Here is a 144,179-nt window from a genome sequence, read left to right as displayed (position 1 = left end):
TAGTTTAGTGGTTGAGTTTACTCCCACTTTGACACGTGATTTTCAGTCATCATTTGGTTGGAGTTTGGAGTCACTTGTGTATGCCCTTGTGTGCCGTATTTCGTATTGCGCATAGCGACAGATCTTGCAAGGTTTTGCGAAATGTTGTTATAGTTATCTGGCAGACATTTGCTCATCCATTGAAAGGTATTTTGGCAGCAATCATCACTCACATGTATGTCATTTGAGGTGCCGTTGAGTGGTACTCCGGCAAGAGCGGGTATGCTCATATGTATGACTTTGTGAGGTGATTCCGGTCGAGTTTATTCCCGGATTGGCCATTGTGGCATATATTATTGTCTCTTTGAGGTTTACTGTTGAGATTTTGCTCCAGTTACAAAGGAGACTCTGCCAAAATTTTGTCAGATATTTATGCGCGATTGAGTCATATTGACTTGTCATTTTGTGCAAGGTTTTGCACGGTTATTGGTGCAACTTTGCATCAGGTTTTGAGCCATATTTGCAGACTTTTGTTGATGCAATTCGAGCCAGTTTAGGGCTGACTTGTATTGACATTGCGGAAGCTCTATTTTGGAGTGTGTCTCACAGGTTTTACATTGTGTTTCTGGCCATATTTGTAGACAGTTTCCAGGTGTTGTTGGTGAGGTGGTTTTGCTTTCTAGTTTGCTACATTGTGCTCATGGCAAAGACAGGTGATCGATCAGATTGTGACCTCTCACAGATGCGCATGTTTGATGGGTCAGACTTTGCGGCATGGAGAGAGTGTATGCTTGATGCATTGACACAGTGAGGGTTGCATCGACCATTGAGTGGTGATGCAAGTAGACCTTCAAACATGTCTGACGATCAGTGGCAGGAGCTAGAGGAGATGGCACTATCTACGCTCTCTTTGCACCTTGCGGAATCTGTATATGCTCTTGTTATGTATGAGACTACTTCGAGAGCACTTTGGCGCAGATTACATGATATGTATGATAGATCTGAGTCATCACGGACTCGTGTGAGACATGTACATTCACGAGCACGCCGACAGGTGACATGTTGGTATTGTGCTCATTCTGGACACGTTAGACGGCGTTGTTTTCATCGTATGCGACATCGTAGGAGACATGGCAGTCTCAGAGATGTATGTAGTGATGCCATGGACTCAGTTGCTTTGACAGTTGAGGCACATGTAGTCTCGGAGTATACTAGTGACGGGGATGTCACTTTTACCTCGAGCTATGCACGAGATACTATACATGTGGATAGTGCACTCCCTTCGCAGTGGTTGCTAGACGTAGATGCTATGTTTCATGTCACGCCGCATCGTGCATGGTTTTGTAGCTATTCTAGCGGGATGCTTGGGAGTGTACGTTTGACCGATGGATCGGTGCATGCGATAGCAGGTGCAGGAGATGTGAGACTTTCATTACCGAGTGGTGCATCTTACTTGTTACGACATGTGCGCTATGTACCAGATTTGACAGTGATTTTGATCTCGATTGGTCAGCTTAGAGATTGTGGATGTCAAATTTCGCTACGAGAGCGAGATTTTGTGATGCATTTGGGTTCGCTAGTGATTGCGAGAGGTACCACGAGTGGTACAGGTGACCCATTGCATGTGGATCACGCGAGAGACGGTGTTGTCTCTGTGATCACGCAGCCAGGTAGAGAGCGAGAGAGCAGGCGAGTCTCTTTTTCTTGTGGGTTGCAGGATGCTTTGCATGGAGTGCAGAGTAGTGAGCTCGTTGTGCACACAGTTGGGGCACGACTTGAGCAGTCACACAGAGAGGTGATAGAGTTGGACATGCATGCTTTGCTAGTGACTGAGCAAAGCAGAGAGTCAGTTGTGCAAGATACTTCTATGCAGGATAGACAGGTAGAGCAGTCTTGCTCTAGTGAGTCACAACAGGAGGACGTTGTGCAAGAGTCTATGCATACGGAGTTAGAGCATGAGAGCTCTAGTGAGTCACAGCAGATTGAGTGGTCATGTTTGCAGTGGATGATTGCAGAAGAGGCTGAGATGTCAGCGATTATGCAGTCATTCCTTTCTATGGTCGACAGTGAGCATGGGGATATAGTTGTGCAGGATATGTCTTCCAGCAGACACCTAGAGCAGCTGGTTTGCTCTGAGGTTTCATGACAGGTTGATGCGTCTTTTGTGGACAATCAGGAGATGCATGTGGCTGACACGCCTTGTTAGTCAGAGATGCCTATTTCCATGAATATATATGTTGATGCATGCTCTGTAGAGCTAGCAGGGCCCGCTAGCATTGCATCGGCATTTGGTGGTCTCATGTATGAGATGTTGATCTTGAGACCGGATATCGCAGCTGCAGTGGGAGCATTTGCAGTTGGGGTTGTCAGTTGTTTGTTGACTGATGATGGCATAGTGCACGAGGGAGATATGCAGGTATTGCGTACATACTTGCAGTACGTGTGTGGTATGTCTGGTGGTGTATGGACTTACACGAGAGCAGGACAGCCGGATGCACACGATCACAGCCAGCCAGTGGGCATCGGTTGAGAGCGGTTTTCTCTCGCCTTTTGTAGTCTTTAGACTAGGTTCTCTTGCTTAAAGGCACAGTCGCCTTTAAGTGGGAGGTTGTTGGGGTATAGGCGTCTGTGCCTTGCCCGACCGCCCAGAGTCTGGGCGCCCACTGACTTGTATACCTTATACATAGCATAAGTGTATAGGGGGCTGCTCACTCTTTAGAGTCTCCCCACCCATATCGTGTGTGTCTCCTTCTCTCTCTCTCACTCTCCGTCTGTGGTGCTCCCTGATCCCCTTCACATAGGTGGAAGCAAAAAAGAGTGTCTAATGCATATGTCCAATGATGGGACATCCTATTTATGCATACACAGAAATGCATGGAAAACAATATGCTGTGCAAGAAATATTTTGAGGGGTTATTCAAAAAGATGGTGTAGCTATAAAAGCATATGACATGGCATTACAAGCTGGCACCCCTTTAAGAATGGTTTTCATTGACGAGGATATGTGCTCTCATCTTATTGTGCATTGTGCGTGAGTGTTGGAACTCCACGACACTCCACCAATTGTAAGTTTAGAGACTTTGACTCTTATGCTCATCTCATCTAGCATGAGCAACATGACTATAGATATGCTCAACTCTTCCAGCTTGAGCGTAAGCCTAATAACTACGACTCTTAGCACAGAGTTTAATATGACTTGAAACTTTGGGACTAATGTTTTGCTCATTTCATGGCTCAACAGCCCGACTCTGACTATGCCAAAGAGTGTTTTTTGCATCCTCGCGACTTGAATTTTTACATTCTTGAGCTTACTACAAACATTTCTTCAGGTAAAAGTCAGCTTGAATCCTCAAAAAGAGGATTAGTGAAGGACCAACTTGGCATTGAAGGTTTCTTTTGCCATACCTGTTTGATCTTTTTCGAATCTGCATTCGCGTTGGTTGGGTTGTTCTTCTTTGATTGTGAAGACTCCATTATCTGTTTGATTCTCCAAGTAGGCCTATTGATAGCAGTCTTTGATGTTGTTGTAGGCCTCTATGGGCTGTCGGCATTTGGCTTTTGACTAGGAGCATTGGAAGACTTAGGAATCCAAATCTCTTGATAACCTTTGTATCTCCATTGTTGAGTTTGCTTCACTCTAGGTCTTGTTGAGCTCTTGAGATCCTCATGCAGGTTTGGTGTAGTTGCAATTGGCTTGTCGTTGATTGGTAGCCAAATCTTTGTATAGCCTATGTAAAATCCTTGTCCAAGAGGAAGATTCTTTCAGATCTGTCTCTTTTCTGTATCCTTGTTAGAGTTGTGGTTGTCTTTAGCATCTTTCAATGTTGTTCTATTGTATACATGTTTCTCAGGTATCCTAGGATATGGTCGAGGTTGATACCTTGTGGGCCTTCTTTCTTCGAACGGTCTTGAAGTTACTTCATATGCTCTAACCTGTGGTTTTGGCACCATATCTATCTGTTACCTTCATAGTAATCCTGTTCTTTTTAGCTCCATTGTGATGCTATCCATCCCATGTGTTTGTCTTTCTGTGTTGAATTCCTGTCTTTAATCCAAACTGGATCATTGACTTTGACTAAATTGTTCGGAACAAACACTTGCTTGACTTTCCTTTGCTTTCTTGAGTTTTTGGGCTGATATACCTTTTCTTTTTTGGGTGTCCTTAGAGGTTTTGGTTGGGTCAGCAATTGACTTTAAGTTTTGAAAGCTTGACTCGCTTGAAGAATCTAATCCATTAGGGTTCTTTGATGTAGAGGCATATGCTGGCACATCTTCTTTGCTAGTTGGTGGAAGTTCCACTTTAGCCTTACCTATGTCTGTGATTTGACTGGCACTGTCTGATTGATCTTTGGGATTCCTATTTCTTCTTGGTTGTCTGCAACCCCGTTCTTCTTAACTTCTGGCTTTGGTGGCATTCTCTACTCAATAGCTATAGTGGTTGGTTCTGTTTGATCTGCACTTCTTATTGTCTGATTTGATTTAAGATCTTCTAAAGTTTTGATTGATGGAGATGAATCATCTTCAATAAGCTTTTCTTTGGCATCAGTCTCCATTTTATATGTGCTTGAGGACTTTGTGCTGTCGTCCACGGGTGACCAGTCTTGATCTCCATTCTTGGTTGTCTTTGAAGACTTCGTTATGTTGGAACTTTGTATCTCTAGCATCTCCTGGGCCATTGGCATTCCCATGATGATGTCATCTGGCATATCTTTTGATGTGATCACATGAAATTGAGCTATGATGATCTGTGAACTTACTTCAATGGTGGTGGAAATGATTCCACATCATTCTGCTTGTTTGTTTCCAGATATGCTCACAAACTCAGGAGCATCTTCCAACTGTGGTTGGCGACATCTTTTCCAAGTGCAAAAATACATAAGGGTCTTGTCTAACTGAAAATCTAGCTTTACTTCTCTTGAAAGCTTTTCTTCATTTTCACCAACAATGTTGCACTTGATCGTCAAAGGATTTGTGTCCGAATTGACTACTTTTGGTATGGCAACATCCTTTGGTTGAACTTTATCTGCATTGTCTTTGCTTTGACCACCTGCTTCAATCGATGTTGACTCGTATGACTCTAATACTATACTTTTTTGCAATTGTTGAGCATTGTCCTCTTGCATTTGAGTAACCTTTGACCTTAAAAGATCCACTATACTTCCTGGCAGAATTTGTCTCTTCGGAGGAGATTTCGGTGGTGACCTTTGTGTAGTTTTCTGGACTTTAGCTCCCGTTGATTTTGACCTTTTTGTCACCTGTTCTGGCACCTTGAAGCTTTGCATCATCTTCAAATAGTCTTTGACTTCAGTCGGGCCATCCGTAGGGGTTTGTACAAGGTCATGACCTTGCTGATATTCATTACCATGTGCATCTTGGTATACATATGTGAGCTTGATCACATGTAACTATTTGAACACTATGGGATTTGTCCACTTTTGACTCTGATTTGTGGAGATCAGCTGAAACTTTTGTCCCTGATAATCTTCATATAAGCATTTGTCTGCAGACTCTGATGGAATCTGGATCAATTGGAAACTTCCAATAACCATATGATCTTTCAATGGTTTCTGCTTTGAAGGGGTCTATTGGCTAGAGGCTCTAGGGCTTCTAACTGGTGTAGCATTTCCTAGTATAAGAGCTAAGCTTGATGGATTTACAGCTCCCCCCTTCCTAGGGTGATCACTATAGCCTGCTTCATTGTAAGAGTTTGAAATTGTTTGGCTCTGGTTTAGTCTCACCTTTTGGGACTGTAAAGGCACACTTTGGGTAGCACTGTTGACATTTGGCATCTGTAAACCTTTTTACATAGTTTCCTATTTATTTTCGTGAAACATGACAAATTATTCCCTAAGTCGAGTTGTAGATAGCATTATCTTTTCCCTGATATTTTCTATCCCATGGGTCTCCTATTATATGAGCCTCTGTGGTCTCAGGACCCAAGGTATCATAGATGCTAGACTCTCGTCTATATCTACGACTGTTTTGGTCAAAGTATATGTTGGTTTGGTCACAAGATCGAAGCTTGATTCCTGATGGAGGAGAGTTTGGCTCTGAACAGATTTCTGGGTTCACGCGGGTAATATCCTTCAACTCTAGAGAGGATGGGCTATAATAGATTCTTTCCTCTGAAATGAACCATCCTTTTTGATCTATCATTGGACGCACTTCTATGAGCTGGTATGTGGGCCGTTCAAACACAGGTTGATCCTTTTTGTACAGTTTCCCTTTTTGGTCTACATAGTGTGCATATGAATGATGTGTACCATACAAAGCTAACATCATTTTGTTTGATGTGTCCCCTAGACTCATGAATGATTGCACACTTGTATCAGTGGTGGATGAAAAATCATTTCCAAACCTAACAGTATTTTCGACCTTTGGTGATATCTCGACACCTTGACTAAATTCATGCAAGAATTTGTTGTTCAAAGAATCAATTTTTAGCTTTTTAGGTGCCTGTGCATCTTTATGCTGATTTTGTACTTGCAGTGTTTGAACTGGTGCTTCTAATGGTAATGCAGAATCATCTGATTGCATTAAAAGCAACGAATTAAATGCACTTACATCGAGATTCTCATTTCCAATTTGCTCTGTACCTTGCTTGTTGGCAGTTGATGTGTCCCTGTTCTCTGGATTTCTTCGACAATCTTCAAGAAAATGTCCACCTTTTCGTCCACAATCTGAGCAATATGCCATGACTGGTGGTATTTCATTTGATTTTGGCATGTCAAGCTCTAGCTGAGAAGCTTCAGCTTCTATGCTAACCAAGTTGTCGACATCTTCTTTTAGAACACTGAGCATCAAGCTGTAGATTGCTCCATCTTGACCTTTGTACTGTCTTTGGCTTGGTTCTCCAATTAGATTGGCTTCTATTGTTTGATCTGTTGGATCTTGCAATTCTGGTTCTCGACTATAGATCTAACTACTGTACTCCATGTACAATGATCCTGATTGCATATGCACTAAATGGATGCTTTGTGGACTTGTGTAGATTTCTAGATAACCACTTTGGTCATTTTTTTGCACTTCTATCTGCACTTCATCTTTAAGCTTGCAATACCTGGCTCCGTTGAAGTCTGTGAACATCTGGGAGTTCTCTGAATTTGACTTTACTCTGATCAACACGATCTTGGCTTGTGTGCTGCTTTTATTGCTCATTAGATATCTATGGCCTTTTGTATTTGTGTATAAAACCTTATCCCAATTGTAGCCATAAAGCTGCAAAATCTGGTCGGTTGCAGTTATACCTATGTTACCACTACTATTGGCATGTCCTCCTGTACTTGAACTCTCGGATCAATGCTGGCTCAATCTACAAAAACTGTCAATTGGCAGATTCTTGTATTGATTAGCAGAATTTCTCCTGCCCGGCTTGATAAAACTACTTGTGTCAAAGCACTTTTGCAGTTGACTGCTCTTCAAATTCGCAAGAGTTGATTAACCCTAGCTCGACTATGTCAAAAGTAATTACAACCTTTTGAAACGATGAAAATTTGGGCCTTTAACAGATTAATATGCAATCCACCATGATCTGTGTCTGTTCGTCCAATTGGAAGTTAATTTGCAGCGCAATTACTCGCACTAGCCAATTTCTAGCATACAATTTTGGAAATTTGATTGCCACTCAATCGGCTGTGAGTTGATCGATTTCTTGATTTTTTCGATTGTTTGCTCGACGTTTTCTTGGCCGCTGTTCTCGATTTGAGCTCCTTTGCGATGCACTTCGCCGTCTTTCCTTTGACTTGTTCGCTTTTGTACGGGTTGCCCGGCGTGTGATTGTTTTACTTTGCTGGATTTTTCTGGCACTTCCCGCGAGTTCCTTTTTATTTTTCTGATTATTTGTGAAATTTTAAATTTTATAATTTTTTTGATAATTTTATGTTTTTTTTCTAGAAAGTGGATTTTTTGTAAAATTTTTAAATTTTTAATGATTTTTTGAGTCTTTTTCTATTTTTTGTGAATTTTTATGATCTTTCAACAAATTTTTATGATTTTTTTGGTCAATTTTGATTTATCTGTGAGTGTTTTTTATTTTTTTGTAATTTATTTGTGAACTTTTGAATTTTTATTGATTTTTCTAAGTGTTTTTTATTTTTTATGATTTTTTATGATTTTATGGTGATTTTCTAATCAATTTTGATTTTTTTTTAATTTTCTAGGTTTTTTTTCTTTGTTTCTAGACTTTTTTGAAACTCTTTTTTGCATTTTTTATGATTTTCTATGTGCTTTTTTATTTTTTGTGAAATATTTTAATATATATCTTTTATTTTTAAAAAAAGTTTTTTTATTTTCTTTGTTTTTATTTTTAAATTGGATTTTTACTTTGATTTTTTGTGGTTTTAATTGGACTTTGTTTTGTGATTTATTTGTTTTTTGTTTTATTTTTTGTTTTTTGTTTTTTTTAAACGTGAATTTTTTAAAAGATTAAAAAAAAATAACCTACCCCCTTACCTGGCGGTCCAGGCCTGTGACGCGTGAGAGCGAGGACAGACCTTGGCGACGGTTGGCGCGTAGCAAATGCGGTCAAAGAGAAACGTCCGCGAAATCCGGGGCCACAGCAGCGCTGCATGTAGCAGCAGGTCGTTTCCAGCGTAGAAGGCGGCGTTGGACTACGGCAAGACAAGCGCACGCATGAGCGCAGGTTTGCTAAACGAGAGTGTGTGTAGGATAAAGACAAGGAGAGGTGCACGCGGGCGGAGAGAAAGTGGGAGAGAGAGAGGGAGGGGTGCACGCAGGCTTAGGGAGAGGGTGGGAAGAGAGAGAGTGAGAGGGTTCACGCGTTGGGCAGCGGGGGAAAGAGAAAGAAAGTTAGAGATAGAGAGGGAGAGTGGGAGAGTGGAGAGAGATAAAAGGAGAGATAGAGAGGGAGTGAGAGTTAGAGAGAGAGAGAGAGAGAGAGAGAGAGAGAGAGAGAGAGAGAGAAAGAGAGAGAGATGCGGCCAAAAAAATACGGCTTGAAATTCGCCCGGTTTCTAGGTCAAACTTCAAAGCTTTTGCTGGTAATTACACTAAAACTCGTGAAATATTCTCGGTTTTCTTCAAGGCAAGCTCAAAATCTAACCTGGATTTTAGGATTCGGCCGGTTAAAATATATTGGACCCAGTTTTCTTTTTTAAAACACTGCGTGCTGGCAAGGGCAGAGAGAAAATGAGGGAGTGTGACGGAAAGAGAGAGAGTGAGTGGATGGCAGTGTGTGTGTGCGTGTGTGTGATGGATGGTGTTCACCCGGAGAGAAGAAGAAGAAGAAGAAGAAAGTTTTAACGTCGCAGGAAATTATCCCCAGGGACCGTAAAGATCTATCCGACTCGGAGATTTATTATGCGCCGCAAGGCACGGTAAAGCCCGAAACCCACTTCCTCTTATTTATTTTTTGTTTTTCATTTTCAAATTTCCAAAAAATGGCAAAAAAATAGCCGAAAACTCAGAAAATCCCAAAATTTGCCAAAAAAGTCCAAAAAATTCCCAGAAAATTCTAGGAATCTTAGAAAATCATCGTCATTCACAACCGAGCATTTCCGATATGCAAAAGCATACCCAAAATAGCAAATTTGACCGAAAACGTGATTTACGACACAAACATCAACCCGGTCCTCAGAAATAGGAAAACGCTCAAAACTCGACCACGGAGGGCACAAATGCAAACAAAATGATGTCGTAAATACGCACACACAAAATAACTCGTAAAGATCGCAAAATTATTTTTTTATGGAATTATCCAAAAATTAATGCAAAATTTATCCAAAAATACCCAAAAAATTCTACAAATTCTCCACATATTGGAAAATAGTGTAGCCAAATAAAATTGCACAAATCATATCAATTCAGTTGCCAAAAAATTTATCAATAAAATCAAGACTAGGCAATTAAACTGGCAAAATTAGGTCAAAAATTGATGCAATTAGAGTGTGTAAATCCCTATTTTGAGCACAAAAATGCAGAATTTAATCATTACACACATCATTTATGCAATCAAAACATTGAATTAACCATGGAAATTAAACACTTTTTTAGGCACACACACACTAAAAAAATTGGCAGTTTTTACCAATCTTTAGGTGCGCACACAAAAGGGTTAAATTTGTCGGATTTGCAATGTGACTTCACAAATCATTAGTTGGGCATGTGCACAACACATACCAATCATCACAATTGAAAAATGATAACGCACACATTGATTTCTAGGTTCTCAAACATAGGCAAAATAGTGCACACACACCTAAAATTAGCATGCACACATTCAATTAGAATGCACACACACCTAAAATTAGCATGCACACACTCAATTAGAATGCACACACACTTGATTTTAGTGCATACACATTTGAAATTGACCATCCAAGCATGCAATCAACTCAATTAATCATCCAATTAGCAACACACATTCATCAATTAGCAATTGAAACTTGTCAAATCATACGCCACCAATTCTTAAAAATTTCAGCATTAAGACGGCGTGAAAATGAATAATCACAAAATTTTCAATCCATAACATCAACATTGCATTGCATCAACATAGCATAGCATTACATTGCATCATGGTGGGATATCTACACAATTCTACACATCTCTAGATTCTAGGGAGGTTGAGAATACCACCTTAAGTACCTTTTCGTTAAAGCTCAATTGAATGGTCGATTGCTCCAATCCTTCATAGCACATTAGTAAGTTAGCAAAAAGTAGTCAAATTAGCAAGGGGTTAGTGAGAAGTTAGAGTGTGTAAACACACAATTGGCAAGTTATGGTCACACATTAGGGAATTATGAACACAATGCTCTATGCACACACATTCAAAATCCACAAAAACATAAACACACAAGTGATATTAGTAGTGAAATTAGTGAAGAAACGCATTCGTTTATGCCACAATTACACTAGCGTAGGCCATCGTCCCCGGCAACGGCGCCAAATGTTGGGGGTCCCATCGTTGCAATAGCTCGAATGACCAACAAAATTATCAATCCGGGGGGATAAGCTACACGGATAGGGCATGGAAACACTCACACGGTTAGTGAGCTAATCGTGGAAACACAAATGGTTAACTCTACGAGGTGAGCTTCTCGGCCTATGGAGGAGCAAAGCCGCAATGAAGGGCATTCTCCATATCCACTTCTCTTCACCTCTAATCAACCCAATCACACACACTACGATTGCAAGATGCACACAACACTAATCCTATCATGCAACACACTAATCGCAAGCACACACACATATAGATCTATCGAGCACCACACTCCAATCAAACTTACATGTGCACACAAGCAAAAGAGAAAAATCGCACAAGATTAGAGAGGGATTAACCACTAATTAGTTAAGATCTAGTTAATCTAAGCATCATAGGCAATCATAAGAAGTAAGAGAGACTAGAGGCATAGTGAGAGAGAATGAATCATTGATTAGTGTTAATCAAGTCTCATGAGCAAGGAGAAGCTCAAGGACTCCATAGCCACACACCTCAAGAGCTCTCACCAAAGAGTGCTCTCTACAAATGACTTGAAAACCCTAATTTCTTTTACCCACTGCCTTATATACCTAGGGTAAAAATATGCAATGTCTGGGAGCCCAAGGCCTTTAGCGCTCACCACTTATTGAATCTGCAACTTAGGCACAATAAGTGACCTATTCTTTACAACTTGGAACTCCCATTGAGCCCGTAACACATTAGAAATATTACAATGGCTTGAAATAAATCGGGAATTTACAATATGTGACCATTTTGGGAAAATGTGAAAAGTGTGTAATTCCAATCTTTACTGCTTCTTCGTATTCATCCTCAATGTGCATCCGTACGTCTTCGATCTTTAGCAGCTTCTGTTAACTAACATTGACTCAGTTAACAGTCGAGCCTTTGACTTTCATAGGCTATGGCGTGCCCTTCTTGGAGCAAAACAGCTCCAAGGCAATCACCACAAGCGTCACATTGGACCTCAAATGGCTTTGAGAGGTCCGGCAGTGGAAGCACAGGTTGAGAGATAAGCTTCTCTTTGAGCTTTTCAAAAGCATTGTTCTCCTTGGTGGACCATATATACCTAACGTTTTTCTTTGTTAGTCATGTAATGGTCGTGCGATTTGTAAGAAGTTTTCTATGAAGCGTTAGTATGCACACATACCTATAAAGCTTCTTAGTTCATGCAGATTTCTTGGATTAGGCCATCCTTTTATTACCGCTAACTTTGATGGATCCATTTGGATGCCATCTTGAGAGATAATGTGACCTAAATATTGAATCTCTTGTAAGAAAAAATCACTTTTCTTTCGGTTTATATAAAGCTTATTCTCTCATAAAACTTGAAATATTACATGGAGGTGTTGCTTATGTTCGTCTAATGAATTAGAGTAGATATCATCAAAGAACACTCCAGTAAAGGTTTGGTGAGGCCTGAATAGCTTCTCCATCAAGCGATTAAATGTGGCTAGTGCATTGGTCAAGCCAAAAGGCATGACAATGTACTCGTAAAGACCAAGCGTAGTCCAAAATGTGGTCTTTACAATGTCTTGATTAACTATCCTTATTTGATGGTAGCCACTTTTTAGGTCAATCCTACTGAAGTAGATTGACCCTTGTAGCTTATGAAATAGGTCTTCTACCCGTGGAACGAGAAACCTATTCTTGATAGTGATTCTATTTAGTGCTCGATAGTCGACACACATACAATATGTGTCGTCTTTCTTTTGCACCTGATAACACTGGTGAACAAGATGGAGATGAGGTAGGCCTAACCATGCCTTTCTCAACTAACTCATGCACTTGCCGCATAATCTCCTCTTGTTGAGCTTGAGAAACTCTATAACGAGGTTTATTAGGCGGTGAATTTCCTAGAAGAAGTTCAATTGCATGGTCATCATTGCCTTGTTTGGAAGGTAGTTCACAAGGGATGTCGTCAATTAAAACATCTTGGAACCCCTTGAGGAAGTTGGATAACTCTAATTCCTTTTGATTATTTATATTTTCTTTTGCTAAAGCTTTAGGTTCATTTTGAGAATCTTTAACAAAAATCATGTACAAAAAAATAGAGCTCTTTATTGACTTATTTAAAGCTTGCTTATGTACAAGGGGTATGGTACTACCCAACTCCTTAGCATCTATGTACATATCTTTTTCCCTGAACCTAAAGTAGATTTTCCTTTAAGGGAATGTAACATTGGCAGCCATGCGATCAAACCATGGTGCCCCTAAGATTACATCCTTATGCTTGAGAGGAGAGATGAATAAATCCTCCTTGTCCACATAGCTTTGGACATGGAGCCTCAATTTCCCAATTAAGGGAGTGGTTGAGGCTTCTTGCCCCTTGAAAGCACCATCCACAGGTAGGACATCTCCCATCTCATAGGCTTGGACGCCTAGCTTGGTGGCCAACTCTGTGGATATGAAATTGTGAGTAGAACCAGGGTCAAAGAGAATAAAAGCATCATGTTCTCTTACCTTTTCCCAAGCATGGCATAAAGGAGATCATTTGTGATGAGCATCCTCTTCTTAGATTTCGACCAAGGCAGCTCTAGGAGGCTCATTACGTGTATTCTTGTGGGGGCAAGCACGATAAGCATGCCCTTGCTCGTCGCACTTGAAACAACGGTTATCTTTTCGATAATGCTCTAGCTCTTCACGAGAGAGTTTATTTTTGCCTTTATAAACTCCCTTCTCCTTGTCTTTGTTGTTATTGGCATTGCCTTTGGGAGACATTTGGACGTTGTCCTTCCCCTTAGGCTCGTTACGGTCCTTGTTTTTTGTGGGCTTAAGATTTCTCTTAGCCCCTTGTTGGAAATTGATTCTTGAAGCCACCATGGTATGGTGTATGACCGCAGATATGGTGCGTGGCCTTTGGGAGTTAATATACTCCACCATATCCTCAATTAAACCTGCACAAAATTTTTGTTTTTGTTGTCCAAAATCCATCTTTTTGAAGACAGTGGCTTTGGATGTAAATCCCAAACCTTGTCTACATATTTGTGAATAGATTCGTAGGGAGAGAGCTTCAAGATTTTTCATTTAGTGAGTACTTTTTCTTTGGCATCGGTAGCCAAAAATTGCTTCATGATGGAAGATCTTAAAGCTTTCCATGTTCGTGGAGCTTCACCGTTTGCTCATAGGCTAGACCACCATTGCCTGGCGGACTTTTGAAAATGCATAGCTACATGACGTAGCTTAGAGAACTCCATGAAGCCCTCATCTCCAAACGCTGTATCAAATTGCTAGATAAAAGCCAATACTTTGTTGGTAGCACCAAAGGTGCCATTGTAGGTAAGGAAAGAGATGTTCTTTCCTCCCTCTTTGAAATTTTTGAGCTTGGACGACCTATTCTAGGCGGCATAGGATTTCCTATGGCCTCTTCTTTTATGTGGTTCAAGAGCTGCACCATCACTTTCTTCAAAAGAGGAAGAGTATGAGGAGGATGGAGAAGGGGTGACCTCTTTCTCACCTTTTTATTCCCTTGTTCCTCCTTGTCTGCACCATCACTTTCTTCAGAAGAGGAAGAGGATGAGGAAGATGGAGAAGAGGGTGACCTCTTTCTCGCCTTTTTCTTCTTTTGTTTTCTCTCTTCCCTCTTTGAATTATGGTGTAGAGAAGTTTTGCCAACCGTCTTCGTGGAGCCATTTCCGTCGAGGTGGCAGGAGACTCACTTCTTTCTCGTTCTTTCGGTGGCGGCTCTACCGTTGAAACTTGGGTTCTCCTTTGAACGGGAGATGCATCATCAAGTACCAAATTTTTGAGCCCTTCATACGGATCCTCCTCTTCTTCCCTTATCGGAGAGAGTCCTCTTTTGGAAGTCTCACCAGGAACTTTCCTAGGTACTCTCTCTTCTTGGTGGGGAGTTTGGAGAATACCATGGGTGCGCAATTGCTGTAGCATAGCACTTCACCTTGGAGGGATGGGTTGCCCAAGGTTTGTTGAAGCCTAGAAACAAGATAGCTTACAAGCATAGGGGCATCATTAGTTGCTCTTTCATTAGCAAAATCAAAGCTATCAACATTCATTTCAATCTCTTTTCCCTTGTCAGCCATACTAGCAAATTTTAGGTGTAAATTTTACTTGTACTTTGGCACTTCAAGCCCTAGTTGCTACTCCTCTTTACCTTCAAAGATAAGCACTCAAGCATCTATACCCGTGGCTCGAACATTATTAATTGCAAGGAATAGAAGAGAGGGTTCAACAGAGCCAAGAAAACACTGGTTCTTGTCAAGCTTCTAATAGCTCAATAATGGTTAAGCCCCGTAGGATCCCATTATTAAGACCATAACTCTTGACGGTGTCCCCGTTAACTGCATAAAGCAGGCGTGCTTCAAGGATGAAAAATCCCTTTTCTTATTACTCTTTTGCAATTAATAACACCAATCTTTTATAGCAAGCTTGAGGACCTCTCTTCTTGAGCAAGAAAAGAGAAACCAATAGCTCTGGTACCAATGTAACATTTAATGCACTCGTAACTTGTGTGTAGAGAAATTGATAACATAGTGAGCATTGCATTAAGAACAAGTTCCTAATGAGCATAGATAGAGTACTTAATTTGAGAAAGCAACAAAGCAATTTACACCTAGCTAATTTGGCATTGACAATACTTGAAAAGAGAGAGAAATAGAACAATTGAAAACATTTGAGGACCGGATTTAAATGGAGCCGGTCCCCCCTCCATAAAGGCTTTGTATTATAGCTTCTCCCATCAAAGGAGATTTTTGTACAATACAATCTTTGTGTTCCTTGATAAAACGATTTGGTGTTATGAAGATAGAAGCTTCATACACCAAATTATTCTTGAAAAACACACCTAGTGTCCCTAGCCTCAGTCCCAAGACCTCACACACCTTTAAAAATGGTGAGAGCTAGCAGGGAATGAGAATAGATTGAGAGGAAGAAGAGGTATCTTACAAGAAATAAGTATTCTCCTCACATAATCACTCTAATAGCATAGCTTAGCTTAGTAATTAGCATGCTAGAGGAGATCAGCAGGCCATTGAAGCTTGGCTCTTGGTTGGATTTGCATTCCACAGTCAAGAGTTGTTGGTGTAGGCCTCTACTTCTCAATGCTTGGAGAAGGAGATGGAGTTCTTCTTGCACACATGAGTTTTGTGTGTGTGTGTGTGTGTGTAGCATTGTGTTAGAGTAAAATGCAGCCCTCTCTCTCATCTTGGTCGACCCCTCTTGCTAAATGCTCATGCTGGCCTCCCATTGGCTCCTGTAAAGCTTAGCCAATCACAAATTAGAAGCATAGTTGATAGCCTTTTGAAAAGTGTCCCCTTTTCCACTTTTGTGAGAGCTTTAGGTAATTAAATAATTCAACTAAACTCTCATTGGACGTCTTAGTCTTCTGGCCAATAGGAATGAGGCAAGCAATTGGGCTGTTGAATGCTCATTGGATCCCTTGGTAGACTGTCCAATAGTCTCCTAGGGAGCTTAGATTCTATTGATTCTTTTATCAAGCATTATTAAATTGATTAGACTAAATTTACTATAGCCTAATTTTCATTGGTCCACCTCTATGGCCATCCAATAGGATTTGAGGAGAGATTGGGAGCAACTGGCCTAGGAGCCTGACATGTGTCCAATATTCCCTTTGTGTAAAGGGGAAGCCTTGGAGTGTGTGTGTGTGTGTGTGTGTGTGTGTGTGTGTGTGTGTGTGTGTGTGTGTGTGTGTGTGTGTGTGTGTGTGTGTGTGTGTGTGTGTGTGTGTTTCTCTCTCATCCCCTACAATAAGGGCTTGCCCCCTCCTTCCTAGGGATGTGGGAAGACTTTTGAGTCTTCCCATGACCATCCAATATTTTTCCTATTTTGGCCTTTGGACAAATGAGTTAATTTTTGGAACCTTAGCGTATGGAAGTCTTAATGGAGTTGAACCTTAGGTCTTTTAATCCCCATTGAAGCACGTTGTCTTTTGCAAATTGTCCCCCTTTGGATCCCTATTTTCCCTCCTTTAGATCCCTGACAAAGACTGTTCTGGCAGCCTTACCAATATTTTAGCTTTTACTCCCCTAGTACTTCCCCATATTAAATGATCATTTTAACATGAGAAGATCATTTGGGAGTATTAGATATTAGTTTTTATGACAACTTGGACTCATAAACACGACCTTGAGTGGTTTGCTAACCCATCACAAGCTCACCATAAACAAGAGAGATGTATTGCAAACATGGAATGCATTTGTTTATTCATGAAATGAACTTTAAGTAGCACCTCGCGCCACTATATGTGGGATAATTCCACCTTTTCCATGCTCGTTGACTTAGGATCTGGCTAGGGCACCACGAGCAAAGGGAGAAACTAGCATTCTTGGGATACATTATATTTTAAAACGGACAAGGTTGAATTGTACTTGAATGTACCACATCAATTCTCAATAGTGCAAGGCACTTAAGAGTATAGGCTAAAAATCGAGCAACTACTTCTATTTGCTCAAGTTTCATGTATGCTATGAGCTTAAACCAATCCATGAACATCGGCAAGCACAAACCACTCCAATCATGGAAATGCAAGCTCGGATAAGTTTTTGCTAATGCAGGCACACTAGGTGTTATGGGCCCTAGCGTTTTGCAAAGGTATATCTATAGTGACATGCAAATTCATGCATTTGATAGCTTATGAAGCTTTTTAGGCACAACAAGTCTCTTTTAGCTTTATTTCAACCAAACCCACTATGAAAACTCCAAAAACAACCATGGTATTTTTTTATAATCAATATCAGTACTACAAATCATCCAAAGACAGATGGCTAGACTAAACGCGTTAATCGAATGCTAGAGAATATGCCAAGAGCGTATGTTAGCAAGAAGCAATCCAATTGGGTAGATTATATCCGCATTCTTGAGTTTTCTTATAATAGTGCAAAGTATGTTACAAATAAGTTTAGTCCCTTCCTGCTTATGTCGAGTTTTTACTCTATATCACCAATTACGATGGGGTTGACTATTGAGAAAATTCAGCCAGTCAATGACCTTATCCAAGTTCATATGGACACGCTAGAAGTTACTCAAAGATACAAGAAGTATGCTAATGAGACATGTTGACAAGCCGCTTTCATGAAAAGTCAAGAATATATATTCTTAGGTGTTCTAGATCCTCAAAAGGTCTAGAAATTGGTCAACCAACCAACTACCTCTTAAGTGTTGTGATCCATTTCGAATACTCAAGTGAGTTAGAGATATGGTCTACACACTCGTCTTTATTTGGTCATCAAACACCTCAAAAAGTCTGAAAACTAGTCAACCAACCAATTACCTCTTAAGTGTTGTGATCCATTTCTGAGTTAGAGATCTGGTCTACACACTCATCTTTATTCGGTCATCAAGACAACACTAATGTCAATGAAGATTTTCTTGTTGATTTCATTGAACATCCCACTCAGCTCCATGATCCTAAACATATTCTTGACTATCATAGTATAGCCCAAGGGGGAAAACATTAATGTTCTTCAAAAGAAATACGCCACTTTTGTTTTCGAGGATGAAAACGCTTCTCCAAGGGGAAGGTAATGTAAGACCAAGGGTAGCTAGGTAGGCCCAATAGGAACATGGCAAAGGGGCTCAACCCTATATATAGGGAAGAGGTAGGATGGCAGGTGCACGATTGTTCCCACTCTTCCCTTGGAATTTCACATACATAGTACTTGTAATGTAAAAAATTTTAATTATTTCAGCCCAATATGATAAATATTTTCATGAATCGCTTTTGTCCTATGAAAGAACCATGAAGTTCATTAAAAAAAGGTCAAAACAAGTTTGAATGTCAAAGGCATGTCATGTTTCTTCACTATGGAGTTTTTATCTTTATTAAGAATTTACTATTTACTTGTTGGTTCTACTATGGTGCCTGGGAAAGGACATCCATTGTCCTTTTGGTTGTCCTTTCCCTATTTTTAGGGTTACCCATCTGGTGAGTGATGGAGGTCGGGAACCATGGGGGAACCTTGATCACAAGGGAAACGACAGTGGATTGTCCTTTCACTTTGTCAAACACATAGGGGAGTTAGGCCATGCAGCTGCGCAGATGGCATAGAGGATAGGTAACACAATCCAAATACGTTCCGCGTGCTAAGTTGGATGCCAATCATCAGGCAGCTACAACTCAATTTTCTACAATTAACTGTTTGTAGATGTATAGTGGAGGTGCAAATCCCCCTGAACCTCGACTTTGATGGTGTAGGGAAAGGACAGCTAGTGACTTTTCTCGACAACCAAGTGTTCGGGGGAGGGGGCCAATAATAAGACTCCATGTGGCACTCAATGACTAGTCTTCAGTTTGCCGCACTCAGTATCTAGCAATTGGTTCATATTTCGGAGCCAATGATTGGCTGCAAGGTACAATTTCTTCTGTGCATTGATGTGACAGTTTTGACAAGTGGCAAAATGTTTTCCAGGTCAAAAAAGCAAGTAGATGGACGGTGGGTAGCGGTTGCCTCATGGTCCAAAGTACTTGGTAGGTAAGAATGCATCAAAATGTTTTCCAGGTAAAAAAATCAAGTAGATGGACAGTGGGTAGCGGTTGCCTCATGGTCCAAAGTACTTGGTAGGCAAGAATGCATCAAATCTTGTGCTTAGGTGAAAATGCATCTTTGGAAGAGGAATTTTGACTTTTTCCCTCATAATGGGCTCATGATGGACGGTAATTCAATTTGCAACTTGTACCATGTATTCAATTATAATAGATAGGGAACATGACCCTCTTCATTAAGGTCCTCTTATCATTGTACTACCCATTTGAGCTCAATGGGCATGAGTTGTATACGCTGTCAAAGGCAAAATGTATTATTCATGGGATGATATAGCCAAGCCTACATGTAATTCAAGCTTCCTAAGTAGAAGGACTACCCTTTATGACATTAACAACTCTTTACCCAACCATACACTGTTAGGTTTGGTAAAGCATGTCCACATAAATATTGATGAAAAACAATATAGGGTTTATGTCTAGGTGTGAATCGCACATTTAGTATTAGCATTGCTACCAAGATTGAGATAAGTGCATTGTTAAGTTAATCATTATATATCAACTACCAATATAAGCCATCAATGGGGGTTCCATGCGCATGGTTTTCTCTGTGTGATAGCACAAGTTTAGTGTTGTGAGCTCTTTTGAAAGCATTATCCCCAAAGAGATCTGTTTTGCTTGCATATTTGTTGGCACTTGTTTATGTGCAAATGCAACACTTTGTAGCAATTCTACAACTCATGTACTTTGTGTTGCATATACTACTGCAACTAACATGTGTTTACATTCGCCATATTCACTACAAAGGATGTAATGCCAAATAGAATATATTTACATACAGAACTCATAAATAAAATGGGAAAATATGGCAACCTAGACTCCTTAATGTAGACATCCAAAACATAAAAATTGCTTTGTCATGATAGGACACTCCCAAGAGATTCCGCCTTGTGTTGTGTGTATTCATAAATAGAAAAAATATACTAGGATAAAAACTTAATTCACAAGACTTGCATCTTATTTAGCTTGGATGCGTGAAGCAACTCACCCATTCGCCACACTAGTCTAGCTTGTCAATAACGGAGTGTAATCTCCACTTTGCACCATACAACCTCTTAAGCCTTGCAAGTGTCTTGTGGCAATGGAAAACTTTAAGAGGCATGCACACAAAACACACATTCATTTTCTTTTATAAAGGGAAGAGTTAGCTTTTAATAAGTAGGATCAGTGTTCTTGATCATATCCAGTTAAGCCACAAGGAACCCATGACGGAGGGAAATTACAATCTCATGCTCCTTGGCCTTGGCTTCACTCTTCCAAATCCTCAAGAATGGTGTGCCCAAATAACCAATTGCACAACTAGTAGTGCTTACAGATAAAAGGGCTATTTCAATTTTCATCTATGAATGCATCACATGTGTTATGATCTAAGCACACCTCTTTATTATGTGTCTGTGTGTCTAGCATGAAATAAAGAGACATTCAAGAGTGTGTACTACAGTGGCTCTTCTAAGTGGGGACCAATAGGAGTGGTGATATGCAACAAGAGAGCAAGAGCGTTGGACTGGGGTGTAAATGTCACTCTATGCCATCACCTTCTAGCCATGTAGGCCATCAAGCTGAAAACAATCATGTGAAAGCCCATATGCACCATGTAAAGGAATGTGTTATAGTCCACCTACAAGAGTACTTACCATCATGTATGGCGCCAAGGCTGTACCACATGATGTCACCTCTATGCCTATAATGCAAGTCATTTTGATACCACTCCTTCATTTTTACTTAGAAAGTCTCCCCTTCCCACCAAAGTCAAGTAACAATCTAGTTAAGAGTCATTATAGCTATCTATGCACATAAAATTAAGTGATGAGCGCTCCTTGTCAACCTAGCAAATCGGCTTATAATGCTCCAACGTTCTTCTCTTCCACATTCACTATAAAATAAGAATGTAATACCCATTTGGCTGAAAAAAATGTACAGCCTAAGGTACTCGACGAGGAAAAAGTGTCATGCAAAAGGATCCAAAGGCTTCATGAAGAACTATTATGTAAAACCTGATATATGATAAGCCATCCAAAGCTCTTTGTGATTATCTTCAGGTGCTAATTTCACCCTTTTTAGTGAAGTGATTTCTTTTTTCGACAACCTGATATACGATAAGCCATCCAAAGCTCTTTGTGATTATCTTCAGGTGCTAATTTCACCCTTTTTAGTGAAGTGATTTCTTTTTTCGACATAATGCTCTAAAGTGCTTATAATGCAAATCTCAACGAGGAAAAAGTGTCATGCAACAGGATCCAAAGGCTTCATGAAGAACTATCATGTAAAACTTGATATATGATAAACCATCCAAAGCTCTTTGTGATTATCGTCAGATGCTAATTTCACATTTTTTAGTAAAGTGATTTCTTTTTTCGACATTATGCTCTTTTGCACTAGCTTGGCGGTCAATGAGTATGCGATGCAATTCAAAGAATGAAAGAGACATGCATAAGTGTCACTCGGGTCAAATTGCTAAAGAAATAGCTAGTGGCCAAATTGGAAAGCAAGCCACATAAGACAATTTTTGTATGTCTATTGGTAACTCTCCTCTGTGTCAATTAAGCTCATCAACCAAATACTCACAAGCAAGATCCATGCGACCTTTCACTAAACCCTACGAAAATGTGTTCCACTTGGGAACAATCATGCCCTCAAAAAGATACATTAGCATCAATATGGCGAAAAGAGTTGTAAGAAAAAACAACTTTGACGCAATTAAAGGAAGCATCACCAAATATGTCCACATGACCATAATTCTGACCACACTACCAAGAAACAAGCCACCATAAATGCTTAGGGTCAAGCCATCCCAACACCAAGTCAAGGCCATTCCTAAAAGCATCCAAAGCAGCTAGTGCACAATGCATAGTTATCATATACTTTCTGAAATAATTGGGCCTCGTGAATGGCCTAGTTATTTGTCTTTTTTGCAACTATGCAAGGCTTTTGTAACTATACCAATTTGGCATCGTTGCATTACTTGCTTTGTGCGACCACAATGTTTGAGCGTTCTTCAAATCAATCCCAATGAGCACCAAAAACCACTTCTGGTAGCCGTCCACTAGAGGCATTATACAAACATAAAATGTAATTACAAGTGTGCTTCGTACTAGTTGGTTTATTTTCTCAAGCATAGGCGTTCTTTCTTCGCATGTGACGTGTATAATTCACATATGGAATTCAATCTTTGGAAAGGGAAGGCCATATAGCATGCACACGAACACGCACCCACGGTCACACGCACATGTGCACACACACAAAGGTGCCCAAAAAAAAGAGTAAAAAGCGGCTCTCCTTGGGTTTTTCAGATTATGTCAAAAAGCTAATCATTATGATGTCAAACTGCCATCTACTAAAAAATTGATCAAATGAAGCAACAAACAAAATAATTGTCAAGAATTACAAAACAAAAATTCCTATGAATACACTGCATTTGACAGGTTAGTGATACTGTTCTATTGGATATGGTTAGCTCAAATGACATCTACTACGTGTACTAAGGTAATAATACAAACTTCTCCTGTATCAATAGCTCTGATTTTAGCATTTGACCCGGAGTAAGATTCAGCTGTCAACACCAAGTCCACATCCATTGTCAGTAACATCCTTACGGCTCCCAAAAAGAACCGAGTGAAAACCTTGTGTTGGGTGCACACTCAGCTAGGTACAAATCCTATGTTGATCCATTAGCCAACGCATGTCATACAAAAATCATAGGCTCCAGTGACAACCTTCCTGTGACACTTGACTCCTTGCTCCAAAGTCACACAAGCTGGGAGCACAAATTACCCCTTTAAGTAGCTGTTTCCTAAGTCGTGCATCCAGCACGAGTTGGAGGCCAATACCGTAGAACAGACCTACCAAGTATGTTCTTCACAGGCAAGGGTCCCCTACGTTTAGCATCAAAAGCTAATGAGAACAAACAGCACACAAATACTACCTTCGCACACAAAAGAGGTCCTAGTTACTTTTTACCATATGTGTGAATCATTGCTGTTGTTCCGATTGTCTCCCATGACAAACACATACCCTTTGGGTACAAGCTGTGGCAACATAGCAAAAATAGTATCAGAGCAAGCTTATCAGTAGCAACTCTTCCCACACTTACAGGCACACACGCAAGTATAAACAAACATGGAATTCAAGAACAACAGATGTAACAGTGTATGAGAATACTTCACATACAATGGCATTCATGTCATAGGTAGGTGGTTCTGCAATGAAATCCTCTTCTCTTACAATACCATTTACAACCAGCTTTCCATTTTCGACCTGTTGAAACACAAAAAAGCAAAGACATGTCCTTTACAAAAAGGTCCATAATTAAAGGCACTATTCAGGCTCTGACAGCACTATTCAACCCTTTCAGCCAGTGATAGCAGTGTATGACGAAACCCCCCCCCCCCCTTTTCTCTCTGTCACTTTTATTTCTGCTTTCTATTTGCTCTCTTTTCTAACCAAAAACGTTTCTAGTGTGCTTTTGCCAATACTCCTAAGTGGGAACTCCGCCCCACAGAGTCACATCTCCAGTGCTCTCTTTCCGTAAAGTTTGATGTTTTTAGTCGATACGGTGTTGTCGCATTGTTTTACCGCCTTGTCAGGTGACTTGCTGGTTTCAGTGGTATCATAGCACCAACCAATTCTTCTGTTAGAAAGAGTCTGATATGAACCTGCAGAGCACCTCCTAGTCATCACGACTCGAAAGGAATATGAGCGTGTCGAAGAGGAAGTGGAAGACAAAATTATTGAAAAAGTTGAAGAGGAAGGCGTTGAATAGGCAGAGACTGGTGATGGACGATGGCCAGGCAGGCAGTCTGAGGCACAGCCAGACTGGAAGCTTTTGAGAATTTGAAGAAAATGTTGATTGTGGCTCTTATTTTACAGCCACCATATTGAAAGTTGCCTTTTCATGTGTTCGTGGATGCATCCGATATAGTTGTTGGGCTGTTTTGATGCAGGTGAAGCAGAAGGGATGGTTTGAGCCAGTTTATCATGCTAGTAAGATATTAACTCCAGTTGAGAGGAACTATACAGTTACAGAAAGGGAGGCACTAGGAATGGCTTATGCTTTGCAGAAGTTCCGACATTATTTGCTGGGAAATCCCATAGTTTTTCATATGGATCATTAGGCCTTACTGTATTTGGTAAGGAAGACACAGCTTACAAGGAGGCTAGCTAGATGGATGTTATTACTTCAAGATTTGATTTTACCATTGGAGGGCACCACATGCCAACTGAAAATAACAGACTAGAAACAGACTTTTCGCACTTCAAAACAACTTGAACTCAGAGACAGAGAGAGAATCCACACGAAAAACACGGAGTGACGGAGTTCAACTCCCAAAGTGCTCTAGCCCCAAAACCCTAGTGCCCCTTTTGGTATTTTTTTATAGTGCTTCAACAAGGTACAAAGTTCCAGGGCTCTACTCTGCTTCCCTGCAAGGTGAAATGCAAGAGAGAGTGCCCTCCTTCCATATTTGAAGGCCCTTGCTCCTTCCATATTTGAAGGCCCTTGGCCTTGAGAAACATCAACCATTGAAAAGCAACCTTCCCTTAAAAAAACTAGGCCAAAATCTGGTGTTGGCTTTCAGTTCCACAAAATATAGGTTGTCCGTACAGCCTGGCCACGTCATCAATTTACACAAGTCTGAGGTCTTTACCTTTAGGGTTTTAGACCCCTCAGCTATAACCTATAAGTTGAGCAATTTCTTTAGTTTGGGTTTTAGGCCCCTCGGCCATATTCTACAAGTTGGTGAAGGTAAGGCATCGAGAGTCCTAACCCCCCGCCCCCCCTTGATCTTCGGTTAATGCCACGTCATTAACTTGTGATAAACATAGTACATACTCCAGGAAAGTTTCATGTTGTAGCAGATTACTTAAGCAAGTTAGAGCATGGAGAATGTGCTCCAGGGATATCACATCAACTTCCTCAAGGGATATCAACTTCATGATGCTGAGGTTTATGTTGCACCAGGTTTTCATTCGGAGAGAGTATAATCAGATGATGGCTTTTCTTGCGGAAGGAACAATGGATTAGAGGAAGTTTGTTCTTAGAAGTCGACCATTTTTGGTCACTGCAGATGCCTTATATCTACGAGGAATAGATCAGATTATCCGCCGATGTGTACCTGAGGAAGAAGAGAATGTTGTATTGAAAGAGGCACATTGTGGGGAGGCTAGAGAGGACATTTTTCAGGAGAGATCACAGGAAAGAAAATTTTGCAAGCAGGACTTCGGTGGCCTTTTATGTTAAGGGATGCCCACCCTCACCACCACCACCACCACCCCCCCCCCCCCCCCCCCGTTCCTTTTCTCCTCGCTGGGCTCGTTTCTAGCTTGTCACTTCAGTAACAGTTCCCCCCCACCCCCTTCGACTTCCCTCGCAGTAGCAGACCCAAATAGAGGCTTGTGCTTCGCCACAGACGGACTCTGGATTTGCTCCTAGCATGCACTCTTCCTTCACGCATGTCCTAGTGTGACGGTCTTAATTCAAAATGTCGGTTTTCGTTGTAAGTTTGTGGTTTCTCCTCTCAAAGGATGTGATATGATTTTTGGCATCAAGTGGATTAAGGATTATGATCCACAAGTTAGTTGGAAAAAAAAAACACACTCTCTCACAGTCAGAGGAGCACTTCCCGGGGCTCTTCGCTGTGACAAGGACATTCCGTCTTTGCTATTAATCTCACTCATGTTTTGAAAGAGGATAACACACGTAGTCTCATAGTCTCTCTTAGTACATAGTCCCATAGTCCTGAAAAGAATCATTCATTGCATGAAAAGGAATGAAGGAATCTCTTTCTATCATTCCTTCTCCTAAGCACGTCATGCATTTTTTGCATGATAGAGATTGATTGTTCGCGAGGATCATCGAGCCTTCAAGTTGCTCTAATCTGTACCGAGTGCACCTTGGGGTGACCGTCAAGCTAGATGGTTCCAGTCTTGTGAGCAATTTGGTGGTTTGATTGATTGTGTCCCTAGTAAAGCTAATCCAATTTTAGATATGATCAGTCATCTACTGTGTGGGTCCCACGATACTTGAACTTCAAGAAGGTCAGTAGTGCTTGCTTCTTTGAGCCGCGCCGAAAGCGACGCAGAATAATCTGTGTTGGCTCCATGTCTTCAACTTTGTCTACGATCTCGGGTTCATCTTCTTCAAGAATCTCCTTCTGGGGATTTCCCTGAAACCACTTCAGACACAATATCATAGAAACATCGGTTACTTGTCGAGTGACTGGAAAAAGACTATGCTTCCTAAATGATTGCGGATGGAATGCAGATGAAAAATGTGACGGAGTGGCAAACCTTTCACCAAGTACATGCAAAAATTGCGATCTAAACTTGATTTTTCGTCCTAAAACTATCCAATGTGGCAAACCACAAAGGGAATACCAATGCTTAACGGACAAATGTGCTAGTGCTTTTGCGGCGACTATGTCCGGCCAAGGAATGAGCATACAAACCTGATTGACATGACTGACAATCGTAAAACATTTGAAGAGGCAGCAGACCACAACTGAAGTGCACCTTCTCAACAAGACCGGCAAGGAGACAAAGCGTTTTCAGCCACCCAAGATCAGCCAGCGTTTTTCATCAACAGCAGAAGAAGCCTAGCGTTTTCACCAGTTGCAGATCAGCCTGGCGACAGCAACAGACTCCACAGCGTTTTTGCAGCAGATCAGCGAATCAGCCTAGCATTTTTGGATCAGCAGGACATCCCAACGTTTTGCAAATTCCCGACGACAAACCCACTTTCTGCATCAATGTTTTCAGGTTTCAGCATATAGACTTCGCCCCCCAACCCCCAAACCTCCCAGACCTCACCTTCCCGCAGCAGATCCTCACCGCATGGTTAGATCAGCCAAAGTTTGCAGATTCAGCGCGCTATTCGCAGATTTCAGCACCTGCATTTTCAGCGCATCGTTGTCATCGCCGTCGTCACCGACATAGAGTCAGAATTCAGCAGATACAAGGTTTGCAGATTTCAGCCCGTCTGGTCGCCGTCCTCATCGTCATCAATATCGTCGACAAGTCCATTGCATTGTAGAGATTTGTGCAATCAATAGTAGACCGCTCTCGCCATAGAGAGTGGGGGCCTTCGAAGGAGGGTTTGGCAACATTCTGGTGTCGTATTCTTCTCTCTCTCTCTCAGTCTCAACACCTTCATTCACAGTGTCATTCACTTTGTTTGTGATCATTTGCACTCTCTCACTAAAGGAGGAAGGCTCTCCCTTCCGAAAGTAAAAGGAACCCTTGAGCACAATTCGGAGCACTCATCTTGAGCAAAGTTCTACATTCACTTCCGTTGCACCTTACAAGTCGTTTCTTTTCGAGGTCAAACATATTCGACCTTCATTCATCATTCAGTTCTCTCAAGAAAAATCGAGTAAAGAAACTGAATTTCACCAAGTACGATCTCTTTGCCCTTCATTTGTCAAAGTCGCTTTCTCAGCCCGATAGTCAACCACGGCGTTGTTCTTGTGGTACCAAGAAATTTTGAGGAGGACGTCACAACCTTCCTAAGGGTATTACGTAGAAGTCCTCATGCCCTAAATACTCCTGACATTGCAAACGAAGTTTGCCAATGATCGGTGTAATGGCAACATCCCATCCGAGTGCCGCTAGAACTGCCTCCGCCTGTGGCCTCAGCCTATCGGGCGTAATTCCGAATCGAGCCACCAAATCAAGAAGTTAGCCTTGGCTCCTCCATCAAAGAAAAATGAGGGATTCTTGATCTTGCACTTCGCCCCAAGGGTGACAAAGTTTTCTATTTTTTGTTCATCTGATTCGGTTCGGGCTCCACTCAATGTGGTACCAGTTATGCTTCCATCTTTCCTTTTTTTCCACGCTCGACTGCCGCTCTGTAACTCTCAAGTATATCTTCTGGTGGTCCTTTGAGTTCTGGTCTCTCTCTTTTTGAGTGTACAGGTTCCGCTTTTCTGCACTTATCTGTCCTTTCGGCTTTCCTCCCTACCTGAGAGGAGAAGCAATGGCTACATGCCATCTCAAGCAGGGTAGTTTTCGTACGACGTACGGAACGTCTCGTTCCGTACTGCGGGTCACGTACCGTCCCGTACGTTTTGTACGTTTTTTTTTTTAATATATAAAAGCAAAATTCACAATTGTGAATGGATTATATTGAGCAGCCCAACTCTCTCTCTCTCATGCTCTAGCCTCTTCCTGTTTAAGCAATGCCTCTCCATCTTGTTCTCCAACACTTCCAAGCTCTCAATGCTCATTGCTCTCAAGCTCTCAATGCTCTCACTGCTCAATGCTCCCATGTTCTAGCTCTCAAGTGACAAGCTCTAGAGACTAGAGTCTTGCCTCTCCATCTTCTCTCCATTGGGTCTCTCCCTCTCAAGCTCCCATTGAAGATCTCATAACGTCAAGTTTCTTTAAGTTTTCAGTTTAAACCCAAGGGCCTGAGCCTTAGACGTAAGAATTCTTTGTTTTTTTATTTTGAACGTACGTAACGTCATCGTACATCTTAATATTTTTTAGTTCGTTTAGTACCGCACATCATCGTACGTGTACAAAACGTACAGGACCGTACGAGACCACTATGATCTCAAGTATATCTTGTCAAAAAATCAGGTAATTCTTCAGATGTCTCGCCAATCTCGGGTCCCTGGAGTACTTAATCAATCTCTTCACACATATGCCAATCCGCAATTGACGTTTGTACTCCGTTCTAGCAAACTTGTTCGTTGAAAAAAAAAATCCCATATCTTTATTCTCTTCTTCAGTTCCTGCACCGAAATTTCAACTTTTTTTTGCCTTCTCACTGTGATGTGTCATCTCTATCAGATTCTTCACGAGAACCCATGTGTAATCTGGGATTCTTTATGGCTTTATCCCATGTAAGACAGAGCGATGAAGACGGGAGCGCGCCCGATGCGCGATGTATGAAGGGTGGGAGTGGCTAATAAGTCCAGGGTCGGGACATGAATATTCTTTTCACAAAAGCTGTGCGCGTTGCAAAAAGGATCGGATCCTCCGTAGAAGAATCTTTCTGTGCTCTAATACCACTGTAACAAACTTAGACACCCCAAGTCAAGATTCTACCATGACACAATAGAGATTCACTTCAAAACAGTTCACAAAGACGACACGACCCAGTGTAGTTTCGTGCCCAGAGGTATTGGCCCCAAAGACTCGCGCCCTTTCGGTATTTCTTTTTATACTAATCTTGGTGCAAAAGTACAAGGGAGTCGGCGGGGACTCACACTCAGACTCTGCGTCCAGATGCCCTAAGTAATGAGGCATACGCAACTTATTTATTGGTACAAACGATGCCCAAGAGCAGAGCCCCAAAAATCTCAAAATCAAAAGCTTTAGAAACTTCAAAAGTTTCTCACAAATTAAAGCATAGGGCCCAAAAAGCATCTCAGCACTTGTGTTCTCTCTCTCTCTCTCTCTCTCTCTCTCCCCAACGTTTTCGACGCGCGTGGCTCACACTCTTTCCGCTGCTCACTCTCACAATTCTTAACGTTCTTACCATTCTGTGGGTTCTAAGGATCTTGAGAGGTACTGTCACAAGACGGGCACCACGTGCCAATAGAAAAAAACAGACTGAACAGAGTTTTTAGCACTTCAATAACAATTGAACTGAGAGAGAGAGAGAGAGAGAGACGACACGCGACACGAATGGCGGAATTCCACCCCAAAGAGTATTGGTCCCAAACCTTGGCACCGCTTTCGGTATTTCTTTATATTGCATCAACACAGTACAAGCCGGTACTCCAGACTCTGCACCTTGTCCAGGAAGCATGCCAGAGAATGAGCCCTAACCTCATATTTAAAGGCTCTTGGCCTGAAAAGTAGTTATAGTGAAAAGCTTCAAACTCAAAAGCAATTGGTCGAAAAAGTACTAGCGCCAAAATTTGCTAGCACGTTTTGCGAAAATCTGTACAACTGCCATGTCAGCACTTTTAGCGCGTTTTGCGGAAATCTGCCACGTGAGCACTGTCAACGGGAATTTCAGGATTGTCCGTACAATTGCCACGACACCAGTCCACGCGTGTGTGTGTGGGTCTTGCTTTATTTTAATGCCTTTATGTCACTTAGGCCCCATCGGACGGGGTCCCCATAAGTTGGTAGGACTTCTTCTTCTGGTGTTGCTTGTTCTTCTTAGGGTTTAGGCCCCTCGGCCATGATCTGAAGGATGCTCTATTCTTCAGTGACTTGACACGTCAGCAGTTTGTCACATCCCCCCTTCTTGAAAGAAAGTAATCGTCCGCGATTACAGCATATTTGCAAAACAACTCAAGTTAGCTCAAAAAAAATTGAGAGTCATTCCGAGGGACAATCAGCTTGCTCTTTTTGTTAAGGAGTTGGCTTCTCCTTTCGGCTCTTTTGATCAAGGAGTTGGCTTCTCCTTTCGTCCAAATCGGAACTCTTGATATTCCGGCGTAGTAAAATTAGCCATCACGCCCAGACCACACTAATCTTCCACAGATGTCTTGATGCACTAAAATTACATACCCAGGCAATCTCATCCAATTAGGAATATTCAATGGTTGGCACGTCACAATGAAACACAAATGCTCACATATGCATGACACATGTTACAGACACACCAAGCAGCGTCGTTGAGCACTCCCCCGAGACAAACGGTCTGCGGTATGAAGCTACTTAACGACTACCTCGTCACTCCCCCCGCAACTAACCTAAAAAGGTCCGGGCCATAAGCTCAGAGAACTGTACATCAAACGCTCCCCACACCGCAACCTGCGTCGCTTGGAGGTTCAAGCATACAAACAAACGCTCCCCAGAGCTTTCGTCTATGTCATTCAGAGGTTTTCTAGCATACAACGAAACGCTTCCCAGACATCCCGTCTGCGTGGTTCCGAGGTTCAAACAATACCAAAACAGCATTTCTCACTACTCCACTTGCGGAGGCAGTTCTAGCGGCACCCGGTAGGGAGTAGCCATTACACCTGTCATTGGCAAACTTCGGTTGCATTGTCAGGGGTATTTGGGACATGAGGACTTTTACATAATGCCTTTGAAAGGTTGTGATGTTCTCTTGGGAATTCCCTGGTACCACAAGAGCAACGCCGTGGTCGACTATCGGGCGAGGAAAGCGACATTGACTACAGAGAAGGGCAGAACCATTGTACTCAATATAAAACTGAAGGGCGAGTCTATCCCTATTGTATCGGCTTCGGCCATTTCTAAATTAATAAAATCAAGTCTGTTTGTTTACTCGATCTTTTTGAACGAGTTTAATGATGAGGATATGACAAATATGTCTGAACTTAATAAAGAACGCCAAAATTTTCTCCACTCATGCCGATTGCTTCTCAGAGGGCCTGTCAAGCGAGTTACCACCTGCTCGTCCTGAAGATCATACCATTGATCTGATTCCTGGAAGCACACCACAGAACCAGCCACCTTACCGTGTGAGCCGAGCCCAGAACGAAGAGATTATGAACCAAGTGAAAGACCTCTTGGAAAAGGGTCTTATCCAGCCTAGTACTTCACCGTATTGCTCTCCAGTGTTGTTGATTTTGAAGAAAGACGGATCTTGGAGAATGTGCATCGATTATAGAGCTCTCAACAAAATCACCATCAAGAACAGATTTCCGATTCCTAGGATCGATGATATACTCGACAGATTACAAGGATCCTAGTGTTTTAGCAGGATTGATTTGAAGAGTGGATATCATCATATCAAAATCGCGCCGGGAGACGTCTACAAGACGGCCTTTCGGACGACTTTTGGGTTATTTGAGTTTTTAGTGATGCCTTTTGGCTTAACCAATGCTCCTGCGACATTTAACCGGATGATGGACAGGATTTTTCGAAAGTACAGGCTATTTGTTGACACTTTCTTTGACGATATCATTGTTTTCTCCAAGAATGAGGCAGAACATAGAGATCACCTGCTTCAAGTCTTTCAGGCATTACAAGATCACAAGTTAGTGATTAATGCAAAGAAAAGTGAAATTTTTTCTCCCAGTGATACACTTTTTGGGACACATTGTGTCAGCAGCAGGAGTGCAAATGGATCCGGCCAAGATAGAGACTATCCGTGATTGGCCCGATTTGAAGAATGTCCATGAAGTTAGAAGCTTCTTGGGACTGTGTTCGTACTACAAGCGGTTCATTCGAAAGTTTGCAGAGGTTGCTTCCCCTTTGCATATCTTGACACAGAAAGGAGTCCCTTTCTCGTGGGGACCCACAGAGGTGACTGCCTTTCAGACTTTGAAAGAGAAATTGACTACGGGACCAGTTTAGACTTTGTCGGACTTGCAGAAGTCATTTGAAGTATATTGTGATGCTTGTGGTCGTAGTCTGGGTGCGGTCTTCATGCAAGCAAGCCATGTGATTGCTTACGAGAGCCGTTTGTTCTCAAAACCAGAATTCACAGCACAGATTTATGAGAATGTCACGTAACACATCCAACCCTATGTGTCCATGGACAAGCTACACCATAACAGGGTTTCCGTCAAGTCTAGTCGGTTTAGATTAGAAGTGATCTGGCACTTTTGTGAGTCTATTCGTAGACCGTGCATGCCCAGTCACTTAGTGTAGATGCATATCCTCTCGTTGCACACAGCATGATCATCAGTATTCCCATCAGAATCCATTAGAATCAATTAGGGAAATTTTCCAGTGACTTATTATTTTTCACTTATTATTTTTAAGTGACTTCCCAACAAAAGTAGGTAGGGCAATTTTGCTAAGTTTGTATATAGGCAAACCCAAGTTAGCACTCAATGGCAAAAGAGGCAGCAGGAGCACCACTCAACAGGCACCTTCTCAGCAGGACCCCAAAGGCTTCTAGCGTTTTTGCTGCATAGCAGCTTGGCTAGCGTTTTTGGACAAGACACAACAAATGAGCCAGCGTTTTGCCCTTGCAAATCCCTGGCAACAAGACCCCAGCAGATCAGCCTAGCGTTTTTGCATTTGCAGAATCCCGGCGACAAAAAGGCAAATTTCAGCCCTAGCGTTTTTGCATCTACCAAGGCGTTTTGCAGATCTACCGTGACAGAATCAACCCTAGGACCAGCATTTTCAGTTTTGAGTAGTTAGACTTCGCAGATCAAGTCCCGAACCTCGCAGATCTCACATTCCCGCAGCAGTTCCTCGCCGCACGGTCAATTTCCGCAAGGTTTTCAATTTCAGCCCGGAAAACGCCGATTTCAGCATCTGCGTTTTCAGCGCGTCGTCGTCGCATCGTCGCCATTGACATCGTCGCCGACATAGAGTCAGAATTCAGCAGATAGCAGATTTCAGCCCATAGCGTTTTTGGACAGCAGTAGAAAGATTGCAGATTTCAGCCCTAGTGTCGTCGTCGTCGTCGTCATCCCCGTCATCGTCATCGGCATAGTCTCAAGATTGCATCAGTTTCCATGCATCGTCATTGTACCACTTTGTGCAATCAATAAGTAGACCATTCTCGCCGACGAGAGTGGGGCCTTCGGAGGAGGGTTTTACAACGTCTCTGGTGTCGTATTTCTCTTCTCTCTCTATCTCTCAGTCTCATACACTTGCACGCACAGTGTCCATTCGCTTTGTTTGTGATCATAGCATTCTCTCATTAAGAACGGAAGGCTCTACCTTCCATAAGAACTAAAAGGAACCTTGAGCACAGTTCGGAGCACTCATCTTTAGCAAAGCGCAAACAATCATTCCACTGCACCTAACATTGGTATCAGAGCTTTGGAAGTGTTTTGTATTACTCAAGGAAAGAACCACAAGAATTTTTTTTGCTTGTTGCGGTCGCACGAACCCAAGTTTACTTGGGCGTGTCGATTCCTAATCGTGTGTTGTTGAAGAGTGACAGGAATCCCAAGAAAGAAGGGCTTGTCCAACCTCCCCTTGTCTCTTTTCACTCATTGAGAGCGGACCGTGCACTTAGCGGCCGGCCAATCGACATAAGGTGGGAAAAAGCAACCTTGGTGTGAGCGCAAGGCCGCCAAGGGGTGCGCCCGCGGAAAAGAGTAGAACTCGGGTGAAGAGAATATTCTTCTTCAACGCGATTTGCAAGCAAAAGAAAACCTCAAGAACCTCAAGACCCTCAAGAACCAAGTTCCTCGTGAACTTAAGAACCAAAGATCCTAGTTCATGGTCGTCACCCGAAGCGGAATGGATACTTCGTATACAAGTGATGAGCATGAGAGAGGCGACGAAGGATTCTCGACGAAGGATTCTCCCCAACAGGAGATTTTTCCAACCCTCCCCCTTCGCCATCTACGCCACGAGTTGTTCTAACTCCTATGGAGATGATGGTCAAGTCAATGATGGACATGATGCTGACACAACAAGAAGCGACTCGCGTCACTTTAGAAGCGAATCGAGTGGCGTTGGCACAACAAGAAACAAATCGCCTTGCTTTCGAACGCGAGCGCGATGAACGAAATGAACGAAAAGCAGAAAGGGAGGCCGAGCGTGAAGCTCAAAGGGAGCTACGCACTCAAGAATTCATTTCCCAAGTGCTAGCCTTGAAGACCAAACCACCCAAAGATCGAGGGAGTTTATCAAGTGACACAAGCCACGATGCGGATTCCAACCATCCAGTCACAGAGAAGTTGACTTTCAGTAAGTATGACAATAAGATGGATACTAAGGTATTTCATTCTTGGTTCAATCAATTTAATGCTTATTTTGCGACGACTAAGAAGACAGGAAATAGCAAAGTTTTGACGGCAGCTATGTACCTTGCCGGTGATGCCATCAATTGGTACGCATGGCAAGAGGCACAGCTAGCCGCGCACCTAGAGGAAGCCGACAGATTCACGCCCCTTTCCTTCGATTAGGCTGATTTCCAAGACAAGCTCAAGGCGCGGTTTATGCCACCTCAGTACCTCGCACGATTGAAAGACGATTGGCGCTCTCTCAAGCAAAATGGTATGCTAGTCATGTCTTTTTCTAATCATGTTTTGCAGCTAGGCACTCAATTACGAAAATCGGATGATGAGCGCAAAGAGGCTTTTCTCTTTGGATTGGACGAGTATATCAAGTACGATGTCGAGGTACTCGATCCAATCGATCGCAACAAGGCGGTAGCGATTGCTCTCGAAGAAGGAGATGAAGCACAACAAGGGAAAGCCTAAGAAGAACAAGACTTCCACAAGTACCTCGCAGACTTCTCAGAACCCTCAGAACGGTAAGAATGGTAAGAATGATAACTCTTCTAATCAATCTTCCAACAGTCTCTCATCAAAGAATTCTCCCAATGAATCTAAGGGTAAGGCTAACACAATTGCTAAACCTAAGCTTACTCCAGATGAAAAGGTAGCACAAGGAATTGTAGGAGGATATATCACGTCGGAAGAGCAAAGCACTTATTCTAAGGAAGGTCGTTGTTTTCATTGTTACATTAAGGGTCACATAAAAAGAACATACCCTAAGCTTGAATCAAATGAATCTAAAGAACCCACAGCACCCACTTCCTCTGTCAATGCAATGAATGATAACACGAGTGTGCCCCAAGTTTCTCAACACCTCCCATTGATGATTCTCTCATTAAATGTTATCGTCGTACGTCGGGACACCGTTTTGTCATATTGTTTGACCCAGGTAGTATACATGATGTGATCAGTTCCTCTCTTGTTGAGAGAGCCCGCCTCGAGGTTAGTCTGAGATCTCCTATCGAGGTCTCTGGCTTTCGTCCCGGTATGGACGCTCTCATCACGGAGGAGTGCCTTGATGTGCTGTTTGCAATTCAACAGACTGCCTTCACTAGAAGATTTGTTGTTTCTCCTCTCTCAGGATGTGATATGATTTTGGGCATTCAATGGTTTCGTGATACTAACGCTCTCATTGATTTTGAGGTCAACACTTTAACTCTCAATGCCAAAAGTGATTCTCCTGTTCTCATTCATGGAGAGGACATTGCTCATTCTCCATCTCTCATTGCTAATATGCAAAACAAGATTGAAAGGATTCAGGAGAAGGAGACTCTCTCAGTCTCTTTTTCTCCAAAACATGACACACAGGATTTGCATGATTGTGTGAAGCATGATGATGATTTGATTGACAATGATTTGCATGATGATTTGGATGACAAAGACAAGCATGATGATTTGCATGATCAAGATGTGATTTCTCACAAGCATGATGAGTTGCATGAAGATGATGTGATTGTTCACAAGAATGAGGTGTTAGTGGATGCTTTTTCTAGCGAAGCTAACCTCGTTGTAGATTGGATCAATCACGACGAACCGATCTTGGCTTTCAAGTCGAGGTCTAAAGAACCCCCACAGGACAATTCGATCATTCAAGAAGAACCGATCTTGGCTCTCGAGCCTAGGTCCAAAGAAACCTCACAGGAAGTATTATGTGTTCACATGATTCATACGCACGCATTGATCGATTGTTTCATTCGTGATCGTTTCCTGTATTTTAGTCAGCGTCTTTATGTGATCCCTTTTTCTAGGCATGACATATTGTACGTTGAGCACGTTTCACTCATGAATGAGCACGAATTATGCGGATTGTTCATGAAAAGCTGAAAAGTACGCCCTTTTTCTAGGCATGACATATTGTACGTTGAGCACGTTTCACTCATGAATGAGCACGAATGTATGCGGATTGTTCATGAAAAGCTGAAAAGTATGCATTCACGGAAGTCACATTCCATGTCTCTTTTTTGGCATGACTCAGTTGTAGAAAGAGCACATGAAAGTATGAGCACCAAGCATGGGCATTTTAATTGTGAATTGCCACAGTCGATTGCTTTAGATCAAAAGAGAAAGATACGATCTCATTGTTTGCGTGTGTGGTGAACGGTTTCGCACTCCGTCTATTTGTTCATCTACATTGCATGCACAGTCTTTGAGACAGACAAGATTTTTTCCATTCACTTTACATGAAATAGGTATGTTCATGGTTTTGTGTTGGAAATGGTTTCAAGAATTTTCAGCCATGGAGATTCTTGAAGAAGAGAGAAGCATGACTCTCAACGAAGTTGAAGCATTGAAGGAGCCACAGAACTTTGTGTCGCTTTCGGCGCGGCCCAAAGAAGCAAGCGTTGCAGACCTTTATCAAGTTTAAGTACCGCACGACCCACACATCAGAGTGGGCCGGCGAAGAGTCCCTTCCAGGATTCCGGATGCTGTTGGCGGATCCCTCGACGCCATACAGTTCGGTACCAGTACCTCACTTTGAAAAGCAGGGGATGTCACGTGACACATCCAACCCTATGCGTCCGTGGACAAGCTACACCATAACAGGGTTTCCGTCAAGTCCAGTCGGTTTAGATTAGAAGTGATCTCGCACTTTTGTGAGTCTATTCATAGACCGTGCATGCCCAGTCACTTAGTGTAGATGCATATCCTCTCGTTGCACACAGCATGATTATCAGTATTCCCATCAGAATCCATTAGAATCAGTTAGGGGAATTTTCCATTGATTTTAGCCTATTTTTGACATTTTTCACTTATTATTTTTAAGTGACTTCCCAACAAAAGTAGGTAGGGCAATTTTGCTAAGTTTGTATATAGGCAAACCCAAGTTAGCACTCAATGGCAGAAGAGGCAGCACGACCACCGCTCAACAGGCACCTTCTCAGCAAGACCCCAAAGGCTTCTAGTGTTTTTGCTCCACAACAGCTTGGCTAGCGTTTTTGGACAAGACACAGCACATCAGCCAGCGTTTTGCCCTTGCAGATCCCTGGCAACAAGACCCCAGCAGATCAGCCGAGCGTTTTTGCATTTGCAGAATCCCGACAGAAAGGCAAATTTCAGCCCTAGCGTTTTTGCATCTGCCAGTAACCTCGGCGTTTTGCAGATCCACCGTGACAGAATCAACCCTAGGACCAGCATTTTCAGTTTTGAGTAGTTAGACTTCGCAGATCAAGTCCCGAACCTCGCAGATCTCACATTCCCGCAGCAGTTCCTCGCCGCACGGTCAATTTCCGCAAGGTTTTCAATTTCAGCCCAGAAAACGCCGATTTCAGCATCTGCGTTTTCAGCGCGTCGTCGTCGCATCGTCGCCATTGACATCGTCGCCGACATAGAGTCAAAATTCAGCAGATAGCAGATTCCAGCCCATAGCGTTTTTGGACAGCAGTAGAAAGATTGCAGATTTCAGCCCTAGTGTCGTCGTCGTCGTCGTCATCCCCGTCATCGTCATCGGCATAGTCCCAAGATTGCATCAGTTTCCATGCATCGTCATTGTACCACTTTTGTGCAATCAATAAGTAGACCACTCTCGCCGACGAGAGTGGGGCCTTCGGAGGAGGGTTTTACAACGTCTCTGGTGTCGTATTTCTCTTCTCTCTCTATCTCTCAATCTCATACACTTGCACGCACAGTGTCCATTCACTTTGTTTGTGATCATAGCATTCTCACATTAAGAACGGAAGGCTCTACCTTCCATAAGAACTAAAAGGAACCTTGAGCACAGTTCGGAGCACTCATCTTGAGCAAAGCGCAAACAATCATTCCGCTATACCTAACAGAGAAAGAGCTTTTGGCAGTTATCCATGCTCTTCCTTAGTGGCAGCACTACCTACTCGAAGCGGATTTTACTGTCTTTACAGACCATCAGAGTTGACGCTACTTCTTATCACAGAAGCAGCTATCGGAAAAGCATATGCGGTGGGCGAACATCTTGTCACAGTCACTTCTAGATTGTCCATGTTCAGGGACAGAACAATTTGGTGGTAGATGCTTTGTCTCGGAAGCCATTGGTTCTGGCTATTTCCACGATTCACCATAGGAGCTTCGAGGATATGGGATGGGGAGACAGTAGCGGGATATTCCATTCGGAATGGCTACTTGATGAGAAAAACCATGTTGTGCGTTACACAGCCGTTGAGGGAAAAGGTTGTGACTGAATGCCACTGTCCACCTTTTACGGGTCACCGCGGCGTTGCTACCACCATAAAAGGGGTAGAGAGATATTTCTTTTGGCCGAGACTCAGGAAGGATGTGGACGAGTATTTGTGCAGTTGCTTGGTATGCCAGAAGGTCAAGTTTGACAGGCATAAAGCATAGGGATTGTTACAGCCTTTGCCCATACCCACCCATCCCTGGGAAAGTATTGCAATGGATTTCATTTTTGATCTCCCCAGAACCCAGTGGTCACGATGGTATTTGGACTGTTATTGACAGATTTAGCAAGCAGGCTGTAAGGTGCAACGGAAGTGAATGTCGAACTTTGCTCAAGATGAGTGCTCCGAATTGTGCTCAAGGGTTCCTTTTACTTACGGAAGGAAGAGCCTTCCATTCCTTTAGTGAGAGAGTGCAATGGACACAAACAAAGTGGATAAACACTGTGAATGAAGGTACATGAGACTGAGAGATAGAGAGAGAAGAATACGTGTCACCAGCGTGTGACTACAATCTATCCTTTTTGTTGATTTCTTTCTTATTATCTATTTACTTTCACTTTTTGGAAACACCCCTCGGGAAATCTAATTGCCCTGCATTGCATAGCTAGTGTAAAACTGTCCAGAGGGAGTCCAGGCCTGAGGGCAAGAGAGCACTAAGGTTGGACAAGGACTATGGTTAGCCAAAGTGGGGTCATTGACTAGCCAAAGTGGAATCATTTCCTACAGAGACTACATTTCAATTCTGGGTGTGGCTGCAGTGTACAAAGGGGGTCGGATGACCTAGAAAGATACAATGGCAGCATCTCCTAAAATTTAGGGAACTGCTATTTTGGGACTTGAAAATGTGTTTGCGTCATTACCTCCGGAATGACAAGGAGAACATTTTCTTACTCTGCCGTGAAGTCAACTGGGCAACCGGTTGGGAGATTTTTAGGCGGCAACCCTGAAACGGGAAAATGCTTGTAAATGTGCCAAGTGGCACAATTCTGTGTACTTTCCTCATGCAAGAGAAGGGGGCGCTGATTTTAGAGAGGAGAAGGGCTCATTTGCAGATTTTGTCACAGGTTAAGAGCTATGGAGTGCTTGCTTTCCCTCCTATGCCCAGTGCGGTGCCAGGAGTGATGCCCTGCACGCTACGCATTGCCCTCTCTCTCCCTTATGGCAGTATGTTATGCCCCTCTAGTGGGATTTTCATTTCACCAATGTACAGTTGTGTGGGTTCATGCGCGATTGCCGAGGCAAGAGCCTCTTGCATAGGTACTGGATTAGCTAGCGGCTAATCCCCCGCAGGTAGTACAGGTGAAATTCACGCCACAAATCTCGTCCGATTCAAAGGGCAAGTAGCCCTACACATGCGGGAGCTCGAGGACTTGCTACGGATGCGACCGGCACGCGAAACGGAGCCCGAAACAGTAGATTACAGCCTGCTGTGTATTTTGCAGGTTTAGGGTTTTGGCCCTAAACGGTCCCTAATACCCCCAAGAGGTTCGGGGACGCGAGGGGACCATTGTACGGGTGATTTGGCACATTTTCGGGGCTGAAAACAGAGAATTCAGCGTGCTGCAGGTTCTCGCCAGGTTTTGCAAAGTGCCCGTATGCGTCGGGAAAGTCATTCAATGCGTGGGAATACTGACCGTGAAGGGTTCTAGTACAATTATGCTGCCGAAATCGGGCCAGAACAGTTGAAATTCAGCCAAGGTTGTGCGGGGCAGCTTGTAAGGAACCACAGCGTTTATTCCCTCTTTTAAACAATAAAGAAATACCAAAAGGGGCGCCTAAGTTAGGGGCCAATCTGGTGTCGGTCTACTCATGCAGGTGCAATCTAGCAGCCTGTATCCCTCTCCCCTTTGTTGTGTCTTGAAAGTACAGGTAGAATAAACGACTAATAATGGGTGAAAGCTAAATCAAGGTTTGAAGTAAAGTCTACCGCCCTTTTTGGATTGAACAGGCCGGTTTCATGGTTCCATCGACGGGATTAAATCACTTTTTCCCATAGAAGTGAGCCTTGGTCAGTTTGGGCATGAAGACACAGGGGATTATAGACCAGACACAGGAAATTGCAATTATGGCTGACAGACCAGATGATGTGACTGAAGAGGTTTCCTCTTCACAGGTCCAACAGACACATGAAGTGGGTGAGTCTTCAAGACCATCACAGACGGATGATGATATATTCAGGACCCAGTTGGCTACTGCTGTGGCTATGTTCACACAAGTAATGCAAAACCCGAGGTTTTTAGCCTTTCTGCAACCTCCTCTTCCGTCTTAGCAAGTTGGGTCACTGGATCGTATTCAGAAGCCCGTTAAGGCTCAAGCACAGGTGATTCATACTGCACAGTCAATGGAAACACCTGTACACTTGACGGAGAACATGCAATCTCCACAACCTGTGCCTAAGGTGGAAGAACAGGTGGCTGAGATGCCAGTCTTTCAAGCTGTACCAGTTCAGCCCGCCACCTTTCAACAGCCTATAGTTGGTTCTAATGGGTAGGGAAGCAACCTACAGGCTATGCAACAGGTCTTCCCACCACCTTCAGTACACCCTGGCTATTTTGGAGGTGGATCGGTATTCCAGAGCAAGGCTGGTCATGCACCTGGAAATCAGTTTCACACACCAGGAACAGTGTTCGGGGGTGCTCAAACGATGATGCCTAACCCCATGTATAGTGTCACGGGCATGCTACTAGGGTTTCAAAGCACTCAGGGCCAATTTGGGATGCCACAGGCAAATTTTGGTATGGCTGGAATTACAAATCAGCAGCCAAATATGGCATTTCCAGGTCAACTTAATTGCGGTCAGGGAACACAAATGAACCCTAACAGTGTTTCCATGTTTCAGCCACTTCCATATGACAACTTAACGCCGCTGGAGAGGCCAACTCCGTACAAAGAAGGTGGCAAAGGTGTGACATTCACGACCTTTACAGGGTTTGATGACAAGAAGAAGGCTCTCTCATTCCTCCAGCAGTTTGACAAGGCCTATGCAGGGGGAAACTTTACAGAGGCTTCAAAGGTCCGCAAGGCAACCACTTTCTTGACAGGGAATGCGGGACAATGGTGGACAACTTTATTGCTTCAAGGGCAAGCTCCGTCCACATGGATTTACTTCAAGCAGATTTTTGCAGCAGCATGGTTATCTGATGACTTTGAAACAGATGTCATGACAGAATGGCACCAGCTTAATGCTACCACTTGCAAGAATCTGGATGACTACAATCGGAAGTTTTGGAAAGCTCTACTTCCAGTAACTTCCTATAGGTTTGTGCCATTGACAGAACAGATTGAAAAATACTGTTGTGGCCTACCTAAAGGATTGAGAAAGTATTGTACGAAGACAAAAGTCACTACTTCGACGCAGCTCATCGAGATAGCAACATTGGCAATGGTTTGCTCAAGGGAGAAGATTGTGAATTCAATACTGGCGTCAAGGAAGGATCAGCGAAGAAGTATGTTTCCAAGGAGGCTCCGAAAGTGACTCGGGAGCCAGCTAATGCAGGGAAAGACAAAGCTACGGCTGAATCAGAAAAGGGACCAGCGAAGAAATGGAAAAGACGTTTTCCTCGCAAGTCGGAAGAGCAAAAGAAGGTCCTGAGGTCAGAGAACAAATGCTTTATCTGTGAGCAGCCTGGCCACATTGCTTACAACTGTCCTACAAAGAAAAGGCCAACTGATTCTGAAGACAAGGAGGACAGGAAAGGAAAGGAGCCCATGGCTGGTCTAGTGCCAGATATGGTGGGCGATAAGCCAAATTCAGATGCAAGTGAGCTTTGCAGAGCATGGGGAAAGGTCAAGGATCAAACAGTGTTCATCTTCTTTGATCCAGGTGCCAAAGCCAAGTTCATTTTCCCAGAATTGGCTTCAAAGTTGGGAATCAGACCTGAAGAGATGGAGTATACAACAGAGGCAGGTTTGGCATGTCCTGGCCATACAGAGGCTATGACACCCATCATTGGAAAGTTGCCCCTACATATCCAGTCCTATGTAGATGCTGAAGAATTTTACATCATGCCACTGGATGGATGTGATGTGTTGTTAGGTATTCCTTGGTTGTTTCGTGTACAGGGAATCATGGATGCCTACAACAAAAAGATCACTGTACAGAGCAGGGGAAAGAATCACATTCTGGATGTAAAGCTTAAAGGGGAGTCTATTCCCACTGTATCAGCTTCTACTATTACTTTTGTAATGAAAAAGCATCTTTCTGCGTACTTGGTTTTTGCACGTGAAGTGTCAGATTGTGATGAATCAAATTTATCTGTGCTAGATAAAGAAAGGTCAATGTTTTTACAACAGTATAGTGACTGTTTTTCCGATTCATTACCGTCTCAATTACCGCCAGAGATTCTGGAAGAGATTCACTTTCTGGGACACATTGTCTCAAAGGATGGTGTCAAAATGGATCCTGCAAAAGTTGAAGCGATCAAGTCATGGCCAGATTTGAAGACGGTGCACGATGTCCGAAGTTTCTTGGGACTATGCTCCTATTACAGAAGGTTTATCCGAAATTTCGCTGAGATTGCTTCACCTTTACATGCTCTTCAAAAGAAGGCAGTCACCTTTAGATGGACACAGAAAGAGATTTCAGCTTTTAATCTCTTAAAGGAAAAGATGACTTCAGATCCAATCATTGTGTTGCCAGATCTTAGGATGTCATTTGTGGTCCAGTGTGACGCCTGTGGTTGTAGCATTGGTGCAGTGCTAATGCAAGATGGCAAGGTAGTAGCCTATGAGAGCAGAATTTTGCAAGGGCCAGAAAAGACTATGCAAGTCTATGAAAAAGAACTGCAGGCCGTGATTCATGCGCTCTTAAGTTGGAAACACTAGCTGCTAGGTGCAGATTTCGTTGTCCAAACGGATCATCAGACCTTGCGATACTTCTTGACACATGCAAAGTTATCTGAGAAGCATATGCGATGGGCAAATATCTTGTCCATGTTCCATTTTCAGATTGTGCATGTGGAAGGCAAGAAGAACGTTGTGGCTGATGCCTTGTCAAGGAAGCCACAAATTTCAGCTGTGTCAATTCCTTATCATCATGAACTTGATGATATGAGAGAACAGTATGCAAATGATGAAGATTTTGCAAGGGTCTTCGAGCAGCTAATGGATGGACAACATCATGAACACTATCTTCTTAAAGACGGGTTCATGATGATGCATGGCAGATTGTATGTCACAAAGCCATTGCGTCGCAAAGTTATGGAAGAGAGTCATGAACACTATCTTCTTAAAGACGGGTTCATGATGATGCATGGCAGATTGTATGTCACAAAGCCATTGCGTCGCAAAGTTATGGAAGAGAGTCATGTCCCACCGTATGCAGGGCATCGTGGTATCGATGCTACAGTTAAAGCGGTTGAGACATTCTTCTATTGGCCTACATTGAGAAGGGATGTGGATGCCTTTGTGCGAGAATGCCTAATTTGCCAGAAGGTCAAGTTTGACAGGCAAAAGGCACCAGGGTTATTGCAACCACTACCTATTCCAGATAAACCATGGGAAAGTATTGCTATGGATTTTATCTTTGATCTTCCGAGAACACAGACAGGAAACGATGGTATTTGGACCATTAAGCCTCATTTTATTCCTGTCAGGAAGAAGATAAAACCAGATCAGATGGCACGCTTGTTTATGAGCAATATTTTCAAGTATCATGGCATGCCACGGTCGATTGTTAGCGACCGTGATCCACGCATGACAAGTTTGTTCTGGAGAGGCTTGTTTGAGAATATGGGCACAACGCTCAAATTCTCTTGGTCATTTCATCCTCAAACAGATGGGCAGTCAAAAGAGGCAAATTCTATTGTCCTGGATCTGCTGAAGTGCTATGTGTCAGAGCATAAAGGAAAGTGGGAGCAGTATTTGCCATTGGTGGAGTATGCGTACAATGATACAGTGCATTCATCAACTCGCAAGGCACCTTTTGAGATAGTTGAAGGTGGCAAGAAAGTTCCTCCCATACTGCATACAAAGGACAAGATATTTGAAGCAGATAAGTATGTTCAGGACATGGATGAAATGTACAAGAAGGTCAAAGTGGCCTTAGAAAAGACTCAGGCAAAGCAAAAAAAAGCAGTTGATCGTCACCGTCGTGAAGTGGTATATTCACTTGGTGATTGGGTGCTTTTACGCTTTGAAAAGGCAAGGTTAAAGAAGATGAAGGGCAAGGAAAGACTGTTTCCAAAGCTCAGCATGCGTTACTATGGGCCTTTTCAAGTGTGCGACATAATCAGTGATGTTGCATATAGGCTGAAATTGCCTGACAGTTGGAAGATTCACAATGCGTTTCATGTGAGTCTTCTCAGACCCTATGTGGGTGATGTGCCAGAAGATATGCCAGCTGAAGATCAGCCGGAAGTCGAGGAACTTGACGAGATCTTGGTCCCGGAACAGATTTTGGCACACAAAGAAAGAAAAGTGAAAGGCAAGGTTGCTAGGCGTTACTTGGTAAAGTTCAGAAACTATCCACCAATGGATGCTAAGTGGATGGAAGAAGGTGAACTTGCAAAGTCACCAACTGTGTTATCACTTTACCTTGAAGCCTTCGATTTGCAACCTACCTTGACCCCTTGAGTTTCAAAGCTACATGGATTGTCAATGTGACAATGGCTTTTGAAACAAATGATGTACATGGTATTTAAAGTGAGCTCAAATGAAATACCTGTTACATGAAAGTTAGAGCTGTACAAATTGTCAGTTTGGCAATTGCTCTTATGGAATGTCCAAAAGTGTGCTTAGTGCTATAGAAGTGAGTATTTCTTGTCAGTTTGTCAAGAATACAGTAATTGTTTCTATTAAAGAGTACATGTGTAACTGCATTCTTAAACTGTCGGTTTAGGTATGCTCGAAAGTGTTACGGGATCCAACGTGTACTATAAGATAGCGGCAAAATGTGCAGCTACCATTTTGTCATTGGAAAGTTAGTGACTCAAAGCAATGGCAGAGTGCGAAGCTACCACTATGTCATTGGGACAGGGTTCACACGTAAGCAATACATGTGTTGACGAGGTGTTGAATACACCAGGGTTCACAATTAGCATGTATGTGTCGTACATGTGTCGACAGGTGTTGAATACATCAGTGTTGACTGTGAGCATGTACGACATAGATGCAAACGAGGACGTTTGAGATTTCAAGAGGGGGGTATGTCACCAGCGTGTGACTACTATCTATCCTTTTTGTTGATTTCTTTCTTATTATCTATTTACTTTCACTTTTTGGAAATACCCCTCGGGAAATCTAACTGCCCTGCATTGCATAGCTAGTGTGGAACTGTCCAGAGGGAGTCCAGGCCTGAGGGCAAGAGAGCACTAAGGTTGGACAAGGACTATGGTTAGCCAAAGTGGGGTCATTCACTAGCCAAAGTGGAATCCTTTGCTACAGAGGCTACATTTCAATTCTGGGTGTGGCTGCAGTGTACAAAGGGGGTCGGATGACCTAGAAAGATACAATGGCAGCATCTCCTAAAATTTAGGGAACTGCTATTTTGGGACTTGAAAATGTGTTTGCGTCATTACTTCCGGAATGACAAGGAGAACATTTTCTTACTCTGCCGTGAAGTCAACTGGGCAACCGGTTGGGAGATTTTTAGGCGGCAACCCTGAAACGGGAAAATGCTTGTAAATGTGCCAAGTGGCACAATTCTGTGCACTTTCCTCATGCAAGAGAAGGGGGCGCTGATTTTAGAGAGGAGAAGGGCTCATTTGCAGATTTTGTCACAGGTTAAGAGCTACGGAGTGCTTGTTTTCCCTCCTATGTACAATGCGGTGCCAGGAGTGATGCCCTGCACGCTACGCACTGCCCTCTCTCTCCCCTATGGCAGTATGTTAAGCCCCTCTAGTGGCCCTGCACGCTACTCACTGCCCTCTCTCTCCCCTATGGCAGTATGTTAAGCCCCTCTAGTGGGATTTTCATTTCACCAATGTACAGTTGTGTGGGTTCATGCGCGATTGCCGAGGCAAGAGCCTCTTCCACACGTACTGGATTAGCCGCTAGCTAATCCCCCGCAGGTACAGGTGAAATTCGGAGAGGTTTCACGCCAGAAATCTCGTCCGATTCAAAGGGCAAGTAGCCCTACAGGTGCGGGAGCTCGAGGACTTGCTACGGATGCGACCGGCACGCGAAACGGAGCCCGAAACAGTAGATTACAGCCTGCTGTGTATTTTTGCAGGTTTAGGGTTTTGGCCCTAAACAGTCCCTAATACCCCCAAGAGGTTCGGGGACGCGAGGGGACCGCTGTACAGGTGATTTGTCGCATTTTCGGGGCTGAAAACAGAGAATTCAGCGTGCTGCAGGTTCTCGCCAAGTTTTGCAAAGTGCCCGTATGCGTCGGGAAAGTCATTCAATGCGTGGGAATACTGACCGTGAAGGGTTCTAGTACAATTATGCTACCGAAATCGGGCCAGAACAGTTGAAATTCAGCCAAGGTTGTGCGGGGCAGCTTGTAAGGAACCACAACGTTTATTCCCTCTTTTAAACAATAAAGAAATACCGAAAGGGGCGCCTAAGTTAGGGGCCAATCTGGTGTCGGTCTACTCATACAGGTGCAATCTAGCAGCCTGTATCCCTCTCCCCTTTATTGTGTCTTGAAAGTACAGGTAGAATAGACGACTAATAATGGGTGAAAGCTAAATCAAGGTTTGAAGTAAAGTCTACCGCCCTTTGTGGATTGAACAGGCCGGTTTCAATACGACACCAGAACGTTGTCAAACCCTCCTCCTAAGGCCCCACTCTCTATGGCGAGAGCGGTCTACTATTGATTGCACAAATCTCTACAAAGCTTGGACTTGCCAATGATGTCGATGACGATGAGGAGGACGACGAGACGGGCTGAAATCGGAAAACGCTACTGGCTGAAATCTGCAAATCTTTATTGGCTGAATTCTGACTCTATGTCGATGACGACGGTACGGCGATGACACGCTGAAAACGCAGATGCTGAAATCTGCGTTTTCCGGGTTGAATCTGCAAACTTCGCTCGATCTTACCGTGTGGCGAGGATCTGCTCCGGGAAGGTGAGATCTTTGAGGTTCGGGAGTTCTACTGCGTGTTGCTAAATTGGCTTTATCTAACAGAAAAATAATATACTTCGATGAATCTAGGATAAGCCCAGATTCACCCTTAAAGGAAAGTGCAAGGTATAGACCCATGGTAGTCACCCACAAGACAATATAACCATCAGCTCCATCATGCATAGTATTGACTAAATACCACGACATCCCCACTAACGTCCTCAGTGCCCAATATTGGGTGTAGAACTAGGTCCTAACATATGCTCCCCAACACAACACACACCACACGCACACACACATGAGCATACATCAACACAAAGTTCAGCGTACTGAGTTTCTATCATGACTCCGGAGATCCAGGGCAAACTCAGCCATAATGAAGCCTACCACTAAAAGAAGCATGAAATCGAAAAAATTAGCACAAATGAGGTAGTTGATAGGGCATACGCACCACAAAAGATAGAAAGAATTAGCACAATATCAACTGGTCGTAACTCGGACGAAAACTTCACAATGTGAAGTTTGCATGTCCGCTATACGACTAACAAATATACCTAAATGAATCCAGGATAAGCCCAAATTCACCCTTGAAGGAAAGTGCAAGGTATAGACCCATGGTAGTCACCCACAAGACAATATAACCATCAGCTCCATCATGCATAGTATTGACTAAATACCACGACATCCCCACTAACGTCGTCAGTGCCCAATAGTGGGTGTAGAACTAGGTCCTAACATATGCTCCCCAACACAACACACACCAGACACACACACACACATGAGCATACATCAACACAAAGTTCAGCGTACTAAGTTTCTGTCATGACTCCGGAGATCAAGGACAAAAAAAATAATTCTAAATCAATTATTGGATTTATCAGTGAGGGTTTTCTCGCTTGGAATACCAGGAAAAATAATTCTAAATGAATTATTGGAATTTTTAAGTGAGAGGGTTTTTCTCACTGGAGACATCAGAGTACAGAGTATTCCTAGTGCGTCATTCAAACTAATGATGGGATGAACGGGAATATCTGTAAGGCCACCAGGAACGGGTACTTCTGATGCTTCACATCGGATGGGTGACAGGGAGCATCAGGAAGAAGTATCCGACCATCCGGGAACGGACATCTCTGATGCGCCATAGGATGGGGAGATTGTACCGTAAGTTCGGTAGGAAAGGACTAGGTGATGGGTATTCCTGATGCGTCACAAGGTGGGTGACAGGTGCATCAGAAAGGGGATATCCATAGTCAAGAGGAAATGCCGAACTGTGTTAGAATTGTGCACAAGGAAAAGCAAGCACTTGAATGAAGATGGGTTCAGAGGAAACTTTGAGGAAAAAACAGATGCTTTCTAAGGAAGCGGAATTGCTTTTCGGGAAAGCAGATGCTTTCCCACGAGGAAGTCTATGTCTGCATTGCAACTGTGCATGTGATTGCATCCAGGGACGCTTGGGAATTGCTGTGAAAGCATTGTTTTTTACTTATAAGGTTTTATTGAGTTTTTGTGCAAATTCAGACTATTTTAAAATACGTCGGCCGCCCACTTAATAAGTGGGCAGCCATCTGATAAATAAGGCAACAGATCAGCTAGCGTTTACTCTCTCTTTTTCTGGCAGAACAACGCAAAGGGGAAAAAAAAAACGACCGCGATCTCTACGCGAGCAGCTTTTCGTGCCCGTGGCCAGGAGCTATAAAAGCATCACATGCCCTCAATCAGAAAGGAGGATCAATGAGATGTTGCTGCAAAGTTCACCCGCAAAGAAAGACGTTTGCCGGTGATGCCCATGACTGTCCCAATTGTATCCGATGTCGCCAAGACCCAGTGTGTGAGTTCCCTCGCGAAGAAGTGCCTACGGAGCGTGTTTCCATCGCGACAAGTTGCTGTTTTTCTCTGTTTTCAGCCCATAAACATTGTAAACGGGGCTGATTTACGAGAAGGAACCCAAGAACACACCTCTTTTGTGTGTAGGATTGGAAGAGAGAATCTTCTATGTAGAGATCTCTTCCGGGAAATTGCTTTTCGAGAACTAAGCTGCGCTTCGAGCGTTGAGATTGTGAAGGTAACGATTTTCATGTTATGATCTCTGAGTATTTGATTGCAGGTGTACTTCCTCCTCGTGAGGGAGTAGGAGCAGACGAAGGCACGAGTCTCTGCAGGATAAAAGCGCTCTGAGGAACTAGAACCAGATCAGCCCAAGAGTTTCGTACCCGAGTTTGGGAAGTAGATCCACGGATCCGAGAGTGGTAGACTCTCAAGATGTGATCCGGAAGTTGAAATTCCCAAGGGAAGGACTTCATGTCCGGGAAAGCAGAGTTATTCTGCAAGAAGAGGTCTCTGGGAACAGAGTCGGAAAAGAGTTGCAGGGATGCCATGCCCTGAGTCTGGAAGGTGAGATCCAGACACGAGAACCTTGATTCTCGAGGAATTGGAATAAGGAACGGAAGTTCCTTGGAATAGGGTTTTGCCCTAGGAATCGGAAGCTGAGGCTTCTGTCACCGGGAGGTGTATTTTTCCTGTTGCCTTCCGTAAATAAGTATTAGATATATTTATTTTATTTTTACTTGTTTGTCCCAAAACCCTTGAAAAGGTGCAAGTGGACATTGCATGGCCAGTGTGAAACGGCTGCAGCCAAATGGGTTTCTCACATCGAGGATTTAGGTCGGTCAGACAGGGACTGCCCGGGCCAGTTAGCACTGAATTATGATGAGTATGGAAGCTCGTGTGCGCCAAACTGGAATTTGGGCCACTCGTCAAGTCACTGCAACTTTATAAGTTGAAAGGGGCTAGTAAATTAACCCACATTGTAGATGTTGGTCAAATGGTAGTCTTCAATGATGGTCAGGAGACTGATAGGGACGCCATGGAAGCATCTCCTAAAATTTAGGGAACTGCTATTTTTGACCGGAAAATGTGTTCGGGTCATTAGCTCTGGAATGACAAGGGGAACATTTTATTGCTCTGCTGCCAAGTCAACTGACGCACCAGTTAAGATATTTTTAGCAGGGAAAGCCCAAACTCGGAAATTGGGCGACGTGTCAGCCTGTGAGCGATTCTACCACTCTGGGAGGCAAAAACGAGCTGCATATCAACAAAGGGGACGCCATTTTCAGCCTCAGGTGGATTGTAGCAGGTACAGAAGCTATGGAATGCTTACCTTGCCCTCTATGCACAGTATGGTGACGGGAGTGATGCCCCGCACGCTACATACTGCTCTCTTTCTCCCCTACGTACAGTATGTTATGCCCCACTAGTGGGCTTCTCATTTGACCTATGTACAATTCTGGGGGTTTATGCGCGTTTGCCAAGGCAAGAGCCTTCTGAACAGGAACCGGATTAGCTAATTGCTAATCTCCCACAGGTACGCACAGTTCCATCACGAAAGATTGCGAGTTTGGAGAGTTTTCTCGCGTGAAAACTCGTCTAATTCACAGGGGAACTGTCCCATTGCGTGCGGGAGCCCTTGGGACACGCGTAGGCGTGTTCGCTCCGCTAAAAACGATCCGAAACAGGGAATTACAGCCTGCTGTGTTTTTCTGCAGGTTTAGGGTTTCGCACCTAAACTGCAAGGGAACATCGGGGGAGCCTCGTGAGAGCCTTGGGATGCGTGAACAGGCTTTTGGGCTCCCGGCAGTGAAAAACAGAGAATTACAGCCCGCTGAATTTCTGTGACAGCTCACCAGAAAGCTTCCAGATATCGAGGGAATCCGTCCTAGACAAGTGTTTTTGACCTACAGGGGTTTTTGCGCCGTTATGCTGTTGAAATCCGGTCGAAAACCTGCGTTTTCAGCCCTCGCCAGGTTTGGACAGCTTTGTGAAAGCTTGTGCTAAGTGGTCGGATCGTCTACCTTAATTTGAATAAAGAAATACCGAAAGGGGCGCCAGTCTTTGGGGCCTACAGGGTGTCGGTCTCGTGTGCGCAGTGACATTCTAGTCGCTGGACGCAACTGTGTTCTCTTCCCTTCTCAGTGCTCTGTGTAAAGTTAACAGGTAATTGAAATAGTACTGCCCTCTACGTTGTATAGGCCGGCTATAGCTTCTAAGAAGCATCAAGTCTTATTCTAGGACGAACGTGGTAATACGTTCGGTTCAAGTGCTTGTATAGACTTCTCCTCAGTAATAAAGATACTATTACGGGGGGAGACTAGCCCATCTTCTGGTCCCCAGTACTGTGTCGATCTTCTCACTCTCTATCTCTCTCCCTTTATCTATTTCTCTCTATATACTCTGGCTTCAGTATTAAGTGATAAATTCTATTTATCCGAATCTATTTTATATTGTTATGAGCTCCCATTTGTGACAGTGGTATCAGAGCATGGTCTCCTCTCTTTCTCTGTAAAGGAGGACGACTCTGGGAAGATACGGGAAGAAGCCATGACAAACCAAGAGAGAAGTAAGCACGCGGAAACCTAAGTTCTGCAGGAAAAGCTCGCAGAGTTGGAAATTTTTTTTCTCTCTACAAGAAGTCGACACAAGACTTGGGATTCTTTGAGAAGGCGACAAGAGCATGATGCTCAAGAACCTAGAGAATCCAAAGAGCAGAATTCTCAAGATCATTCAGAACATGGAAGATATCCATGAACATCAATCTAGAACCATAGCCAAGAAATCCCGTCATCTCGGGAAGGATATGAAGAAGGTCTCTAGACCTAGGAACACTCCAGTCAAATTTGATCCTTTTGACGGAAGGGAAGATGTCCTGAAAGCTACTGCTTTCATTCGACAGTTTGAAGTTGCCTTTGCAAACGGCAATTTTTGAGAAGTGCCGAAGGTGAGGCATGTGACCAAACACCTCAAGGGGGATTGCAAGTACTTGGTGGTATACCAAAGCTCTGCAAGGAACTTACAACAACAATTCAAGGCTGAATTTTCCGACTAATTTTTTTCCTCTACGCTTTGAGGAAGGCATTCAAGAACATTGGGATTGGTTTGCACAATAGGAACACGAGCGAGTCAAAGCAAATAGTGGTAGCTCCATTCTTGACCTCTCTGAGGAAGGAAAGATGAAGAAATTCAACAAAGGACTTCTGCCCGAATTTTGTAGACGCATCTGCAAAATACTTTGCAGCAAATGGTAGAGTCAGCAATAAAAGTTGAAAGTGTACACCTTAGTGTATATAGAATCCAATCCCCGTAGTGGGACGGGAACCATTGAACACAGAAAGTTTGGAGTAAGGGAATTCGATCTAACTCCTGAGTTCTTATAAAGAAGACCCTCGAACTTTAAGTGAGAGGGCAGGTTTTCAATCAAAGTTACATCTTGAGGAAATCATATAGTGCGTTGTGCTTGTTTGCTCTTTTGCACGAGGTATGGTTATGTCTAATCGGGTCTACTCACTCTCGAGTCTTTATGAGAGCAGGATCAAATTGAAACATTGTTTTCTGAGATGAATTGGTTTGCTTAACTAGCCGGAAGGTCAACTATTGATCTCGTATCCGGTAATTCTCGAACAGATTACCTGCTCTACTGCGGGTAGGAAATTATGAAGGAACCATTCTGAGCTTTCAAGCAAAGAAAAGCTTTCATTAAGCTTGAATACTCTTTAAGCCCACAGCCCCTACCCGGTAGGGAAGATATGGTAGTGCTTTTCGCACAAGTGAATGAACACTCTCTTTACGAGGGAAGGAACAAGCACTAACTACGGCCTGTGCTCGAGGAATCCAAGGATTGAAATCCTAGATTATTTGATGAGCGGGTTTTGCTCTAAGATCGAGCCAAGGGATCGTCAAGTTGAGCGTCTTCGCTCTAAGGATCTTACGAAGGGAAGGTAATTTCCCAGGTTCATCGAAACTCTAACATAGCTTAAGAATTATGTACACTTTTGAGTACATGGATAACACACGAAGATGCAGACCTATGCCAAGGAACTGGATGAGTGTTTGTTATACTCTCTTAAGCGCCTTTTTGCGCGCAAGAATATTCCGACACGAGAATCTCTATTTGAGATGTGTTCGGTAGAAGGAATTTGAGTTTCTCTACAGAGAAGAGGTTTTCTGATGGTCGTTGATCATTGAGTACGCTATGTGCTTTTACCATTACAGTAGCAACTTTTGGTTGCGGTATATGTTTCTCCATGAGAAGGTCAAGTAGCATTTACACGCTGCTAGAATAAATTCGAACTATTATGTTCATAAGAATATAGTTTCGCCAACCGTTTCAAAATGGTAAGAATCAAAGGGGGTTCACTCTATTGTGAACCGGGTTTGTATGTACATTCAGAAAATGCTATGGCTAGAATCCTATCTGCCTAAGATTTTGCAAGGCGTTATTGATGCTTGCAAGGTGAATCATTTTTTATGATTCTGTAAGGAAGAGACTCTAATGGGCGTCTAGAAAACACTGCCGGTGGTAATAACTCGCAGGAGGAAAAGATTGGAAGGAAGTGCCGCCGTGCACAAGGAATCTTTGGATTGGAACCGTTCGCCTACGTTGAGCGACGGCTCGGAACAAGAACCTTCTTTAAGGTGATAGCAAATGTGAAAGAAAGACATTGAGCTTAATGCTCTATGACTTCGGCATTCCCTATGTGGGAGGACACAAGAGGTTTAATACCCTCTAAGCTAACAGCGCAGGATTATGCGCAAGGACAGATACCTAGATTGATTTCTAGGAAGATTAATCTTCTCAAATTTGAGAAGACGGAATCAAGTTAACAGAGTCTCGGATAAGGAAACTTTGGATCAGAACAATTGGCCTACCCAAAGCAAAGGCCCGGAATAAGAACTTACTTTGGTAAGATGACACACTTTGTCTGCCCGCAGGAAGATTCACATGAGCTTAATGCTCTCGACATGCCCTATGCAAGAGGACACAAGAGGTTTAATATCCTCGGGATTAATAGGGCAAGGTTATGCGCATGGACATAGACCTAGATTGATTTTAGGAGGATTATTCTTCTCGGGATTGAGAATGTGGAATTGAGTTAATAGATTCTCCGAAAGACGCGAATGACGAGTTCTTACATGGCTCGTAAGTTTGATGAATGGTGAAGGATATCCTCGAGGTACTAGAGGAAGGACATGAACTGGTAAGGTAAGTATTGAATTATGAAATTTTTGTTTAATTTACTTTTTAAGTTCTCTACTGAGAAAGGACCAGCTCAACTCACCATTGAGCAAGTTTGGAATTTTTTTGGTTTCTCCCCGGCAATTTAGTTGGACCTCTACAGTTGAGGACAACTATTTATAAGTGAGAGGGATGTTGCTAAATTGGCTTTATCTGACAAAAAAATAATTCTAAATGAATTATTGGATTTATAAGTGAGGGTCTTCTCGCTTGGAACACCAAGAAAAATAATTCTAAATGAATTATTGGAATTTTAAGTTAGAGGGTTTTTCTCACTGGAGACATCTGAGGACAGAGTATTCCTAGTGCGTCATTCAGAGTAATGACGGAAGCACAGTGAACGGGAATATCTGCAAGGCCACCAGGAACGGGTACTTCTGATGCGTCACATCGGATGGGTGACAAGGAGCATCGGGAAGAAGCATCCGACCATCCAGGAACAGACATCTCTAATGCGTTATAGGATGGGTGACAGAGAGCATCGCAAAGGAGATTGTACCGTGAATTCGGTAGGAAAGGACTAGGTGATGGGTATTCCTGATGCGTCACAAGGTGGGTGACAGGTGCATCAGAAAGGGAATATCCATAGTCAAGAGGAGATTCCGAACTATGTTAAAATTGTGCACAAGGAAAAGCAAGCACTTGAATGAAGATGGGTTCAGAGGAAACTTTGAGGAAAAAACAGATGCTTTCTAAGGAAGCGGAATTGCTTTCCCACGAGGAAGTCTATGTCTGCATTGCAACTGTGCATGTGATTGCATCCAGGGACACCTGGGAAGTGTTGTGAAAGCATTGTTTTTAACTTATAAGGTTTTATTAAGTTTTTAGGCAGATTCAGACTATTTTAAAATACGCCGGCCGTCCACTTAGTAAGTGGGCAGCCATCTGATAAATAAGGCAACAGATCAGCCAACGTTTTCTCGCTCTTTTTCTGGCAGAACAAAGCAAAGGAAAAAAAAAAAACGGCCGCGATCTCTACGCGAGCAGCTATTTGTGCCCGTGGCCAAGAGCTATAAAAGCATCACATGCCCTCACTCAGAAAGGAGGATCAGTTTTTGCAAGAAGGAGATGCTGCTGCAGAGTTCACCCGCAAAGAAGACGTTTGCCGGTGATGCCCATGACTGTCCCAAGTGTACCCGATGTCGCCAAGACCCAATGCGCAAGTTCCCTCGCGAACAAGTGCCTACGGAGCGTGTTTCCATCGCGACAAGTTGCTGTTTTTCTCTGTTTTCAGCCCATAAAACGTTGTAAACGGGGCTGATTTACGAGAAGGAACCCAAGAACACACCTCTTTCGTGTGTAGGAGTGGAAGAGGGAATTTTCTATGTAGAGATTTCTTCCAAGGAATTGCTTTTCAAGAACTGAGCTGCGTTTCGAGCGTCGAGATTGTGAAGGTGACGATTTTCATGTTATGATCTCCGAGTATTTGATTGCAGGTGTACTTCCTCTTCATGAGGGAGTAGTAGAGGAAGGCACAAGCCTCTGCAGGATAAAAGCGCTCTGAGGAACTAGAGCCAGATCAGCCCAAGGGTTTCGTACCCGAGTTTGGGAAGTAGATCCACGGATCCGAGAGTGGTAGACTTTCAAGATGTGATCCGAAAGTTGAAATTCCCAAGGGAAGGACTTCATGTCCGGGAAAGTAGAGTTATTCTACAGGAAGAGGTCTCTGGGAACAGAGTCGGAAAGGAGTTGCAGGGATGCCATGCCCTGAGTCTGGAAGCTGAGATCCAGAGGCGAGAACCTTGATTCTCGAGGAATTGGAATAAGGAACGGAAGTTCCTTGAAATAGGGTTTTGCCCTAGGAATCAAAAGCTGAGGCTTCCAAGAAGCATCAAGTCTTATTCTAGAACGAACGTGGTAATACGTTTGGTTCAAGTGCTTGTATAGACTTCTCCTCAGTAATAAAGATACTATTACGGGGGGGGACCAGCCCATCTTCTGGTCCCCAGTACTGTGTCGATCTTCTCACTCTCTATCTCTCTCCCTTTTATCTATTTCTCTCTATATACTCTCGCTTCAGTATTAAGTGATAAATTCTATTTATCCGAATGTATTTTATATTGTTATGCGCTCGTTTGTGACATTGCGGAAACTGACTGCTAAAAACTCGTTGAGTCTAGGGCTGATTCCATCGCGAAGATCTGCAAAAACGCTGAGGTTGATCTGCAAACCAAAAACGCTAGGGCTGAAATGGGTCCTACTGCAAATACGTTGTGGATTTGCCGGTGCAAACCACTAACGCTAGTGTTGATCTGTCCTTTGCTGTCGCCAAGCTGATGCAGATACAAAAACGCTGGCTGATCTGGATTCTTGATCCAAAAATGCTAGCTCATCTGCAGTGATACAAAAACGCTAGAGAATCTTGGGGTCCTGCTGAGAAGTTGCCTGTGAGCAAGCGCTCCTGCTACCTCTTCTACCAGAAAGTGCTAGCGCTAGGTTTCTATATAAACTTGCTTATTGAATTTGTCCTACCCAATTCCCAACAAAAGTCGCTTAAAATAATAAGTGAAAAATGTCAAAAATAGGAAAAATAGGTCTATGCATTGTAAAAATGCTCTTGATGGGTTTTGATGGAAACCTGATGATCATGTTGTGTGCAACCAGAGGATATGCATCTAATCTAAGTGCATGGACATGCACGGTCTACGAACAGACTCAAAAAAGTGTCAGATCACTTCCTGACTGACTTGACTGAATTAAACCCTGGTCATGTTGTAGCTTGTCCACGGACACATAGGGTTGGATGTGTCACGTGACACAGGCTCATTTCATTCCAATTAAGGAAACAGTCAAGCCGGATCACTTAGCGAGACTGTTTGTGGCCCAGATTTTCAGATTACATGGCATGCCTGAGACAATTGTCTCCAACAGGGACCCCAGATTTACGAGTTTATTTTGGAAGGCAATTTGGGAGAACATTGGCACCCGGTTGCAGTTCTCGTCATCTTTCCACCCGCAAACTGACGGGCAATCTGAGATTGCCAATTCAGTGGTTTTAGATTTATTGAAGTCTTACATCTCAGATCAGAAGACTCAACGGCAAAAGTATCTACCTTTGGTGGAATTTGCCTACAATAACACGATACACTGTAACAATTTGTTGACGTGTCGACCTACTGAAGAACGGAGCTACCGATCAAGGGGCCTAAACCCTAGAAGAAGCAGAAGCCAACAAATTTCTGAAAATTGCATAGCTGCTGATGATGTGGCAAATTTTTGAAAATTGCGTTGGCATGATGATGTGGCAGGCTGTACGGATTTCCGCCTTTTGCGCTCATTGCTGACGTGGCAGTTGTACGGATTTCCGTAAATTACGTTGGCAGCTTTTTGGCATTGCTTTTGGACCAGGAGCTGTTGAGTTTGAAGGCTTTTCATGTAAACTACTTTTCATAGGCCAAGGGCCTTTAAATATGAGGCTAGGGCTCATTCTCTGGTATGCTTCCTGGAGAAGGTGTAGAGTCTGGAGTATCGGCTTGTACTAGGTTGATGCAATATAAAGAAATGAAAGGGGCACCAAGGTTTGGGACCAATACTCTCTCTCCCAGTTAAATTGTTAATGAAGTACTAAAAGTCTGTTCAGTCTCTTCTTTTCGATTGGGTCGTGGTGCCCGTCTTGTGACATACACTCTTGGACAGGGAAAGCGCCATTTGAGATTGTTGAAGGTGCTGCGAAGGTGTCACATGACACATCCAACCCTATGTGTCCGTGGACAAGCTACAGCATGATCAGGGTTCAGTCAGTCCAACCAGTCTAGATTAGAAGTGATCTGGCACCTTTTGTGAGTCTATTCGTAGACCGTGCATGCCCAGTCACTTAGTGTAGATGCATATCCTCTGGTTGCACACAGCATGATCATAAGCATTCCCATCAGAATCCATCAGAATCCTTCAGGGAAATTTTCCAGTGCATTTAGCCTATTTTCCCTATTTTTGACATTTTTCACTTATTATTTTTAAGTGACTTTTGTTGGAAAGTAGGTAGGGCAAGTTTGATAAGTTTGTATATAAGCAAACTAGAGCTAGCACTATTTGGCAGAAGAGGCAACAGGAGCCAAGCTCAGCAGGCAACTTCTCAGCAAGACCAAGCCTTGGTGGACCTTCCCTCCAAGCAACAGATCCCCCTTCCACTAGCGTTTTTGGAAAGCATCTTAGTCTGGCATTTTGCATCATCACACCCTCGCCAGCAAGTTCCATTGAATAGCGTTTTTGCATGAGCATCTTCGCCAGTAAGACCCCAGCAGATAGCGTTTTTACAGAACCTCAGCCTAGCGTTTTTGTTCCTCATAAACCTAGCGTTTTTTGCAGTATTCAATAGGCATTTTCAGCAATGAAGTACCTTCAAGTTCAGCCCTAAAAGACCAGCAAGATCAGCCCTAAAGAGTAGCAGATTCAGCCCAGAAGGACCATCAGTTTTCAGCCCTTAAGAACCTCTGTTTTCAGCCCTAAACCTGCAGATTTTCAGCGTCAAAGACCCATAGAAACAGCCCCCAAAATCAGCGTTTTTGGACCTGCAGCAAATTTTAACCCATAGCGTTTTTGGACAGCAGTAGAAAGATTGCAGATTTCAGCCCGTAGGTCAACTTCGTTGTCCCCGTCATCATCACCGACATAGCCTAGACTTGCATCAGTCACATGCTGTAACAAACTGCTGACGTGTCAAAGCCTAAAGAATGGAGCCAACTTACAGATGCCGGCCGAGGGGCCTAAACCCTAAGAAGAACAAGCAACAGAAGAAGTGTCACAAAGTGATGACGTGGTTGCTCGAGTGCAGAAAATCCTAACCCTAATTTCTGCCAGAAACCCTAATTCTGGAAACCCTAATTGCTGAAACCCTAATTCTGGAAACCCTAACTGCTGAAACCCTAATTCCAAAAAACCCTAACTGCTGAAATCCTAATTTTGAAAACCCTAACCCTAAAACCTGCAAACCCTAATTCTGGAAACCCTAACCCTAAAAACAGTGTGGTTGATTTCCAAAAATTGCACTGGCATGATGACGTGGCAGGTTGTACGGATTTCCGTGATTTACGCTGGCAGCTTTTGGCATTGCTTTTTGGACTAGAAGCTTTTGAGTTTGAAAGCTTTTCATGTAAACTGCTTTTTGGATCAGAAGCTTTTGATTATTAAAGCTTTTCATGTAAACTGCTTTTTAAGCCAAGGGCCTTTAAATATGAGGCTAGGGCTCATTCTTTGGCATGCTTCAATACAAAGGTGCAGAGTCTGGAGTACCGGCTTGTACTTTGATGATGGAATATAAAGAAATACCGAAAGGGGCGCCAAGGTTTGGGGCCAATACTCTCTGGGGTGGAATTCCACCACTCCGTGTCGCGTGTCGTCTCTCTCTCCATTTCAGTTCAGTTGTTATTTGAAGTGCTTAAAGTTGTTCAGTTTGTTCTTTTCTATTGGCACGTGGTGCCCGCCTTGTGACACATGCATTCAGTTTGTACCAGTTTGTGCAATCGATAGTAGACCACTCTCGCCGCCGACGAGAGTGGGGCCTTCGGAGGAGGGTTTTACAACGTCTCTGGTGTCGTATCTCTCTTCTCTCTCTATCTCTCAGTCTCATACACTTGCACGCACAATTTGTTTGTGATCATAGCATTCTCTCATTAAGAACGGAAGGCTCTCCCTTCCATAAGAACAAAAGGAACCTTGAGCACAGTTCGGAGCACTCATCTTGAGCAAAGCGCAAACATTCATTCCGCTGCACCTAACAAAAGGTTCCACCCTTCCTAAGCACGAAAAATAAGATTTCTGAAGCTGATGAGTATACGCGCGACTTAGAAACGGCTTTTGCCAAGGTCCACGAGGCTTTGCAAAAATCTCAAGAACGACAGAAAAAGGCAGCGGATCGCCATCTCGCGATTTGAAATTGAATGAGGATGATTGGGTGCTCTTATGTTTTGAGAAGGCACACCTGAGAAAGAAAAAGGGAAAGGAGAGGCTTTTTCCAAAGCTTAGTATGAGATACTATGGACCTTTCCAGATCTCCAAAAAGATCAATGATGTCTCCTTCCGACTGAAACTGCTTGACACTTAAAGGATTCACAATGCATTTCATGTCGGTCTCTTAAAACCTTTCAAAGGTGATGTGCCTGAAGATGGGGAGCCCGATAAGCAACCCGAAGTGGAGGAAATCGAGGACATCCTTGTTCTTGAACAAATTTTGGCACATAAGGACACAAAGAATAAGGGTAAAGTAAGAAGGCGGTTCTTGGTTAAATTCAAGAACTATCCTGCATTGGATGCGAAGTGGATGGAGGAGGAGGACCTAGCAGATATTCCTCAGATTGTGAACCTTTACCTTGAAGCTTTTGGTTTAGCATAGTCTATTCCAAATGGAACCCAGAATTCAGCTTGGCCACAGATCTGGTGCAGTGGGATGCACAAGAGGGGAGTTACTCCGCTCCTTTGTCAACAGATGCCTTGATTTTAGAATATTAGAGTCACTGATGTCTCTTTGAGCTTCAGGGATACTGATAGCTGACAGTATTCTGCTGTATGACTTTATGAAATGGAATTCCGGAATATGAAACTGATTTGTTCTTGACTTGTTTTTTAGTGCAGGAACTGATAGACGAAATGACTGCAGCATTTTGGTCTAAATGATCTCGAATAGACATGGTTGCAATAGGAGTTAGTCAATCGGGCATTGATGAGGTCCTCGGGCATTGATGAGGTCCTGAGTGGATCTAGATGCGATTGCTAGCTACATTGCCGATAAATCATGGTCTAAGATCTGAATGTATGTTGAATGTCGTGTGATGTCCTGTGATGTCTACTGATGTCTTGTGATGTCGTGTGATGTGACTGTCGATTGGTACATGTGCTAGATGTGTGTTCCTAGTACGTAGGTACTAACAATCAGTGTCTGCTAAGGCAGTTTATGGCTTTTGTCTGTTTTGCAGGCGTAATCAAGGGCGATTACAATGCTTTCAAGAGGGGGGTATGTCACAAATGTGACGATGTGGCTGCTCAGTGCACACACACACCCCTGTGGCGGGCTGCCAGTTGATGTGGCACTGAAGACACCGTGACACGTGGAAGGCCGTACAGAGTCCCGCATTTTGCGGCGCCATTTGCGGCGGAATATACGGCAGGCTGCGCCAGCTTTCGGGCAATGCTTTTTGGCTACGCGATCTCAGATAGAGAGAGAGAGAGAGAGAGAGAGAGAGAGAGAGAGAGAGAGAGAGAGAGAGAGAGAGAGAGAGCTTTTGCTACTTTATTATTCTACGCCAATTCAAGGAGAGAAAGAGCTTTAAATTTTGAAGAAGCTTTAAAATTGCAGCCTATTTTTACGGGAGTTTTCTTATGGGAAGCTTTTTATGACAGCTTTTGGGGCTCTACTATTGGCATCCCTTGTACTCTTTAAGTTCGTGGGTAGGGCCTCATAACTTAAAGCATCTGGACGCAGAGTTTAGGTGTGAGCGCCTGCCCGCATTCTTCTACTTTGAACACAGATTAATACAAAAAGAAATACAGAAAGGGGCGCCAGTCTTTGGGGCCAATAACTCTAGGCATGGAACTCTGTCCGGGCAAATGTCGAATCAATTGTGAACTGTGAACTGTTTTGAAGTGGTTATTTGTGCTGTCACGGTAGATTCTTGACTTGGAGTGTCCAAGTCTGTTACAGCTAAGGAGAAAAAGTTGGATTTACACAACTATTCTCTATGGAGGACGAGTCCGCACAATCATTGCCTGCCATCGACTCTGGGAATGGTTGAATGATTTCACCCATTCTGCTACTCAGCCTTCCCTTCCCACCGCCACTCAAGCCCAGATCCATGAGTGGGTGGATCGGGACATACGAGTCGTCACCTTTCTATGATGAACCTCTCGGACCGCATCACGAAGGAAGTTTCCAAAGAGGAGAATGCACATCCATTGTGGAGACTGATTCTTTACCAGTTTGAGAAGACCTCGTTTTCCAGACAAATTACACTTGAGCGGGAGTTGTACAACCTCCAATTCAAGGATTTCAACTCACTCGATGGGTTGACCCGCCGCATGCGGGAACTCTGGGACGACCTTGTCTTTGTCTGAGGCGACATCACCTCGGCACGCATGGTTGGCCTCTTACTATTCAAGCTTCCCTCACGCTTTGATCCCTATTTTCAGAGTTTGCTCACATTTGGATGTAACTCTTTTCCCACCTGGGACGAGATTCTCCCTTCCCTCAGACAGATAGAGGGGCACTCCGCATTCTGAGCCGGAGGTGCTGTTGATGCAGAAGGAGCTTTTATATCTCAAACAGGCAACAAGAAAGGTAAAGATAAGAAGAAGAACAAGGACATTGAATGTTACCACTGCCACAAGAAAGGACACAGAGAATTAGAATACACAAACAAGAAGCGAGACGAGGCCAACAAGGAGAAACAGATAGCCTCGACTATAGTTGTAGCCTCTCACGAGACGGCGGGGACCACTCTTGTCGCACGACGGACCACGCTCTTGATACATCGCAGTCAAGTACTTGGGTTGTTGACAGTGGAGCCACCACTCACATGACTCCCCAACAGTCATGGTTTAGCTCTCTTTGGGAGACTCATGGGCAGACCGTCACTATGGGTGACAACCATGAGATTCCAATTTCCAGTGTCTGCACAAGCTAGATTACCCTCTTTCGTTCTACCTCAGACACGAAGTTCAGTTCAATGGAGGCGCTTTACGTTCCGGACATGGCCTTCAACCTCCTCTATGTGTTGAGTTTGGACTCTAAGGGAGCTGAGATACACTTTGGGAGTGGCACAGTCACCATTTCTAATTCTACGACAGGTACTATCCTTGCACTCGGTGAGCGCGATGGTTCCCTATACCGCCTCACTACTCTTCTGTTTAGGACCACGAAGTCTTCTTCTCTATGGCATGCACGATTTGGACATCTATGCTATCAGCAACTTCAACAGACTGCTAGGACCTCTATGGTGGAGGGTTTACCAGCGATACGCTCCTTCTCAAGTGTTTGCGAGGCTTGCCAGATGGGCAAGCAACACGGGGTTGCCTTTCCGAAGCAGGCATCCAACAGAGCTTCGTCACCACTTGCACTGTTACAATGATCTATGTGGCCGATGAGCACTTCTTCATAATCTGGCTCACAGTTTTTGCTTGTGCTTGTGGATGATTTCAACAGGTACACTTGGGCTTCGTTCCTAAAGCTCAAGTCGGAGGCTTTCAGTTTCATTCGAAATTGGAAGACGATGGTTGAAAAGGAGGACTTGCACGTCAAATGTATTCGCTTAGACAGAGGGGCTGAGTTCACCTTGAAGGACTTTGCACAGTGGTGCAAGACAGAGGGCATCCAGCGCCAGCTGACTACTCCTTACACTCCTTCCCAGAACGAAGTTGTTGAGTGGAAGAATCTGACTATCATGGAGATGGCTCGTGCGATGCTTGTGCATGCTTCTTTGCCCCGGGTTTACTGGGCAGAGGCATGCAACACAGTGGTTTACATCAAGAACCGTTCTCCTACCCATGCTTTGCAGGATATGACTCCTTATCAGGCTTACTACGAGCGCAAGCCCTCGCTCTCACACTTTCAAGTTTTTGGGTGTCAAGCCTTTGTCCATGTGCCAAAGGAGAAGCGACAGAAGTTAGACTTCAAGGCGAAGAGGCTTATCTTCCTGGGCTATTCACGAGTCTAATGGATACCGGCTTTATGATCATGACGCCAAGATCACCACAGTTAGCCGTGATGTGACTTTCATGGAGCTCTTCAAGTACACCTGCAGAGGGGGCAACATCCAAGCCTATACCTTCTCTACCTCCTCCTCGTCCACCTCCTACATCTGATCCTACCCCTATTCTTGTTCATGTTCCCTCTACACCGCAGTCAGTTACTTCACCCGATCATGTCATGTCGAATTCCAATTCTAATATAGATGATGGTTCTCCTTCGGTGGAGGCGGTCCCACCTAGCAAGGAAAAGTTAGTACCTGGTTGGCTTTACTCAAAGGTTTCTTCCTCTCAAGTCACGAAGTTACCAGACTCGCCAGACCCTGGACAGCCTCGACGTTCTACACGCCTCAAGGACAGGCAAGTTTATGATGGCGCAAAATTCGTGAACTTTGCAATTTGCACTCATGTCTCAGATTCAAGCTTCACCAGTTGAGCCTTCCCCAGTGGAGGAAGCACTCCAGCATGATTGCTGGAAGCGTGCCCTGCAGACAGAGATGACGCTATCGAGCTGAATAAAACCTGGACTTTGGTTCCCAGGCCCAACAAGCGAAAAGTGGTTTCTACGAAATTGTAAGGTGCAACGGAAGTGAATGTTGAACTTTGCTCAAGATGAGTGCTCCGAACTGTGCTCAAGGTTCCTTTTACTTATGAAAAGGAGAGCCTTCCATTCCTTTAGTGAGAGAGTGCAAATGATCACAAACAAAGTGGCAAACACTGTGAATGAAGGTGCATGAGACTGAGAGATAGAGAGAGAAGAATACGACACCAAAATGTTGTCAAAACCCTCCTCCGAAGGCCCCACTCTCTATGGCGAGAGCGGTCTACTCTTGATTGCACAAATCTCTACAATGCTTGGACTTGCCGATGATGTCGATGACGATGAGGACAACGACGAGACTGGCTGAAATCTGAAAACTGTAAGGGCTGAAATCTGCAAATCTTTATCTGCTGAATTCTAACTCTATGTCGGCGATGCAACGACGACGCGCTGAAAATGCAGAAGCTGAAATCGGCGTTTTCCGGGCTGAAACTGCAAACTATGCTCCATCTGACCGTGCGGCGAGGATCTGCTGCGGGAAGGTGAGATCTGCGAGGTCTGGGGGTTCTACTGCGGAGTCTTGATGCTGAAAACTGAAAACGCTGGTGCTATTCGGGGACTTGTCGCGATGAATCTGCAAAACGCTAGTAGGTCATGCTGATGCAAAAACGCTAGGGCTGAATTCTGATCTTGCGGAGGAAATCTGCTAACGCTAGGGCTGATCTGCTATCCTGCTGTTGCTGGGGCTGATTTGCAATGCAAAACGCCAGGGCTGGTCTTGGTGGCAAAAATGCTAGGCTTTGTAGATAACTGAAAACACTAGGTCTGTTGCGTGAAGGTGGTATTGCTGAGAAGGTGCCTGTTGAACGCGAAGTTCCTACTGTCTCTTCTACCAAAATATACTAGCGCTGGGTTTTCTTATATATTGGCTTATTGAATTTGTCCTACCTAGTTTCCAACAAAAGTCGCTTAAAAATTAAAAATTGAAACATGTCAAAAATAGGAAAAACAGTCTATGCACTGTAAAAATGCTCCTAATGGGTTCTGATGGGAATCTGATGATCATGCTGTGTGCAACCAGAGGATATGCGTCTACTCTAAGTGTCTGGACATGCACGGTCTGCAAACAGACTCACAAAAGTGCCATATCACTTCCTAATCTGACTGAACTGATTGAACTGAACCCATGTCATGAAGTAGCTTGTCCACGTACACATAGGGTTAGATGTGCACGTGATAGAAATGGATTTCCAAGACAAAGGACAAGGCCAATGGTTCCCTCGACAAACACAAGGCGAGACTTGTTGCTAGGGGTTTCACACAACAACCAGGATTGGACTTTGACGAGACCTTTTGCTCTTGTAGCCAACTTTGGTTGGCCTATCTTCCAAATGGATGTCAAAAGTGCGTTTCTGAATGGAGAATTGGATAAAGAAGTTTATGTGGAGCAACCTCCTAGGTTTCATATACCAGGCAAGGAGGATTGGGTCTATAAGTTGTGGAAAGCATTGTATAAACTGAAGCAAGCTGGACAACAGTGGTACCTCACACTCGATCGGGTTCTCGTGAAGCTGGGGTTACTGCATACCTCATCAGGTTCCAGTTGTTATGTTGTTTCTAATGTCTCTTTGGTTGCGATAGTGATTGTCTATGTGGACAATCTCATTTTCACAGGCTCTTGGACCAACAGGATCAAGTCGATCGCCTTTCGAGACGACTGATCTTGGGCTTCTTCACTATTTTCTTGGATTCGAGATTTTTCAGACACCAGACGACATCTTCTTTTCTCAACGGAAGTATGCAAAGGCTATCCTGGAGAGACTCCAGATGACAGGCTACAGACCGATTGGCACTCCTCTTGAGCCCGGAGACAACGTATCGCTTCACGATCCTTCCCCACGGATTGACTTGGAGCACTATAGGAATGTTGTTGGCTGACTTATTCCCGACAAGACATCTGTTACACAGTTTCTCTCCTCATTTCAACACCCAACCTCGTCAGCGACATTGGCAGTGTGCCCAGTGTACTTGCAGTACATCAGCGGCACCTTGAACCATGGTGTGTTCTATGGTCACTCCAAGGGTTGCACCTTATTTGGTTGGCACGATTCAGATTGGGCAGGAAATCCAGATACTAGGCGCTCTACTACAGGAGTAGTTTTCACACTCGGCTTGGGACCCATTTCATGGAGCAATAAGCGGCAACCCACCGTTGCGCTATCTCCTACAGAGACGGAGTACAGAGCAGCTTGCTATGCTGCTTGTGAGGCCATATTGCTAGGGAGATTACTGGGAAAGTTGTGTTTTCCCCAGACTGCTATGACTCGTCTTTTGTGCGACAATCAGAGTTGCATTGCTATTGCTAAGAACCCTATCTTTCATGCTCGGACAAAGCACATTTAGGTGCAGTACCACTATGTTCCGAAGCGGGTTTTGGCCGAAGATCTTCATTTGGAGTTTGTTCCTACAGCAAACAATGCAGCAGACATCTTCACGAAGGCTATACCTCAGCGGACTTTGGCTTCTCACCTTCAACTCCTCTATGTTGTCTCAGCATCCAGTACTGAGAGGGTACACCACCATTGCTTCGCCATTTTGTACAGCTAGTGATTGTCCGGGGTTGGCCACCCATCGCACATCATGTAGATTGCATGGGCGGACACTTTTAACACGTGTCTGGCCAGTCATTTTCTGAGCCTGGCTAGGTGCACACATTTTTAGCCATTTTTGGGCTTTTATGTTTTTTGCACCAGTTACACATTTTGCCCTACTTCAACCTAAGATTCTATAAATAGAATGCTTAGGTTCTTGTAGTCATTTAGATTGTGTATTGAGAGCATCATTTGCAGAGCACTTGTGTTTTCTCTATCTCTCTCTCCCTCCAGCGCTTGAGGTGCACGTGGCTCTCTCTCTTTCCGCTGCTCACTCTCACAAAAAGTGCTGAGGACTCAAAACGCAAGGCTGATCTGGAGTTGCAAGAAACGCCAGGTGCTGAGGGCTGAAAATGCTAGGCTTCCGGCCGGTACTACTAAGGAGAGACTGCAAGTTGGGTAACTTCTTCTGCTGCCTCTTCTACTTGTGAATGCCCCCCCCCCCCCCCCTTCTCCTTATATAGCTGCCAGATGCTGGGTCAAGCAGTTGCTCCCCAGCCCCCACGACCTCATAATTGGCAAATTAATTAAATTAATTAATAAAATGCCTGGCAAAATTTGTACTGCACAGTTGGGTTCATGAAGTGAAAAATGCTAATGTTGGGTGCTATTGGGTTGTGCAATCAGAGGGTATGCAACCACTCTAAGTGCCTGGACATGCACGGCCTACGCATAGGCTCAAAGGGTGCCAGAACACTTCCTAGGCTAACCCGAACCCTGAAATTGGTGTAGCTTGTCCACATGCACATAGGGTTAGGTGTGCATGTGATAGGCAGGTTGTCGAGGATTTTTCGCTACTTGAGTGGCACTTTACATCTTGGCTTCTATTATCCCAAGGAGGGATCATTGCCGCCAGACTTACATGCTTTTTTGGACTCAGATTGGGCTGGTTGTTTTGACACGCGAGTGTCCACAAGTGGTTTTTGTTTCATGCTCGGCAGTTCATGTATCTCCTGGTTGAGCAAGAAGAAACCTATTGTGGCCACTTCTAGTTGTGAGGCTCAGTACAAGGCAGTCTTCACAACTACGGTTGAGTGTGTATGGCTCAGATGCCTCGTGGTTGTTTTGGGTGTTGGACAGGCCACTGCCAACACTATCTACACTAAAAGTCAGAGCGCATTGGCAGTTGCGAGGAAACCAGTTTTTCATGCTCGCACAAAGCACATTGAGGTGCATTACTACTATGTCAAGGAGAGGCTCACAGCTAGGAGGTTTTTCCACGTGCATTGTATATACACCCATCGCTCTAGGGCTAACTTATCTTTCCATTGCACACTAAGTAATACACTCTCTGTTGTGTGCCTTGAGTTTCCTTCGTCTTCTCCAAGCTATGTGTGTTTTACTGCAACCCTAATTCCAACAACAGCCTGTACGGATTCCGCAAATTGCATTAGTTGCTTTTTTTGACCAATTGCTTTGGGGACTAATTGCTTTTGTGCTTAGAAGCTTTTGGGGCTCTGCTTTTGGGGCTCTGCTTTTGGGGGCATCCCTTGCAAGAATAAATAAGCCCAAGGGCCCTCGCTCTTCAAGGCATCTGGACGCACAGACTGAGAGCAGAGGACCCCTCATGAGTTGTACTTTGCAATGATTAATGAAAAAGAAATACTGAAAGGGGCGCTAGACTTTGAGGCCAATACCTCTAAGCACAGAACTACGCCGGGCCGTGTCGACTCTCTCTCTCTTTATTAAAGTTCAGTGATTATGAAGTTTTTGTTCGTGTGTGGCTATTGATTTCTCACTCGGAGTGTCCACCAAGGAGCGAAGGGGGGAAGTTTGACCCCATGTCCAGGAGAATGTTTTTTGTTGGCCACAATTCTCTTTCCGAAGGTTATCGACTTTATGATCCTGACGAGAAGGATGTTGTACTCAGTTGTGATGTTGTCTTCGACGAGTTTCTTCCTTAAGAGGGGGCTCCTGCTCCCAAGTCTTCCACGACCACTCCAAATTTGTTGATACTTGGAGACCCAAATTATGATTTGCCTCTTGATAAACCCTCTTCTCCAACTCTTATCCCTCCGGCTACGGAGGAGGATGCGCCCGTTGCAGATGATGCTGGTGACAGTGATTCTCACCATAGTGCAAAGATAGAGCCAGATATACCAATTTCTCCTCCCTCAGGAAGCAAGTCAGACAAGTTACCGAAGTGGCTCTAAGAGACCTTGTGAGATGCAACGACTTCAAAATTTCCACGAGATTGGCGTGTCGATACTACATGACGATCTCAAAGACTTTGATTTGCTAAGGTAGATGGGACTTTATTACAGGTGAACTATGCATTGATGTCAACAGTGATCGAAGACAGGCTGGACAAACATCCTCTGATAGTTGAGAAGATGCTTTCACAACCAAAGTGGAAGTCCGTGAAGAAAGAACTTGATTTTATCGAGCAGAACAACACTTGGGAGTTGGTTGAACTTGGTTCCACAGCCCGCCAAGCCGAAGGTGATTGGTGTCAAATGGGTCAACAAGACCAAGTACAAATCTGATGGTTCTTTGGACAAGCACAAGGCACGACTCGTTGCCAAGGGCTTCTCTCAGAGAAAGGATGTGGACTATGACAAGACCTTTGCACCAATTGCGAGAATGTCTTACCAACTTAATGATCCTCGCCGAGTGGCCCAGTTTTCACGGAAAAGGGTTAGGAATAAAACTCTAACCCCCAACCAACTTATGGGACCCTGTCTGATGGAGCACAGGCTATTAAAAATAAAGCAGGACCCACAAACACACACAAGACTATTTGCGTAGCTACTGATGACGTGGCAGAACTGTTAGCCTTGGATTTCGCGTTGGTTGATGACGTGGCAAACCGTACTGACGTTGCTAACGTGGCAGGCTTCTGCAAATCGCGCTCACAGCTCATGACATGGTAGTTGTTACAGATAGCCCTAAGGGCGCGGCGCTATGCTTTTAGACCAGATGCTTTTAAGTTTGATGCTTTTCATGTACTGCTTTTGGAATGGCCATGGGCCTTCAAATATGAAGGGTAGGCTCTCTCTGGCAATTTGCAAGAACAGATGCAAAGCGGAGCCAAAGATATTGTATTGTGTTGAAGCAATATAAAGAAATATCGAAAGGGGCGTTTGGGTGCTCTCTTGGGGTGGAGCTCCACCACGCCGTGTCTCGTGTGCCGTGCATCTCTTTCTGTTCATTTATTTTGAAGCGTCTGAGATTAGGGCTCTACTTGTAAATCCCCCTCGGTTCTTCCATTTTCAACACCCACTACTTTGCCACATTCTTTCTATCCATTTCCTTTCTGTGTTTTTCACTATTTGCCCCCCTTTTTATAACCGTCTCTTTACAAATCAAACTTTTACTTTCTTGTTGTCCAAACAGTGCAACCAATAGCTGCTCCTCATCAGCCAAGTAAAACATAGGGCTAGACTTGGACAATGCTTCTGACTGGACGTCCCTCTTCACCTCATCTTGTTGTAGCCACTTCAACAACCAAATTCCCCATGGCCCATGGAGATACAATGAAGAACATTGTTAGAGAAAATGTTGGAGATGACAACGGTGTTTGTCTGAAGTGGGGTGATTGGTTTTAGTTGTGCCAACATGGCAGACAAAGATCGCTACACTTTAGATCTTTCGAACGAATTGTTGGTACGATGGTAGCAACTATGCCTTATGGCGTGCAACCATGATGGCAATCTTCAGCTCTTACAAGCTTGGACTCTTTGTTACATGCAACTTCAAGAAGCTGGAGGATGCAAACGGTGCGGGTTTTGTGGAAGCGTGTCGATACTTGGATTTGGTCCTTCATCAGTAGCAATTCTCCATTGGTGACCGATCAAGTCAAGATGATGTCGGAGGCAAAGTAGGTATTGGACCTTCATGCTTCGCAATTTGAGTGAGTCTCAACTCTCTCCTATGAAGCGGATAGCTTGGAGGTGCGTGCAGGCAAGGACCCGGGACATATCATAGGTGCCCATGAGGTATCCAATCAACAAGATGCAGGAACTCCAACAAGAGACTTCCTTGTGGGGAAGACCTAGTAATAAAAGTAGTCAAAATGTGGCAAACAAACTTGCGCCAAAGAAACGCTTTAAACACTCAAAATAGTAGCCAACCTGCCGCTACAAGTGTGAAATATAAAGGGAGCTCAAGCTGGTCGTGTTTAGGGTCAGAAAAATCTTTACCTCCTTTCTTTTCAATCACTTCTATTTGTGAAACCACAAATCAACCAACATGCAAGAGAAGCAGTTTTTCATTCTAAAATGTTTACTTTTAATTCAACAGGATGCCGAATCCTCCTGCCCTCAATGAAGAGCAGCCCATAACAGGTAAGCCCTACTAACAAATTACAATTTCATTACATCAAATATGACTTCCAAAGACAGTGAGTGTCACCCAGAAGGAACAGTCTTACCTCAACAAGGTCACCTGCATTAGCAACAACCCTCTTGACAAAGACAGCACCCGAGCTGTAACCACTTTCCTGCATAAAGACAACTAGGTTTCAACTATGCAATCCCATAGATCCATTCCTACCAAATTTCTTACATAACAATCCCTATATTTGTAAAGCCAAAAAAAAAAAAAAGTCAGTGTAGAAACCTGTAAGGATTGTGGGACTTTGAATATTACAATGTCATTGACTTGTGGTCTTTTGAAGTAGTAGGAGACCTGATTCAAATTTACACATGACACTTACCAGTGAGTACGCACTGGCTACCAAAAAACCTTCACGTTCGACAAAACACTGTCACGAGTGCAGTTCACTAGATTGACCTACTACATAGCAAGATCAATATACATCAGGCCTGTACTTCTATTCCCATCCAATAAACATGGCTTCAACCCAATGAGCATATCGAAGCAGTTTCCTCACCTTCTCAGCAATTATTCGATCACCCACTTCGAAGGTGGGATACATAGAAAGAGATGGGATGAATCTAGGCTCCGCAACAAACCACCTGAACATCAAGGACACCATAAATGTGGCCAACACAGTCTTTCCCTCCTCTGAAGAAAGGCGTGCAAGATTAAACCTCTTCCAACAAGACCCCTTCTTCTCCGGAAACCCATCATCTGAAGTCGTTGAAAGACCATGTGGGCCATTGGAGTCATTTCCATTTCCATCAACACTGGCTGTAAGGAATGACATGCACTGGCTTTCGGTAGAAACTTTTCCCTTATGCCTAGTCACATTGTCACATCCATCATGTGAATATAATGTTGCTTCATGCAATGACATGTCATGTGGATTGTGAGAATCACTCGTGATCAATGATAGGTCAAGTGAATCATTACTGCTGACAGATTCCACACCCTTGAAGCTGGAAAATCCCTGAAAATCATCCTCTCCTGCGAAACTGCCCCGATCAATCGCATTGAATGAAGCTCTAAAGAATTCGTGACATGGAAGCCACCTCATGCCATGGAAAAGAGAAAGGTTCACGCAGCGGCGCATGCCTTGGCCACCAAAAGCACCTGAATGGAAACCACAGCGTGCCGAGTGACAACCAGAATAAGGCTTCTGCAAAAGTTGCCAATTGGAGGGATGGAGCTGTCTGCGCTGCTGATCACCAACACGCTTAGGAAAAGCTGCAGACGAGAGAAATTGTCTGAACAAGACCTGTGAAGCGTTGCAGAAGGGCTTTGGTTTCTTTTTCTTCTTCGGGGCGGGCATGGTTGAGAAACCTCGTACCTGCCACTGCTGGGAAACCCTCATTCTAGGTGTTGAATACATTGTGAGCTCAGACATGGGTGCTCGGTATAGCCTGTGGAATGCTGACGAGAACCGGCAAGCCATTCCTGTGAACCTCCCGACTCCCCGATCTGCAGCTCAGCGCTTCGCAACGGTGCATGCTAATAGAAAATTCATATGCACCGATGGGGAGTTTTGCTGTGCGCCGCGAGTTCAAATCGTAGGAGTCCGGCCCACCCAGATCCACGTAGCCCACCCTCGACGTAACATGAGGTCTTGAGTGAAGCGGTGGAGATCAAACCTTTAGAGTCCTTGTGTGATGAGTTCCACCTCTCTTGGATGCACGATACTAGCGAAGCTCTTGATCCGTCGGATGCGTCTGAGTTTACTTTTTTCATCCAAGCTTACTCCTATTGGGTGTGGTTCACTTTATGAACGAGTGAAGTGGTAAGGGGAACCGCCAGGATGATAGCGAAGAGGTCGAGGGCTCAAACTTGAGAGGGGGGGAAGTCAACATTGGCAGCTTTTGTGGACTGTCCAATCAGCTCGAGATGCACGCCCCTGCCCACCATTGATCCCACCTCTCGCGGCTCATTTAAGATCATGCGGGAGAGTTTTGGCTAGGGTACTTAATGCATCTTTTTCTTTTGAAGCATTCGAGTGGTGTCTTCATAAAAAGAAAAATAATCTTTTCTATTTATTGAATCTCGCAGGTCACTGCCTTGCTCCACCAAAAATTTGACCAACCTTCCTCATCACTAGCCTCGGCTAGTAGTTCTCGCTCTACTCAGTGGTTGTGGCTAGCCTCACATACCAATCGCCAGCTCACCTTGGAGTCTTTTTTTTTGTGTGTGGAAAAAGGTTGTTACCCTCATTATGAAGCTCAGAAGCTCCAACTAAACCTTGCAAGTTTCTTTCATGATGGAGCTGCTCACTACTCCCATCCACGGTCACACTGAGCATCATCATCGCGGCATATCACGGCGGCCTGCTAGAGCCCGCACCTGCTCATCATCGCCATATGCAACCTAAACGACAACTCTGTCCGCTAGCATCTGGATTCTACAACACTGTTGATACCAACCCATGCTACCTTACCCTATCCTAGTCCCAAAGCCCGTGGCCACTATTGGCCCTACTTGCCTTGCAAACCGATTGTCCTCATCATCAATTGCTGCAGATCGCCTCGACCTACTTGCTCATCAATGCGCTGCCCTCAACGATCTTATTTACCCCACTCAATCACCCTCCAGCTCACTGTTATCATCTACCCCTCACTCTGCAATTTAGCATCCTACACGTCCTCGACGCGGGCGACGGATCTATCAAGCTCGTCAACAACCTTTAGAAGTCTTTTTGACTTATTAGTTCATATATATATATATATATATATATATATATATATATATATATATATATATATATATATATATATATATATATATATATATATATATATATATATATATATATATATATATATATATATATATATATGGGATTTAAAGGCCTATGTTCCCATGTGTCTCGTAGTCCTTGGCCTTGCAAATTCTACCTCTTCATCATAACTCTTAAGCATCCCTTGGTAACAAAGAGTCATTCCCACACCATCCATTTGTTCTCATAACTTCTTTTATTAGTGCTCATTTGGCACCAAGGCACTGGCTCTATAACACAAATAAGAAAGAAAAAATTAAAGCACTTCAAGGCAATCAAGCAAGAACATTAATCAACATTGCAAGCATTGAGGGCACCCAAAGCACATTCAAGATAGCACAGTGATCGCATCTTTCAAGCATTCAAGCATCAAAGAGTTTAAGCTTTTGGTAATGATTGTAATGTATGCAAAAATTGAGTCGTCAAAGCTCTTAGAGAAAAGTGCAATCATTTATGTTATGCATGTCATATCTAATTTTGAGATTGTAAGGGGTTATAGACATTGCCAATGTATTTTGGTAAGACCACCTCATAACCAAAGCACCCATAATCATCACCCATATACCTAAAATGTGCTTCCATGTTGTATATGCACCTAACACGGATCCCATGTGCACCCCTATGTGCACCATCATCAAAATCCTCCAGTTTCCAAAAGTAAAAAAAATAAAGCATATAAGATGAGGCCCTAACGAAGCTCCCAAAGAAAATGATGACCTGCATTGGTAAGTATTTAGACACTACCCCAAACCATAAAGTTTGGAGGTAAGACCTACACTAATTTTTGGCATCAAATTCCATCTTATGAGCCACATGCAATCCCCCGATGATGTAACACATGATAGACTCCCTGATAAGGACCTATGATGTATCGTGTAAGCTTCAGCTTACGAGGGCGTCTGTTGGGATAAGCCTTAGCTTACACTCACACTGAGAACATTCCCTAAAAGCCAAGCATGCACCATTTAAGTGCATAGTCACATTTTTCCTATGGAGCCTACAAAGCCTCACACAGGCTACTCATTCCCTACACACTTGATGGCCACATGCCACTTGTGGTAGCTCACACTATCCTTGCCATTTCCACTTTTGGTGCATATCCATTCAACCATTGATTGCATGCCTAAATGGCTGGTGCATACTTTGCGTGACAGTAAATTGGATGCACCTTTGTATAGTTGTACTCATTCAGGTTCTCGCCATGATGGTCAATACCTGTAATGGAATTGGCCTATTAACTTGAGAGTAGCAGAAATTAAAGAGAGAGTACATTTGTGAATTTACTTTGTGAGCATAGCGGGTGAACATAATTGATGGTAGTAACATAAACATAGCATTTAGTTAACTTGGCATGAACAATACTTTTGCAACAGAGAGAATTTAGAGAACACAACAGCTGAGGACCGGATTTATGTGGAGCCGGTTTCCCCTCCAATAGGAATTTGTATTATGGTTTCTCCCATCAAGAGAGACTTGTTGCAATACAATCGTTGTGCTCCTTGTGACCTAGGTGATGCAATGAAGATGGAAAGCTTCATGCATAACAAGCATAGCATAAACTTTGTGGAAAGCATTAACTATCCCAAGACCTCAAACACCTTCAAAGGTGGAAAGAGCTAGCAGGGAATGAGGGTAAGGAAGAGGAAGAAGAAACATTTCATAGGAGAAAGAACTAGTTCCTCACTTATAATCACTCTTCTTGCTAGCATACATAATAGCATAGTAATGAAGATGGAAAAGATGGCAAGCTTAAGCATTGAAGCATGGCTCTTGGTTGGATTTGCATTCCATAGCCAAGAGTGTTGGTGTAGGCTCTCAACCGGTCTACTTACTTGGAGAAGGAGAGGGAGCTCTTCCACTTTGCACTTCACACAATGAGAGTGTGTGTGAATGTGTGGGAGAGTATACCCCCTAAGCAAGCCCCCTACTTGCTTTGGTCGACCCCCCCTTGTAGCTCATGCTTGACGCTCATTGGACCCCTCTAGGCCTAGCCAATCTCATAGGCAAGAGTCATACTACCAAGCAACAAGGGTAGCCTTGGGACAAGTGTCCCCCATTCCCCTTTGAGAGAGAGGGCTTGATAAATGCTAAAACACTTAATTAAATCCACTAAATTATCATTGGACCCCTTGGAAGGCCAACCAATAGGCTTTAGGCACACCATGAGGGCAACATGAGGAGGAACTTGACAAGTGTCCCTTTTTCTTTCTTTGTACCAAGCTTGCCTTTAGTGTGTGTGGGTGTTCTCTCTCATCCCCCCTCTTGTAGGGCTCGCCCCCTCCTTGTAGGGATTAGTGTTGACTTTTGCACACCTCAAGCCACTCTCAACTTTGGACCCGGTTCCCACCACAAGCTTGGCCCTTAAGCCCCTCAAGCTTGGGCCGGGTTCTTACCTCAAGTACAACCCTAGCATCTCAAGCATGACAAGCACCTCAAGCATCTCAATCATCAAGCACCTTAGTCATCAAGCACGCCAAGCACCTTAGGCTTGGGCCGGGTCCCCACCTCAAGCTCTCAGCCCTAGATTACCTAAGGTCAAAGGACTTTTAACACTCGCTATTGGAGGTCTTCAATGAAGCTAACCCTAAGGTCTTTATGCTCCATTGGTTAGCCTTGCTCTATTGATAGACCACCTCTCATTTGGGCCCCTTTACCATTGGCCCCGTGTTGAGATAGATCTATAAGCACATGTCTATATCCTAACCCTTGTTCCCGTTTATTCTCCCATATTAAATGATCAGCTTAATATGAGAAACTCATTTGGGTTGGTTAGATATTAGATTTTATGACATTACCTCTCTCTTGAAATCATAGTCATCCTCGATTATGAGGTAGAAGAGATAAAGCCTTAGTCATTAGTCAATCTTACTTAGCGGGTAGAGGATCCCTTTTTACCCTACGACATCTTTCCAAGATGGATGACTAATCCGTTTGGTGCTTGGGAGACATAGATGCCGCAAGCATGTATGTTCTTTAGTCCATTTCATTCTCCCAAAGTAGAGTGACAATTCTACTTGGTGTTTGAGAGATGTCATCATCACAAACATGATTCTAAGCATGCATATTATTTAAATTTGTGCACAATAAAAAGAGACTTAGTCTTATAAGACAAAAACATTGGTCATTTAAAAGAAATTGGTACATGTGCCTACTCTAATGTAGCATTGTAAGCATTGAAAAGGTTTGTAACATTTAATGGCCTAAAAACTTGTGTGTAGCGGAAATTAGCATGAACATAGTGGGCATTTCATTAGAATAGATTCCTAATGAGAATTACAAGAGTGCTTGGGTGGACAGAGCAACAAAAAGCATAACACCTAGTTAGATAGCATGAACAATACTTTCAAAAGAGAGAGAAATTAAGCTATTGACAATAGTTGAGGACCGGATTTGCATTGAGTCGGTCCCCCCTCCAAAAGGCTTTGTATGATGGTTTCTCCCATCAAGAGAGACATTGTACAATACAATTCTTTGTGTTCCTTCAAGACAAGCTAGTGCAATGAAGATGAAAGCTTCATGCACTAAGCAAAACACTTAGCAAACACAACATCAATTATCCCCGGTCTCATACCCAAGACCTCACACACCTTCGAAGATGGTGAGAGCTAGTAGGGTATGAGAGTAGATTGAGAGGAAGAAGGAGTATCTTACGAGAAAGATGTACATCTCCTCACATAATCACTCATATTAGCATAGCTTAGCTTAGTAATTAGCATGGTAGAGGAGATGTGAAGTCGCGGAGCGGAGCGTGGGTCGACTCTCTCACACACACACACACACACACAGTGAGCTTACACAGTACAGTACGCAGAGAACTGTTAGAAGGGTTATCTCCCAATTCCTTAGTATTCACAAAGTATAAGTTAGTAAATACAAAGAGTTAGAGGGAAGTGAGTTAGGCGGGCGGCCAGCCATATCCGCATAAGAGGCCACTTGGGCTTTAATCCCAACAACCTCCCACTTAAAGTCCAATGTGGCACTTTAAGTAACTGTAAATCTATGAACATAAATGTACAAAGATTTACATGGCTGCCATCTATCCAATGCCCAATAACTCACGACAATGCACAAAGCCCTCTCCTGGAAGTCCCTTTGTGAGTAGATCAGCAGGATTGTCCTTGGTGTGGATCTTCAGCAGTTGTATCTGCTTGTCTTCAAGTACTTCCCTAATGAAGTGATATTTCACATCAATATGCTTAGTCTTCGAATGGAACACTGGATTCTTTGCCAATTGTATAGCACTTTGACTATCACAATATAACTCTGGCATATCTGCATTGATTCCCAAGTCTGCAACCAATCTACCAAGCCAAATAGCTTCTTTGCATGCCTCATTTGCTGCAACATACTCAGCTTCTGTAGTAGACTGCGTAACACAATCTTGTAATCGAGATCGCCATGATATGGCACCTCCAGCCAATGTAAAGACATAGCCTGATGTAGATCTCCTCTTATCCAAGTCTCCTGCATAATCTGAGTCAGTGTATCCTCTGACACTCAAATCCTGACTACCGTAGCATATGCGCATACTCTTTGTATGTTTTAAGTATCTCATGATACCTTTCACTGCCTCCCAATGTTTCTTGCCGGGATTTGACATATATCTGCTAACCACTCCCACTGCAAATGCAATATCCGGACGTGTAGCAATCATTGCATACATCAAACTACCCACTGCAGACGCATATGGAATCTTATCCATTTCAGCCTTTTCTTCCTCAGACACAGGACAATCTTGTTTGCTAAGTTTCACATATGGTGGCAATGGAACACTCAATGCCTTTCCCTTCTCCATATTGAAACGTTGCAAAACCTTGTCAATATACTCTGTTTGAGATAACCAAATCAACTTCTTTGATCTGTCTCTCTCAATGCGCATACCAAGTATATGACTTGCCTCACCCATGTCTTTCATGTCAAACAATTTTGCCATCTTTGACTTCAAAGCTGAAATTTCTTCCAAGTGTTTGCCAGCAATCAACATGTCATCCACATACAAAATAAGGATCAGCCAACTGCCATCTTTAGCCTTCTTTGTATATAGACAGTGATCGAACTCACTACGTTTGTAGCCTTGAGAAAGCATAAACTGGTGGAACTTATGGTACCATGCCCTCGGTGATTGTTTTAAGCCATAAAGACTCTTTAACAACTGGCATACCAAATGTTCCATGCCTTTCTCAACAAACCCTTCTGGCTGCTGCATGTAAATTTCCACATCTAAATCACCATGCAAGAACGCTGTCTTGACATCCATTTGGTGCAACTCCAAATCCAATATAGCAACCAATGCAAGAAAGCATCTCAATGTAGTCATCTTGACCACTGGAGAGAAGACTTCATCAAAGTCAATGCCTTGTTCTTGCTTAAAGCCCTTGGCAACAAGCCTTGCTTTGTACTTTGGCTGACTATCATGAGCGGTGATCTTATACCTGTAAACCCATTTACAAGGTAGAGCCTTTTTGCCCTGTGGTAATTTAACCAACTTCCATGTCTGGTTTTTATGCAGAGCTGTCATCTCTGACTGCATGGCCAACTGCCATTTTTTCGAGTCAACCACTTGTAATGCTTCCTTGTAACAAGATGGTTCTCCGCAATCTGTGAGCATGACATAATTTAGAGATGGCACATAACGATCAGGTGGTTTGGAGACACGCTCAGAACGTCTCACCACAACTGATTCTGCCTCTCTAGCCACTATAGGCTGTTCCTGAGCTTGACCATGCTGTCTTGATGTGCTAGCACTAGGCCCATCTTCCCTGAAGACAACTCTTCTGATCTCCTCTGTCTTCTCTGGCTTAGCGTGAAACTTGGTTTCATTGAAATGCACATCATTGCTACGAATAAGCTTTCTGGACTCAGGATCCCAAAGCCGGTAACCCATCTCGCCCGATTCTCCGTAGCCAAGAAATATACACTTCTTGCTCTTTGGTTCTAACTTATTTCTGAACTCCTTAGGAATATGGCTATAAGCTTCACAACCAAAGACTCTGAGATGCTTATACGAAGGTGCCTTGCCTGTCCATAGCATCTCGGCCACTGCACTCTTATCCAGAACCCTACTAGGAGACCTGTTGATCAAATGGACTGCTGTAGCCACTGCTTCCGCCCAAAATCCATTAGGCAACTCAGCATTTGACAACATGCTTCTGACCTTCTCTTGTATGGTCCTATTCATACATTCTGCAACCCCATTCTGTGAAGGATTATATGGTGCAGTAAGTTCCCGCTTAATCCCTTTTGCTTCACAAAAGTCTTGAAAAGCTTTGGAAACGTACTCTCCACCATTGTCAGTTCTCAAGCATTTCAGCTTCTGACCACTCTGATTCTCCACCAGCTGCAAGAATGTCTTAAAGACCTTGAGCACCTCATCCTTGTGCTTCAAGAAGTAAACCCATACTTTGCGAGAATAGTCATCTATGAATGTACAAAAGTACGCTACTCCCCCTAGTGACAAACTAGGCATTGGTCCGCATAGATCACTGTGTACAAGAGCTAACCGTTCGTCCCTACGATTCCTCTTTGATCTGTGCAGTTCCTGTGTTTGCTTACCATAAACACAATGCTCACAGAACTCAAAATCTTGAAATGAAAAGCCAGGCAAATAACCATAATGAGAAAGTATTTCCATTCCTCTTTTTGACATATGTCCCAACCTACGATGCCACAGTGACACACTTGGCTGCTCAATCACATTAATTACATGGTTTTTAACCTCTGAAACATGTAAAGTGTACAGAGTTCCTGACTTGCTGCCATGTGCTACAGTCATCGAACCTTTGGAGATCTTCCAAGCGCTGTTCCCAAAAACTGTCACATAACCCGCATCATCCAACTTCCCTGTACTAATCAAGCTCTTTCGGATTGCTGGAACATGTCTGACATTCTTGAGCCATAAAGAAGAGCCATTCTGAAACTTCAACTGCACATCTCCCACTCCAAGTATGTCACAAACCTGCTCATTGCCAAGTCTGACATAATCTTTAGTAGCCACATATGATGTAAACCACTCTTTGTGCGGAGAAACATGTAAAGATGCCCCTGAGTCGATAATCCAATCACTCATAGCATGTCCATCCTCTGCAGTCAAGAAAACAGAATCAAGATTGCTTGTAAGGAAGATGTCACCAGCTGCTATACCAGAATCACTGTCTGAACCAGATCCTGTGACATTCACCTCTTCAATCTTCACTGAACTCTTCTTTTCATCTTGCTCAGAACTCTTGGTTTTGCCTTTTTCTTGTTTCCACTTCGTACAGTCTCGCTTCATGTGACCCTTCTTGCCACAATGGTAGCATTCTATGTCATCCTTTGACTTCGAATCACGAGACTTACTTCGGTTTTGTGCCTTCTTACCCTTCTTCTCTTTAAACTGTTGTCTCCCTCGAACGACCAAAGCACTATTGCCTTTGCCTTTGTCAATGTTCTTCCTGTTCACTTCCTCTGTGAGCAAGCTGCCTTCTACATTGGCACTTGTAAGACCTTCTGGCGCGACAGAATTACTTAACGCTGTACGAAAAGTATCCCAACTGTCTGGCAAAGTGATTAAGAGAAACATAGCCTTCACTGAATCTGGAAAGACTATCTCCTGTGCTGTTAACTGGCTGAAAATTGAGTGAAATTCATTCAGATGATTTGACATGGCTGTCCCTTCCTTCATCTTCAAATCCACCAATTTCTTGAGCCAGTAAATCTGAGAAGCAGCACTTTGTTTCTCGTACATATCACATAGCTTTTGCCATACGCCATACGCTGTAGTCTCTTCTGCTACGTTGAAGTAAACATTTTCTGCCAGTGTCAGCATGATTGTGGAACAAGCTAACTCGTCAAGCTCTTCCCACTCATCTTCAGCCATAAATTCTGGTCTCTCCCCTTTGAGCTTCAGTGGCTTCACTTGTTTTTTCTGCACCAAAACCTGCCAAATCTGCTTCTTCCAGAATGGAAAGTTTGTGCCATCCAGCTTCTTTATGTTGTAAAGAGTCTCACTTTGAGAAGATGCCATATCTGCCAAACTGTTTACTCCTGAGAAAAATCCGGCAGAGTTTCCCCTGTAAACTGGCCTCTGTACACAGTAAACAAGCTGTAATCAACAAGCTGAACACCTCTCCTCAGGAACTGTCAGTATTTTTGAAAATTTTTGACAGAGTCTCCCCTGTAAACTGAGCTCTGGGAACCAAAAGATAGCTCAAAAAACAATCATAAATAGCTGACCAGTGACAAATCCTGTAAGCATACACTGTCTCCTCTCTGGGCGATGACAGAACCTGTATCTGTCTCAAGACTGAACCCTGAACAATGCCTCAACGGCCTGACGCATAAGATGCAATCCAGTGTCTACACAAAGTCATACATCCTAAGGGATAAAAGTCGCCGAAGAGGATGCGTGTAGAGGGGAACTCCAGCAACCTAATCCACCTCACACTGGGTAACCCAGCCCCCAATGCTTGGCTTCAAAAAACCTCACACACGACCCTCTCAGATGGCTCAGCAAACTGCCCAGAACTAGCATACATCCTATAATAGACCAATCACTGTCCTATGACCGCTGCGGCGGTCTGTCTGCTAGCGTGACTCACAACTAGCAGACCCACAATCACAGTACATCAATCTGCAATACATGCCAATGGTGTCAAGCCGTCGTATGGCCACACCTCCCCTGGAACCTGGCAAGCACAAGAAGTAGCAATGCAGACTGCAATATATATATCTGATGATATATATGTGTACCTGGTCTATAGATGATGCTCTGAAGACGAATAAGTGATGTATGTCGATGTCGATATTGATGTCGACCACCTCCTGCTTGCCAATCTACACAAGACGAATTTCTTTGCGGCTGAAATCTATCTTCTGCTGTAGTGCTCAGAACGAAATTTTGAGGGCATAAACGGCTTCGAAAGGGGGGTAAAACGCCAGGTCGCCTGGTGGAAACGCTCCCGGAACGCCGAGTGTGAATTTTCGAACTCCGGATCCAGAATCTGCCGGAAAAGTGCGCGCGCGCGCGATTGCGCAAATCCGCATTGAACCAAGGCTCTGATACCAATTGAAGTCGCGGAGCGGAGCGTGGGTCGACTCTCTCACACACACACACACACTGAGCTTACACAGTACAGTACGCAGAGAACTGTTAGAAGGGTTATCTCCCAATTCCTTAGTATTCACAAAGTATAAGTTAGTATATACAAAGAGTTAGAGGGAAGTGAGTTAGGCGGGCGGCCAGCCATATCCGCATAAGAGGCCACTTGGGCTTTAATCCCAACAAGATGAGCATGCATTGAAGCTTGGCTCTTGGTTGGATTTGCATCCACATGCCAAGAGTGTGTCGATGTAGGCTTCTATCTCACAAGCTTGGAGTAGGTGATGAGCTCTCAATTAAAGCTTGGGAAGAGATAGTCTTCTTTACTTCTCACATAGACTGTGTGAGTGTGTGTGTGTGTGTGTGTGATAATGCCTTGCAAAAATCAGCCCCCTCTCTCTCTTGGGCGAGCCCTCTTGCTATTTTCTCTTGCTCTACCCTCATTGGACCTTCCTAGTTCAAGCCAATGACTATTAAGCAGCATAAGTGATAGCCTTCTGACATGTGTCCCCCTTTCCCGTTTTGTGAGAGCTTTAGGTAATTTAATAATTCAACTAAAGTCTCATTGGACCCCTTTGCCTCCTGGCCAATAGGAATCAAGCAAGCCATTGGGCTGCTGAATGCTCATTGGACCCCTTGGGAGACAGTCCAATAGTCTTCTAGAGGACTTAGTTCTCATTGGTTCTTTTATTAAGTGTTTTTAAATTAATTAAACTAGATTTACTCTAGCCTAATTCTCATTGGTCCACCTCCAAGGCCATCCAATAGGAATTGGGTACACCTTGTGGGCATCTCGCCTAGGGAGCTGACATGTGTCCCTCATTCCCTTTGTGTAAAGGGAGCTTGTGTGTGTGTGTGTGTGTGTGTGGCTTTCTCTCTCATCCCCTACATGCAAGGCTCGCCCCCTCCCAAGTAGGGATTGCAAAGACTTTTTTGTACACACACAAAGCATCCAATTCCCTTAAGGTTGACCTTTGCACACAACCTTTGAATTTTGGAACCTTAGCATTTTGGAAGTCTTAATGGGCTGAAGCTTAGGGTCTTTTTAGCCCATTGTTGCACATGGCTCTTTTGTAAACGGCCCCCCCTTTGGATCCCTATTTTCCCTCCTTTGGATCCCTACTGTGGCCGGTCTGCTAGCTTAACCAATATTCTAGCTTTTTCTCCCCTGGCACTTCCCCATATTAAATGATCAGTTTAACATGAGAAAATCATTTAGGAGAATTAGATATTGATTATTATGACATTACCTCTCTCTTGAAATCATAGTCGTCCTCGACTACGGTGTAGAGAAGATAAAGCATGTTCATGAGTCCTTTTCTTAGCGGGTAGAGGATCCCTACGACATCATTCCACAATGGATGACTAGTCCATTTGGCGCTTGAGAGCCTGAGGCTTCCGCAAGCATGTCTGCACATTAGTCCTATCAGTCTTCCATAGTAGAGTGACAAGCTCTACTTGGTGTTTGGGAGACGTCGTCTCCACAAACTTGACCTAAGCATGCATACTACTTCATTTTTGTGCACAATAAAGAAAAAGAGAGTCTTATAAGACAAAAACTTTGTTCATTTTTAACATTTTGTACATTTGCTTACTCTTGGGAAGCATTGTAAGCATTGACAAGGTTTGGGTTATCCTTTAATTGTATGCCTTGCATCCATCTAGCATCTTCAAAAGGATAATCCTTAAACTTAATAAGATATGGTCAGATAGTCTTCCCGCCTCTTAATACCTTGTCTTCATGTCGGAGAATGGACTCGGGCTGCAGCACCTCCTCTTGGTCCTCGATCTCCGGTGGGTCTTCAATAGTTGGTTCTTGAGGTGGCTCTCCTTTGTAAGGCTTTAATAGGCTCACATGAAAAGCATTGTGTATGAGCCAATGATTGGGCAACTTGAGTTGATAGGCCATCTCATTGATTGGCCTAAGAATCTGGAAGGGACCATAGTACCTTTTTGCTAGTTTAGCATAGTACTTTTGGTGGCCCGTAGGATTCTTGCCCGTCGTGTGCCTTAATCGAGCCTTGGAAAACTTTAATAAGACCCAATCATTTTCTTTAAAGGCTTGGGCTCTTCTGTGCTTGTCAGCAGCAGCCTTTTGCCTTTGCTGTGAGATAGAAATAGCATCCTTAATCTTTTGAAAAGATTCTTGTAGGTCTCGGCTATACTCATCTGCAGCGAAGATCTTCCCATGTACCTTAAGTAGCAAGGGACTTTTTTATCTTCCCTCAATTACCTCGAAAGGTGCTTTTCCCGTGGAAGTATGTACAGTGTTATTGTAAGCATACTCCACTAAGGGTAAGTACTTCTCCCATTGGGATCTTTGATCTACTTCCGTTACATAGGCTTTTAGTAGATCGAGAATTGTTAGGTTAGCTATTTCACTTTGGCCATCCGTTTGTGGATGATAGGCCGAAGAGAAGTTTAGCCTTGTCCCTAAATTCTCAAAGAGACCCTTCTAGAAATTACTGGTCATTCTAGGATCTCTATCCGACACTATGGACATTGGCAAGCCATGGTACTTGAAAATTTGTGATATGAAGAGGGTTGCCATTTGATGGGCTTTGATAGTCTTTTTGATAGGTATAAAATGAGCTTGTTTACTGAACCCGTCTACTATCGTCCATATTCCCGTATTCCCATGGATAGACTTAGGCAATCCAAAGATAAAATCCATGGATATGCTCTCCCATGGTGAATTAGGGATTGGCAAAGTTTGAAGAAATCCAAGTTGCTTTCCTCTATCAAATTTTGTCTTTTGGCATACCACATATTTAGAAACATACTCTTGTATGTTCACTTTCATGGTAAGCCAATAGAAATATGTTTCAATTCCCTTTAAGGTAGACTGAATCCCTCTATGCCCCGCATAAGGTGGAGCATGAGATTCATACATTATTTTCTCACGTAGTGAGTTAGTAACACATAGTCTATTGCCATAGAGAAGATAACCATCTTGTAAAGTAAATGGTTCTTCTTTCTTCCCTAATGCAAGGGCTGAAATCACATCTCTAAAATCGGGATCAATAGCATACTCATCTATCATTGAAGATAGATCATTGTGAGTTGCTATGGAAACCGCATTCACTCTCGGCCGTCTTGAGAGTGCATCAGCTACTTGATTATGCTTGCCAGCAATGTGAGCAATATGAAAATGAAATTGCGAAAGGGAATTTGCCCACCTCATTTATTTGTCAGAGAGCTTGGTCTGCGTCATGAAGTACTTAAGACTTTCGTGATATGTTCGCAGAATGAAAGGAGTCCCCAATAAATAGTGCTTCCATGAGTCTAAGGCATGTAGAACTGCAAATAGTTCCTTTTCATATATGCCTAGAGCTTGCTCAACAGGGTCGAGCCTTCTACTCTCATAGCCTATGGCGTGCCCTTCTTGAAGCAAAACAGCTCCAAGGCAATCACCACAAGCATCACATTGGACCTCAAATGGTTTTGAGAGATCCGGTAGTGTAAGCACAGGTTGAGAGATAAGCTTTTCTTTAAGCTTTTCGAAATCATTGTTCTCATTAGCAGACCATGTATACTTAACACTTTTCTTTGTTAGGTCATGTAATGGTCCCGCAATTTGTGAGAACTTTTCTATGAAGCGTCTATAGTATGCACACATACCTATAAAGATTCTTAGTTCATGAAGATTCCTTGGTTTAGGCCATCCTTTTATTACCTCTAACTTTGATGGATCCATTTGGATGCCATCTTGAGAGATAATGTGACCTAAATACTGAATCTCTTGCAAGAAAAATTCACTTTTCTTTAGATTAACATAAAGTTTATTCTCTCTTAAAACTTGAAATATTACCTGGAGGTGTTTCTTGTGTTCGTCTAATGAATTAGAGTAGATGATAATATCATCAATGAACACTCCAGTGAAGGTTCGATGAGGCCTGAACAGCTTCTCCATCAAGCGGTTGAATGTGGCTGGTGCATTGGTCAAGCCAAAAGGCATGACAATGTATTCGTAAAGACCAAATGTGGTGCAAAATGTGGTCTTTACAATGTCTTGATCAACTATCCTTATTTGATGATAGCCACTTTTTAGGTCAATCCTACTAAAGTAGGTCGATCCTTGTAGCTTATCAAATAGGTCTTCTACCCATGGAACGGGAAACCTATTGTTGATAGTGATCCTATTTAGTGCTCTAGAGTCAACACACATACGATATGTGTCGTCTTTCTTTTGCACTAATAGCACAGGTGAGCAAAATGGAGATGAGCTAGGCCTAACCATGCCCTTCTCAACTAACTCATGCACTTGTCGCATAATCTCCTCTTGTTGAGCTTGAGAAACTCTATAAGGAGGTTTGTTAGGCGGTGAACTTCCTGGAAGAAGTTCAATTGCATGGTCATCATTACCTTGTTTAGGAGGTAGCTCACAAGGGATGTCGTCAATAAAAACATCTTGAAACCCCTTGAGAAAATTGGATAACTCTAATTCCTTTTGGTTGCTTTTATTTTCTTTTGCTAAAGCATTATGTTCATTTTGAGAATCTTTAAAAAAAAATCATGTACACGGAAATAGAGCTCTTTATTGACTTGTTGAAAGCTGGTGTATGTACAATGGGGATAGTGTTACCCATTTCCTTAGCATCTATATACATGTCTTTTTCCCTGAACTTAAAGGAGATTCTCCTTTCAGGGAATTTAACATTGGCAACCTGGCAATCAAACCATGGTGCCCCTAGGATTACATCCTCATGCTTGAGAGCAGAGATAAAGAAGTCCTCTTTGTCTACATAGCTTTGAACATGAAGACTCAATTTCCCAATTAAGGGAGTGACTAAAGCTTCTTGCTCCTTGAAAGCACTGTCTGCGGGTAGGACATCTCCCATCTCGTAAGCTTGTATGCCTAGCTTGGTGGCCAACTCTATAGATATAAAATTGTGAGTAGAACCAGGGTCAAGAACCAGGGTCAAAGAGAATAAAATCATCATGTTCTCTTACCTTTCCCCAAGCATGGCATAGAGGAGATCCTTTGTGGTGAGTTCGGTGAGTCTCCTCCTCTTGGATTTCAACCAAGGAAGCTCTAGGAGGATCTTGGCGGTTGTTCTTTTGGGGACAAGTGCGGTACGCATGCCCTTGTTCGCCGCACTTGAAACACCGGTTATCCTTGCGATAATGCTCAAGCTCTTCAGGAGAGAGTTTGTTTTTACCTTTGTAAACTCCCTTCTCTTTAGCTTTGTTGGAGTTGCCCTTAGGAGACTTTTGGACATTGTCCTTCCCCTTAGGCTCATTGGAACCCTTGTTTTCTGTGGGCTTATTATTTCTTTTAGCCCTCGTTTGGAAATTGATTCGAGAGGCCACCATAGTATGGTGTATTACCGCCAATATGGTACGTGGCCTTTGGGAGTTGACATACTCCGCCATTTCTTCGGTTAAGCCCGCACAAAATTGTTGCTTTTGCTCTCCAAAATCCAACTTTTTGAAGACAGTGGCTTTGAGTTGTAGGTCCCAAAACTTGTCTACATATTTGTGGATGGATTCATAGGGAGAGAGCTTCGCCATTCGGTGAGTACTTTGTCTTTGGCATCGGTGGCCAAAAACTGCTTCATAATGGAAGCTCTTAAAGCTTTACATGTTCGTGGAGCTTCACCGTTGGCTCGTAGGCTAGACCACCATTGCCTGGCGGACTTTTGAAAGTGTATAGCTACATGGCGTAGCTTAGAGGACTCCGTGAAGCCCTCATCTCCTAACGCCACATCGAACTGTTGGATAAAGGCCAAGACTTTGTCCGTAGCACCAAAGGTACCATCATAGGTAAGGAAAGAGATGCTTTTCCCTCCCTCTTTGAATTTCTTCAACTTGGATGACCTCTTCCATGCGGCATAGGATTTCCTGTGGCCTCTTCTTTTTGATGGTTCAAAGGTTGCACCATCACTTTCTTCAGAAGGTGAAGAATTTGAAGAAGGTGGAGAAGAGGGTGACCTCTTTCTCGCCTTTTTCTTGTCTTGATCTTCGTCGTCTTCACCATCACTTTCATAAGAGGAAGAGGATGAAGAAGATGGAGAAGAGGGTGTCCTCTTTATCACCTTTTTCTTCTCTTGCTTTTTATCATCCCTCTTTGAATTATGATGTGGAGAAGAGTGCGATGGTCTTCTCCGCTTTGGTGGTGATGGAGAGCGTTTAGCCCACCGTCTTCGTGGAGCCATCTCCGCCGAGGTGGCGGGAGACTCACTTCTTTCTCGTTCCTTCGATGGAGGCTCTTGAGTTCTCCTTTGGGAGAGCTTTAGGTAATTTAATAATTCAACTAAAGTCTCATTGGACCCCTTTGCCTCCTGGCCAATAGGAATCAGGCAAGCCATTGGGTTGCTGAATGCTCATTGGACCCCTTGGGAGACAGTCCAATAGTCTTCTAGAGGACTTAATTCTCATTGGTTCTTTTATTAAGTGTTTTTAAATTAATTAAACTAGATTTACTCTAGCCTAATTCTCATTGGTCCACCTCCAAGGCCATCCAATAGGAATTGGGTACACCTTGTGGGCATCTCGCCTAGGGAGCTGACATGTGTCCCTCATTCCCTTTGTGTAAAGGGAGCTTGTGTGTGTGTGTGTGTGTGTGTGGCTTTCTCTCTCATCCCCTACATGCAAGGCTCGCCCCCTCCCAAGTAGGGATTGCAAAGACTTTTTTGTACACACACAAAGCATCCAATTCCCTTAAGGTTGACCTTTGCACACAACCTTTGAATTTTGGAACCTTAGCATTTTGGAAGTCTTAATGGGCTGAAGCTTAGGGTCTGTCATAAAAACTAATATCAAACCAATCCAAATGATTTTCTCATATTAAACTGATCACTTAATGTGGGAGAATAAACGGAAACAAGGGTTAAGATATAGACATGTGCTTATAGATCTATCTCAACACAGGGCCGATGGTAAAGGAGCCCAAATGAGAGATGGTCTATCAAAGAGCGAGGCTAACCAATGAAGCATAAGACCTTAGGGTTAGCTTCATTGAAGACCTCCAAAAATGTGTGTAAAAGTACTTTGACCTTAGGTAGCTGAGCTTGAGGCACGGGAACCCGACCCAGCTCGAGGTGCTTGTCCTGCTTGTCATGCTTGATGACTAAGCTGCTTGAGGTGCTTGAGATGCTTGAGGTGCTTAATGATTGAGATTCTTGAGGTGCTTGACATGCTTGAGATGTTAGGGTTGCACTTGAGGTGAGAACTCAGCCCAAGCTTAGAGTGCTTAAGGGCCAAGCTTGTGGTGGGAACTGGGCCTATGCATGAGGGGTTGAGGTGTCAAAAAGTCAAAGATTCAATCCCTACAAGGAGGGGGCGATCCCTACATGAGGGGGGATGAGAGAGAACACCCATACACTCACACAAGGCATGCATGGTACAAAGAAAGCAAAAGGGACACTTGTCAAGTTCCTCCTCATGTTGCCCTCATGGTGTGCCTAAAGCCTATTGGTTGGCCACCCAAGGGGTCCAATGATAATTTAGGGGATTTAATTAATTGATTTTTCATTTATCAAGTCCTCTCTCTCAAAAGGGAAAGGGGGACACTTGTCTCAAGGCTACCCTTGCTGCTTGTAATGCCTCCTACTTATGATTGGCTAGGCCTGGAGGGGTCCAATGAGCTTCAAGCATGAGCTACAAGGGGGGGTCGACCCAAGCAAGCTAGGGGGTTGCTTAGGGGGTATACTCACCCACACACACTCACAAACACTCTCATTTTGTGCTATACAAGGTGCAAGAGCCCCATCTCATTCTCCAAGCTCCTTGAGAAGTTGAGAGCCTACATCAACACTCTTGGCTATGGAATGCAAATCCAACCAAGAGCTATGCTTCAATGCTTAATCTTTCCATCTTCATTACTATGATATTATGTATGCTAAGCAAGAAGAGCGATGATAAGTGAGGAATTATGTCTTTCTCCTATGGAATACTTCTTCTTCCTCTTCCCTACCCTCATTCCCTGCTAGCTCTCTCCACCTTCGAAGGTGTTTGAGGTCTTGGGACTGAGGCTTGGGATAGTTAATGCTTTCTATAAAGTGCATGCTATGCTTATTGCAAGAAGGCTAATGGTTTATTGCAAGTAGATTAGTTACTTAATGCAAGTAGATTAATTGTATTGCAAGGTAGATTAGTTACTTAATGCAAGTAGATTAATTGTATTGCAAGGTAGATTAATTGTTGCTTTAGGCACAATTTGATGCATAAAAATATACATCTTCATGCACTCAAATGATTTAGGGAACACAAAGACTAATGATGTTCACAAGTTCTTGATTGTTTTCAAGCCAGGATTGATTATTGATATTATGCAAAAGCTTGGTATATGAAGCTTCCACCTTCATACTGCCAAAGAGGTCTCAAGGAACACAAAGATTGTATTGTACCAAGTCTCCCTTAATGAGAGAATCTATAATACAAATGCCTTTTGGAGGGGGGACCGGCTCCACATAAATCCGGTTCTCAACTGTTGTCATATTCTCTAAAATCTCTCTCTCTCTTGCAAAGGTATTGCTCACGCCTAGTTAATTAAGTGTTATGATTAAGTTGCTACTACCAATTAATTCCACCATCTATACTGTTAAGGTTCCTCACTCTATTTCTCTTAATTCTGCTATTCTCTAAGTTCATAGGCCATTTTCATTATATTGGTATCAGAGCATTTGGTTTCTCTTTTCTTGCTTAAGAAGAGAGGTCCTTAAGTAGCCTATAAATGGTTGATGTTGTTAATTATATTAGGGTAAGTGGAACTGGGATCTATTATCGGTTTTGTTGAGCCCACTATGTGGGGGATGGTGCACACCTTGGGAGCTTTGGACTTAATAATGGAGTCTTTTTAGACTTGCCTACGGCTTTACCATGATTGAGCCATAAGAAGTCCGAAAGGAGCTAGCCCTCAGCAACTTTGCTATGCTAGACCTACTCCTCTACTCTCTATAATTAACCACTTTGAGCCGTGGGTGTAGATACTTAAGAGCCGATTTTCAAAGGCTAAGAGGAGTGGCAACTAAGGTTTGGAATTGCCAAAGCATATATTAACTACATACATAAATTTTGTTAACATGGCTGACAATAATCAAGAGAGTAGAACGAACATTGATAACTTTGATTTTGCACATGAAGGTGCTAATGATGATGCTCCCATGTTTATCAATTGTCTTATTTCTAAGCTGCAACAAGCTATGGGAAACCCATCCCTACAAGGTGAAGTTTTCCAACAACTTCATAGTTATGGGATTCTCCAAACTCCCCCAAAAGAGAGAGCACGTGAGAAGTCTCTTCGTGAGATTTCCAAGAGAGGGCTCTCTACGGTGAGAGTAGAGGAGAACCCATACGAAGCGCTTAAATGTTTACTAGCGGGCTTACCTCCATCCAAGAAGAGAGGTGAAGTCTCTACTATAGAGCCTTCACCAAGGGAAGGAGAAAGAAGCGAGTCTCCCAATACTTCCGAAGATGTGGCTCCAAGAAGACGGCAGCCTCAATGATCTCCAACTCCACCCAAGAGGGAAAGATTTCCGCAAAGTCCTCCTCCTCGTTATCACAAAAAGGAAGAGAGGTACCAAAAGAAGGAAAAGGAGAGAAAGAGGTCACCCTCTTCTCCATCTTCATCACCTTCCTCATATTCCAATGAAGGTAGCGGATCTTCTCTCAAAGAGCCCAAAAGGAAAGGCCATCGCAAGTCCTATCCGGTATGGAGAAGGTCCAAGAAGCTGAAGAAGTTCAAGGAGGGAGGAAAGGACACCACTTTCCTTACCTATGATGGCACCTTTGGTGCTACGGACAAGATCTTGGCCTTCATCCAACAGGTTGATGTGGCCTTTGGTGAAGAGGCTTCATGGAGTCCTCTAAACTGCGTCAGGTATCTATGCATTTCCAGAGCTCCGCTCGTCAATGGTGGGCTAGCCTACGAGCTCAAAGGAAACCTCCAAGGGCATGGAAGGCTTTAAGAGCCTCCATCATGAAACAATTTATGGCAAGCAACACTAAATACAATGTCCTTATAGAATGGCAAAGCTTGAAACCCTCTCCCTACGAGTCTATCCAGAAGTATGTAGATAAGTTTTGGGATTTACTTCTCAAAGCCACTGTCTACAAAAAGATAGGCTTTGATGAGCAAAAGCAACAATTTTGTGCGGGTCTTTCTAAAGAGATGGACGAGTATATTAACTCACAAAGGCCTAATGCCATATCGGCGGTCATACACCATACTATGGTTGCCTCTCAAATCAATTTCCAACAAGGGGTTAAGAGAAACTCTAAGCCCATGGAAGTGAAGGATCAAAATGAGCCTAGAGGAAGGAATAATGCTCAAACTTCCTCCAAAGGCAACTCTAGCAACACCGATAACAAAGCTAAGGAGAAAGGAGTCTACAAAGGTAAGAATAGACTCTCTCCAACAACAGAGCTAGAGTTTTATCATAAGGATAACAAATGCTACAAGTGTGGACAACAAGGGCATGTCTATCGTGCTTGTCCCCAAAGAAATGCACGAAACAACCCGCCTTGAGTTTCTATGTTAGAAACTCCAAAAGAGGATGCTCATAGCAAAAGGCTTTTGTTTTTCCTAAGCTAGGAGATATGTACATACATGTTTATGAGTCGGGTAGTATCTTATCCCTTGTAAATATGCATGCTTTTCACAAGTTAGTGAAAATCTATATATTCATATACATGATTTTTGTTAGAAAGTCTGTAAATGAATTCAATGTTTCAACCAATAACAATAAAAAAAAGACGGGAATTAAGAGGAATTAGAATTATCTACATTCCTAAATGGATTCCAAAATGTTTTTATTGATGATACTCCCGTGAGCTATCTCCACAATGAGGGGACAATGACCATGTAATGGAGCTTTTACCATGAAGCTCACTGCCTAATAAGCCTCCTTATTGAGCTTTATAAGCTCCACAAGAGGAGTTCAAAAGGCAATAGCATGAATTGGTAAGTTTTGAGAGAGATTAGGCTTTCCTCTAACCAAAAGAAAAGTGGATTTTTTTAAAGAGATTCAATAATTAGGTCACATTATCTCTAAAGGTGGTATTTGTATGGATCCACAAAAGGTAGAGGTAATAAAAAGATGGCCTAATCCAAGGAGTCTACATGAGTTGCGAAGCTCTAAAGGTATGAGTGCATACTAGAGATGCTTCATAGGAAAAATTCATGCTTATAGCAGGTCCAATACATGACTTAACAAAAAAGAACGTTAAGTGTACATGGACTACAAAGAGAGAAAAATACTTTTGAAAAGTTCAAAGAGAAACTTATCTCTCAACTTATGCTTACACTATGGGATCTCTCAAAGCTATTTGAGGTCCAATGTAATGCCTGGATGCATGCCTTCAAGCAAAAAATTGCTTCAAGAAGGGAATACCATAGAATACAAGATTCAAAGACTCAAATCCAGTGAGCGAATGTTGGACATATACAAAAGGAACTACGAGCTGTTTTACATGCCGTTGACACATGGAAGTACTTCTTGCGGACTCCATCCATGATACGAACCAAGCTCTTCGACAATCAAATGAGGTGGAAAAATTTCTTTTTTGCACTTTAAATTTTACATTGCTCACATTGCTGGCAAGCACAACATGTAGCCGATGCACTTTCCCAATGGCCAAGGGTAGATAGGATATCAATAGCAACTTACAATGAACTATGTTTTATGATAGTTAAAAATGCTTCTAACCCAGACTTTAGGGATATGTTAATAGCCTTTACAAATGGAAGAAAAAGAACCACTCACGTTAGAGGATGGTTATCTTCCATACCTCAATAGGCTATATCTTTCTCACTTCCCATGCTCCTCTCATATGCGGGGCAAAGAGGAATTCGAATTTACTCTGCTAGGAGTAAAAGCATACTTGTATTGGGTTACCAAGAAACGAGAACATCCAAGAGTATGTTTCAAAATGTATGGTATACCAAAAGATGAAGTATGATAGAAGGACCATGGCTTGCCAACATCTAATTGTGTCGGATAGAAATCCTACCATGACCACTAATTTCTGATAGAGTCTCTATCAGAACTAGAGTAACCCTCTTATGTTGGCCTACTATTCCAACGGATGGCCAAAAGGAAAATCACAAAACTAATGATCCATGATCTACTAAAATCTTGTGATTCGAAGTAGATCAATGCTCAAAATGAGAAAAGTACTTACCCTAACAACAGTATGTCTCTAATAACATGAACATACTTCTAAGGGGAAAGTACCTTTCGGGGCTAAAGACGGAAGATCCAAAAGTCCCTTGTAGCTTAAGGTACCTGGGAAGATCTTCATTGCAAAGGAGTATAGCCGAGATCAAAATGAATCTTTTTAGAAGATTAAACAGGCTATATTCATCTATTATCTAGGCAAAAGAGGCTCCTGCCATTAGGCACAAAAGAGCCTTATCCTTTAAAGAAAAAGAAGAAAAAGTTGGGTCTTACTATTAAAAAAAAAACTTCCCCAAGGCTCATCTAAGGCAAATTACACACAAGAATTCTACGGGCCATTAAAGGTATTATGCTAGGTCAGCACAAAGATACTATGGCCCCTTCTAAAATTTCAAGGCCATTCATCAGATGGCTTATCAATTAAAGTTGCCCAACTACTGGCTCATATATATCATTTTTCATGAGAGCCTATTCGAGCCTTATCAAGGAGAGCCACCAATAGAGGCTATAAATGTAGACCCACCAGAGATCGAGGATGAAGCAAACGAGCTCCAACCCAAGTTCATCCTTCGACACGAGCACAAGGTATTAAGAAATGGTAAGACTACTGACAATATCTTATTTAAGTTAAGAATTATCCTTTCAAAGATGCTAAATGCATGCAAAGAACATAGCTTAAGGATAAGATGAACCTTGTTAATGATGCTTACAATGACACAAAAGAGTAAGCAAATGTAAAAGAAATTCATTTTAAATGATCCATGTTTTTGTCTTATAAGACTCTCTTTTTATGTTTTGTGCACAAATTTTAAGAAGTATGCATACTTAGGATCATGTTTGTGGTGACTACGTCTCCCAAACACCACGTAGAACTTGTCACTCTACTTTGGAAGTATGATATGAACTAAAAAGAGTAGACATGCTTGCGGCAGACAATGTCTCTCAAGCACCAAGTGGATTAGTCATCCACTATGGAATGATGTCGTAGGGTAAAAATGGATCCTCTACCCACTAAGACCAATGGACTAATGGGTGAGACTTTACCATATCTACCTCATTGTAGAGGACGAATATGATGTCAAGAGAGAGGTAATGTCATAAAAACTAATATCTAACCAACCCAAATGATTTTCTCATATTAAACTGATCACTTAATGTGGGAGAATAAACGGAAACAAGGGTTAAGATATAGACATGTGCTTATAGATCTATCTCAACACGCGGCTGATGGTAAAGGAGCCCAAATGAGAGATGGTCTATCAAAGAGCAAGGCTAACCAATGGAGCATAAGACCTTAGGGTTAGCTTCATTGAAGACCTCCAGAAATGTGTGTAAAAGTACTTTGACCTTAGGTAAGCTAGGGTTGAGCTTGAGGAGTAGGAACCCAACCCAGCGCGAGGTGCTTGTCCTGCTTGTCATGCTTGATGACTAAGCTGCTTGAGGTGCTTGATGATTGAGGTGCTTGAGGTGCTTGACATGCTTGAGATGTTAGGGTTGCACTCGAGGTGAGAACTCAGCCCAAGCTTAGAGTGCTTAAGGGCCAAGCTTGTGGTGGGAATTGGGCCTATGCATGAGGGGTTGAGGTGTCAAAAAGTCAAAGATTCAATCCCTACAAGGAGGGGGCGAGCCCTACATGAGGGGGGATGAGAGAGAACACCCACACACTCACACAAGGCATGCATGGTACAAAGAAAGCAAAAGGGACACTTGTCAAGTTCCTCCTCATGTTGCCCTCATGGTGTGCCTAAAGCCTATTGGTTGGCCACCCAAGGGGTCCAATGATAATTTAGGGGATTTAATTAATTGATTTTTCATTTATCAAGTCCTCTCTCTCAAAAGGGAAAGGGGGACACTTGTCTCAAGGCTACCCTTGCTGCTTGTAATGCCTCCTGCTTATGATTGGCTAGGTCTGGAGGGGTCCAATGAGCTTCAAGCATGAGCTACAAGCAAGCTAGGGGGTTGCTCAGGGGGTATAATCACCCACACACACTCACAAACACTCTCATTGTGTGCTATGCAAGGTGCAAGAGCCCCATCTCCTTCTCCAAGCTCCTTGAGAAGTTGAGAGCCTACACCAACACTCTTGGCTATGGAATGCAAATCCAACCAAGAGCTATGCTTCAATGCTTAAGCTTTCCATCTTCTCCATCTTCATTACTATGCTATTATGTATGCTAAGCAAGAAGAGCGATGATAAGTGAGGAATTATGTCTTTCTCCTATGGAATACTTCTTCTTCCTCTTCCCTACCCTCATTCCCTGCTAGCTCTCTCCACCTTCGAAGGTGTTCGAGGTCTTGGGACTGAGGCTTGGGATAGTTAATGCTTTCTACAAAGTGCCTGTTATGCTTATTGCAAGAAGGCTAATGGTTTATTGCAAGTAGATTAGTTACTTAATGCAAGTAGATTAATTGTATTGCAAGGTAGATTAATTGTTGCTTTAGGCACAAGTTGATGCATAAAAATATACATCTTCATGCACTCAAATGATTTAGGGAACACAAAGACTAATGATGTTCACAAGTTCTTGATTGTTTTCAAGCCAGGATTGATTATTGATATTATGCAAAAGCTTGGTATATGAAGCTTCCACCTTTATACTGCCAAAGAGGTCTCAAGGAACACAAAGATTGTATTGTACCAAGTCTCTCTTAATGAGAGAATCTATAATACAAATGCCTTTTGGAGGGGGGACCGGCTCCACATAAATCCAGTTCTCAACTGTTGTAATATTCTCTAAAACCTATCTCTCTCTTGCAAAGGTATTGCTCATGCCTAGTTAATTAAGTGTTATGATTAAGTTGCTACTACCAATTAAGTCCACCATCTATGCTCTCAAGGTTGCTCACTCTAATTCTCTTAATTCCGCTATTCTCTAAATTCATAGGCCATTTTCATTACAGGGTCTTTTTATCCCATTGTTGCACATGGCTCTTTTGCAAATGGCCCTCCCTTTGGATCCCTATTTTCCCTCCTTTGGATCCCTACTGTGGTCGGTCTGCTAGCTTAACCAATATTCTAGCTTTTTCTCCCCTGGCACTTCCCCATATTAAATGATCAGTTTAACATGAGAAAATCATTTAGGAGAATTAGATATTGATTATTATGACAAGGTTCATACTATCTTAAGCTATACATCTAGCATCTTGAAAAGGATAATTTTTGAACTTAATAAGATACCGTCGGATAATCTTACCATGTCGTAGTACCTTGTCTTCATGTCGAAGAATAGCTTCGGGTTGTAGCACCTCTTCTTGGTCTTCGACTTCAAGAGGGTCTTCAATAATTGGTTCACTTGGTGGCTCTCCATTGTAGGGCTTGAGTAGGCTCACATGAAAATCGTTGTGTATGAGCCAATGGTTGGGCAACTTGAGTTGGTAAGCCGTCTCATTGATAGGCTTCAAGATTTGGAAAGGACCATAGTATCTTTTTGCTAGTGTAGCATAATACTTTTGATGGCTCGTAGGATTTTTTGCCCATCGTTTGTCTTAATCGAGCCCTAGGAAACTTGAGTAAGACCCAATCAGTTTCTTTGAACGTTAAGGCCCTTCTATGCTTGTCAGCAGCAGCTTTTTGCCTTTGTTGAGAGATGTATATAGCCTCCTTAATCTTTTGAAAAGATTCTTGTAGGTCACGGCTATACTCATCAGCAACGAAGATCTTCCCATGTACTTTAAGTAGCAAGGGACTTTTTGGTCTTCTCTCTCTGATCTCAGAAGGTGCTTTTCCCGTAGAGGTATGTACAATATTATTGTAGGCATACTGTATAAGAGATAAGTACTTTTCCCATTGTGAGCGTTGATCTACTTATGTAACATAAGTCTTCAGTAGATCGAGTATCGTAAGATTGTCTATCTCACTTTGGCCATCCCTTTGTGGGTGATAGGTCGAAGAGAAATTCAATCTTGTTCCTAGATTTTCAAAGAGACCTTTCCAAAAATCACTGGTCATTCTAGGATCTTTATCTGACACGATGAATGTTGGTAATCCATGGTGTTTGAAAATCTGTGATATGAAGAGAGGTTCCATTTGGTGTGCCCTAATAGTCTTTTTGACAGTAATAAAGTGTGCTTGCTTGCTAAACCTATCAACTATTGTCCATATTCCCGTATTCCCATGGATAGACTTGGGTAATCCAAAGATGAAATCCATGGATATACTCTCCCATGGTGAATTTGGGATAGGCAATGGCTGGAGTAATCCAAGTTGCTTCCCTCCATCATACTTAGTCTTTTGGCATACTACACATTTTGAAACATACTCTTGTATGTCCAGTTTCATGGTAGGCCAATAGAAGTACGTTTCTACTCCTCGGAGAGTAGGTTGAATGCCTCTATGCCCCACATAGGGAGGAACATGGGATTCATACATAACTTTCTCACAAAGGGAATAGGTAATACATAGCCTATTGCCGTGGAGAAAATAACCATCCTCCTGCAAGGTGAATGGTTCCACTTTCTTCCCCAAAGCAAGGCTGACATTATGTCTCTAAAGTCAGGGTCAGTAGCATGCTCATCTATCATAGAAGATACATCATTGTGAGTAGCTATAGACACCGCATTAACTTTTGGTCGTCGTTAAAGTGCATCGGCCACTTGATTGTGCTTACCACCAGCAATGTGAGCATTATGGAAATTAAATTGCGAAAGAAAATTTGCCCACCTCATTTGTTTTTCGGTAAGCTTGGCTTGTGTCATGAAATACTTGAGACTTTGGTGGTCGGTTTGTAGAATAAATGGAGTCCCCAATAAGTAGTGCTTCCATGTGTCTAGGCCATGTAGAACAACTAAAAGTTCTTTCTCTTAAATGCCCAATACTCATTCATCGGTATTGAGCCTTCGGCTTTCATATGCTATGGCATGCCCTTCTTGAAGTAAAACTACTCCAAGGAAATCACGACAAGCATCACATTGGACCTCACATGGCTTTGAGATATCCGAAGCATGAGGACTAGTTGGGAGGTAAGCTTCTCCTTGAGCTTGTCAAAAGCATTTTGCTCCTTAGCAGTCCTACATACTTAACGTTCTTCTTAGTTAAGTCATGTAGTGGTCCTGCTATTTGAGAGAATTTTGCTATGAAGCGTCTATAGTATGTACACATAACAAGAAAGCTTCTTAGCTCATGTAGATTCCTTGGATTAGGCCATGCTTTTATTACCTCTAACTTTGATGGATCCATACAGATACCATCTGAAGCGATAATATGACCTAGGTATTGAATCTCTTGGAGGAAAAATTTGCTTTTCTTTTGGTTGAGAAAAAGCTTATTCTCCTCAATGCTTGAAAAATCACTTGGAGATGTTGCTTATGTTCCTCCAAAGACTTGGAGTAGATGATGATATCATCAAAGAACACTCCAGTGAATTTGTGGTAGGTTCTAAAAATTTTCTCCATTAGACGATTGAACGTGGCTGGTGCATTAGTCAAGCCAAAAGGCATGACTAGATATTCATAAGGGCCAAACGTTGTACGAAACGTGGTCTTTAGGATATCTTCATCAACTATCCTTAATTGATGATAGCCACTTTTAAGGTCAATCCTACTGAAGTAGGTAGAGCCTTGTAGCTTATCAAACATATCTTCTACCCGAGACACGAGAAATCTGTTTTTGATAGTGATATGGTTTAGTGCTCGATAGTCCACATATCTTCTACCCGAGACACGAGAAATCTGTTTTTGATAGTGATATGGTTTAGTGCTCGATAGTCCACACACATACGATATGTACCATCTTTCTTTTGCAGTAAAAGGACTAGAGAAGAAAAGGGAGAGGAACTAGGCCTCACCATCCCTTTGTCTACCAATTCCTGTATTTGCCTCATGATATCCTCTTGTTGAGCTTGAGAGACTCGATAAAGAGGCTTGTCAAGTGGTGAGCTTGCTAGAAGGAGCTCAATGCGATGGTCATCATCCCCTCTTTTTGGAGGTAAGTTCATAGGGATATCATCGATGAACACATCTTGGAATCCTTTTAGAGAATTAAGCAAGTCTAACGCTTCTTGATTGATACCATTTACATTGATAACAAAAATGGATCTTTTAGAGACTCTTTGAAAAAAATCATGTACGCAAAAACTGAGCTCTTCATTGATTTATCAAAAGCAAGAGGATTTACAAGTGGTGGGCAAGTGGTATAGTGCGACCACACTCAAAAGCCTCTATATACATGTTCTTTCCCCTGTAGGTGAAGTAGATTCTCCTAAAAGGGAACTTCAGGTTGGTAGCCATGCGATCAAACCATGGTGCCTCCAAGATAGCATCCTCGTGTTGGAGAGGAGAGATGAAAAAATATTCTTTGTTGACATAGCTTTGGACATGGAGCCTCAACTTCCCAATCAAGGGAGTAATGGAGACCCCACTATCCCTTGAAAGCAGTGTTGGCATTTACATCATCTCCCATCTTGAAAGCTTGAATGCCCAATTTGGTGGCCAACTCCATTGATATGAAGTTGTGAGTAGAGCCAGGGTCAACCAAGATGAAGGCATCATACTTTCGTATCTTTCCCCAAGCATAGGAGAGAGGTGAACCTTTGCAATGAGCATCCTGTTTTGGAGCTTCGATGGTGGAAGCTCTAGGAGTCTCATTGTGAACATTCTTCTTGGGGCAAGAACAATAACCATGTCCTTGCTCCCCACACTTAAAACACTTATGGTCCTTGCAAAAAGCTTCAAGCTCTTCAAGAGAGAGTTTGTTTTTGGCTTTGTAAACTCCCTTCTCCTTGGACCGATTGTTGTTGTTGTTGTTGGAAGTGCCTTGGGAAGAATTTTGGGCATTGGTTTTCCGCTTGGCACCACCTTTGTCTTTATTTTCCATGGGCTTGAAATTTCGTCTATCCCCTTGTTGGAAGTTGACGCGCGAAGCAACCATGGTGTGGTGGACTACTTCAGTGATAGAACTAGGCTGTTAAAAGTTGACATACTCGGCCATCTCTTCAAGTAGTCCGGCACAAAACTGTTGCTTTTGCTCGACAAAGTCTATCTTTTGAAAGACATTAGCCTTGAGATGTAAATCCCAAAACTTGTCTACATACTTGTGGATAGACTCATGAGAGAGAAGCTTCAAGCTGCTCCCTTTGGTAAGCACTTTGTCCTTTGCATCGCTTGTAAGAAATTGCTTCATGATGGAAATTCGTAGAGTTTTCCATGTCTTTGGGGCTTCGCCATTGCTACAAAGGCTAGCCCACCACTATAACGGGTTGATTTTTGGAAGTGCATAGCTACATGGTGTAGCTTGGAGGACTCCGTAAAGCCCTCGTCTCCAAAGGCCACATCAAATTGTTAAATGAAGGCCAACACTTTGTCAGTAGCACCAAAGGTGCCATCATAGTGAGAAAAGAGATACTCTTTCCTCCCTCTTTGAACTTCTTTAGTTTTTGTGACCTTCGCCATGCAGGGTATGATTTACGATGTCCTTCCCTCTTGTATTCCCTAGGAGAATAGCCATAGCTTTCATCGAAAGAGGAGGAAGGTGAAGAAGAAGGATAAGAGGGTGACCTCTTTCTTGCCCTTTCCTTCCTTTGTTTCCTCTCTTCCCTTTTGGAACGAGGAGGAGAAGGACTATGTGTTGATCTTTTCCTCTTGGGAGGAGTTGGCGATTGTCTAGACCGCCATCTTCGTGGAGCCACATCTTCAGAGGAACTTAAAGTTTCATTGCTTTCTTGGCTCTTTGGATTCCTCCTCTCGTATGGGAGAGAGTCTTCTTTTGGGGGTCTTCAAGAGGCCTCCTAAGCTCTCTCTCCTCTTGGAGAGGAAGGAAAATTCCATAAGCGCAAAGTTGTTGAGTAACTTCGGCTTGCAAAGCAGGGTTGCGCATAGCTTGCTGCAACCTAGTAACGAGATAATTAACAAACATGGGGGCATCATCATTAGCACCTTCATGTGCAAAATCAAAGCAATCAATGTTCATTCTACTCTCTTGGTTATTATCAGCCATGTTTGCATTTACACCCACGGCTCGAAGTGGTTAATTATAGAGAGTAGTGGAGTAGGTCTAACATAGCTGAGTTGCCGAGGGCTAGCTCCTTTCGGACTTCTTATGGATCAATAATGGTAAAGCCCTAGGCAAGTCTAAAAAGAGTCCATCATTAAGTCCAAATCTCCCGAGGTGTGCACCATATCCCACATAGTGGGCTCAACAAAACCAATAATAGATCCCAATTCCACTTACCCTAATATAATTAACAAAATCAACCATTTATAGGCTACTTAAGGACCGCTCTTCTTAAGTAAGAAAAGAGAAATCGAATGCTATGATACCAATGTAATGGAATTGGCCTATTGACTTTAGAGTAGCGAAAATTAAAGAGAGTACTTTTGTGAATTTACTTTGTGGGCATAGTGGGTGAATAATTGATGGTAGTAACATAAACATAACATTTAGTTAACTTGGCATGAACAAATACTTTTACAAGAGAGAGAATTTAGAGAACACGACAATAGAAGACCGGATTTATGTGGAACCGGTCTCCCCTCCAATAGACATTTGTATTATGGTTTCTCCCATCAAGAGAGACTTGTTACAATACATTCTTTGTGCTCCTCGTGACCTAGGTGATGCAATGAATATGGAAAGCTTCATGCATCACAAGCATAACATAAACTTTGTGGAAAGCATTAACTATCCCAAGCCTCAGTCCTAAGACCTCAAACACCTTCGAAGGTGGAGAGAGCTAACAGGGAATGAGGGTAGGGAAGAGGAAGAAGAAACATTTCATAGGAGAAAGAACTAGTTCCTCACTCTTCTTGCTAGCATACATAATATCATAATAATGAAGATGGAGAAGATCGGCAAGATTAAGCATTGAAGCATGGCTCTTGATTGGATTTGCATTCCATAGCCAAGAGTGCTGGTGTAGGCTCTCAACCTCTCTACTTGCTTGGAGAAGTAGAGGGAGCTCTTGCACTTTGCACTTCACACAATGAGAGTGTGTGTGAATGTGTGGGAGAGTATACCCCCTAAGCAAGCCCCCTACTTGCTTTGGTCGACCCCCCCTTGTAGCTCTCACAAGCAAGAGTCATACTACCAAGCAACAAGGGTAGCCTTGGGACAAGTGTCCCCCTTTCCCCTTTGAGAGAGCGGGCTTGATAAATGCTAAAACAATTAATTAAATCCACTAAATTATTATTGGGCCCCTTGGAAGGCCAACAATAGGCTTTAGGCACCTTTAGGCACACCATGAGGGCAACATGAGGAGGAACTTGACAAGTGTCCCTTTTGCTTTCTTTGTACCAAGCTTGCCTTGAGTGAGTGTGTGGGTGTTCTCTCTCATCCCCCTCTTGTAGGGCTCGCCCCCTCCTTATAGGGATTAGTGTTGACTTTTGCACACCTCAAGCCACTCAACTTTGGACCCGGTTCCCACCACAAGCTTGGCCCTTAAGCTCCTCAAGCTTGGGCCAGGTTCCTACCTCAAGTACAACCCTAGCGTCTCAAGCATGACAAGCACCTCAAGAATTTTATTCATCAAGCACCTCAAGCACCTTAGTCATCAAGCACGTCAAGCACCTCAAGCACCTTAAGCTTGGGCCGGGTTCCCACCTCAAGCTCAGTCCTAGCTTACCTAAGGTTAAAGGAATTTTAACACTAGCTATTGAAGGTCTTCAATGAAGCTAACCCTAAGGTCTTTATGCTCCATCGGTTAGCCTTGATCTTTGATATACCATCTCTCATTTGGGCCCCTTTACCATTGGCCCCGTGTTCAGATAGATCTATAAGCACATGTCTATATCCTAACCCTTGTTCCCGTTTATTCCCCCACATTAAATGATCAGTTTAATATGAGAAAATAATTTGGGTTGGTTAGGTATTAGATTTTTTGACATTACCCAAAGCTTGTAATTTCTCTCTCCAATTTCAATCAATTAAGCAAGCTATTTTCGTTTCATCATGTGTATTGAGCTCACTCTCTAATCTACTCCTAATTATCTGTTGGCTATGGTGCAACCATGAATGCTTAATTGGTATATCCACCATAGCTTACATCCCTAACCCCATATTTGGAAAAGAACAAACAAATTTGGGTCAGAAGGCATCAAAATAGAAGATAGACTCATGATTTGAGATATAGCTTGTAGACATAGAGTGTAACAAACTCTCTAGAGATCAAATCTAGTTGTGGTGGAACATGGATCGTGATCCATATTCCCCAACCTCAAAAATGTCTAGCTATTGTCAAAATTTGAAGTCAAAATTTGACAAGGGGGCCATGTATCACGATCTATGTACCTCTTCATAGTAGGGGCATCTAACTCGATGATCCTGTAGACATACTTGAGTACATTTTATATCTCAAGTTTGAGCTAAAAATACCCTTTCGAGAATAAGATACAAGCAAAAGTTCTTGTGTCCTAGTCGAGATGGGTCTTGAGACTGTTTTGAGTGTTGTTTCAAATGCAGTTCACCAAAATTGCTCTAACTTTTGCCTCACAACTCCAAATTGAGTCAGGTAAATCTAGGATTAAAGCTTATGGTCAATAAGATACATGGTACTCAAAACCAATTTCCATAGAATAAAGGATCACAAGACCTGACTTTTGAGATACCTGACCAGGGACAAATAGGGATAAGCTACACTAAGCCTAGGTGGGGCTTGTCAAAGCCTTATCTTAAGAGTATTGAGTGAACCTCGTGAAAGGTTTAGTGTTAAGGTGGACGAGTGTTAGTGAAATTCATTGGATGATCAATTGATGGAGCTAATCACAAACTAATCAAAGGAGTAGACTCAATGTGTATGCAATAGTAGACATCAATATATTAGATTACAAAAAATGAATAATGTACATGGTGCTTTGATAGTCCGAAGCTAAGCAACTAAAGGATAAAGATCTTGGAACTTCTTCAATGCAGTCTTTGTGGACTTCAGTTAATGGAGTCTCCATGGGTCATGCATGTATGCTTCATGCAAGTGTATGGCCATCATGTCATCGAGAGAGATGGTGTGCCCATAGCATCCATGGCTAGGTCAATCCCACAAAGCCCCCCTTTGAACTAGTCATGGATACACTAAGTTGATTCATTTAGGGTTTGTGATGGCACAATGATACATCATTAGTGGTTCGATTTGATTCATCACTCTATGATTCACAAGGCGGCCATTTAGTCATGCCTACGTTCAATTATAGAGTACATCATAATCATAAGGGATAAAGATCATGTGTCATAGTAGTGTTCTTCATGCTTGATTCCTATTCGAGTATTTTTCATGTCACCCATGCGCTTCATCTTCTTCATGGGGTACATGAATATTCATGTTATCTCCATACTGGAGTGCAAAGAGCCTTGCGCTCATTTTGATTTTGATGCAAGACCTAAGTAGAATGCTTAATGAAAGCTTAGGGGTCTTACCAATTATGGGACTCTCTTCTATGGCAATGTCTAACCCAAATACAATATGATAAAATTAAAACACAAGATCAATCTCCCCCTTGAGCGAAGGCTCATTAGAAAAAAAAAGATTACAAAGTAGAAGCTCAATCAATCTATGAAAAACCATTTTATTAATGGGATAGAATAGCTGCTCATGGCAAACTCCATGCCAAATTGTGTGCTACAGGGCAACAAGACTGAGCAATAAGGCCTTATGTGTGAATGAGCAAAAATATTGCTCGAGGGGTCTGCAAGAGACGACAACCACGTGTTGGCAGCAGGGCTATAGTAGATGACGACTTGCAGGATACATGTAGGCACGACATAGGTGTAAGAGGTGGGTGTAGAAGCGGCACCGAGCAGGTATGGCCGTGATGTGAGTCACGGGTGATGCTACTAGCTTTAAGTAGTGGTGGTAAGAGGCAATGGAAATGAATGTTCTAGGGCTCTTCCACTCAAGGGGCTGCAAGTTTGGAGAGTCCTGCCTAGTGTTGTAGATGGTGAGAGGTGGTGTGAGGGTGAGCTGCAAGTTGGTAGGCCGTATAGGTTGCGAGGCAACATGTATACACATAGGAGAGTTGGGGGGTGTTTGGCAATAGTGCTGATGATGCAGGTTCAAAAGGAGATGTATATAATAATTGAGAGTATCCAAAGCAGGTGAATACAAGATTATATTTTCTCTACAATAGTTGAGGACGAGTAGAGGGAGTCAATCTTTGGGCGTATAGGTAAGGCTTTGTCGTGCAGTGCAAGTGGGTGTCTAGAGGTGAGGTCATGCCATGATTTGAGGGACAGACACTTTCTTTCTTGCCACAAATAGTCACTTTGACTATCCCTTTTCAAGATAAGGCCTTTATCTTTAATGCACATCACATGATCAGATTCGACTCATTTTTTGTCTCCCTCTCTCTCCTCGTAAGCAAAAAAGGGATCTAATAATAATTAAAATATTACTGCTAAATGCAAATGCATAAGATGGTTATGAATCAATTAAGTCATTTTGGAAAAAAAAGAATTGATCTAGCTTTAGGGTTAATTATTCCTAATGGATTTAGGCAAGTCTAGAGACGAGACTAACCCTAATGGCTCTGATATCACGTGAAAGGTTTAGTGGTAAGGAGGACCAGTGTTAGTGGCGTTCATTGGATGATAAGCATGATGGAGTTAATCACAAACTAATCAAAGGAGTAGACTCAATGTGTATGCAATAGTAGACAATAGTATATTAGATTTAAAAATGAATAATGTACATGGTGCTTTTATAGGCCAAATGTTGCTAAAGGATAGGAATCATGGATCTTCTTTAATGCAGCCTTTGTGGACTTCATTTAATGGAGTCTTCATGGGTCATGCATGTGCGCTTCATGAAAGTGTATGGCCATCATGTCATTGAGAGAGATGGTGTTCCCATAGCACTCCATGGCTAGGGCAGTCCCAACACCTTAGCCATGACAAATTATCCACCACCAGGGTTTTCTACTCAACTCAGAGACATTTAAGCTACAAGAAATGTTGCAAAACCTTCGATAGTGGGATTGAGAGAAAACATGGAGACCTATCAAAAATACACACCACATCTCAAGGCATGGCTCATGGATCTTTGCTAAGTGATTATACACCTCATTAGGAACCACACATGCCATTATACACCTCAACTCAAATGTGTGTGCCTAGAAATACGAGAGCAAAACTTGATGAATACCTAGAGGAAAAGCATCTGCTGATTAACAAACCCAACGTGAGATTCATCAAAACCAATGAAGCCATGAGATTTGTAAAGGATTATGCTCATGAGGTCTTGTATAGGTTCACAAATAGGGATAAACAAAGGATAAACATACAAGTGTGTAGAACCCAATGATGGAGAGTTAACATACCATAAGGAACTATATGCATTCATGTACACAGATGCACAATGAGTGCAAGTTTTTATGGTAGATAAGTATGGACAAGAGGAAAAGCTTTTTGATCCAATTGACCTAGAAAGATATACATACAAGGCTACTCCAATCTCTATGCACTTCCAATCGAGTGTGAGTGCACTGGTGATCTTTGAGACCAAAACACTAGGAGCTGAGACTAAATCTATGGGTTCAATAGGACCATGATTCAGACATATATTTCCAAAAATGATGCCAAAGCATATGTTAGAGATAATTCCACTAAGATTTTCTTCAAGTCGAGAAGCGAGAGGAAGAGATGTCTTTGCAAGAGACCTCGCATTGGTTAGATTGGTGATTGAACCACAATAAATGAGACCATCTCAACTTGCTTTTATTTTTCACTTTTGAATTTCCACAACTTTTGTTGATTCCTCACCGATAAGCTCTCAATTTTTGTTCGAACATGCAATTTGTGTTCATCCTCCATCGGTTTGTTTCTGGCATCTTCTTGATCTTGAGCTCTCATTACTCATTTGTAGGAACCGTGGGTTCTACCTAAAATCTTCTAGAAGAATGCATCACTCTGACGATGTTCATTTTTGCTTTCCCCTTGTTATTGGGATTTTTGGGATAGTCTAGAAGAACATGAGTGATTGCACATTCATCATAAAATCCAAAAATCTCTTTACATTCACCCTTGTGTGGACAAATCCATGCCCAGTTATTAACTCCACACTTGTAGCATGGTCCTACTTGTTGCGTAGCAGGTGGTGCAGTCAATGGTTATTCTTGCCTAGTAAGAATGGTCTTTGATTCATACTCTTGATTGGCTATTAACATTAAGGTGTTCTCGTTCATGACATACTGATTTCTCATGGGTTGTGGCACATAGGATGGTTGCAGTCTCTCAATGCCTTGCACAATTTAGCTCATCTAGATTGGGCATTGGTTGAGGTTGAGCAACTCGTACCATGTTGGTTTCACTAGACATTGCTTTAGTTTCCATATCCTCTGTAATCTCACCATAACCTCTGCAATCGTCCACAAGGTACAAGGATTCTTTTGTGACTTGCTCAAATGTTGTACATCCTTTTAAGTGTAGATATTTTTTGAATGTTTCAATTTTTAAGCCCTCTATAAAGAGAACTGATAGCCTCTCATCTTGTGGAAACTCTCTTATGGGACATCTCTCTATGTACTATTTGAAGCAAAGTGAAGCTTCCTTCACCTTTTCATTGTCCTTTTGCTTGAAAGCATAGATCTGTGACACCGTATTGTGCTTGATCCCCCTTTTATAGAACTCCTCCACGCAAATTCTTACAAGAGTTGCTCAATGTTTGAAAAAGCCTCTACGTTCAATAGCTGGAACCAAGTCAATGCTATCCATTCCAATGTTAAGTCAAATCCCTCGTATTGTGTATGGAAATCCAACCTTTACCACTTGTTATAATAGTGACACACGTGCATATGGATCCCCTCACCCATTGTACTTTATCTTGATACATTTGGATAAGTTGTCTCTATGAGCCTTTTGCAGATTTCTAGTATTTGTTTTTCAACCTCAGGATGCAGATATGTCAGCCATCTCTGTTCCAATGTTTGGTTGGTTTTTAGTCTGGCTTTGTAAGCTTTCAATAGAGCCTCAAAAGATTCTATGACTTTTTCCACTAAGATTGAACCTCCTACCAACATCTTAGATGATTTTTCTTTCTCCGCAAGTTCCCTGTTTTCCTTTTCTTGTTTCACTTGCACTTTGGTTTGTTGCAACTTGGTTTCAAAGGCGGTTTTCTCGCTCTAATGAAACCAGAGAAACAAAACATCCCTAGACAAGAAGTATTAATCCACAAAAGGGACGGGGAGATTGAGCACAAAAAAGATGAAACAATTGACCAAATAAAGCCAGAGATAGAAACAACATTGGACACAAGGGTAGTGGTTAATACCACAGATGACTCAAAGTCACAAGTGATGATGTCAATTCCAAAAGTGGAAGAGCCATGGCCACAAGCCTTATGGGAAATGATAAGAAATGAGAAGATGGTAGTGTGACTTTGGAGTCTGCACCCATGATTGAAATCAACATGGATCAAGTTCTATTCAATGGATATACAATCACTTTATGGTGATGTTGGGTCTATAGCATCTAAAGGGAGAAAACCACACCCGCTAAAGACTCTACCATCTTTCATAAGAGAATACGAAACAAAATTTGAGGTTAGAATGGTACCATGTTACTAGAAAGCCACACCAAAAATGACGAATACTAAAGGCTTGCATGAATTGATATCTACTCCTATACAATGCACAATTACTTTCTCAAAATTGTTGAAAAGCAGACCACATATACGTGGAGAAGTGAGGAAAAATCTAGAGAAGATGGGATTGAAAATTCCTTTTCAAGATATTCCCTTGGATGATCAAATGGATAAAATGACACAAGAGAAACCTAAGGCTTTGTGCTAATGTACGCACTTAGTATATCCTTTTGTCTCTCGATGATTGGCAGTGCTGATGTGTGTTTCCCCTCCATTTACAAACAACCCTTCAAAACAACTGGTAAACTGGGATCACAATTCCTTGAACATTGTTGAGAATTTAACAATGTTATGAACAACCAACTTGGTTATTCACATAGGAAACTTGGTAGAGACAGGAAAAGTGGATCGAATAAACTGTACAAAGTTTGATCAACTTATCTACAAGCACCCACATCAAGCCATGACCTTTGATGGTGATTGGTAGACCCCATTTAAGCTCATATAAATACTACACATATAGTGGAAAATTCTTGGGCTCATAACACCTATTGTGCATGCATTTCGTGAAAATGGATCCAAACTTGCATTTCCATGACCATACTTGCCAATGCTAATGTCTAACGTTATGCTCATAGCCCACAGGAAAAGAACTAAACACTCTTCCTTACAATCATGTGAAAGTCATGCTAACCTATTTGGACCATAATAGAATGTAAAAATTAATCACATCTAGGTACCAAAAAAAACATGTTCATCAACAAAACATAGCTTTGCTACTTGTGTAAACAACCATGCATTAAAGTTGCTTAACAATACTTGTTAACAAGTCTTACTAGGTATTCGCCAATTTTTGGCCACTAAAATTATTCCCGATACAACGTGCTCAAAATGGTCCAATATCACCTAGGCACTTTGTCGTGACACATAATTGACATAATAGGTGGTAGTGTGAGTCCTAGAAACTAATCTTCTCCACATATGGAATACGTCTCATATAAGGATGTTCAAAAAAATGACATCCTTCAAGTACAAGATGTCCTTGTGTGTGGAGGTAACTGTAAACACTCATCAGGGACATGAGCAAGAGGGACCCTCATAACTCTTGCTCCACACTAGCTAAACAAAATTCCACGAGTTCCTAGACCATGTTGCACCCTTGTGACTATAACCATGTGCCAAATGAAACCTTACCATGTAGGTCTATAGGGTGCAAAAATGTATCTGATACCGTCTATTGTCCCAAAATTCTTTGCTCCTACGTGACCTTTGTTACCATATACATGTGGTAGTGATGTGTGTGAACACACTTAGGACCGCCGAGGTATTTTTTCCCTCACTAGGAGGTTTTTTCCCCATGCATTGTATATACGACACCCATCATTTCTAGGGCTATCTATCTTTCCATTGCACACTAAATAATACACTCTCTATCGTGTGCCTTGAGATTCCTTCGTCTTCTTCAAGCCGAATGTATTTTCCTGCAACCCTAATTCCAAAAATTGGTATTAGAGCAGGTTGCATCCTCTCGGACTTAGTTGCCAGCAGCTCTAGCATACGCGTGCTAATGTTCTTCGATTTCTATGAGCTTTGGTGAGCATTTGCAAGTCGGATTTTTTTTTTTGGGTGAGCTTAAAGAGGCTAGTCTCCTCAAATTTTTGATTCAGGCTCATTTTGGCCTCCGTTTCCATTACAGGCAGTATTGTGCAGACTATTTTGTCATTTTGTGCAAATTTTTTGTCTGTGCCATTTTTTCCATAACGGGTCCCTTAGAATATTCTACGGTTTGTGCTATATAGCACCTGTTGTTCCTGCTTCATTTCTCCTCTTTTCGGGCAGTTTTCACATCAAGTGCAAGAATTCGCCATAGCAGACAACAACACAGATGTGTTCAAGATGTTTGTTGTTGAGGACAGATTGGATGGGGACAATTACCCTATGTGGGATTACATGATGCAGCATGTTCTTGTGTCAAAGGGTGTCTAGAATATTGTGTAGGGCATTGAAGTACGTCTTGGTTCTGAGGATGTAGGCGATGTTGAGGATGTTACAGGGCTTGCTACAAGGATTGCAGCTGTTAGAGTTGTTTTGCCCACGACAAAACAAGCTTGTTGTTGGGATGTAAAATATGCACATGCTCATGCATTGATTGCCTTGTCTGTGAAGCGCACTATTACTCCTCACATTCATTCAACGAAATCTGCAGTTTTCACATCAGGTGCAAGAATTTGCCATGGCAGACAACAACACAGATGTGTTCAAGATGTTTGTTGTTGAGGACAGATTGGATGGGGACAATTACCCTATGTGGGATTGCATGATGCAGCATGTTCTTGTGTCAAAGGGTGTCTAGAATATTGTGTAGGGCATTGAAGTACGTCTTGGTTCTGAGGATGTAGGCGATGTTGAGGATGTTACAGGACTTGCTACAAGGATTGTTGTTGTTAGAGTTGTTTTGCCTACGACAAAACAAGCGTGTTGTTGGGATGTAAAAGATGCACATGCTCATGCATTGATTGCCTTGTCTGTGAAGCGCACTATTACTCCTCACATTCATTCAACGAAATCTGCAGTTTTCACATCAGGTGCAAGAATTCGCCATGGCAGACAACAACACAGATGTGTTCAAGATGTTTGTTGTTGAGGACAGATTGGATGGGGACAATTACCCTATGTGGGATTACATGATGCAGCATGTTCTTGTGTCAAAGGGTGTCTAGAATATTGTGTAGGGCATTGAAGTACGTCTTGGTTCTGAGGATGTAGGCGATGTTGAGGATGTTACAGGACTTGCTACAAGGATTGTTGTTGTTAGAGTTGTTTTGCCTACGACAAAACAAGCTTGTTGTTGGGATGTAAAAGATGCACATGCTCATGCATTGATTGCCTTGTCTGTGAAGCGCACTATTACTCCTCCCATTCATTCAACAAAAGTTGCAAAACAGGCTTGGGATATTATGGCTGGTCTTTACGCAAGTCGCAATGAGGTAAAAATTGCATTGCTGCATAAAGAGCTGGAGTCAAAGATTATGCATGAGGAAGTTGATATGGACACTTTCCTTGCTATTGTCAAGGATATCAATGAGTAACTTATTTCTGTAGGTGAAGTCATTTCAGAAAATTCCCTTGTGCAAATTGTTCTTGATGCCTTGCCAGATTCTTACCAAACTTTTGCTAGTACTTGGAGACTTATGACCCAAGGAAACCCTGATATTGTCAAGTTTGATGCATTATGCACATTGTTGTTGCAAGAGTTGCGTTCCAAAAGAAATATGACTAAACAATATGCAATTGAACAGGCCTTTATTATCGCTTAAAAAAAAGGTGGTAACAATAATACAACCACTTCTCATGGTTCTGCTACGAGTAGAAAATTACCTGTTTCTAATGCTTCTGTTGGCATCAATTCGTCTGGAAATTTTGGTGATAAGGGCAAAAAGAAGACGCATTGCCATTATTGTAAAGCTAATGATCACTTGATCAAGCGATGTCCTAAGTTGAAGGCCAAAGAGGCAAAGAAGAAAGAGGGCGGTTCCACTGCAAATGCTGGTTCCACTACAAATGCAGCTATTGTTGAGTCTTCTTTGAAAGGAGATTGTGGTGCTGATGTTGATGTAGAATGGGCTTTTAGTGCAAAGTGTACCTATAATCCTGATGTCCATGATTCATGCTTGTGAGTTTCTGCTGTTTCACACGTGTAGTATTTTGACAGTGGTGCTACAAAGCACATTACCTCACATCGTGATTTGTTCACCTCTCTTGAGTCTGTCCCTCATGTGAATTTAGTTACATGTGCCAACTATGCCTCTTATCCAGTTTATGGAGTTGGAAAGATTGTGCTTACTATTGCAAATGGCAGTTCTTTCACACTTGTTGATGCACTTTATGTACCTGGGATCAATAAAAATCTTTTGTTTGTATCTCCACTTGCTATACTTGGTCTTGTAGTCAAATTTGTGGACAACAGATGTACAATACATGATCTCAGTTTTGGTGATGAAATTGTTGCATGTGGCATTTTATGTCGTGGGCTATATAAGCTCACTTTGTATGATAAATGTGGGTAGAATTTTGATAATGCATTTGTGGATTCAAAGGCTGTTTTAGATGCAAAACTTTGGCATGCACACTTTGGTCATCTGAATTTTGTCAGTTTGCTACGTTTGGAAAAATTTGATATGGTTACTTCTTTGCCGCCTCTTGAAGCATGGGTCAAACATGCTTTGTGAAGGTTATATTTTGGGTAAGATGAAACATTCTAAGTTTCCAAAGGATGGTTCAATTAGGGCCACATGCAGGTTGCACCTTGTGCATAGTGATGTTTGTGGGCCCATGCAAACTCCGTCCTTGGGAAATCACCTTTACTTTGTGACTTTATTGATGATTACTGCAGGCATCGGTATATGCGTTTAAAGCGAAGTCCAAAGTATTTATGTGCTTCAAACAATTACTGGCTATGTCTGAAAATGTCTTGAAATGTACTATGGGCACCCTCCGTTCCGATCGAGGGGGGGAGTATATGTCTCATAAATTAAATGCATTTCTGGCTAGTTGTGGGATAAAACACCAATGTACAATGCCTTATAAACCTCAGAAAAATGGTGTTGCTGAGAGGAAATATAGGTCACTTACAAAAATGGCACGATGTATGGTCAAAATTTAAGCTTTGACGCATTCATTTTGGCTTGAGGCCATCATGTGTGCCACTTATGTACTTAACAGGTGTCCTACAAAAGCTTTGCAGCCTATTAATCCATATGAAGCATGGCATGATAGAAAGCCTTCTATCGAGCACATGCGTGTTTTTGGCTATTTGGCATATGCTTTGGTGCGACAAACACAACGCAAAAAATTGGATGATAAGGGTGTCAAATATATTTTTGTCAGTTATAGTGCTAACAACAAAGGTTACAGGTTGTATCATCCACAAAAAAAATGTATCTTGGTCTCACGGGATGTTGTGTTAGTGGAAGATTCTGTTCAGCCCTTGTTGTCATGTACTAGAGACAGCAATGTCTGCTCACAGTGTTAGGAAATAAGACGTAGCTAAATAGATAATTGAGTAGATTATTTAATGGAGAGAGACATATTTATATACACGAGATTATAGAGTAGAGAGAGAGAGAGAGAGAGTACACACGATATACGTGGTTCACCCAATGTGGGCTACGTCCACGGGAAAGCAGCCACTCAATGGCTTTAGTACTTCAAAACAAGAAGTAGTTTACAAAGAGATTATACCCTTAATGGAGCTCCCGCCTTGCTTCACTCTCACCACCTCACACTCACCTTGTTGCATCAACTTCACACTATGAAATGTGTGTAGAAATGGCTTCCTTTTATAGGCCAAAAGGGCTGCCCTCTCTTATGAGAGACAGCCATGTGTAGCCGCCCTTGTGCGAATAAGTCCAAATCGGACCCTCCAATCCGCCCATGTGTGGCCGCCCTTGAGAAGACAAGTCCGCTTTTGAATTCGGCCACCGGCCACCGGCCATTGACTTCCGACCACCGGCCATCGGCCATTGACTACTGGTTGTTTTCCGACCACTTTCCGACCGCCGTCCGGCCATAATATTCCGGCGAAAAAAGAATATTCCGGCAAAAAAAAAGTCTCAGGGGCCTCCGCCCCCAAGGCCTTTAAAGTTGCCCCTGATTCTTGTCCGTGAAAATTTTGGTTTCCTGTGAGTGATTTTCCTTCACACACGATGGCTTCTCCTCATAATGGGGGCCTTACAAATGTGCGCTTTTACCATAGAAAATTACAAGGGTAAATCAGGCTCCATACTTAACACACAGGACATTTATGACACTTTGTTGCCTCTTTTCAGTGGTGGAAGTTCAAATGTAAATTCTAATGAGGCAAATGTACAGCCTATGGGGGTTTCTAAAAATGTTGCAGATCAGCCTATATCACTTATGTAGATGTACATGATGTACTTGATGAGGAAAGGGTTGAGAATGAGCAGGCTAGAGGTATGCCTAAATGGTAGGTGCATACTTTGCGTGACAGTAAATTGGATGCACATTTGTCTAGTTGTACTCGTTCAAGTTCTTGCCATGCATCTTATGCATCAGATTGTTATGCTGTGGCTGTGTCTAGCTCACATGATGTTGAGGAACTTCTATCATTTGATGAAGCACAAAATTCAAAAAATTGGATGGCTACCATGAAATCTGAATAGGATGCACTTATAGAAAATGACACATGGACTTTATGTGATTTGCCTCCTGGAAAAAAGGCCATTGGTACAAAGTGGGTTTACAAGTTGAAACGCAAGCCGGATGGTGAGATTGATCGCTATAAGGCTCGACTTATTGCAAAGGGTTATGCACAACAAAAAGGCATAGATTATGAAGAGACTTTTGCTCCCACTTGTCGTATGACTACTGTACATTTTCTATTTGGATTTGCAGCTCATTTTAGTTTGAATGTACATCAATCAGACATTGTTACTGCTTTCTTGAATGGTGACGTATTTGAGGAAGTTTATGTAACGCAGCCTCGCGGTTTTGTCAAGGAAGGACAAGAGGATAAAGTGTGAAAATGTAACAAAGCTTTGTATGGGTTGAAGCAATATCCTCGTGCTTGGTATGAGAAGTCTGGCACTCATTTGGTCAAACAAGACTTTGTAATAGCCCAACAAAAAGCACATTGTATGTAAAGTGTGAGGGTGATGTACTCCTCATTGTGATTCTTTATGTAGATAATTTGCTGACCACTGGACCAAATGAGAGACATATTGCTGAATTTATGACTGATTTGAATGCTAATTTCAAGACGAAAGATTTGGGGCTGTTGCATCATTACTTGGGTATACAATTTAAGCAGTGTGATGGTGGTATTCCCTTGTGTTAGAAAAGTTACATAGAGACATTGCTATGTACATTTGGACTTGAGGATTGCAAACCTATTGCCACTCCCATGGAAACGGGTTTGAAATTGAGTCTTCATGATGCTAGTGATCCTGCAGATTTATGCATAGCCCAGGGTCTAAGCATGCTGGGATTCAGGCCAACTGGCCGGACATCCCACTTACTACTAACCCATCTACTAACTTAACCACATATACACTTATTCTTTAATACAACAGAATAAGGAGCTGCAACATGATAACGTTGCTGTGCGCTCCACCCAAAGCAGGTCTCTCTCTCTCTCTCTCTCTCTCTCTCTCTCTCTCTCTCTCTCTCTCTCTCTCTCTCTCTCTCTCTCTCTCTCTCTTTGCTCTCGCACTTGCACTCGCACATGCTTTCCGCGGCACCTTCAACTGGTATCAGAGCAGGGTTTGTGCTTGCCATTTTTGCGTCTGTGCCCGCACTTTCAAAAGTTCAAATAGGCTTTCGATTTCGGCATCGGTAAATCCAACGTTCCGAGAGCGTTTCCATCAGGTGTCCCAAGTGTCTTGCGGTTTTACCCCCCTTTCGAAGTAGTTCGTGTAGTCGAAAGCTTCATCCGAGCTGCACTTTAGGAGTTGTATTTTTCAAGTCCACTTTTGCTATAGCTACAGCTACAGATACACGACACAGGTGCAGGTTATTCAGAGACTATTTTGGGATTGTTTATAGCCATTTTATGGCTATTATGTGCTATTGAGACGATGTTTATGGGATGATTATGAGCACTTTTCGACATCGACATTATCTTGGGTTTTTCAGGCATCCATCTCCTCATAGGTTCTTGCATACATACAGGACATCCAGGTTTCTTATAGGTTGCAGTGTTTTGCATCAGCACACATTTCAGTGGGAGTATTTGATGTGGATATACATTGTTTTGGCACTTTTGATAGTGCTTGAGCTCTTTTGGGAGTGGTTTTACTCCCCACAGGGATTTGTTTACTGCTTGCATATTTTGTTTGGCGCCTGTTTGAGCGCGTATACTACACCTTGTAGTATTGTTGACACTGGCTGTACGTTGAGTTGGGGAAACTGCCATATGTACCTCTTGTGGAGCCGATTTGGCTTGTTTTTGGCAGTCCCAACCATTTCTGAGACTCGGTTTGGAGGCCCTTTCTAAGACTAGGCTAGTTTCTTGTCTGCGTAATCTTTTGTGAGGGTCGATAGCGTTAGGTTTTCTTGAGCTATGGGATTCTCGAATGTTGAGATCCTTTCGGTGATACAGATTGCTGGAGTACCCCTTTTTCGTGGCCTAGCCATAGGACATGTATAGAGAGGGCTAGGTGCATTTGATGCCGTGTTGGCAGTCTTGGGTCAGCTTTTGACTTTTTATGCACAATTAGTGGTGGATGCGCCTGTCTTATGCTTTAAGAGCATTACTTTTTACGCGTTACTGATCTCTTGTGACAGTTTCGGATTGAGATTCTGTCAGTTTTTCTGGGGAAACTCTGTCGATTTTTTTTCAGAATATCAGTGTTTATCGCCATATTATCTTTAGCTTGCAGCCATGTCATCTAGCGGTGAAAAGGATATTTACAATATCCGAAAATTTGATGGGACAAATTTGCTATCTAGAAAGAGCAGATTCAAGATGTTCTTATACAAAAAGGCCAGCTGGATCCTATCATGGAGCACCTAGAGGGCGAGTATACAGATGTTGAGTGCGAGAAACTTGATGCTAAGGCCAAATCTACCCTCTGTTTGCATTTGGCCGAATCTGTGTACTTTACTATAGTTGGAGAAAGGACTGCTAGAGATGTATGGGATAAGTTGTGTTCCAGGTATGAGAACAAAAGTGCCATTAATAAGATTTTCTTGATGAAGAAGCTGTTTGACCTTTGTATGAAGGAAGAGGGCACTATTTCTCCTCACATTAATGAGTTCAATATCATTTTCACTTAGTTGACCACTCAGGGTTTGGTCTTCGATGAGGAAATCAAATGTATATTCTTGCTATGTAGTTTACCCTCGTCTTGGGATACGTTCTGTACTGCGCATTAGGAGAAATATGAACCTTGCATGGGCCTTGTAAGGAATCCTAATTTTTAGGGATTAAGGCTAATGGTGTGTAGGGTTAAGGGGACAAGGGCATTCAAGAAGCTAGTTTTGAGTAGGCTTTTCTAGCCTTTTTTTTAGACACATGTAGGATGTGGACCTAAGAGGTCACCTTCTCTCTCTAGCTTTTTGAAAGTGAAGGGAGTAAAGAGGTGTGGCCACATCATCAAAAACGTGGATCACTAAGAGCCAAAATTTGACTTTTTAAAAAAAAAGTTATTTTTACTTATTTTTGACTTAAAACTCCCCCCCAACATATATCCATATCAAAAAAGTATTTTTTGACATTTTTTTAAACTTACAAGCACTAAAAGTCCAATTTTTCAAAAAAAAAAACTCCCCCCCCAAAAAAAACCTTTCTTCTCTCTTCCTCCTCCCTCCTTTCTCCCTCTCCTCTCCCTCCCTGCCCCTTATCTCCTCCTCCTCCCCTCTCTCCCTCTCTCCCAGTGTCCCCTTCTCTCCTCCCATGTTCCTGCCTCTCCCTCCCTGCCCCCTTCTCTCCTCCTTCTCCACTCTCTCTCTCTCTCTCTCTCTCTCTCTCTCTCTCTCTCTCTCTCTCTCTCTCTCTCTCTCTCTCCCCCCCACTACCTCCTTATCTTCTCCCATGTTCCTCTCTCTCCCTCCCCCCTGTCTCTTTTCATCCTTTGCTTCCTCATGCAACAACTACCATGGTGCTCAAGGACATCACAAATCGTATGCATACATATTTGCTTGTTCGCAACGTTTGCATCGAAGGCCGCACGTGAGGGTGAGCAGAGGTCATCCCAGGAACATCGTAGCATCAGTGAGATGAATGTTGACGATTCTTCAATATCTTGCCAATACCATCACATATTTGAATAAAACACCCCTTTATGCAAGGTAACAATATACTTCTTACTTTTGATTGTGTTCTTCTTATCATAAACTTTGAAGTCTAAGGTGTTGCCTCTACTTGTTTTGTAGTGCTTGGCACAAAGGTTTCTTTTATGCACAAATAGTGAAAGGCTGCAGGTTAGAGAGGCCAAGTGTCACCACTTTTCCTCTAAAACAGTCTTCTTTGTTATATCTTGCAGGTAGGTGCTTCAAATCCATGCTTATTAGGGGTGGTAGTCTCATCCTAATGTATATTTTTATATTGTTTATTCCCAGCTAGATAGAAATACTTGCAAATTTGTACAACATATACTTAACAAGTGTCTTCATTATATAGCTTGCAAATGTTGAATTCATACATGTTTCTGTTACAAGGTGACCTCTTGCTATGCTAGTTGAGTGGCGTTGTTTGCAAGAACGGCTCAAGGAACTGGCATAACATGAAGCTTTTACGGTGGCACAAAGCTCTCCTCAGCGGCAATGTGGCTCCCACTACACCAAAAATCATTATGCTGACATGAAGAGATCCCTAGTAGGACAAAGCAAAAACTTTTCATCAGCAGCAACACACTCTTTCCTAACATGAGGGCACTCCTACCAAAGATATTTTTATGTGATAGGTCACCCCAGGAGCATACCATGTCATGGAATGGATGTAAGAACTATGACCACACTAATCCTTGTAAAGTGTTCATAGATGTATGTTTATCAAAGTTAATGAGAAGAAATTTGGACTTTTTTGTTTGTTGATGTGTAAGAGCACTCTAGGTCTACCATATTTTAGATTGTTTGATAAGTTAGATAATTTTTTTTTTGTCATTTAAAGTGTAAGTTTGTTTTTGTTTGGTAAGATTGTACATGAGAAGACATAATAAAGTATAAGAGATCTTGACGGAATAAGCCTCGATTAGATTCCTACCATGCACTTGTGACACCAGACCTCTCCTTGAACCTTTTGATTTCTATCATTGTGGGAAGTCTAAGGGTGGTCTATTTTCAAATTTTTAGCAATAACTTTTTTTAAAAGGAAATTTTGGTTATTTTAAAGTTTGTACACAGTCTAGGAGTTCATTCTGATTGTTTTCCTTCAGTTTCAATTTTTGATCGAGGGCACTCCTTGGAAGCCACTTTTGAAGGTGTTAGGGTGAGATTTTGAGAACGTTTTGTATGTAGGAAATGCAGTCCTTAACATAATAAAAAACATTGGTTCTCTGAGTATTTTCAGATTCCATGGTTTTAATGCCCGTTCGAGCCCGTAGATTAAGGAAAAAGTAAGAAATGTCTGTTTTACATCATTTTTTAAGAAATTGCCAACTTGCACGTTGATTTTTGGAAAATCCGAGTAGGATATGATTTTTTTGCATCACACGATAGTCGAAGAGCGCGACGAGATGAACAAATTTATGTGAGACAAGCCCAGACAGATTCAAAGCCAATTGAACACTAGAAGCTCTTGAAAACAGCCTAAAAGTCCAACACTTAAAAAAAAAAAAAAAACCACTTGAATTATGACCATGCATAAAAATAAATCATGTACTTGTCATTTTAGGGCCCCAGGGACCCTCAACATGAGGGGCCACAAGGGCGCGCAAATCAGCCATCCAATTTTTGGATGGCTGATTTGCGCGCCCTTGTGGCCCCTCATGTTGAGGGTCCCTGGGGCCCTAAAATGACAAGTACAGGCTTTTTTTGATGCATAGCCGTGAGATAGAATTGGGCAAATTGATGTATTCATAGCAAACTCCCCCCCCCACAATGGCAAATAGCTAAACATTGTATCATGCCATGCATAAAAATAAATCTTGTACTTGTCATTTTAGGGCCCCAGGGACCCTCAACATGAGGGGCCACAAGGGCGCGCAAATCAGCCATCCAAAATTTTTGGATGGCTGATTTGCGCGCCCTTGTGGCCCCTCATGTTGAGGGTCCCTGGGGCCCTAAAATGACAAGTACAGGCTTTTTTTTATGCATAGCCATGAGATAGAATTGGGCAAATTGATGTATTCATAGCAAACTCCCCCCCCCACAATGGCAAATAGCTAAACATTGTATCATGCCATACATAAAAATAAATCTTGTACTTGTCATTTCAGGGCCCCAGGGACCCTCAACATGAGGGGCCACAAGGGCGTACAAATCAGCCATCCAAAATTTGGCCACAAGGGCGCGCAAATCAGCCATCCAAAAATTTTGATGCATAGCCATGAGATAGAGTTGGGCAAATTGATGTATTCATAGCAAACTCCCCCCCCCCCCCCACAATGGCAAATAGCTAAACATTGTATCATGCCATGCATTAAAAAAAGCTTGTACTTGTCATTTTAGGGGCCCAGGGACCCTCAACAAGAGGGGCCACAAGGGCACGCAAACTGTCCATCCAAAATTTTGGATGGACAGTTTGCGCGCCCTTGTGGCCCCTCTTGTTGAGGGTCCCTGGGCCCCTAAAATGACAAGTACAAGCTTTTTTTAATGCATGGCCATGAGATAGAACTGGGCAGTTTAATGTGTTCATAGCAACCCCTCTCCCCCCCCCCCCCAAATGGCAGATACCTAAACCTTGTATCATGCTTATCAACCATTTTTTACTTCCTTGTGTCCATCCCTTCTTGGAAATATTTTGGTCCCTATTTGTGCCTGGATGGGCATTCTACGCTCCGTTGTGGTCCCTCTTGTTGAGGGTCTCTGGGGCTTCAAAATGACAAATAGGGGCTTTGTTTTAATGTATGGCCATGAGATAGAGTTGTAGTGTTTGATGTCCGGAGTATTCACTATGTCAAATTTTCCTATATCATGTCCGTTCACCACAATGGATTGAAAGTAGCCCTTATAGGCCTTACCTACACATGTTTCTGTAACTTTACAAGAATATAAATTCCCTTCTGTTGAACACATGTGCTATGTTACATATACTTTAGTGAACTCGCAAGGTCAAAGGCCTCACAAATTTTGTGCACTCAGAACATTTAGCACTAGAAATCAACCAAACAAGGAGCCAATTTTTACTTCCTTGTGTTCACCTCGTGTTCTTGGAAATATTTTGGTTAAGCCATTTCTTTGGTATTTAAAACCACATGTGACCCCTATTGTTATAGTATCCGACCAAAGGTTTCTTGATTAGCAGTTATATAGGTTCGAGTGATACATATCTTCTATGTTAACAATGCATGTATCTATAATTTATGTTTACACTTTCTCTATCCAAATGAGCTACATAGTAAAAATCAAATCCGCAATTCAACAATTAAGTTCACAAGGTGATAACTATTGGTATGATCTTTAACAATACCAAATAAATAGCTACCAATAGCGAATGAATAGGGATATTTAAGAAGGTTTGATACCAAAAACTTGTCAACACTACTCAAAAAGGTGGAAACTCAAAGGCTTTATAATATATATGATGAAACAAGAATCAATAATAATTCACCCCTATATATCTACACCTCCATCTCAAGTCGTCATTTCTCTAAGTCAAGCTTGGCATAGGAATAGTATGGAAACAATAACATTTTGGAAAGCAAGAATTTAGCTTTCTCAACTTTTGAAATGTTGCTATTGATATATATTCAACATCCCCAAATGAGGACATCTTGACAAAGGTTATGATCCACTTAATAAGAATAACCATTAGTGATTAAACTGAAATCAACAATATTTCTCAAATCTGTATGAAACTCCAGTAATCTAAATAAAATACTCTCACTCAGTGCGACACCATTTAACAAAAAGAAATATTTATATTGCATTTATAGAGGAATCCAGCCTCATAAAAATAATTACAAATGGAGACAATGTTGTTGCTGTTAGGCTTCTCTTACAAGTATTTGTCTTTCTCATCTAGAGATTCATATACACGAGTATTTGTGTGTCTATGACACTAGGGCAGATAGTAGTACTATAGGGATGGCTTTTCTAAGAGCTCCTAGAGAGTACCTATTGGTTCAAGATTCTACAAAAATCCTACTATTCTTATCAAAATCTTTTAACACGGTAGTGAAAGGTTCCTCACGGAACAAAAATAGGGTGATTTCCACCTCTGCACATGGTTGCTTGCTCATGTCCTCTCAAAACAAGTTGACTCTGTAAGTAAACAACAGATTATGTGAGCACAAAGTTATAAAGTACAAAATGATATCATTCTAATAATCTAATGAGAACTACACAAAGAATAAATTAGAAGAAAAATCTTTGATGACTCTCCATAGATAACACAACTTACTTACATTGTGAGACTCAATCACATGCTACAAAACTATAGATGGCGCACCAAAGCCATCAACAAAACAACACCACCCAATGTTATGAGGTGTGAAGCCTAAACATTGAAAGCCATAAAGAGGTTAATTCCCTCCAGCATGATAAACTTAAAGATGGAGATGATCTTAAGCTCTGAATGTAAGCTACAAGGGTAGTTTTCTCACCATTCTATCTTTATGTTGGAGATGAATCCTTGCAATGCCCATGCACTATTCACACCTCCTGTTCTTGTGGTATGCAAGTCATGTGAGTTGATGCTTTTTCCACCTTCGGGAGTAGAGGCTTCCATGTAGTGCGAGTGAATGAAAGTAGAAGGAGGAGAATCTTGTTTCATGCTGTAATGGAGGTGAGAGAAGGGAGAGGAGCTAGCTTGGTGTGGAACTATGTGGTGGGCAAGGGGAAGAGATGGGGAAGAAGCTTGCTTGGTGCTACAATGGAGATGGGAGAAAGCTAGTAGAGAGATAATGTTGGACTATAGGGGGTGCATGTGGTTGTTGCAGCCATGGAGAGCTTGGAAAAGGGTTTGTAGAGAGAGAAAATCACTTTTAGCTATAGAATAGGTTTGGAAAGACTTTGGAGGGTGGAAAATGATGTTTTGAAATTTTTTGAAAAAATTTAATTTTTTGGAATTTTTTAGTGCACGTTTTTGACTTTTGGAGGTCAAAAATACTTTTTGACCATGAAATAGGTTAGGGGACCTTTTAAGGAGGGAAAACTTGAAATTTGAAATTTTTTGAAAATTTGAAATTTTTAGTGTATTTTTAAATCCGGACCAAAAAGTGGGGGAAAAAAGATCAAAGTGGTCCCCCCCCCCCCTCCCTTTCCCCTAGCCACCTCCCTTACCTTCTCACTAGGTAAGAGGCCATTAAGAGGTGTAAGGCTACCTTGTCCCCCTACTTTTTTGAGGGTATAGAGTGTGTCCACCACCCTCTTCCTATTGGCTGGCCTCTAATTAACCTTAATCCCAAAGGGCCCCTAGAGGGTTCATATTTTTCCTAATGGATTAGCAACTCAGCACTGGTACCGGTCTAGTGTACAATGACGTCCTTGGGAGTCTGTTTACCGAGGAGATTCACAGGAAATCTCTCAAAGGCAAGAAGGATGGTGATGCGTATGTTGCTAGTGATAGACAAAGGGGTCGCACTCAAAGTCGTGACAAAAGCAAGGAACGTGGGGGCTCACACAGTAAGTCTCGGGGTTCTATGCGTAATGTCGAGTGCTATCACTGCCAAAAAAAAGGGCATGTGAAGAAGGATTGCAGGAAATGGCAGCAAAGCAAGAAGGATAAACAATTCGGTGAAACTTCTAAGTCTGATGATTCAAACAAGGGCAAAGCAAAGTTAGAGGAGATGAATGTGCTAGAGTCCTCAAATGCTCCTATTGTAGAGACTCTTCCAGTGGTTGTTATGCCACTTACCTCTGACGTATTGGTCTTCACAGCAGATCTAACTGTCGAGGCTCTTGTTACAGAAGATGCGCAGTATGCACAGAATTGGATAATAGATTTTGGTGCGAGTTTCCATGTGACACCACATAGAGAGTGGTTCTCTACTTACTCTCACTCTTGTGGCAAAGTGAGACTTGGTGATGCTTATGAACTAGACATTGAGGGTGTCGGAAACGTCAAATTGCATCAAAGGAATGGCACGCAGTTTACTTTATGTAATGTCATACATGTGCCCAAGTTGACTAAAAGCTTGATTTTTGTTGGTCAGCTTGATGATTTGGGCTACAACACCACATTTGGCAATGGTTCATGGATAGTATACAAAGGTGATTCTTGTTCTACTCAAAGGTCAGAATCATGATACCTTGTATTCCATGCAGGTGTCAGATGTTGGTCATGATTACATCTATAGCCGAGATGCCTTCTACTGAGTTGTGGCATTGCCGGCTAGGCCATATTAGCCAAAAAGGAATGAGAACTCTGACTTGTTTTGGCTACTTACCTGTCTTGTCTTATGTCAACTTTTCTGTTTGTGAGCATTGTATCTATGGCAAACAGACTAGGTCCGTGCACTTACCATTGGGTCAAAAGCGAGCTGAACCTCTAGATTTAGTACATAGTGATGTTTGTGGTCCTATGTCAACCAAACCTCTAGGGGGGGCCAGCTATTTTGTGACATTCATAGATGACTCTACTCGAAAGGTGTGGGCATATCCTTTGAAACATAAGGATCAAGTTCTTCCCGTGTTCGAAATTTTTTTAGCACTCGTCGAGAATCAGTCTGGCAAGAAACTCAAGAGGTTGCGGATTGACAACGGTGGAGAGTATGTCTCCAAGGAGTTTGACAATTTCTATGCTAAAAGGGGGATTAAAAGGCAGTTTACTACACCATACACACTAGCTCAGAATGGAGTTGTTGAGCGCATGAATTGTACGATTCAAGGTCAAAGCCATGCTTTCTAGGGAAAATCTCACACAAGGCTTTTGGGCAAAAGCCGTCTTGACCGCAATGCACATTATAAATGGGTCGCTTAGTACGCCATTGAATTATGAGATTTCAGAAGATTTATGGTCTAAATGTAAGCCCCACTATGACCATCTACGTGTTTTTGGTTGTGAAGCTTATGCTCATGTGCCTAAACAACTTTGACAGAAGTTAGAGCCAAAGTCACACAAATGTATTTTCATTGGATATGGTGTAGATGGAGAGATGGGATATCGTCTCTAGCACCCGAAATTTCATCGAGTCATCTGTAGTTCAGATGTGATCTTCAATGAGTTGAAGATGCATACACAACCTATCAAGGAAATAGAGATTCGAGAGTCACTTTTAAGGATGTTGCCTCGGAGATAGAGAAATCAACTCAGCGGGCTAGTGATGTACCTTCCACTAGCAATGCTCCAGAGGGAGTGGATAGCAATGGTCAAGGAGTGAGACGGTCTACTACAGCCTCTCGTCCACCTCCCCGTTTCGAGCCAGGTCTTGATTACATCATGTTGACCAATTGCGGTGAGCCAAGCTGCTACCAAGAAGCCATGATGGCGGATGATGTGGCGAAGTGGGAGCAGGCTATGCAATCTGATTATAACTCAATTCTGGCTAATGACACTTGGGACTTGGTAGAACTTCCAAATGATGCAAAAGCTTTACCTTGCAAATGGGTTTACAAGAAGAAATTTACCTCAGGTGATCCAAACCCAAAGTACAAGGCTAGACTTGTAGCCAAAGGGTTCAAACAACAAAAGGGAGTCGATTTTGATGAAATGTTCTTGCCTGTGGTCAAGATGACAAGCCTTAGAAATGTACTTGGTCTTGTAGTGATTGAGGACATGGAACTTGTCCAAATGGATGTGAAGACATCATTTCTTCATGGGGATCTCGATGAGGATGTTTACATGCAGCAGTCTGAAGGGTTTGTTCAGGAGAACGCATCTCGTGAGGAGCTAGTATGTAAGCTCAAAAAGGCACTTTATGGCTTAAAGCAGGGTTCAAGGCAATGGTATCATAAATTTGATGCATGTATGAGGTCTCAAGGATATTAAAGGAGCGAAGAGGATCAGTGCTTGTACACAAGAAAGCTAGATGATGGCTCGATTCATTCTAGTTTTGTATGTTGATGACATGCTTATAGCTAGGAAATCCATTGCAGAAATTGCCAACTTGAAGAAAACACTTAGCAATAATTTTGCAATGAAAGATTTGGGAGATGCTACACACTTTCTTGGCATGCAAATCAAAAAAGATCGCAAACGTTGTATTCTTGAGTTATCTAAGGAAACATACATTGAGAAAGTTTTGCAGTGTTTCAATATGCAGGGGGGGAAAGCATCGAGTTCCCCAATGCAGGCATTCTTGAAACTCAGCAAGGAAGATGCACCCAAATCTGATGCTGAGCGAGCTTAAATGGCTAAGGTACCATATTCTTCTGCAGTGGGTAGTCTCATGTATTCTATGGTGGCCACAAGACCAGACATTGCTTTTGCAGTGGGAGTGGTGAGCCGATATATGGCAAATCCTGACTGCAAGCATTGGGAAGCAATTAAGCACATCTTTAGGTACCTCAAAGGTACGGTCGACAAGTGTTTATGCTTCGGGAACAATCATGCATCCATCGTGGGTTATGCGGATGCAGACTATGCGGGTTATCTCGACAATAGAAGATCGACATCTGGCTATGTCTTCATATTTGTTAGAGCAGTAGTATCTTGGAGGTCATGTCTTCAAGATTGTACGTCGTCTTCCACTATGGAAGTAGAGTACGTTGCATTGTTGGATGCAAGTAAAGAGGCTGTATGGTTATCTCGCTTGGTCAAAAATCTTGGCATTGATGAGACTCCAACGATATATTGTGATAGTCAGAGTGCTCTTGCATTGGCAAGGAATCCCGTGTTTCACTCCAAATCGAAACACATTGAAGTCAGGTATCATCTCGTGAGAGATTTCTTGGGCAAAGAGCTCATTGCTTTGGTCAAGGTACACATTGACGACAACCCAACAGATGCTTTGATGAAAGACTTAGCTTTGGAGTGGTTTACACACTGTAGTGAGTTGATGGGTATAGGTTGAAGCCACAAGCTTGCTTCATGGTTGTACATACTAGGTCACTTGGGCTGCGTTGGCCTTCAAGTGGGAATTTGTTGGGATTCAGGCCAACTGGCCAGACATCCCACTTACTACTAACCAATCTACTAACTTAACCACATATACACTTATTCTTTAATACAACAGAATAAGGAGCTGCAACAACAGGATAACGTTGCTGTGCGCTCCACCCAAAGTAGGTCTCTCTCTCTCTCTCTCTCTCTCTCTCTCTCTCTCTCTCTCTCTCTCTCTCTCTCTCTCTCTCTGCTCTCGCACTTGCACTCGCACACGCTTCCCATGGCACCTTCAAAGAATTGGCAGACTGTCAAGAGGATTTTCCACTTCTGAGTGGCGCTTTACATCTTGGCTTGTTTTATCCCAAGGGGGGATCATTGCCGCAAGACTTACATACTTTTTCAGCATGAGATTAAGCTGGTTGTTTTGACATGCGAGTGTACACAAGTGGCTTTTGTTCCATGCTTGGCAATACATGTATATCATGGTTGAGCAAGAAGCAACAAATTGTGGCCACTTCTAGTCGTGAGGCTGAGTACAAGGCAGTCTTCACAGCTACGGTTGAGTGTGTATGGCTCAAACGCCTTATGATTGATTTGGGTGTTGAATAGCACACTGCCAACACTATCTACATTGACAGTCAGAGCGCATTGGCAATTACGAGGAACCCATTTTTTCATGCTCGCACAAAGCACATTGATGTGCATTACCACTATGTTAGGGAGAGGCTTGAAGCAAGAGATATCAGCTTGGCTTATGTGCCAACACAGGACAACCTTGCAAATCTTTTCACAAAGGCATTGTCTCATGAGAAGTTCAAAGCTTTCTGGAAAGCTTTGGGCTTACTCCCCTATGTGGACTAATCATGTCCTCAGGGCATGGCACTTCCCTTTACTCTATGTGCTAGCTCTCATACATAGCATCACTCCAAGGGGGATTTGTTACCATATACATGTGGTAGTGATGTGGTAGTGAACACACTTAGGACCGTCGGGGCATTTTTTCCCTCGCTAGGAGTTTTTTTCCCTCGTGCATTGTATATAAGCCCATCATGTCTAGGGCTATCTATCTTTCCATTGCACACTAAGTAATACACTCTATATCGTGTTCCTTGAGCTTCCTTTGTCTTCTCCAAGCTGTGTGTATTTTTGTGCAACCCTTCCACCAACCTTATCATGTGTTTGAAAAGAAAAACGGATAAAAGCATTCTAGAATATACGTCCTACTTAGAAAACTCAATCAAAGCATATTAAAAAATGAACCGAAACCAAATCATATGCTTACTTGGAGGTTGAAAATAGTGTCCACTTACCCGGAGTCAAGTGCACCATTCAAACCTAAAAGGTACATTACCAAAAAGCTAGCCTCGAAAGACCTATCATGTTTTTGACCCACTAAACACTAAATGAAAGATTAGTGAAAATCAAGCAATATTGAATTGGTAACCTTGGGTGTTTCCTTGACGATCCGAACCCCTTGGTTATAATTTGCAATGTGAAACCCCTGTGGAGACTACTTGATATAGTAGTGAACGGGTGACCAACACAGTCTTGACACGGGCTAGAAGTCGTGCTTCTTGTTAAGTCGATCAAAGCACTTTGCTTTGCATAGCAGGGAAATCATTTCTTAAAAAAATATTAAAACACAAAAAATAAGAAGAACTTGAAATTGTCTAACCTTATCATCCCTATGAGTTGAGTTGTCCCAAAATTCAAAAGTAAACTCTCACTTGAGAAGGAAGTGCAGTCTCATTTTGTCATCTAGGCGGCTTGAATATGGCTCATACACATGTATACTAAGAAGTAGAGTGATGTCATACAAACCATGCATGCCCCTTTGCTTAGTTCACACCGACCTCTAGTGAAAAAGCATTCAGACATGTTGCAAAGTACCCTCCAAGTTTGTATGCTAATAGCATATTCCAAACTTTGGAAGCCTCTATGAAATATGCCTAAAATTGATGTTGTGATTTACATAAATACATCAAAAAGGCCAGACAAGATGGAGCCTATGCTCATAGCGGACGGATGCTCCCACTGACAACAAATATGGCAACATGCGATCAACCTTGTCGAGCTTTCATAGAGAGTCAACTTTGTCGAATCATACATCATACGTAGATTCCTTAGAGTTTTCAATAGTGAAAGAGATAGCTCGAAAAGCTTAGCTATCAAATTTCATCTAATTGTCAAACTTTGCTTGACCAAAGTGCCATTGTAAATTTTTTTGAAGATTGAATAAGTTCAAAATTTGAAACGCACTTACTGATTTCTTGTAATCACTGCCCTTAGCATCGAAAGTCATAGCATCTTGTGGTATGGTTGTCAAAGTTGGATTCAACTCATACCTTGTGGATTTCAATGTCCTTCCAATGTGCTTCATGTATATATTTTCCATGCACCCAATGCATATATATAGGTATGGAGCCCTGCTCTTGAAAGCCTTGACTTTCCCCTTCACTTGATAGCATAAAGAGGACATATCAAAAGAGATACCGGCAAACAAAATCTATGAAAACTTAATACACAAGCTAGGTTCTTGAGTATCCTTGTATGGAGCCAAGCTCCTTAATCTAGACATAATCACATGCCTTGCATGTATCCAAACCGTGTAAAGGGACATGATCACGCTTTGGAAATGTCAAAAATTGCTTGTAGAGATAGCCATGCTATCTTCCTCGGGTTCGTATAACGTTTCTACAAAAATAACTCTAGATCAAATTAGAATATAAATAAACCAAACAATCCCCTACCTTTTTTGTAGGCTCTTTGGTTCTGTAAGTTATCTTTGCAGTTCCAATGAGAGAGGCATTTGTCTTTGCCCTTGCAAGCCCCATGACTTTTGTAGAAAGACTTCTGCAGAGATTGGAGGTTGCAAGGTCAAACCCAGTGCCTTGCATAGATTCTTAGGATCATTTGCCTTCATTGATTTTCTTTGCTTGATGCAATGCATAGGAGAAGCCGCACTTCTTATGCAAGGAAATTCAAGAAATTTCCTTTCAAACTTGTTGAGATTAAAGCTTTAGCGAGACCGCTTTTCGTTGTCCTTTGCATGGGTAGAAGCGGTAGTTATGATGTGCTTTTTGTCGTCCTTTGCATGGTTAGAAGTGGTAGTTATGGTGTGCTTTGTGCATGAGGCTATGCCAATTTACACTTCTTAGGTTTCAATTGACACCTTCTTCATCGAGCCTTTGGAAACACAGTTGTAGCTTTGATAGGTACTTCGACCTAGAACTGTAGCGCCCAATAGAATATCATCCATAAACACCCATATAAACTTACCCAAGTATGGCCTAGATACCTTGTTCATCCAATCCTAGAAAGTAGCATAAGCATTCACTAAACCAAAAGGCATTTTGTGATATGCAAGACACCCCCATGGAGAAATGAACGTCATCTTCAGTTGGTCTTCAAGCACATAACCTATTTGGAAATACCCCAAAACCCCATCCATAATAGAATACCTTTCATGGCATGCTACCTGGTTCAACATTTTGTGCTGGAGGAATGGTAATGGGTAGTGATTTCACTTTGTGTTGAAATCGGGCGCTGGGTGCAATTAAACTCAAGGAGGTTTGAAGGCTAGAGAAGCCATAGCTTCATACGAGAGAGAGAGAGAGAGAGAGAGAGAGAGAGAGAGAGAGAGAGAGAGAGAGAGAGAGAGAGAGAGAGAGAGAGAGAGAGAGAGAGAGAGAGAGAGAGAGTCTCACACTCAAATTGCAATGATGTACAAAAATAGAAATACCTTTACAACATATATGTTATCACTCATATACAAAAGAAAGGGTTTATGTACAAAAGGTCTCATAGTCAATATCCGATAGGTCACATCTCTAGGTGGTTTTTAAATTGGCTACACACATATATGTATTATGTGTCACATCAAAAGTTGCACTATGTGTCGAAGGAGTACCCATGCCCACCTTTCGATCCTCCCCTTGGGCATGTAATGCATAATGAAGACCCGATTATCCCCACATAATGGCACTATCCACTAAGGATGACAAGAACTTCCACACAGGATGATAATAATACCTTGCCTTGAACTATAGAAAATAGAAACCGATCTTCAAAGTACATCTATAACGAAACAAACTTTCCCTTTGTCCTCAACTTCTTCTTCTTCGACTATATCAGCTGCTCCTCTCACTGGATTCTTGGCTTTGTTGTTACTGTTGCCGTTGCTACCTTGATCTTTTGAATAGCACCTAGAAGAAGGATGCCCCTTCTTACCGCAATTGCTACATAACTTTTTGACATAATAATCCTTAGCTATATGTCCCATTTTACCACAATCATAGCATTTTTGAATGCTGGAAGACGATGTAAAATCTATGGAAGATTTGCCTTCCCTTGCCACAAACGCTCCATTGCCATCTTGAAGTGCTGGAGTTGGCTCCTTTTCTTCAAGAATAGTGACTATATGGTCATAGTTGGAAGGAAATGCACTAAGGAGGACTGCAACTTTGTCGTCTTCTTCTACTCCATATTCGATGTAGGTCAATTGCGTGATCATACTTTTAAGCCTATTGACCAAACTGGCTATGTATTCCCCCTCGAGCATATTGAGTTGTAAAGTTGCCTTTTTAGGCTAACTTTACTCCGTTTGGTTCTAGCTCCAAAATTCTTCTTCAGAACTTTCCAGGCCTTGTATGCATGTGTGCACTCATCTATAAAATGTAAATAATTATCATGTAATTATGATGCCAAGTGCTTGTTTATCTTTTTCTTGATTGAGTGCAGTAGATGCCCTGGTGTGTGTGCCTTCGTGATCACTGTGACAGGTGTTTTAACTACACCCCATAATGTTTTTCTTCATTAAATATCTCCTTAGCTTAGTTTTCCATGTATGGAAACCCTCCCCATTAAACTTTATAATTCCTTTTTCTTCCATGATGCAAGTGCTCGTGAAAAAATGCCAGGGACTTGGTCAAACCAATAGAGAGACTCTTTCTATGGCAGTGTCTTGCCCAATTTTACAAAAATAAGTGAAAGTGCGAACTTAATAATTTTGATTGTGAAGTCACTCTTCTCTCTTGAGAAGCACATCTTCACTAAAGCCTTGAAGTAAAAAAAGGACGCTTTGAAGTCATACAAGAATAAATGCTCAAAGCTTGATGTGGTGCTTTGCTTAGCCAAGCTTCTTTTCAGCTAGCGGGATTGCCCCCTTGAGTAACTCAAGCTTGCAGAATGATTACACGAGAAAGAGCCCTTGGCTAGGACATTTTTTTAGGTAGTGAAGCCGTGGGAAGGGCCTCTTCTCAGGAGAAACTCTTAAACTATTGATGTTTCATCAAGCCTCGCACAAGTAGAACTTCCTACTAGGTTGAGCCCAAAGCTCTTATGTAGCTTTTATTGGTGGGAAACCCGTTTGGGTGACAATGTGTTTAACATTGGGGGCAAGAACAAGGCTTTACTTTCAATTTGTGAAAGGTCAAGGCTCAAAAGAGAAAGGAAAAAAGAACAAAATGGCAAAATCTGAGTTCTATTAACACTGCCAAAATAAGCAGGAGTCGTCCAATCTCATAGTGATGGATTCCTAGTGCTCCACGTGAACTCGTGATGCTATCGAGCTCTGCTCAATTTCTTGCTTGCTATTTTCCAGCACAGTGTCTCAATTTTCTTGCTTTAATGGTCGATGTTCTGCACAGTATGCTGATCCCAATTCTCTCCCCCTTGCTGAAGATACTTTGCTCGGCTCTGATTGTCTCCTAGCTAGTTACCCAATTTTCTTACAGCTTCAAAGCTCAAAAGCCTTGGCAGTAGTGGGAGCTGCACAGGATGAAGGAAGCGAGAAGCCCGGCCGTGTTGCTTTTATACCAGCTGTTGAAATCGAGTGGTAGGTGCAATTAAACTCAAGGAGATTTGAAGGCTAGAGAAGCAATAGCTTCATACAGTAGAGAGAGAGAGAGAGAGAGAGAGAGAGAGAGAGAGAGAGAGAGAGAGAGAGAGAGAGAGAGAGAGAGAGAGAGAGAGAGAGTGTCACACTCAAATTGCAATAATGTACAAAAATAGAATACCTTTACAACACATATGTTATTATACTCTATACAAAAGGAAGGGTTTATGTACAAAAGGTCTAATAGCCAATATCCGACATCTCACATCTCCAGGTGGTTTTCAAAATGGCTACACACATATATGTATTATGTGTCACACCAAAACATGCACTAGGTGTTGAAGGAGTTCCTATCCACCTTTCACTTTGTAGCAACATTCAACGGCTTGTAATCGACGTACACCCTCCACTTTCCATTCTTCTTTGGAGTGATGATGAGACAAAACCTACTCCGACTCTTTCAGAGGATAGATGATCCTTGCATCCAAAATGTTATTGATCTATTACCAAAGGGCTTCCTTTTGGATTTATCCTAGCATCCTTAGCTTTTGTACCTTTGGTTTATACCCCTCCTTGAGTGTGAGGGCCATACCCAGAATCGACCCTACTCACCTCCCTCAGTCCTCCATACCATTCCAGGGAATGACGTAGATCTATCTGCAGGCATTCCTCCCACTTGGGGCCGACACTCAAACAGGACTCTGGTCTATCTCGAATGCCAACCCAAGGGGGTACATCCCTTTATTCAACCATTCTATCTGCTTCTCATAATCAATGTGTCCTTGACAGCTTTTTGCACCCAAAAATTGTGGTCCTTAGTCTTGATTCTCTTGATCTTTAACTTGAGGATCTGCTCTTGCTTTCTTAATCTCCCTTGGTTCATGGCGCTAACCCCTTTTTCTTGATGAGTAGGCACGACACTTATCACTTTCCCCTAAGAAGAGTGATCTTGCAATCCTACCTGGTCTCACTCGTCCCTGATTGCTCATTTTTTATCCCACGTAGTCATAGCGTTTAACATAAAAAATTTAAATCAACATCTGGCCATCTGACCCTTCGGATCCGCCCACCCACCGAACCATTTCATGAAAATCCCTTCCCGAGGTAGTATTTAACTACTACAAAATCAGGAAGATAGCAGTCTATCAGACATCATCAAACAACAAGCAACATGTAATCTGTTGCATACCCTCGTTTAGGGAAATTCATCTGGTTGTTCCCACAAGATCTTTATTTAGAAATTTTAATTCATTTCCTTTCCTTTATCTGCTATGCTCAGCTTGTAACTTGTTTCCTAACTAATCAGGCAACACATTTAGTTTCAACCAATTCATCTTGCCTCCCCATTCACGCCAAGATAATTGGTTACAAACCATCAAAATGGCAACACCTTCACAATATTTCCTAGAATTAAGTGTTTGGGAAAGTCTCATCAAGTAATTTAATCATTCCTTCTTAAGTATTTTATTTCGAGAGATATAGCATCATCTGGTGAGACAGATGTACAGGATAGCCCCTATATTCCTAGCCTTTCTAGTTCCTTTTTAAGTAACCAAGTCGAACAAATTTCTTTAATTAAATTCACAACATCCTCCCTGAGTATGACCTTCTCATCCACCTATTGGCATCAAGCCATACCCGGATTATGGCCAATTTCCAATAAGAATCCGTGGGTACTTCACCCGACCGAGCAAAAATAAAACAAACCCATTCATCCCTTATCCCTCGGGCATGAATGACCTAGGTATAACAACTTGCTGTTACACTGCCATAGCCGAAAAGGGCCAATCTCCGTCAAGTTCCCTAAGAGAATCCTCTCAATGGGCCGGTCTTCCAATCAAATTGACCCCAAGAAGATCCATCTTGGTTTCCGGTCATTTCCAGACAATCTTCAAAAATCCTAGTTAAATCTATGATTTGCAATCGGCTATCCCTATCACCTCTTGAGATTGCTTTTTAATTCCTAGTTGGTAATTTCTAGGTTCATTCATTTATCAACCTTAATTTCTACTTTCATTAATTATCTACCAGCCAAGTTTATTTAGAAAATACAAGCGAGTTTTTGCCATAGGCATTTGATGGTTAATGTCTCTTCCGAAATGCCAACTTTTTAAGTTCAATTCTCGTTTTGTCGATTCCCAGGTTTTTGCAATCCTTTGCAATCCATGGGACATCTCCATGGAAGCTTGTAGAGTTTTCGGTTCAAAACAACACGGAGGTCAATTCCGCGAAGTTATCGCCTATCTCCCCCATCCCGTATTTGCAAACAAATTTGAAATTGACAACTTTAGAAATACTCTTCAATACCAAAAATTGAACTACTTCTATCGAGTTTAGACAACTACTCTTTTTTTATGGTGCCTAGCTTTGCATTTAAGAAGCTAGAAGGTCATTTTATAATTTATGAGTTTTCGAGCTTCCATTAAAGCTTAAACCTAAAATACAAGGTACTCACTAAAGCTTACACCTAAGTGTAAAGTTACCATTAATGCTTAGCTTAAGAGTGCAAATCTACCTTTGAAACTTAACTTAATGATGCATATATACTCTTAACACTTAACCCTAATTGCGAGGTTTCTATGAAAGCTTAAACCTAAAATACAAGGTAGTCACTAAAGAAGGAGACCCTTCAGGCGCCAGTGCAGCAGCAGATGGTCAATCAATCCTAGGTGGGTTTTCCATTATTCAATTAAGTCTTTAAATAGTTTAAGTTCTTTTATAAGTTAGCATTGCATACGTAAGGAGTGAGTAAGAATAAGAAAATGAATAATTGACCAAAAACGAAAGGTAACTTCCAACGTGCATTGTTTATAATGTAGGAAAGAATTGTTTGGGTTAAAATTGGTTGAATTAGGAAAGATATGATTGATCATCCTTAAGACAGCTTGTCTCAAGACACCTCTGACTCCTTGGTATATTTGATGATAATGATGGCTTTCCAGCCCCACGGATAAGTCGGTTATCCCCCATGAACGATGAGTTTCTACTCCGTGTCATGTTTTGATGTTTCTACATAAGTCAGAATACCGTTTTTTATCCTAGGGGAGCCGCCCAGTTGTATGGGCAATTGGTTTGGTGTATGGGCATCCGGAACCTTGGGTGGGGGTTTATCCACTCCGGATTGTGAATAAGGAATGGGTGCCGTTTTTTTACCCTTAGGTGATCTTGAGACAAGAAGAGTACTGGTCATGGTTATTATGGACAATGTTTTGATTGACAGTACCCTGTCTTAAGTTTAAAAATATATGTTTGTTAAAAGAATGCTTTACAATGTTGTCTTTAATACTTGATTGAAGGAGTTACTGTGACGAAAAGTTAAAAAAAACCATTATTTTAAATGTTAAAACAATGTGATAGTCATAAAAAAAATAAATGAATAAAATGTAAGTGCGGGGTGGTAAGTGGGGGTTGACTAAGGTTGTCAATCAAGGACGGGTGGACCTGATTAGTCATGTAACTATCCATCCCTGCGCACTAAAATGTTTAGAAAAGTTCTTCACTTGGAAGAGGAATCCACCAGCGATTGTGCCCTCACATCTGTTAGGGGGAAAAAAGCGTTGGTTGAGGATACTTTAGCCCAATTGTGGCAGTTATAGGGTCGAAATAGTTTTTTTGGACTTTTAATACGTTATCCCATTTTCGCTGCGAGACAGGACTAGGTCTTCTTCTAAGGCTATAGAAGAAGACTAGGTCTTCTAAGGATTTTTCTTGTTTAGAGACTCTGATTTCTATCAGACCTAGAGACCTGTCAAGGATTCCATCTCATTTTTGGTGTCGGCGGGTTTGGGGTCCTCACACTTGGCTAACTCATAAGTTTGCTTACTTATTCTTCTCAAGTCTTTGAATGATCCGCAGAATTTGTGAGCTTATCTCTTGCACTTTCCCATCTTTAAGGGATTTCTTTTGGTCGGAATTAAAAAAAAAACTTGGTCATCACTTGCACTCTTAAGATTCTTTCTTATGACTTGCAATTTGGCAATCCAATTCTTCACTTTATAAAAAAAAATCCTTTTGTCTGAAGATTATCTTGGTACGATTTACAGTAATCTTGAATTCTCATGAAGTCCTAACAATAGAAAACTTGGAAAATCCGCAACACTTGCGCTCAACAAGACTTCTTCAATTCAGTGGATAAGAACTCAATTTTTCATTGTATTAATGTAAACAAAAATGCCATCCTTGCTATTCCATGTAATCTTCCAATCCTGATAAATTTTAACCTTCATAAATCTCTCATTTATGAGCTTCCTAAAATGTTCCAGCATAGCGAGCCTTTGCTCTAGCATTGCAGTTTCCATCCTCTCGTACATAATCCATTGAATTTATTCTGGCAGATCCCAAGCCATCTTGAAAATCTTTGAATAATTTATTGGAACATCAAAACTTCATTTTGTAATATATTATTGAAATTTGGGTGTAGAATAGACTGAGTGTTTTTCCCTCATGCATTAATCCAAAATTCCAAGGTCCAAGATTCAAAATTAGTCTCTGATACCACATGTGAGGGCAATACCCAGACTCGACCCTACTCATCGTCCTCAGTCCTCCAGACCATTCCAGGGAATGATGTAGATCTATCTGCAGGCATCCCTCCCACTTGGGACCGACACTCAGATAGGACTCCGGTCTACCTCGAATGCCAACCCAAGGGAGTACATCCCTTCATTCAACAATTCTATCCACTTCTCATAATCAATCTATCCTTGAGAGCTTTCTGCATCCAAAATCCTGGTGCTTAGTCTTGATTCTCTTGATCTTTAACTTGAGGATCTGCTCTTGCTTTGTTGTTCTCCCTTGGTTCATGGCGATAACCCCTTTTTCCTGACGAGCAGGCACGATAGTTATCACTTTCCCCTAAGAAGAGGGATCTTGCAATCCTACCTGGTCTCGCTCGTCCCCGATTGCTCATTTTTATCCCACGTAGTCATAGCGTTTAATATAAAAAATTTAAATCAACATCCGGCCATCTGACCCTCCGGATCCGCCCACCCACCGAACCATTTCATGAGAATCCCTTCCCGAGGTAGTACTTAACTACTACAAAATCAGGAAGACAGCAGTCTATTAGACATCATCAAACAACAAGCAGCATGCAATCTGTTGCATACCCTCAATCAGGGAAATTCATCTGGTTGTTCCCACCACATCTTTATTTAGAAACTTTTAATTTATTTCCTTTCCTTTATCTGCTATGCTTAGCTTGTAACTAGTTTCCTAACTAATTAGGCAACACATTTAGTTTCAACCAATTCATCTTGCCTCCCCATTCAGGCCAAGATAATCGGTTGCAAGCCATCAGAATGGCAACACCTTCACAATATTTCCCAGAATTAAGTGTTTGGACAAGGCTCATCAAGTAATTTAATCATTCCTTCCTAAGTATTTTATTTCGAGAGATATAGCATCATCTAGTGAGACAGATGCACAGGATAGCCCCTATATTCCTAGCCTTTCTAGTTCCTTTTTAAGTAACCAAGTCGAACAAATTTCCTTAATTAAATTCACAACATCCTCCCTGAGTATGACCTTCTCATCCTACTATTGGCATCAGGCCATACCCGGATTATGGCCGATTTCTAATAAGAAACCGCGGGTACTTCACCTGACTGGGCAAAAATAAAACAAACCCATTCATCCCTTATCCCTCGGGCATGAATGACCTAGGTATAATTACTTGCCGGTTACACTGTCCTAGCTGAAAAGGGCCAATCTCCATCAAGTTCCCCAAGAGAATCCTCTCAATGGACCGGTCTTCCAATCAAATTGACCCCAAGAAGATCCATCTTGGTTTCTGATCATTTCCAGACAATCTTCAAAACTCATAGTTAAATCTATGTTTTGCAATGGGCTATCCCTATCACCTCTCGAGATTCCTTTTTAATTCCTAGTTGGTAATTTCTAGGTTCATTCATTTATCAATCTTAATTCCTACTTTCATTAATTATCTACCAGCCAAGTTTATTTAAAAAATACAAGCGTGTTTTTGCCATAGGCATTTGATGGTTAATGTCTCTTCGGAAATGCCAACTTTTTAAGTTCAATTCTCGTTTTGTCGATTCTCGATTTTTGCAATCCTTTGCCATCCATGGGACATCTCCATGGAAGCTTGTAGAGAACAACACGGAGGTCAATTCCGCGAAGTTATCCCCTATCTCCCCCATACCGTATTTGCAAACAAATTTGAAATTGACAACTTTTAGAAATACTCTTCAATACCAAAAATTGAACTACTTCTATCGAGTTTAGACAACTACTTTTTTCTTGTGGTGCCTAGCTTTCCATTTAAGAAGCTAGAAGGTTATCCTATAATTTATGAGTTTTCGAGCTTCCATTAAAGCTTAAACCTAAAATACAAGGTAGTCACTAAAGCTTACACCTAAGTGTAAAGTTACCATTAATGCTTAGCTTAAGAGTGCAAATCTACCTTTGAAACTTAACTTAATGATGCATATATACTCGTAGCACTTAACCCTAATTGCGAGGTTTCTATTAAAGCTTAAACCTAAAATACAAGGTAGTCACTAAATCTTACACCTAAGAGCAAAGTTACCATTAAAGCTTAGTTTAAGAGTGCAAATATACCTTGGAAGCTTAGCTTAATGATGCATAGATACTCTTAGCACTTAACCCTAATTGCGAGGTTTCCATTAAAGCTTAAACCTAAAATACAAGGTAGTCACTGAAGCTTACATCTAAGAGTTACCATTAAAGCTTAGCTTATGAGAGCAAATCTACCTTTGAAGCTTAACTTTATGATGCATAGATACTCTTATCACTTGACCCTAATTGGGAGGTTTCCATTAAAGCTTAAACATAAAAATGCAAGGTAGTTACTAAAGCTTACATCTAAGTGCAAAGTTACCATTAAAGCTTCGTTTATGAGGGCAATCTACCTTTTAAGCTTAACTTAATGATGCATAGATACTCTTATGACTTAACCCTAATTGCGAGGTTTTCATTAAAGTTTAAACCTAAAAATGCAAGGTAGTCACTAAAGCTTACATAGAAGTGCAAAGTTACCATTAAAGCGTAGCTTATGAGTGCAAATCTACCTTTTAAGCTTAACTTAATGATGCATAGATACTCTTATCACTTAACCTTAATTGCAAGGTTTCCATTAAAGCTTAAACCTAAAAATGCTAGGTGATCACTAAAGCTTACATCTAAATGCAAAGTTACCATTAAAGCTTAGCTTACAAGTGCAAATCTACCTTTGAAGCTTAACTTAATGATGCATAACTACCATTAATACTTAATCCTAATTCCAAAGTTACCATTAAAGCTTAAACCTAAAATGATGCACATAAACCTTCCTAGTATTAAAACACATGGATTAATTAATCCTATTAGAAATGAAGATTACCTCATCTAAACAAGAGGGAAGTGGGGTTGAAGTCTTTCTTGATGAGATGTGAGGCTCAAGGAGGAAGGGAAGGGATTTAGGATGAAGAGAAAGGAGAGAGGAGTTTTTTCACAAAACCCTTAAGGGTTTGGCCTTCAAGAGAGGGAGAGAGCAAGAGAAAGGTTTAATGGAAATATTGATTTACTTAAGCATAATCTTGAGCATGGTAAGTATGCAAGTATCTTAGCAATATGTGTGTGTAAAATTACAAAGGAGAGGGGGTGCTTATATAAGAAATGGTGGGTATTCTTTTTTTAAATCCTATTGGACCCCAATTCTGCTCTCAATTGCTATTGGACCCTATTTCTCTTCTCAAATGCTATTGGACCCCAATTCTCTTCTTAATTCTTATTGGACCCCAATTTTCTTCTTAGTTCTTATCTCTTAAC

The 144,179-nt window shown here is 42.4% G+C and overlaps 1 protein-coding gene across 3 annotated transcripts; it reads right to left on the bottom strand.

Moving 5' to 3' along the window:
- Positions 1–22,791: 22,791 nt before the first annotated feature.
- Positions 22,792–74,062, bottom strand: LOC147460704 (uncharacterized). Of its 3 annotated transcripts, XM_086508421.1 has the most exons (10): positions 73,814–74,062; positions 73,565–73,710; positions 72,995–73,478; positions 72,721–72,789; positions 72,533–72,601; positions 23,619–23,705; positions 23,409–23,476; positions 23,295–23,323; positions 23,165–23,205; positions 22,792–23,001 (listed from the first exon to the last, which is right to left on the bottom strand). In XM_086508421.1, exons 1-10 carry the CDS (start codon positions 73,916–73,918, stop codon positions 22,930–22,932), a joined length of 1,170 nt encoding a protein of 389 aa, XP_086364547.1. In that variant the 5' UTR covers positions 73,919–74,062; the 3' UTR covers positions 22,792–22,929. The 3 variants fall into 3 exon arrangements, with proteins under 3 accessions (XP_086364547.1, XP_086364545.1, XP_086364546.1); XM_086508419.1 differs by having other exon boundaries at positions 22,792–23,323; positions 72,995–74,053; XM_086508420.1 differs by lacking the exons at positions 22,792–23,001; positions 23,165–23,205; positions 23,295–23,323; ... (1 more) ...; positions 23,619–23,705; positions 72,533–72,601 and having other exon boundaries at positions 72,758–72,894; positions 72,995–74,055.
- Between the last annotated feature and the right edge of the window lie 70,117 nt (positions 74,063–144,179).

The sequence above is a fragment of the Adiantum capillus-veneris genome, chromosome 3, assembly GCF_014529385.1.
Source record: "Adiantum capillus-veneris isolate H3 chromosome 3, ASM1452938v2, whole genome shotgun sequence".
NCBI classification, from domain to species: Eukaryota; Viridiplantae; Streptophyta; class Polypodiopsida; order Polypodiales; family Pteridaceae; genus Adiantum; species Adiantum capillus-veneris.
The sequence above is the reverse complement of the archived record's forward strand: the minus strand, read 5'-3'. Positions and strand labels throughout refer to the sequence as shown.

Excerpts from the sequence above, each read along its gene's own strand:
- LOC147460704 (XM_086508419.1), bottom strand. The coding sequence starts at position 73,918 with ATGGCTTGCCGGTTCTCGTCAGCATTCCACAGGCTATACCGAGCACCC. Across the intron at positions 72,602-72,720 it reads AAGTCCCACAATCCTTACAG|GAAAGTGGTTACAGCTCGGG; the intron begins GTTTCTACACTG and ends GTCTTTATGCAG. Across the intron at positions 23,706-72,532 it reads ATGCAGGTGACCTTGTTGAG|GTCGAAAATGGAAAGCTGGT; the intron begins GTAAGACTGTTC and ends GTGTTTCAACAG.